Source organism: Taudactylus pleione, unplaced genomic scaffold (assembly GCF_031769625.1).
Source record: "Taudactylus pleione unplaced genomic scaffold, aTauple2 ptg001017l, whole genome shotgun sequence".
Lineage (NCBI taxonomy): Eukaryota > Metazoa > Chordata > Amphibia > Anura > Myobatrachidae > Taudactylus > Taudactylus pleione.
In genome coordinates this window covers 2964122-3071851 of record NW_028285418.1, presented here as the reverse complement: position 1 = coordinate 3071851, position 107730 = coordinate 2964122, and the positions used below count along the sequence as shown (strand labels likewise).

The window sequence follows — 107730 nt, the reverse complement described above, 5'->3', positions numbered from 1 at the left end:
CCTCAGATAATACGTGTTACTTGTATCGCTGTTACTGCACTTATACTAGAAGAGAGACAGTAGATGAGGCCAGAACACCTCAGTTATACGTGTTACTTGTATCGCTGTTACAGCACTTATATAGAGAGAGACAGTAGATGAGGCCAGAACACCTCAGTTATACGTGTTACCTTGTATCGCTGTTACTGCACTTATATAGAGAGAGACAGTAGATGAGGCCAGAACACCTCAGTTATACGTGTTACTTGTATCGCTGTTACTGCACTTATATAGAGAGACAGTAGATGAGGCCAGAACACCTCAGTTATACGTGTTACTTGTATCGCTGTTACAGCACTTATATATAGAGAGACAGTAGATGAGGCCAGAACACCTCAGTTATACGTGTTACTTGTATCGCTGTTACTGCACTTATATAGAGAGAGACAGTAGATGAGGCCAGAACACCTCAGTTATACGTGTTACTTGTATCGCTGTTACTGCACTTATATAGAGAGAGACAGTAGATGAGGCCAGAACACCTCAGTTATACGTGTTACTTGTATCGCTGTTACTGCACTTATATAGAGAGACAGTAGATGAGGCCAGAACACCTCAGTTATACGTGTTACTTGTATCGCTGTTACTGCACTTATATAGAGAGAGACAGTAGATGAGGCCAGAACACCTCAGTTATACGTGTTACTTGTATCGCTGTTACTGCACTTATATAGAGAGAGACAGTAGATGAGGCCAGAACACCTCAGTTATACGTGTTACTTGTATCGCTGTTACTGCACTTATATAGAGAGAGACAGTAGATGAGGCCAGAACACCTCAGTTATACGTGTTACTTGTATCGCTGTTACTGCACTTATATAGAGAGAGACAGTAGATGAGGCCAGAACACCTCAGTTATACGTGTTACTTGTATCGCTGTTACTGCACTTATATAGAGAGAGACAGTAGATGAGGCCAGAACACCTCAGTTATACGTGTTACTTGTATCGCTGTTACTGCACTTATATAGAGAGAGACAGTAGATGAGGCCAGAACACCTCAGTTATACGTGTTACTTGTATCGCTGTTACTGCACTTATATAGAGAGAGACAGTAGATGAGGCCAGAACACCTCAGTTATACGTGTTACTTGTATCGCTGTTACTGCACTTATATAGAGAGAGACAGTAGATGAGGCCAGAACACCTCAGTTATACGTGTTACTTGTATCGCTGTTACTGCACTTATATAGAGAGAGACAGTAGATGAGGCCAGAACACCTCAGTTATACGTGTTACCTTGTATCGCTGTTACTGCACTTATATAGAGAGAGACAGTAGATGAGGCCAGAACACCTCAGTTATACGTGTTACTTGTATCGCTGTTACTGCACTTATATAGAGAGAGACAGTAGATGAGGCCAGAACACCTCAGTTATACGTGTTACTTGTATCGCTGTTACTGCACTTTATATAGAGAGAGACAGTAGATGAGGCCAGAACACCTCAGTTATACGTGTTACTTGTATCGCTGTTACTGCACTTATATAGAGAGAGACAGTAGATGAGGCCAGAACACCTCAGTTATACGTGTTACTTGTATCGCTGTTACTGCACTTATATAGAGAGAGACAGTAGATGAGGCCAGAACACCTCAGTTATACGTGTTACTTGTATCGCTGTTACTGCACTTATATAGAGAGAGACAGTAGATGAGGCCAGAACACCTCAGTTATACGTGTTACTTGTATCGCTGTTACTGCACTTATATAGAGAGAGACAGTAGATGAGGCCAGAACACCTCAGTTATACGTGTTACTTGTATCGCTGTTACTGCACTTATATAGAGAGACAGTAGATGAGGCCAGAACACCTCAGTTATACGTGTTACTTGTATCGCTGTTACTGCACTTATATAGAGAGAGACAGTAGATGAGGCCAGAACACCTCAGTTATACGTGTTACTTGTATCGCTGTTACTGCACTTATATAGAGAGATACAGTAGATGAGGCCAGAACACCTCAGTTATACGTGTTACTTGTATCGCTGTTACTGCACTTATATAGAGAGAGACAGTAGATGAGGCCAGAACACCTCAGTTATACGTGTTACTTGTATCGCTGTTACTGCACTTATATAGAGAGAGACAGTAGATGAGGCCAGAACACCTCAGTTATACGTGTTACTTGTATCGCTGTTACTGCACTTATATAGAGAGACAGTAGATGAGGCCAGAACACCTCAGTTATACGTGTTACTTGTATCGCTGTTACTGCACTTATATAGAGAGAGACAGTAGATGAGGCCAGAACACCTCAGTTATACGTGTTACTTGTATCGCTGTTGCTGCACTTATATAGAGAGAGACAGTAGATGAGGCCAGAACACCTCAGTTATACGTGTTACTTGTATCGCTGTTACTGCACTTATATAGAGAGAGACAGTAGATGAGGCCAGAACACCTCAGTTATACGTGTTACTTGTATCGCTGTTACTGCACTTATATAGAGAGACAGTAGATGAGGCCAGAACACCTCAGTTATACGTGTTACCTGTATCGCTGTTACTGCACTTATATAGAGAGACAGTAGATGAGGCCAGAACACCTCAGTTATACGTGTTACTTGTATCGCTGTTACTGCACTTATATAGAGAGAGACAGTAGATGAGGCCAGAACACCTCAGTTATACGTGTTACTTGTATCGCTGTTACTGCACTTATATAGAGAGAGACAGTAGATGAGGCCAGAACACCTCAGTTATACGTGTTACTTGTATCACTGTTACTGCACTTATATAGAGAGAGACAGTAGATGAGGCCAGAACACCTCAGTTATACGTGTTACTTGTATCGCTGTTACTGCACTTATATAGAGAGAGACAGTAGATGAGGCCAGAACACCTCAGTTATACGTGTTACTTGTATCGCTGTTACTGCACTTATATAGAGAGAGACAGTAGATGAGGCCAGAACACCTCAGTTATACGTGTTACTTGTATCGCTGTTACTGCACTTATATATAGAGAGACAGTAGATGAGGCCAGAACACCTCAGTTATACGTGTTACTTGTATCCCTGTTACTGCACTTATATAGAGAGAGACAGTAGATGAGGCCAGAACACCTCAGTTATACGTGTTACTTGTATCGCTGTTACTGCACTTATATATAGAGAGACAGTAGATGAGGCCAGAACACCTCAGTTATACGTGTTACATGTATCGCTGTTACTGCACTTATATAGAGAGAGACAGTAGATGAGGCCAGAACACCTCAGTTATACGTGTTACTTGTATCCCTGTTACTGCACTTATATAGAGAGAGACAGTAGATGAGGCCAGAACACCTCAGTTATACGTGTTACTTGTATCGCTGTTACTGCACTTATATAGAGAGAGACAGTAGATGAGGCCAGAACACCTCAGTTATACGTGTTACATGTATCGCTGTTACTGCACTTATATAGAGAGAGACAGTAGATGAGGCCAGAACACCTCAGTTATACGTGTTACTTGTATCGCTGTTACTGCACTTATATAGAGAGAGACAGTAGATGAGGCCAGAACACCTCAGTTATACGTGTTACTTGTATCCCTGTTACTGCACTTATATAGAGAGAGACAGTAGATGAGGCCAGAACACCTCAGTTATACGTGTTACTTGTATCGCTGTTACTGCACTTATATAGAGAGAGACAGTAGATGAGGCCAGAACACCTCAGTTATACGTGTTACTTGTATCGCTGTTACTGCACTTATATAGAGAGAGACAGTAGATGAGGCCAGAACACCTCAGTTATACGTGTTACCTGTATCGCTGTTACTGCACTTATATAGAGAGAGACAGTAGATGAGGCCAGAACACCTCAGTTATACGTGTTACTTGTATCCCTGTTACTGCACTTATATAGAGAGAGACAGTAGATGAGGCCAGAACACCTCAGTTATACGTGTTACTTGTATCGCTGTTACTGCACTTATATAGAGAGAGATAGTAGATGAGGCCAGAACACCTCAGTTATACGTGTTACTTGTATCGCTGTTACAGCACTTATATAGAGAGAGACAGTAGATGAGGCCAGAACACCTCAGTTATACGTGTTACATGTATCGCTGTTACAGCACTTATATAGAGAGAGACAGTAGATGAGGCCAGAACACCTCAGTTATACGTGTTACTTGTATCGCTGTTACAGCACTTATATAGAGAGAGACAGTAGATGAGGCCAGAACACCTCAGTTATACGTGTTACTTGTATCGCTGTTACTGCACTTATATAGAGAGAGACAGTAGATGAGGCCAGAACACCTCAGTTATACGTGTTACTTGTATCGCTGTTACTGCACTTATATAGAGAGAGATAGTAGATGAGGCCAGAACACCTCAGTTATACGTGTTACTTGTATCGCTGTTACAGCACTTATATAGAGAGAGACAGTAGATGAGGCCAGAACACCTCAGTTATACGTGTTACTTGTATCGCTGTTACTGCACTTATATAGAGAGAGACAGTAGATGAGGCCAGAACACCTCAGTTATACGTGTTACTTGTATCGCTGTTACTGCACTTATATAGAGAGAGACAGTAGATGAGGCCAGAACACCTCAGTTATACGTGTTACTTGTATCGCTGTTACTGCACTTATATAGAGAGAGACAGTAGATGAGGCCAGAACACCTCAGTTATACGTGTTACTTGTATCGCTGTTACTGCACTTATATAGAGAGAGACAGTAGATGAGGCCAGAACACCTCAGTTATACGTGTTACTTGTATCGCTGTTACTGCACTTATATAGAGAGAGACAGTAGATGAGGCCAGAACACCTCAGTTATACGTGTTACTTGTATCCCTGTTACTACACTTATATAGAGAGAGACAGTAGATGAGGCCAGAACACCTCAGTTATACGTGTTACTTGTATCGCTGTTACTGCACTTATATAGAGAGAGACAGTAGATGAGGCCAGAACACCTCAGTTATACGTGTTACTTGTATCGCTGTTACTGCACTTATATAGAGAGAGACAGTAGATGAGGCCAGAACACCTCAGTTATACGTGTTACTTGTATCGCTGTTACGGCACTTATATAGAGAGACAGTAGATGAGGCCAGAACACCTCAGTTATACGTGTTACTTGTATCCCTGTTACTGCACTTATATAGAGAGACAGTAGATGAGGCCAGAACACCTCAGTTATACGTGTTACTTGTATCGCTGTTACTGCACTTATATAGAGAGAGACAGTAGATGAGGCCAGAACACCTCAGTTATACGTGTTACTTGTATCGCTGTTACTGCACTTATATAGAGAGAGACAGTAGATGAGGCCAGAACACCTCAGTTATACGTGTTACTTGTATCGCTGTTACTGCACTTATATAGAGAGAGACAGTAGATGAGGCCAGAACACCTCAGTTATACGTGTTACTTGTATCGCTGTTACAGCACTTATATAGAGAGACAGTAGATGAGGCCAGAACACCTCAGTTATACGTGTTACTTGTATCGCTGTTACTGCACTTATATATAGAGAGACAGTAGATGAGGCCAGAACACCTCAGTTATACGTGTTACTTGTATCGCTGTTACTGCACTTATATATAGAGAGACAGTAGATGAGGCCAGAACACCTCAGTTATACGTGTTACTTGTATCGCTGTTACTGCACTTATATAGAGAGAGACAGTAGATGAGGCCAGAACACCTCAGTTATACGTGTTACTTGTATCGCTGTTACTGCACTTATATAGAGAGAGACAGTAGATGAGGCCAGAACACCTCAGTTATACGTGTTACATGTATCGCTGTTACTGCACTTATATAGAGAGAGACAGTAGATGAGGCCAGAACACCTCAGTTATACGTGTTACTTGTATCGCTGTTACTGCACTTATATAGAGAGAGACAGTAGATGAGGCCAGAACACCTCAGTTATACGTGTTACTTGTATCGCTGTTACTGCACTTATATAGAGAGAGACAGTAGATGAGGCCAGAACACCTCAGTTATACGTGTTACTTGTATCGCTGTTACTGCACTTATATAGAGAGAGACAGTAGATGAGGCCAGAACACCTCAGTTATACGTGTTACCTGTATCGCTGTTACTGCACTTATATATAGAGACAGTAGATGAGGCCAGAACACCTCAGTTATACGTGTTACTTGTATCGCTGTTACTGCACTTATATAGAGAGATACAGTAGATGAGGCCAGAACACCTCAGTTATACGTGTTACCTGTATCGCTGTTACTGCACTTATATAGAGAGACAGTAGATGAGGCCAGAACACCTCAGTTATACGTGTTACCTGTATCGCTGTTACTGCACTTATATAGTATAGTATAATTTATACAGTAGATGAGGCCAGTGACCCTATGGACTGTGCGATCACCCGAGGTGACGGAATGATTCCTCTCCATGACTCAGACTATCTCACCATCCGCTGGTGCTCTGCCAAGGCTCGCAGAGGTAGTGGCAGCTCATTGTCTGGCTGCCAGGGTCACGGTAACATCTGCTCCCATCCTATTATCAGTGCAGCAGTCAGACATCTATATCAATTAGAAGCAAATGATTAGTAGAGATTGTTACGTTCACAGTGCAGCAAGGAAGCCTTTATATTGTCCTAAGACTCCGCAGTGACTTCTAATATCCTGGGCATTTGCAATAGTGGGTACTGTATGCCTTATATAATTTTTAGAAGGAACAATGGGCCCTTATTCAGTAAGGATCCCTTTTGCGATCGCAGCAGTGATTACGCTCACAGCCTCAGAAAATATGCTAATGATTGCGATCGCTGTGCCGTTGCAGCCTAAGACAAGGACGCCCACTTTACCTTCGTAATACATTGGAAGTCTGCGAAACCATCGGTAACATGGAGTACAATCGCAGCCTCACGCACACTTACACAAGGTCTGACCTCGGCAATCGCTAATCTCATTGAACGTAGTGAAAGCTCACACTGCGTAGGGCATCGCCGTGGCTAATTTATGCATGCCCCTGCAACGGCGTTCAAACGTACTGGCACGCTTACATTTCGACAACCACCCCCCGTCACCACCCCCCAAACGATCGCTTCCTGTCAATCACTCTACAATGGGTCTGCGTAATCACTGCGATCACCGTCCCGATCGATATGTGGAGTCTTCGTACCCTGTGATGCATGCACAGAAGGCAACAATCTGACGATTGCGTGCGTAATCCCAGTTGCGATCGGTAATGAATCCGGCCCATTATCCCTTACCATATACCAGTGCAATAACTAGGGCTGTGCGAGTGGTACTTGTAACTTACAGGGCGCCTGGAACAGCAGCCTGCAGCCAGTAGCACTGCTGCCAGCAGCCCAGAGTGCCAAGGGATGCCCGGGCAGGCACCCTGCAGCCTGTTGAGCTGCCCGCAGCCTCCTTAGGACGCTCAGGGCAGTGATCTACTTACTAGTGCCGGTGGCGAGTTTATGGGCCGGGCTGGCACAGGGTGCACTGCTCTCCAATTACAGCACTGATATATATCACGATCCAATTCCAGGGCTGGGGTGTTTTCAGTATGACCCTTCCCTGAAAATATTGCGCAGGCACGTGCGCAGAAGGGGTCTAGTTACTAAGCAGTGTTAGGAGACAGAGTGAAAAGTGATAAGAAAGTGATAAGGTGCCAGCAAATCGGCTCCCAACTGTCATTTTTCAAACACAGCCTGTGAGATGACAGTTGGGAGCTGATTGGCTGGCACCTTATCACTTTCTTATCACTTTTCACTCTGTCTCCTAACCCTCACGTCCGTAAATCACATTAAACACTTCTCCATCTCACACCTCTATGCATATAATGTTGGGGTATACAATCGGGAAGCCGGCAGCCGGTTTCCCGACTGCTTTATCCCGCCGTGGGATAAATGACCTGCGTCTATATCTAGACGCCTGTCATTTCCCCGACGCCGGGAGCCCGGCATCCCGATCGAAGGGATGCCGAGCGCCTTGAGCAGACAGCTGCAGGGGGGGGAGGGTTAGGTTTATGACACCCGGGGAGGACTTAGGGTTAGGCACCCCCCCCCCCACCCCCCGGGAGGGTTAGGCTAGGGGGAGAGAGGGTCAGGGTTAGGCACCCCCCCGGGGGACTTAGGTTTAGGCAGCGGGGAAGGGGGGGTTGGGGTTAGGCACAGGGGGGGAGGTTAGGGTTAGGCACCCCTAAGGAGGGTTAGGGTTAGGGGGGTTAGTTGGATTAGTTGATGCTTACCTTACCACGATCGGGATTTCCAGCACTGTCGGGCTTCCGCTGTTTTGTCGCGCTGCCGGGATTCGAACTCCCAGCCATGCGGCAGCCGGGATATCATACCGATTCCAATGTTGGGTACGGGGGAGGACCATGTAGCAGTGCGAGTGTTAAGCTCTTCCATGTATACCAGCTGAGGACCGGGCCATCTGCCTGTCCTCCCACAAAATCAGACAGCATGGAAGCGTTTCATAGTCTTGTAATCACCTGTTTGAGCCCCGAGCAGCCTGCTTCTCACACATCTACTGGCAGAACGTGAGACATTAACACCTGCAGGATTAGCCACTTAATGTCATAGCAGCGATAGCGCCAGGGAGAATTATGTTAGTTACTCGCAGATATATGGATTACGCCGACTTGCTATGTGTGCCTCGGTGGCTTCTGTCTGCAGACATCTCTTATAACCATCTCATGTTTTATTATTGTCATTCTTTTATAACAGGTGAGAGCTGCTTCGGCCAATCCTTCCAGGGAGGAGTCGGCAAAAAAGGTAACTTCCCCTGTACATTACTTGTATAATCTCCTCAGTGTGTCTACTCTGCTGGGGAAAACGTTGGTTTCATTCACAGGAGGGACGTTGAGCTAATTCGCTGCTGGGCAGAATTTTGGGGCAGATTACAGAGCCTTTGGGTCTGGTTCTGAGTCGCCCGCAGCAGCTCCTTTTGGCGGTTGCCCGTCTGCAACTTTATGCAGATACCGCTACAAACTCCTTCCCTTGTGTACATCAGTGCGGCCAAATATGCAAGGACTGAGACGCCCAGTTTTAGCATCCGTGCACGCTGTAATACCGGTTTTTATACGCCACCATCGAAACTTTCAGCAGCCCTATGACAAGTGCAGTTTCTCCGTCAGACTGTGGCCTCCTGTACCAGCCCCATGGCAGGTGCAGTTTCTCCGTCAGACCACGGCCTCCTGTACCAGCCCCATGGTAGGTGCAGTTTCTCCGTCAGACCTCGGCCTCCTGTGCCAGCCCTATGACAAGTGCAGTTTCTCCGTCAGACTGTGGCCTCCTGTGCCAGCGCCATGGCAGGTGCAGTTTCTCCGTCAGACCTCGGCCTCCTGTGCCAGCCCCATGGTAGGTGCAGTTTCTCCGTCAGACCTCGGCCTCCTGTGCCAGCCCCATGGCAGGTGCAGTTTCTCCGTCAGGCCTCGGCCTCCTGTGCCAGCCCCATGGTAGGTGCAGTTTCTCCGTCAGACCTCGGCCTCCTGTGCCAGCCCCATGGTAGGTGCAGTTTCTCCGTCAGACCTCGGCCTCCTGTGCCAGCCCTATGACAAGTGCAGTTTCTCCGTCAGACTGTGGCCTCCTGTGCCAGCGCCATGGCAGGTGCAGTTTCTCCGTCAGACCTCGGCCTCCTGTGCCAGCCCCATGGTAGGTGCAGTTTCTCCGTCAGGCCTCGGCCTCCTGTGCCAGCCCCATGGCAGGTGCAGTTTCTCCGTCAGGCCTCGGCCTCCTGTGCCAGCCCCATGGTAGGTGCAGTTTCTCCGTCAGACCTCGGCCTCCTGTGCCAGCCCCATGGCAGGTGCAGTTTCTCCGTCAGACCTCGGCCTCCTGTGCCAGCCCCATGGCAGGTGCAGTTTCTCCGTCAGGCCTCGGCCTCCTGTGCCAGCCCCATGGTAGGTGCAGTTTCTCCGTCAGACCTCGGCCTCCTGTGCCAGCCCCATGGCAGGTGCAGTTTCTCCGTCAGACCGCGGCCTCCTGTGCCAGCCCCATGGTAGGTGCAGTTTCTCCGTCAGACCGCGGCCTCCTGTGCCAGCCCCATGGTAGGTGGTTTCTCCGTCAGACCGCAGCCTCCTGTACCAGCCCCATGGCAGGTGCAGTTTCTCCGTCAGACCTCGGCCTCCTGTGCCAGCCCCATGGCAGGTGCAGTTTCTCCGTCAGACCGCGGTCTCCTGTACCAGCCCCATGGCAAGTGCAGTTTCTCTGTCAGACCGCGGCCTCCTGTGCCTGCGGCTGTGTGTCTGTGTAAGCAAACACTTGAATTGACACGTCCGCTACACACCCACTGAACGGACCATATTTGCGTGCGCTACTAAACACTGCACAGACACGCCCATCACTATTTTACATTTCTGATACCATCTGTCTCGATCACAAGGGTGCCACTCTGTAACGCATACCCTGTGTGAGTTTGTGGCAATTTTTGCGCATACGCAGCTGCAGAATATCGCCAACTATTAAGATGCGCAGCTCTGGATCTGGCACTCGGTGTGGGGGAGAGACATATGGTTCCTGCATACATTATTCTCACGTCGGTAAAAACATCAGTCACCGTCAGCTTTAGTATTTTCACCGATGCAGAAATACAAATCACTTTATCAGCGCCCTTTTCATTTCTAGCACAATACAGCCACCTACATCCACCACCAGACCCCCTACTTCCACCTCCAGCCACCTACATCCACCTCTAGACCCCTATATCCACCTCCAGCCACCCACATCCACATCCAGCCACCTACATCCACCCGCATCCCCCTACAGCCACTTACATCCACCAACATCCCCTTACAGCCACCCACATCCACCTCCAGACCCCTACATCCACCTCCAGCCACCCACATCCACCTCCAGCCACCCACATCCACCTCCAGCCACCCACATCCACCTCCAGCCACCCACATCCACCTCCAGACCCCTACATCCACCTCCAGACCCCTACATCCACCTCCAGACCCCTACATCCACCTCCAGCCACCCACAACCACCTCCAGACCCCTACACCCACATCCAACCACCTACATCCACATCCAGCCCCCTACAGCCACCCACATCCACCTACATCCACCCACATCCACCAACATCCCCTTACAGCCACCCACATCCACCTCCAGCCACCCACATCCACCTCCAGCCACCCACATCCACCTCCAGCCACACACATCCACCTCCATCCACCTCCAGACCCCTACATCCACCTCCAGACCCCTACATCCACCTCCAGCCACCCACATCCACCTCCTGACCCCTACATCCACCTCCAGCCACCCACATCCACCTCCAGCCACCCACATCCACATCCAGCTCCCTACAGCCACCTACATCCCCCTACAGCCACCCACTTCCACCTACATCCACCCACATCCCCCTACAGCCACTTACATCCACCCACATCCACCAAAATCCCCTTACAGCCACCCACATCCACCTCCAGCCACCCACATCCACATCCAGCCACCCACATCCACCTCCAGACCCCTATATCCACCTCCATCCACCCACAGCCACCTACATCCCCCTACAGCCACCCGCATCCCCCTACAGCCACTTACATCCACCCACATCCACCAACATCCCCTTACAGCCACCCACATCCACCTACATCCACCTCCAGCCACCCACATCCACCTACATCCACCTCCAGCCACGTACATCCACCTCCAGACCCTTACATCCACCTCCAGCCACCCACATCCACATACATCCACCTCCAGACCCCTACATCCGCCTCCAGCCACCCACATCCCCCTACATCCACCTCCAGACCCCTACATCCACCTCCAGCCACCCACATCCACCTCCAGCCACCCACATCCACATCCAGCCACCTACATCCACCTCCAGACCCCTACATCCACATCCAGCCACCCACATCCACCTACATCCCCCCGCATACCCCTACTTCCCCCTACAGCCACCTACATCCACCCACATCCACCTACATCCCCCTACAGCCACCCACATCCCCCTACAGCCACCCACATCCCCCTACAGCCACCCACATCACCAACATCCCCCTACAGCTTTCCACATCCACCTCCAGCCTCCTACATCCACCTCCAGCCTCCTACATCCAACCAAATCCACCTCCAGCCCCCCTACATCCACCTCCAGCCACAGTATGAATAAGAATAAAGCTGCACAATTATCGTTTATATTTTGGTAGATATTCTTGTATTGCTCCTTATTTGACAGTTGTTTAATTGCTCTCATCACTTCTTCAGCTATTCAGTGCCCACTGCCTGCCCTTCTTCAGGTGCCCGCTGATACATTGGTTGTTCAGTGCTAATTGCCCTCCACATGGTCTTTAGGCTGCCGGACGGCACTGCTGCACTCCTCTCATGCAGAGAGCACCTCCTCTCCCTCTGATATGCTAGGAAATTACTGTCATTACAGCCCATAACTTTGTGAGGGGAATCCCACCGATATAACCTGCTGAGGATAAAGTACATTTAGTGCACATATATACCAGGGGATGATAATGTAACCTGCTAAGGATAAAGTACATTTAGTGCACATATACCAGGGGATGATAATGTAACCTGCTGAGGATAAAGTACATTTAGTGCACATATATACCAGGGGATGATAATGTAACCTGCTGAGGATAAAGTACATTTAGTGCACATATATACCAGGGGATGATAATGTAACCTGCTGAGGATAAAGTACATTTAGTGCACATATATACCAGGGGATGATAATGTAACCTGCTGAGGATAAAGTACATTTAGTGCACATATACCAGGGGATGATAATGTAACCTGCTGAGGATAAAGTACATTTAGTGCATATATACCAGGGGATGATAATGTAACCTGCTGAGGATAAAGTACATTTAGTGCACATATATACCAGGGGATGATAATGTAACCTGCTGAGGATAAAGTACATTTAGTGCATATATACCAGGGGATGATAATGTAACCTGCTGAGGATAAAGTACATTTAGTGCACATATATACCAGGGGATGATAATGTAACCTGCTGAGGATAAAGTACATTTAGTGCACATATACCAGGGGGTGATAATGTAACCTGCTGAGGATAAAGTACATTTAGTGCACATATATACCAGGGGATGATAATGTAACCTGCTGAGGATAAAGTACATTTAGTGCACATGTACCAGGGGATGATAATGTAACCTGCTGAGGATAAAGTACATTTAGTGCACATATACCAGGGGGTGATAATGTAACCTGCTGAGGATAATGTACATTTAGTGCACATATACCAGGGGATGATAATGTAACCTGCTGAGGATAAAGTACATTTAGTGCACATATATACCAGGGGATGATAATGTAACCTGCTGAGGATAATGTACATTTAGTGCACATATATACCAGGGGATGATAATGTAACCTGCTGAGGATAAAGTACATTTAGTGCACATATATACCAGGGGATGATAATGTAACCTGCTGAGGATAAAGTACATTTAGTGCACATATATACCAGGGGATGATAATGTAACCTGCTGAGGATAAAGTACATTTAGTGCACACATATACCAGGGGATGATAATGTAACCTGCTGAGGATAAAGTACATTTAGTGTACATATATACCAGGGGATGATAATGTAACCTGCTGAGGATAATGTACATTTAGTGCACATATACCAGGGGATGATAATGTAACCTGCTGAGGATAAAGTACATTTAGTGCACATATATGCCAGGGGATGATAATGTAACCTGCTGAGGATAAAGTACATTTAGTGCACATATACCAGGGGATGATAATGTAACCTGCTGAGGATAAAGTACATTTAGTGCACATATATACCAGGGGATGATAATGTAACCTGCTGAGGATAAAGTACATTTAGTGCACACATATACCAGGGGATGATAATGTAACCTGCTGAGGATAATGTACATTTAGTGCACATGTACCAGGGGATGATAATGTAACCTGCTGAGGATAAAGTACATTTAGTGCACATGTACCAGGGGATGATAATGTAACCTGCTGAGGATAATGTACATTTAGTGCATATATACCAGGGGATGATAATGTAACCTGCTGAGGATAAAGTACATTTAGTGCACATATATACCAGGGGATGATAATGTAACCTGCTGAGGATAAAGTACATTTAGTGCACATATATACCAGGGGATGATAATGTAACCTGCTGAGGATAAAGTACATTTAGTGTACATATACCAGGGGATGATAATGTAACCTGCTGAGGATAAAGTACATTTAGTGCACATATATACCAGGGGATGATAATGTAACCTGCTGAGGATAAAGTACATTTAGTGTACATATACCAGGGGATGATAATGTAACCTGCTGAGGATAAAGTACATTTAGTGCACATATATACCAGGGGATGATAATGTAACCTGCTGAGGATAAAGTACATTTAGTGTACATATACCAGGGGATGATAATGTAACCTGCTGAGGATAAAGTACATTTAGTGTACATATATACCAGGGGATGATAATGTAACCTGCTGAGGATAATGTACATTTAGTGCATATATATACCAGGGGATGATAATGTAACCTGCTGAGGATAATGTACATTTAGTGCACATATATACCAGGGGATGATAATGTAACCTGCTGAGGATAAAGTACATTTAGTGCACATATATACCAGGGGATGATAATGTAACCTGCTGAGGATAATGTACATTTAGTGCACATATATACCAGGGGATGATAATGTAACCTGCTGAGGATAAAGTACATTTAGTGTACATATACCAGGGGATGATAATGTAACCTGCTGAGGATAAAGTACATTTAGTGCACATATATACCAGGGGATGATAATGTAACCTGCTGAGGATAAAGTACATTTAGTGCACATATATACCAGGGGGTGATAATGTAACCTGCTGAGGATAATGTACATTTAGTGCATATGTACCAGGGGATGATAATGTAACCTGCTGAGGATAATGTACATTTAGTGCATATATACCAGGGGGTGATAATGTAACCTGCTGAGGATAATGTACATTTAGTGCACATGTACCAGGGGATGATAATGTAACCTGCTGAGGATAAAGTACATTTAGTGTACATATATACCAGGGGATGATAATGTAACCTGCTGAGGATAATGTACATTTAGTGCACATATATACCAGGGGATGATAATGTAACCTGCTGAGGATAAAGTACATTTAGTGCACATATACCAGGGGGTGATAATGTAACCTGCTGAGGATAATGTATATTTAGTGCACATGTACCAGGGGATGATAATGTAACCTGCTGAGGATAAAGTACATTTAGTGTACATATATACCAGGGGATGATAATGTAACCTGCTGAGGATAATGTACATTTAGTGCATATATATACCAGGGGATGATAATGTAACCTGCTGAGGATAATGTACATTTAGTGCACATATATACCAGGGGATGATAATGTAACCTGCTGAGGATAAAGTACATTTAGTGTACATATATACCAGGGGATGATAATGTAACCTGCTGAGGATAAAGTACATTTAGTGCACATATATACCAGGGGATGATAATGTAACCTGCTGAGGATAATGTACATTTAGTGCACATATATACCAGGGGATGATAATGTAACCTGCTGAGGATAAAGTACATTTAGTGCACATATATACCAGGGGATGATAATGTAACCTGCTGAGGATAAAGTACATTTAGTGCACATATACCAGGGGATGATAATGTAACCTGCTGAGGATAAAGTACATTTAGTGCACATATATACCAGGGGATGATAATGTAACCTGCTGAGGATAATGTACATTTAGTGCACATATATACCAGGGGATGATAATGTAACCTGCTGAGGATAAAGTACATTTAGTGCACATGTATACCAGGGGATGATAATGTAACCTGCTGAGGATAAAGTACATTTAGTGCACATGTACCAGGGGATGATAATGTAACCTGCTGAGGATAATGTACATTTAGTGCACATGTACCAGGGGATGATAATGTAACCTGCTGAGGATAATGTACATTTAGTGCACATATATACCAGGGGATGATAATGTAACCTGCTGAGGATCAAGTACATTTAGTGCACATATACCAGGGGATGATAATGTAACCTGCTGAGGATAAAGTACATTTAGTGCACGTGTACCAGGGGATGATAATGTAACCTGCTGAGGATAATGTACATTTAGTGCACATATATACCAGGGGATGATAATGTAACCTGCTGAGGATAAAGTACATTTAGTGCACATGTACCAGGGGATGATAATGTAACCTGCTGAGGATAATGTACATTTAGTGCACATATATACCAGGGGATGATAATGTAACCTGCTGAGGATAATGTACATTTAGTGCACATATACCAGGGGATGATAATGTAACCTGCTGAGGATAAAGTACATTTAGTGCACATATACCAGGGGATGATAATGTAACCTGCTGAGGATAAAGTACATTTAGTGCACATATACCAGGGGATGATAATGTAACCTGCTGAGGATAAAGTACATTTAGTGCACATATACCAGGGGATGATAATGTAACCTGCTGAGGATAATGTACATTTAGTGCACATATATACCAGGGGATGATAATGTAACCTGCTGAGGATAAAGTACATTTAGTGCACACATATACCAGGGGATGATAATGTAACCTGCTAAGGATAAAGTACATTTACTGCACATATATACCAGGGGATGATAATGTAACCTGCTGAGGATAAAGTACATTTAGTGCACACATATATACCAGGGGATGATAATGTAACCTGCTGAGGATAATGTACATTTAGTGCACATATATACCAGGGGATGATAATGTAACCTGCTGAGGATAAAGTACATTTAGTGCACATATATACCAGGGGATGATAATGTAACCTGCTGAGGATAAAGTACATTTAGTGTACATATATACCAGGGGATGATAATGTAACCTGCTGAGGATCAAGTACATTTAGTGCACATATATACCAGGGGATGATAATGTAACCTGCTGAGGATAAAGTACATTTAGTGCACATATACCAGGGGATGATAATGTAACCTGCTGAGGATAAAGTACATTTAGTGCACATATACCAGGGGATGATAATGTAACCTGCTGAGGATAATGTACATTTAGTGCATACATGTACCAGGGGATGATAACGTAACCTGCTGAGGATAAAGTACATTTAGTGCACATATATACCAGGGGATGATAATGTAACCTGCTGAGGATAAAGTACATTTAGTACACATATATACCAGGGGGTGATAATGTAACCTGCTGAGGATAAAGTACATTTAGTGCACATATATACCAGGGGATGATAATGTAACCTGCTGAGGATAATGTACATTTAGTGCACATATATACCAGGGGGTGATAATGTAACCTGCTGAGGATAATGTACATTTAGTGCACATATACCAGGGTGATGATCATGTAACCTGCTGAGGATAATGTACATTTAGTGCACATATACCAGGGTGATGATCATGTTACCTGCTGAGGATAATGTACATTTAGTACACATATACCAGGGTGATGATCATGTAACCTGCTGAGGATAATGTACATTTAGTACACATATATACCAGGGGGTGATAATGTAACCTGCTGAGGATAAAGTACATTTAGTGCACATATACCAGGGTGATGATCATGTAACCTGCTGAGGATAATGTACATTTAGTACACATATATACCAGGGGATGATAATGTAACCTGCTGAGGATAAAGTACATTTAGTGCACATATATACCAGGGGGTGATAATGTAACCTGCTGAGGATAAAGTACATTTAGTGCATATATACCAGGGGGTGATAATGTAACCTGCTGAGGATAAAGTACATTTAGTGCACATATATACCAGGGGATGATAATGTAACCTGCTGAGGATAATGTACATTTAGTGCACATATACCAGGGTGATGATCATGTAACCTGCTGAGGATAAAGTACATTTAGTGCACATATATACCAGGGGATGATAATGTAACCTGCTGAGGATAATGTACATTTAGTGCACATATATACCAGGGGGTGATAATGTAACCTGCTGAGGATAAAGTACATTTAGTGCACATATACCAGGGGATGATAATGTAACCTGCTGAGGATAATGTACATTTAGTGCACATATACCAGGGGATGATAATGTAACCTGCTGAGGATAAAGTACATTTAGTGCACATATATACCAGGGGGTGATAATGTAACCTGCTGAGGATAAAGTACATTTAGTGCATATATACCAGGGGGTGATAATGTAACCTGCTGAGGATAAAGTACATTTAGTGCACATATATACCAGGGGGTGATAATGTAACCTGCTGAGGATAAAGTACATTTAGTGCATATATACCAGGGGATGATAATGTAACCTGCTGAGGATAATGTACATTTAGTGCACATATACCAGGGGATGATAATGTAACCTGCTGAGGATAAAGTACATTTAGTGCACATATATACCAGGGGATGATAATGTAACCTGCTGAGGATAATGTACATTTAGTGCACATATATACCAGGGGATGATAATGTAACCTGCTGAGGATAATGTACATTTAGTGCACATATACCAGGGGATGATAATGTAACCTGCTGAGGATAATGTACATTTAGTGCACATGTACCAGGGGATGATAATGTAACCTGCTGAGGATAAAGTACATTTAGTGTACATATACCAGGGGATGATAATGTAACCTGCTGAGGATAAAGTACATTTAGTGCACATATATACCAGGGGGTGATAATGTAACCTGCTGAGGATAATGTACATTTAGTGCACATATACCAGGGTGATGATCATGTAACCTGCTGAGGATAATGTACATTTAGTGCACATATATACCAGGGGGTGATAATGTAACCTGCTGAGGATAATGTACATTTAGTGCACATATATACCAGGGGGTGATAATGTAACCTGCTGAGGATAATGTACATTTAGTGCACATATATACCAGGGGGTGATAATGTAACCTGCTGAGGATAAAGTACATTTAGTGCACATGTACCAGGGGATGATAATGTAACCTGCTGAGGATAAAGTACATTTAGTGCACATATACCAGGGGATGATAATGTAACCTGCTGAGGATAAAGTACATTTAGTGTACATATATACCAGGGGATGATAATGTAACCTGCTGAGGATAAAGTACATTTAGTGCACATATATACCAGGGGATGATAATGTAACCTGCTGAGGATAAAGTACATTTAGTGCACATATATACCAGGGGATGATAATGTAACCTGCTGAGGATAATGTACATTTAGTGCACATGTACCAGGGGATGATAATGTAACCTGCTGAGGATAAAGTACATTTAGTGCACATATACCAGGGGATGATAATGTAACCTGCTGAGGATAAAGTACATTTAGTGCACATGTACCAGGGGATGATAATGTAACCTGCTGAGGATAAAGTACATTTAGTGCACATATATACCAGGGGATGATAATGTAACCTGCTGAGGATAAAGTACATTTAGTGCACATATATACCAGGGGATGATAATGTAACCTGCTGAGGATAATGTACATTTAGTGCACATATATACCAGGGGATGATAATGTAACCTGCTGAGGATAAAGTACATTTAGTGCACATATATACCAGGGGATGATAATGTAACCTGCTGAGGATAAAGTACATTTAGTGCACATATATACCAGGGGATGATAATGTAACCTGCTGAGGATAAAGTACATTTAGTGCACATATACCAGGGGATGATAATGTAACCTGCTGAGGATAAAGTACATTTAGTGCACATGTACCAGGGGATGATAATGTAACCTGCTGAGGATAATGTACATTTAGTGCACATATATACCAGGGGATGATAATGTAACCTGCTGAGGATAAAGTACATTTAGTGCACATATATACCAGGGGATGATAATGTAACCTGCTGAGGATAAAGTACATTTAGTGCATATATATACCAGGGGATGATAATGTAACCTGCTGAGGATAAAGTACATTTAGTGCACATATACCAGGGGATGATAATGTAACCTGCTGAGGATAATGTACATTTAGTGCACATATATACCAGGGGATGATAATGTAACCTGCTGAGGATAAAGTACATTTAGTGCACATATATACCAGGGGATGATAATGTAACCTGCTGAGGATAATGTACATTTAGTGCACATATATACCAGGGGATGATAATGTAACCTGCTGAGGATAAAGTACATTTAGTGCACATATATACCAGGGGATGATAATGTAACCTGCTGAGGATAAAGTACATTTAGTGCACATATATACCAGGGGATGATAATGTAACCTGCTGAGGATAAAGTACATTTAGTGCACATATATACCAGGGGATGATAATGTAACCTGCTGAGGATAATGTACATTTAGTGCACATATATACCAGGGGATGATAATGTAACCTGCTGAGGATAAAGTACATTTAGTGCACATATATACCAGGGGATGATAATGTAACCTGCTGAGGATAATGTACATTTAGAGCACATATATACCAGGGGATGATAATGTAACCTGCTGAGGATAAAGTACATTTAGTGCACATATATACCAGGGGATGATAATGTAACCTGCTGAGGATAATGTACATTTAGTGCACATGTACCAGGGGATGATAATGTAACCTGCTGAGGATAAAGTACATTTAGTGCACATATATACCAGGGGATGATAATGTAACCTGCTGAGGATAAAGTACATTTAGTGCACATATATACCAGGGGATGATAATGTAACCTGCTGAGGATAAAGTACATTTAGTGCACATATATACCAGGGGATGATAATGTAACCTGCTGAGGATAATGTACATTTAGTGCACATGTACCAGGGGATGATAATGTAACCTGCTGAGGATAAAGTACATTTAGTGCACATATATACCAGGGGGTGATAATGTAACCTGCTGAGGATAAAGTACATTTAGTGCACATGTACCAGGGGATGATAATGTAACCTGCTGAGGATAAAGTACATTTAGTGCACATATATACCAGGGGGTGATAATGTAACCTGCTGAGGATAAAGTACATTTAGTGCACATATATACCAGGGGATGATAATGTAACCTGCTGAGGATAAAGTACATTTAGTGCACATATATACCAGGGGATGATAATGTAACCTGCTGAGGATAATGTACATTTAGTGCACATATATACCAGGGGATGATAATGTAACCTGCTGAGGATAAAGTACATTTAGTGCACATATATACCAGGGGATGATAATGTAACCTGCTGAGGATAAAGTACATTTAGTGCACATATATACCAGGGGATGATAATGTAACCTGCTGAGGATAAAGTACATTTAGTGTACATATATACCAGGGGATGATAATGTAACCTGCTGAGGATAAAGTACATTTAGTGCACATATATACCAGGGGATGATAATGTAACCTGCTGAGGATAAAGTACATTTAGTGCACATGTACCAGGGGATGATAATGTAACCTGCTGATGATAATGTACATTTAGTGCACATATATACCAGGGGATGATAATGTAACCTGCTGAGGATAAAGTACATTTAGTGCACATATATACCAGGGGATGATAATGTAACCTGCTGAGGATAAAGTACATTTAGTGCACATATATACCAGGGGATGATAATGTAACCTGCTGAGGATAAAGTACATTTAGTGCACATATACCAGGGGATGATAATGTAACCTGCTGAGGATAAAGTACATTTAGTGCACATATATACCAGGGGATGATAATGTAACCTGCTGAGGATAATGTACATTTAGTGCACATATATACCAGGGGATGATAATGTAACCTGCTGAGGATAAAGTACATTTAGTGCACATATATACCAGGGGATGATAATGTAACCTGCTGAGGATAAAGTACATTTAGTGCACATATACCAGGGGATGATAATGTAACCTGCTGAGGATAAAGTACATTTAGTGCACATATACCAGGGGATGATAATGTAACCTGCTGAGGATAATGTACATTTAGTGCACATATATACCAGGGGATGATAATGTAACCTGCTGAGGATAAAGTACTTTTAGTGCACATATATACCAGGGGATGATAATGTAACCTGCTGAGGATAAAGTACGTTTAGTGCACATATATACCAGGGGATGATAATGTAACCTGCTGAGGATAAAGTACATTTAGTGCACATATATACCAGGGGATGATAATGTAACCTGCTGAGGATAAAGTACATTTAGTGCACATATATACCAGGGGATGATAATGTAACCTGCTGAGGATAATGTACATTTAGTGCACATATATACCAGGGGATGATAATGTAACCTGCTGAGGATAAAGTACATTTAGTGCACATATATACCAGGGGATGATAATGTAACCTGCTGAGGATAAAGTACATTTAGAGCACATATATACCAGGGGATGATAATGTAACCTGCTGAGGATAAAGTACATTTAGAGCACATGTACCAGGGGATGATAATGTAACCTGCTGAGGATAAAGTACATTTAGTGCACATATATACCAGGGGATGATAATGTAACCTGCTGAGGATAAAGTACATTTAGTGCACATATATACCAGGGGATGATAATGTAACCTGCTGAGGATAAAGTACATTTAGTGCACATGTATACCAGGGGATGATAATGTAACCTGCTGAGGATAAAGTACATTTAGTGCACATATATACCAGGGGATGATAATGTAACCTGCTGAGGATAAAGTACATTTAGTGCACATGTACCAGGGGATGATAATGTAACCTGCTGAGGATAAAGTACATTTAGTGCACATATATACCAGGGGATGATAATGTAACCTGCTGAGGATAAAGTACATTTAGTGCACATATATACCAGGGGGTGATAATGTAACCTGCTGAGGATAAAGTACATTTAGTGCACATATACCAGGGGATGATAATGTAACCTGCTGAGGATAAAGTACATTTAGTGCACATATATACCAGGGGATGATAATGTAACCTGCTGAGGATAAAGTACATTTAGTGCATACATATATACCAGGGGATGATAATGTAACCTGCTGAGGATAAAGTACATTTAGTGCACATATATACCAGGGGATGATAATGTAACCTGCTGAGGATAAAGTACATTTAGTGCACATATATACCAGGGGATGATAATGTAACCTGCTGAGGATAAAGTACATTTAGTGCATATGTACCAGGGGATGATAATGTAACCTGCTGAGGATAATGTACATTTAGTGCACATATATACCAGGGGATGATAATGTAACCTGCTGAGGATAAAGTACATTTAGTGCACATGTACCAGGGGATGATAATGTAACCTGCTGAGGATAAAGTACATTTAGTGCACATATATACCAGGGGATGATAATGTAACCTGCTGAGGATAAAGTACATTTAGTGTACATATACCAGGGGATGATAATGTAACCTGCTGAGGATAAAGTACATTTAGTGCACATATATACCAGGGGATGATAATGTAACCTGCTGAGGATAAAGTACATTTAGTGCACATATATACCAGGGGATGATAATGTAACCTGCTGAGGATAAAGTACATTTAGTGCACATATACCAGGGGATGATAATGTAACCTGCTGAGGATAAAGTACATTTAGTGCACATATATACCAGGGGATGATAATGTAACCTGCTGAGGATAAAGTACATTTAGTGCACATGTACCAGGGGATGATAATGTAACCTGCTGAGGATAAAGTACATTTAGTGCATACATATACCAGGGGATGATAATGTAACCTGCTGAGGATAAAGTACATTTAGTGTACATATACCAGGGGATGATAATGTAACCTGCTGAGGATAAAGTACATTTAGTGCACATGTACCAGGGGATGATAATGTAACCTGCTGAGGATAATGTACATTTAGTGCATACATATACCAGGGGATGATAATGTAACCTGCTGAGGATAAAGTACATTTAGTGCACATATATACCAGGGGATGATAATGTAACCTGCTGAGGATAAAGTACATTTAGTGCACATATATACCAGGGGATGATAATGTAACCTGCTGAGGATAAAGTACATTTAGTGCACATATATACCAGGGGATGATAATGTAACCTGCTGAGGATAAAGTACATTTAGTACACATATACCAGGGGATGATAATGTAACCTGCTGAGGATAATGTACATTTAGTGCACATATACCAGGGGATGATAATGTAACCTGCTGAGGATAAAGTACATTTAGTGGACATGTACCAGCGGATGATAATGTAACCTGCTGAGGATAAAGTACATTTAGTGCACATATATACCAGGGGATGATAATGTAACCTGCTGAGGATAAAGTACATTTAGTGCACATATACCAGGGGATGATAATGTAACCTGCTGAGGATAAAGTACATTTAGTACACATATACCAGGGGATGATAATGTAACCTGCTGAGGATAATGTACATTTAGTGCACATATACCAGGGGATGATAATGTAACCTGCTGAGGATAAAGTACATTTAGTGCACATATATACCAGGGGATGATAATGTAACCTGCTGAGGATAAAGTACATTTAGTGCACATATGTACCAGGGGATGATAATATAACCTGCTGAGGATAAAGTACATTTAGTGCACATGTACCAGGGGATGATAATGTAACCTGCTGAGGATAATGTACATTTAGTGCACATATATACCAGGGGATGATAATGTAACCTGCTGAGGATAAAGTACATTTAGTGCACATATACCAGGGGATGATAATGTAACCTGCTGAGGATAAAGTACATTTAGTGCACATATATACCAGGGGATGATAATGTAACCTGCTGAGGATAAAGTACATTTAGTGCACATATATACCAGGGGATGATAATGTAACCTGCTGAGGATAAAGTACATTTAGTGCATATATACCAGGGGATGATAATGTAACCTGCTGAGGATAAAGTACATTTAGTGCACATATACCAGGGGATGATAATGTAACCTGCTGAGGATAAAGTACATTTAGTGCACATATATACCAGGGGATGATAATGTAACCTGCTGAGGATAAAGTACACTTAGTGCATATATACCAGGGGATGATAATGTAACCTGCTGAGGATAAAGTACACTTAGTGCATATATACCAGGGGATGATAATGTAACCTGCTGAGGATAAAGTACATTTAGTGCACATGTACCAGGGGATGATAATGTAACCTGCTGAGGATAAAGTACATTTAGTGTACATATGTACCAGGGGATGATAATGTAACCTGCTGAGGATAAAGTACATTTAGTGCACATGTACCAGGGGATGACAATGTAACCTGCTGAGGATAAAGTACATTTAGTGCACATATATACCAGGGGATGATAATGTAACCTGCTGAGGATAAAGTACATTTAGTGCACATATATACCAGGGGATGATAATGTAACCTGCTGAGGATAAAGTACATTTAGTGCACATATACCAGGGGATGATAATGTAACCTGCTGAGGATAAAGTACATTTAGTGCATATATACCAGGGGATGATAATGTAACCTGCTGAGGATAATGTACATTTAGTGCACATATATACCAGGGGATGATAATGTAACCTGCTGAGGATAAAGTACATTTAGTGCACATGTACCAGGGGATGATAATGTAACCTGCTGAGGATAAAGTACATTTAGTGTACATATATACCAGGGGATGATAATGTAACCTGCTGAGGATAAAGTACATTTAGTGCACATATATACCAGGGGATGATAATGTAACCTGCTGAGGATAAAGTACATTTAGTGCACATGTACCAGGGGATGATAATGTAACCTGCTGAGGATAAAGTACATTTAGTGCACATATATACCAGGGGATGATAATGTAACCTGCTGAGGATAAAGTACATTTAGTACACATATACCAGGGGATGATAATGTAACCTGCTGAGGATAATGTACATTTAGTGCACATATACCAGGGGATGATAATGTAACCTGCTGAGGATAAAGTACATTTAGTGCACATGTACCAGGGGATGATAATGTAACCTGCTGAGGATAAAGTACATTTAGTGCACATATATACCAGGGGATGATAATGTAACCTGCTGAGGATAAAGTACATTTAGTGCACATATACCAGGGGATGATAATGTAACCTGCTGAGGATAAAGTACATTTAGTACACATATACCAGGGGATGATAATGTAACCTGCTGAGGATAATGTACATTTAGTGCACATATACCAGGGGATGATAATGTAACCTGCTGAGGATAAAGTACATTTAGTGCACATATATACCAGGGGATGATAATGTAACCTGCTGAGGATAAAGTACATTTAGTGCACATATGTACCAGGGGATGATAATGTAACCTGCTGAGGATAAAGTACATTTAGTGCACATGTACCAGGGGATGATAATGTAACCTGCTGAGGATAATGTACATTTAGTGCACATATATACCAGGGGATGATAATGTAACCTGCTGAGGATAAAGTACATTTAGTGCACATATACCAGGGGATGATAATGTAACCTGCTGAGGATAAAGTACATTTAGTGCACATATATACCAGGGGATGATAATGTAACCTGCTGAGGATAAAGTACATTTAGTGCACATATATACCAGGGGATGATAATGTAACCTGCTGAGGATAAAGTACATTTAGTGCATATATACCAGGGGATGATAATGTAACCTGCTGAGGATAAAGTACATTTAGTGCACATATACCAGGGGATGATAATGTAACCTGCTGAGGATAAAGTACATTTAGTGCACATATATACCAGGGGATGATAATGTAACCTGCTGAGGATAAAGTACATTTAGTGCACATGTACCAGGGGATGATAATGTAACCTGCTGAGGATAAAGTACATTTAGTGCACATATACCAGGGGATGATAATGTAACCTGCTGAGGATAAAGTACATTTAGTGCACATATACCAGGGGATGATAATGTAACCGCTGAGGATGGAAAGTACATTTAGTGCATATATATACCAGGGGATGATAATGTAACCTGCTGAGGATAATGTACATTTAGTGCACATATGTACCAGGGGATGATAATGTAACCTGCTGAGGATAAAGTACATTTAGTGCACATATACCAGGGGATGATAATGTAACCTGCTGAGGATAAAGTACATTTAGTGCACATATATACCAGGGGATGATAATGTAACCTGCTGAGGATAAAGTACATTTAGTGCACATATATACCAGGGGATGATAATGTAACCTGCTGAGGATAAAGTACACTTAGTGCATATATACCAGGGGATGATAATGTAACCTGCTGAGGATAAAGTACACTTAGTGCATATATACCAGGGGATGATAATGTAACCTGCTGAGGATAAAGTACATTTAGTGCACATGTACCAGGGGATGATAATGTAACCTGCTGAGGATAAAGTACATTTAGTGTACATATGTACCAGGGGATGATAATGTAACCTGCTGAGGATAAAGTACATTTAGTGCACATGTACCAGGGGATGATAATGTAACCTGCTGAGGATAAAGTACCTTTAGTGCACATATATACCAGGGGATGATAATGTAACCTGCTGAGGATAAAGTACATTTAGTGCACATATATACCAGGGGATGATAATGTAACCTGCTGAGGATAAAGTACATTTAGTGCACATATACCAGGGGATGATAATGTAACCTGCTGAGGATAAAGTACATTTAGTGCATATATACCAGGGGATGATAATGTAACCTGCTGAGGATAATGTACATTTAGTGCACATATATACCAGGGGATGATAATGTAACCTGATGAGGATAAAGTACATTTAGTGCACGTATACCAGGGGATGATAATGTAACCTGCTGAGGATAAAGTACATTTAGTGCACATATATACCAGGGGATGATAATGTAACCTGCTGAGGATAATGTACATTTAGTGCACATATATACCAGGGGATGATAATGTAACCTGCTGAGGATAAAGTACATTTAGTGCACATATATACCAGGGGTGATAATGTAACCTGCTGAGGATAAAGTACATTTAGTGCACATATACCAGGGGATGATAATGTAACCTGCTAAGGATAATGTACATTTAGTGCACATATATACCAGGGGATGATAATGTAACCTGCTGAGGATAATGTACATTTAGTGCACATATATACCAGGGGATGATAATGTAACCTGCTAAGGATAAAGTACATTTAGTGCACATATATACCAGGGGATGATAATGTAACCTTGCTGAGGATAAAGTACATTTAGTGCACATATATACCAGGGGATGATAATGTAACCTGCTGAGGATAATGTACATTTAGTGCACATATATACCAGGGGATGATAATGTAACCTGCTGAGGATAAAGTACATTTAGTGCATATGTACCAGGGGATGATAATGTAACCTGCTGAGGATAAAGTACATTTAGTGCACATATATACCAGGGGATGATAATGTAACCTGCTGTGGATAATGTACATTTAGTGCATATATACCAGGGGATGATAATGTAACCTGCTGAGGATAAAGTACATTTAGTGCACATATACCAGGGGATGATAATGTAACCTGCTGAGGATAATGTACATTTAGTGTACACATATACCAGGGGATGATAATGTAACCTGCTGAGGATAAAGTACATTTAGTGCACATATGTACCAGGGGATGATAATGTAACCTGCTGAGGATAAAGTACATTTAGTGCACATATATACCAGGGGATGATAATGTAACCTGCTGAGGATAAAGTACATTTAGTGCACATATATACCAGGGGATGATAATGTAACCTGCTGAGGATAAAGTACATTTAGTGCACACATATACCAGGGGATGATAATGTAACCTGCTGAGGATAAAGTACATTTAGTGCACATATATACCAGGGGATGATAATGTAACCTGCTGAGGATAAAGTACATTTAGTGCACATATACCAGGGGATGATAATGTAAACTGCTGAGGATAAAGTACATTTAGTGCACATATATACCAGGGGATGATAATGTAACCTGCTGAGGATAAAGTACATTAGTGCACATATATACCAGGGGATGATAATGTAACCTGCTGAGGATAAAGTACATTTAGTGCATACATATATACCAGGGGATGATAATGTAACCTGCTGAGGATAAAGTACATTTAGTGCACATATATACCAGGGGATGATAATGTAACCTGCTGAGGATAAAGTACATTTAGTGCACATATACCAGGGGATGTTAATGTAACCTGCTGAGGATAATGTACATTTAGTGCACATATATACCAGGAGATGATAATGTAACCTGCTGAGGATAAAGTACATTTAGTGCACATATATTCCAGGGGATGATAATGTAACCTGCTGAGGATAAAGTACATTTAGTGCACATATATACCAGGGGATGATAATGTAACCTGCTGAGGATAAAGTACATTTAGTGCACATATACCAGGGGATGATAATGTAACCTGCTGAGGATAAAGTACATTTAGTGCACATATATACCAGGGGATGATAATGTAACCTGCTGAGGATAAAGTACACTTAGTGCACATATATACCAGGGGATGATAATGTAACCTGCTGAGGATAATGTACATTTAGTGCACATATACCAGGTGATGACAATGTAACCTGCTGAGGATAAAGTACATTTAGTGCACATATGTACCAGGGGATGATAATGTAACCTGCTGAGGATAAAGTACATTTAGTGCACATATATACCAGGGGGTGATAATGTAACCTGCTGAGGATAAAGTACATTTAGTGCACATGTACCAGGGGATGATAATGTAACCTGCTGAGGATAATGTACATTTAGTGCACATATATACCAGGGGATGATAATGTAACCTGCTGAGGATAAAGTACATTTAGTGCACATGTACCAGGGGGATGATAATGTAACCTGCTGAGGATAATGTACATTTAGTGCACATATATACCAGGGGATGATAATGTAACCTGCTGAGGATAATGTACATTTAGTGCATACATATACCAGGGGATGATAATGTAACCTGCTGAGGATAAAGTACATTTAGTGTACATATATACCAGGGGATGATAATGTAACCTGCTGAGGATAAAGTACATTTAGTGCACATATATACCAGGGGATGATAATGTAACCTGCTGAGGATAAAGTACATTTAGTGCACATGTACCAGGGGATGATAATGTAACCTGCTGAGGATAATGTACATTTAGTGCACATATATACCAGGGGATGATAATGTAACCTGCTGAGGATAAAGTACATTTAGTGCACATATATACCAGGGGATGATAATGTAACCTGCTGAGGATAAAGTACATTTAGTGCACATATACCAGGGGATGATAATGTAACCTGCTGAGGATAAAGTACATTTAGTGCACATATATACCAGGGGATGATAATGTAACCTGCTGAGGATAAAGTACATTTAGTGCACATATACCAGGGGATGATAATGTAACCTGCTGAGGATAATGTACATTTAGTGCACATATATACCAGGGGGATGATAATTGTAACCTGCTGAGGATAATGTACATTTAGTACACATTACCAGGGGATGATAATGTAACCTGCTGAGGATAAAGTACATTTAGTGCACATATATACCAGGGGATGATAATGTAACCTGCTGAGGATAAAGTACATTTAGTGCACATATATACCAGGGGATGATAATGTAACCTGCTGAGGATAATGTACATTTAGTACACATATACCAGGGGATGATAATGTAACCTGCTGAGGATAAAGTACATTTAGTACACATATATACCAGGGGATGATAATGTAACCTGCTGAGGATAAAGTACATTTAGTGCACATATACCAGGGGATGATAATGTAACCTGCTGAGTATAATGTACATTTAGTGCACATATGTACCAGGGGATGATAATGTAACCTGCTGAGGATAAAGTACATTTAGTGCACATATACCAGGGGATGATAATGTAACCTGCTGAGGATAAAGTACATTTAGTGCATACATATATACCAGGGGATGATAATGTAACCTGCTGAGGATAATGTACATTTAGTGCACATATATACCAGGTGATGACAATGTAACCTGCTGAGGATAAAGTACATTTAGTGCACATATATACCAGGGGATGATAATGTAACCTGCTGAGGATAAAGTACATTTAGTGCACATATACCAGGGGATGATAATGTAACCTGCTGAGTATAATGTACATTTAGTGCACATATGTACCAGGGGATGATAATGTAACCTGCTGAGGATAAAGTACATTTAGTGCACATATACCAGGGGATGATAATGTAACCTGCTGAGGATAAAGTACATTTAGTGCATACATATATACCAGGGGATGATAATGTAACCTGCTGAGGATAATGTACATTTAGTGCACATATATACCAGGTGATGACAATGTAACCTGCTGAGGATAAAGTACATTTAGTGCACATATATACCAGGGGATGATAATGTAACCTGCTGAGGATAAAGTACATTTAGTACACATATACCAGGGGATGATAATGTAACCTGCTGAGGATAATGTACATTTAGTGCACATATACCAGGGGATGATAATGTAACCGGCTGAGGATAAAGTACATTTAGTGCACATATACCAGGGGATGATAATGTAACCGGCTGAGGATAAAGTACATTTAGTGCACATATGTACCAGGGGATGATAATGTAACCTGCTGAGGATAAAGTACATTTAGTGCACATATACCAGGGGATGATAATGTAACCTGCTGAGGATAAAGTACATTTAGTGCACATGTACCAGGGGATGATAATGTAACCTGCTGAGGATAAAGTACATTTAGTACACATATATACCAGGGGATGATAATGTAACCTGCTGAGGATAAAGTACATTTAGTGCACATATATACCAGGGGATGATAATGTAACCTGCTGAGGATAAAGTACATTTAGTGCACATATGTACCAGGGGATGATAATGTAACCTGCTGAGGATAAAGTACATTTAGTGCACATATATACCAGGGGATGATAATGTAACCTGCTGAGGATAAAGTACATTTAGTGCACATATGTACCAGGGGATGATAATGTAACCTGCTGAGGATAAAGTACATTTAGTGCACATATATACCAGGGGATGATAATGTAACCTGCTGAGGATAATGTACATTTAGTGCACATATGTACCAGGGGATGATAATGTAACCTGCTGAGGATAAAGTACATTTAGTGCACATGTACCAGGGGATGATAATGTAACCTGCTGAGGATAAAGTACATTTAGTGCACATATATACCAGGGGATGATAATGTAACCTGCTGAGGATAAAGTACATTTAGTGTACATATATACCAGGGGATGATAATGTAACCTGCTGAGGATAAAGTACATTTAGTGCACATATATACCAGGGGATGATAATGTAACCTGCTGAGGATAAAGTACATTTAGTGCACATGTACCAGGGGATGATAATGTAACCTGCTGAGGATAAAGTACATTTAGTGCACATATATACCAGGGGATGATAATGTAACCTGCTGAGGATAAAGTACATTTAGTACACATATACCAGGGGATGATAATGTAACCTGCTGAGGATAATGTACATTTAGTGCACATATACCAGGGGATGATAATGTAACCTGCTGAGGATAAAGTACATTTAGTGCACATGTACCAGGGGATGATAATGTAACCTGCTGAGGATAAAGTACATTTAGTGCACATATACCAGGGGGTGATAATGTAACCTGCTGAGGATAAAGTACATTTAGTGCACATATACCAGGGGATGATAATGTAACCTGCTGAGGATAAAGTACATTTAGTACACATATACCAGGGGATGATAATGTAACCTGCTGAGGATAATGTACATTTAGTGCACATATACCAGGGGATGATAATGTAACCTGCTGAGGATAAAGTACATTTAGTGCACATATACCAGGGGATGATAATGTAACCTGCTGAGGATAAAGTACATTTAGTGCACATATATACCAGGGGATGATAATGTAACCTGCTGAGGATAAAGTACATTTAGTACACATATATACCAGGGGATGATAATGTAACCTGCTGAGGATAAAGTACATTTAGTGCACATGTACCAGGGGATGATAATGTAACCTGCTGAGGATAAAGTACATTTAGTGTACATATGTACCAGGGGATGATAATGTAACCTGCTGAGGATAAAGTACATTTAGTGCACATGTACCAGGGGATGATAATGTAACCTGCTGAGGATAAAGTACATTTAGTGTACATATATACCAGGGGATGATAATGTAACCTGCTGAGGATAAAGTACATTTAGTGTACATATATACCAGGGGATGATAATGTAACCTGCTGAGGATAAAGTACATTTAGTGCACATATATACCAGGGGATGATAATGTAACCTGCTGAGGATAAAGTACATTTAGTGCACATATATACCAGGGGATGATAATGTAACCTGCTGAGGATAAAGTACATTTAGTGCATATATACCAGGGGATGATAATGTAACCTGCTGAGGATAAAGTACATTTAGTGCACATATACCAGGGGATGATAATGTAACCTGCTGAGGATAAAGTACATTTAGTGCACATATATACCAGGGGATGATAATGTAACCTGCTGAGGATAAAGTACATTTAGTGCACATGTACCAGGGGATGATAATGTAACCTGCTGAGGATAAAGTACATTTAGTGCACATATACCAGGGGATGATAATGTAACCTGCTGAGGATAAAGTACATTTAGTGCACATATACCAGGGGATGATAATGTAACCTGCTGAGGATAAAGTACATTTAGTGTACATATATACCAGGGGATGATAATGTAACCTGCTGAGGATAAAGTACATTTAGTGCACATATATACCAGGGGATGATAATGTAACCTGCTGAGGATAAAGTACATTTAGTGCATATATACCAGGGGATGATAATGTAACCTGCTGAGGATAAAGTACATTTAGTGCACATATACCAGGGGATGATAATGTAACCTGCTGAGGATAAAGTACATTTAGTGCACATATATACCAGGGGATGATAATGTAACCTGCTGAGGATAATGTACATTTAGTGCACATATGTACCAGGGGATGATAATGTAACCTGCTGAGGATAAAGTACATTTAGTGCACATATACCAGGGGATGATAATGTAACCTGCTGAGGATAAAGTACATTTAGTGCACATATACCAGGGGATGATAATGTAACCTGCTGAGGATAAAGTACATTTAGTGTACATATATACCAGGGGATGATAATGTAACCTGCTGAGGATAAAGTACATTTAGTGCACATATATACCAGGGGATGATAATGTAACCTGCTGAGGATAAAGTACATTTAGTGCATATATACCAGGGGATGATAATGTAACCTGCTGAGGATAAAGTACATTTAGTGCACATATACCAGGGGATGATAATGTAACCTGCTGAGGATAAAGTACATTTAGTGCACATATATACCAGGGGATGATAATGTAACCTGCTGAGGATAATGTACATTTAGTGCACATATGTACCAGGGGATGATAATGTAACCTGCTGAGGATAAAGTACATTTAGTGCACATATACCAGGGGATGATAATGTAACCTGCTGAGGATAAAGTACACTTAGTGCATATATACCAGGGGATGATAATGTAACCTGCTGAGGATAAAGTACATTTAGTGCACATGTACCAGGGGATGATAATGTAACCTGCTGAGGATAAAGTACATTTAGTGCACATATGTACCAGGGGATGATAATGTAACCTGCTGAGGATAAAGTACATTTAGTGCACATATATACCAGGGGATGATAATGTAACCTGCTTAGGATAATGTACATTTAGTGCACATATATACCAGGGGATGATAATGTAACCTGCTTAGGATAATGTACATTTAGTGCACATATATACCAGGGGATGATAATGTAACCTGCTGAGGATAAAGTACATTTAGTGCACATATACCAGGGGATGACAATGTAACCTGCTGAGGATAAAGTACATTTAGTGCACATATATACCAGGGGATGATAATGTAACCTGCTGAGGATAATGTACATTTAGTGCACATATATACCAGGGGATGATAATGTAACCTGCTGAGGATAAAGTACATTTAGTGCACATATATACCAGGGGGTGATAATGTAACCTGCTAAGGATAATGTACATTTAGTGCACATATATACCAGGGGATGATAATGTAACCTGCTGAGGATAATGTACATTTAGTGCACATATATACCAGGGGATGATAATGTAACCTGCTAAGGATAAAGTACATTTAGTGCACATATATACCAGGGGATGATAATGTAACCTGCTGAGGATAAAGTACATTTAGTGCACATATATACCAGGGGATGATAATGTAACCTGCTGAGGATAATGTACATTTAGTGCACATATATACCAGGGGATGATAATGTAACCTGCTGAGGATAAAGTACATTTAGTGCATATGTACCAGGGGATGATAATGTAACCTGCTGAGGATAAAGTACATTTAGTGCACATATATACCAGGGGATGATAATGTAACCTGCTGTGGATAATGTACATTTAGTGCATATATACCAGGGGATGATAATGTAACCTGCTGAGGATAAAGTACATTTAGTGCACATATACCAGGGGATGATAATGTAACCTGCTGAGGATAATGTACATTTAGTGTACACATATACCAGGGTATGATAATGTAACCTGCTGAGGATAAAGTACATTTAGTGCACATATGTACCAGGGGATGATAATGTAACCTGCTGAGGATAAAGTACATTTAGTGCACATATATACCAGGGGATGATAATGTAACCTGCTGAGGATAAAGTACATTTAGTGCATATATACCAGGGGATGATAATGTAACCTGCTTAGGATAATGTACATTTAGTGCACATATATACCAGGGGATGATAATGTAACCTGCTTAGGATAATGTACATTTAGTGCACATATATACCAGGGGATGATAATGTAACCTGCTGAGGATAAATTACATTTAGTGCACATATATACCAGGGGATGATAATGTAACCTGCTGAGGATAATGTACATTTAGTGCACATATATACCAGGGGATGATAATGTAACCTGCTGAGGATAAAGTACATTTAGTGCACATATATACCAGGGGGTGATAATGTAACCTGCTGAGGATAAAGTACATTTAGTGCACATATACCAGGGGATGATAATGTAACCTGCTAAGGATAATGTACATTTAGTGCACATATATACCAGGGGATGATAATGTAACCTGCTGAGGATAATGTACATTTAGTACACATATATACCAGGGGATGATAATGTAACCTGCTAAGGATAAAGTACATTTAGTGCACATATATACCAGGGGATGATAATGTAACCTGCTGAGGATAAAGTACATTTAGTGCACATATATACCAGGGGATGATAATGTAACCTGCTGAGGATAATGTACATTTAGTGCACATATATACCAGGGGATGATAATGTAACCTGCTGAGGATAAAGTACATTTAGTGCATATGTACCAGGGGATGATAATGTAACCTGCTGAGGATAAAGTACATTTAGTGCACATATATACCAGGGGATGATAATGTAACCTGCTGTGGATAATGTACATTTAGTGCATATATACCAGGGGATGATAATGTAACCTGCTGAGGATAAAGTACATTTAGTGCACATATACCAGGGGATGATAATGTAACCTGCTGAGGATAATGTACATTTAGTGTACACATATACCAGGGTATGATAATGTAACCTGCTGAGGATAAAGTACATTTAGTGCACATATGTACCAGGGGATGATAATGTAACCTGCTGAGGATAAAGTACATTTAGTGCACATATATACCAGGGGATGATAATGTAACCTGCTGAGGATAAAGTACATTTAGTGCACACATATACCAGGGGATGATAATGTAACCTGCTGAGGATAAAGTACATTTAGTGCACATATATACCAGGGGATGATAATGTAACCTGCTGAGGATAAAGTACATTTAGTGCACATATACCAGGGGATGATAATGTAACCTGCTGAGGATAAAGTACATTTAGTGCACATATATACCAGGGGATGATAATGTAACCTGCTGAGGATAAAGTACATTTAGTGCACATATATACCAGGGGATGATAATGTAACCTGCTGAGGATAAAGTACATTTAGTGCACATATATACCAGGGGATGATAATGTAACCTGCTGAGGATAAAGTACATTTAGTGCATACATATATACCAGGGGATGATAATGTAACCTGCTGAGGATAAAGTACATTTAGTGCACATATATACCAGGGGATGATAATGTAACCTGCTGAGGATAAAGTACATTTAGTGCACATATACCAGGGGATGATAATGTAACCTGCTGAGGATAATGTACATTTAGTGCACATATATACCAGGGGATGATAATGTAACCTGCTGAGGATAAAGTACATTTAGTGCACATATATACCAGGGGATGATAATGTAACCTGCTGAGGATAAAGTACATTTAGTGCACATATATACCAGGGGATGATAATGTAACCTGCTGAGGATAAAGTACATTTAGTGCACATATACCAGGGGATGATAATGTAACCTGCTGAGGATAAAGTACATTTAGTGCACATATATACCAGGGGATGATAATGTAACCTGCTGAGGATAAAGTACACTTAGTGCACATATATACCAGGGGATGATAATGTAACCTGCTGAGGATAATGTACATTTAGTGCACATATACCAGGTGATGACAATGTAACCTGCTGAGGATAAAGTACATTTAGTGCACATATGTACCAGGGGATGATAATGTAACCTGCTGAGGATAAAGTACATTTAGTGCACATATATACCAGGGGGTGATAATGTAACCTGCTGAGGATAAAGTACATTTAGTGCACATGTACCAGGGGATGATAATGTAACCTGCTGAGGATAATGTACATTTAGTGCACATATATACCAGGGGATGATAATGTAACCTGCTGAGGATAAAGTACATTTAGTGCACATGTACCAGGGGATGATAATGTAACCTGCTGAGGATAATGTACATTTAGTGCACATATATACCAGGGGATGATAATGTAACCTGCTGAGGATAAAGTACATTTAGTGCACATATACCAGGGGATGATAATGTAACCTGCTGAGGATAATGTACATTTAGTGCATACATATACCAGGGGATGATAATGTAACCTGCTGAGGATAAAGTACATTTAGTGTACATATATACCAGGGGATGATAATGTAACCTGCTGAGGATAAAGTACATTTAGTGCACATATATACCAGGGGATGATAATGTAACCTGCTGAGGATAAAGTACATTTAGTGCACATATATACCAGGGGATGATAATGTAACCTGCTGAGGATAATGTACATTTAGTGCACATATATACCAGGGGATGATAATGTAACCTGCTGAGGATAAAGTACATTTAGTGCACATATATACCAGGGGATGATAATGTAACCTGCTGTGGATAAAGTACATTTAGTGCACATATATACCAGGGGATGATAATGTAACCTGCTGAGGATAAAGTACATTTAGTGCACATATATACCAGGGGATGATAATGTAACTTGCTGAGGATAAAGTACATTTAGTGCACATATATACCAGGGGATGATAATGTAACCTGCTGAGGATAAAGTACATTTAGTGCACATGTATACCAGGGGATGATAATGTAACCTGCTGAGGATAAAGTACATTTAGTGCACATATACCAGGGGATGATAATGTAACCTGCTGAGGATAAAGTACATTTAGTGCACATATATACCAGGGGATGATAATGTAACCTGCTGAGGATAATGTACATTTAGTGCACATATATACCAGGGGATGATAATGTAACCTGCTGAGGATAAAGTACATTTAGTGCACATATACCAGGGGATGATAATGTAACCTGCTGAGGATAATGTACATTTAGTGCACATATATACCAGGTGATGATAATGTAACCTGCTGAGGATAAAGTACATTTAGTGCACATATACCAGGGGATGATAATGTAACCTGCTGAGGATAAAGTACATTTACTGCACATATATACCAGGGGATGATAATGTAACCTGCTGAGGATAAAGTACATTTAGTGCACATATACCAGGGGATGATAATGTAACCTGCTGAGGATAATGTACATTTAGTGCACATATATACCAGGGGATGATAATGTAACCTGCTGAGGATAATGTACATTTAGTACACATATATACCAGGGGATGATAATGTAACCTGCTGAGGATAAAGTACATTTAGTGCACATATATACCAGGGGATGATAATGTAACCTGCTGAGGATAAAGTACATTTAGTGCACATATATACCAGGGGATGATAATGTAACCTGCTGAGGATAATGTACATTTAGTACACATATACCAGGGGATGATAATGTAACCTGCTGAGGATAAAGTACATTTAGTGCACATATATACCAGGGGATGATAATGTAACCTGCTGAGGATAAAGTACATTTAGTGCACATATACCAGGGGATGATAATGTAACCTGCTGAGGATAAAGTACATTTAGTGCACATATACCAGGGGATGATAATGTAACCTGCTGAGGATAAAGTACATTTAGTGTACATATATACCAGGGGATGATAATGTAACCTGCTGAGGATAAAGTACATTTAGTGCACATATATACCAGGGGATGATAATGTAACCTGCTGAGGATAAAGTACATTTAGTGCACATATATACCAGGGGATGATAATGTAACCTGCTGAGGATAAAGTACATTTAGTGCACATATACCAGGGGATGATAATGTAACCTGCTGAGGATAAAGTACATTTAGTGCACATATATACCAGGGGATGATAATGTAACCTGCTGAGGATAAAGTACACTTAGTGCACATATATACCAGGGGATGATAATGTAACCTGCTGAGGATAATGTACATTTAGTGCACATATACCAGGTGATGACAATGTAACCTGCTGAGGATAAAGTACATTTAGTGCACATATGTACCAGGGGATGATAATGTAACCTGCTGAGGATAAAGTACATTTAGTGCACATATATACCAGGGGGTGATAATGTAACCTGCTGAGGATAAAGTACATTTAGTGCACATGTACCAGGGGATGATAATGTAACCTGCTGAGGATAATGTACATTTAGTGCACATATATACCAGGGGATGATAATGTAACCTGCTGAGGATAAAGTACATTTAGTGCACATGTACCAGGGGATGATAATGTAACCTGCTGAGGATAATGTACATTTAGTGCATACATATACCAGGGGATGATAATGTAACCTGCTGAGGATAAAGTACATTTAGTGTACATATATACCAGGGGATGATAATGTAACCTGCTGAGGATAAAGTACATTTAGTGCACATATATACCAGGGGATGATAATGTAACCTGCTGAGGATAAAGTACATTTAGTGCACATATATACCAGGGGATGATAATGTAACCTGCTGAGGATAATGTACATTTAGTGCACATATATACCAGGGGATGATAATGTAACCTGCTGAGGATAAAGTACATTTAGTGCACATATATACCAGGGGATGATAATGTAACCTGCTGTGGATAAAGTACATTTAGTGCACATATATACCAGGGGATGATAATGTAACCTGCTGAGGATAAAGTACATTTAGTGCACATATATACCAGGGGATGATAATGTAACTTGCTGAGGATAAAGTACATTTAGTGCACATATATACCAGGGGATGATAATGTAACCTGCTGAGGATAAAGTACATTTAGTGCACATGTATACCAGGGGATGATAATGTAACCTGCTGAGGATAAAGTACATTTAGTGCACATATACCAGGGGATGATAATGTAACCTGCTGAGGATAAAGTACATTTAGTGCACATATATACCAGGGGATGATAATGTAACCTGCTGAGGATAATGTACATTTAGTGCACATATATACCAGGGGATGATAATGTAACCTGCTGAGGATAAAGTACATTTAGTGCACATATACCAGGGGATGATAATGTAACCTGCTGAGGATAATGTACATTTAGTGCACATATATACCAGGTGATGATAATGTAACCTGCTGAGGATAAAGTACATTTAGTGCACATATACCAGGGGATGATAATGTAACCTGCTGAGGATAAAGTACATTTACTGCACATATATACCAGGGGATGATAATGTAACCTGCTGAGGATAAAGTACATTTAGTGCACATATACCAGGGGATGATAATGTAACCTGCTGAGGATAATGTACATTTAGTGCACATATATACCAGGGGATGATAATGTAACCTGCTGAGGATAATGTACATTTAGTACACATATATACCAGGGGATGATAATGTAACCTGCTGAGGATAAAGTACATTTAGTGCACATATATACCAGGGGATGATAATGTAACCTGCTGAGGATAAAGTACATTTAGTGCACATATATACCAGGGGATGATAATGTAACCTGCTGAGGATAATGTACATTTAGTACACATATACCAGGGGATGATAATGTAACCTGCTGAGGATAAAGTACATTTAGTGCACATATATACCAGGGGATGATAATGTAACCTGCTGAGGATAAAGTACATTTAGTGCACATATACCAGGGGATGATAATGTAACCTGCTGAGGATAAAGTACATTTAGTGCACATATACCAGGGGATGATAATGTAACCTGCTGAGGATAAAGTACATTTAGTGTACATATATACCAGGGGATGATAATGTAACCTGCTGAGGATAAAGTACATTTAGTGCACATATATACCAGGGGATGATAATGTAACCTGCTGAGGATAAAGTACATTTAGTGCACATATATACCAGGGGATGATAATGTAACCTGCTGAGGATAAAGTACATTTAGTGCACATATACCAGGGGATGATAATGTAACCTGCTGAGGATAAAGTACATTTAGTGCACATATATACCAGGGGATGATAATGTAACCTGCTGAGGATAAAGTACACTTAGTGCACATATATACCAGGGGATGATAATGTAACCTGCTGAGGATAATGTACATTTAGTGCACATATACCAGGTGATGACAATGTAACCTGCTGAGGATAAAGTACATTTAGTGCACATATGTACCAGGGGATGATAATGTAACCTGCTGAGGATAAAGTACATTTAGTGCACATATATACCAGGGGGTGATAATGTAACCTGCTGAGGATAAAGTACATTTAGTGCACATGTACCAGGGGATGATAATGTAACCTGCTGAGGATAATGTACATTTAGTGCACTTATATACCAGGGGATGATAATGTAACCTGCTGAGGATAAAGTACATTTAGTGCACATGTACCAGGGGATGATAATGTAACCTGCTGAGGATAATGTACATTTAGTGCACATATATACCAGGGGATGATAATGTAACCTGCTGAGGATAAAGTACATTTAGTGCACATATACCAGGGGATGATAATGTAACCTGCTGAGGATAATGTACATTTAGTGCATACATATACCAGGGGATGATAATGTAACCTGCTGAGGATAAAGTACATTTAGTGTACATATATACCAGGGGATGATAATGTAACCTGCTGAGGATAAAGTACATTTAGTGCACATATATACCAGGGGATGATAATGTAACCTGCTGAGGATAAAGTACATTTAGTGCACATATATACCAGGGGATGATAATGTAACCTGCTGAGGATTATGTACATTTAGTGCACATATATACCAGGGGATGATAATGTAACCTGCTGAGGATAAAGTACATTTAGTGCACATATATACCAGGGGATGATAATGTAACCTGCTGTGGATAAAGTACATTTAGTGCACATATATACCAGGGGATGATAATGTAACCTGCTGAGGATAAAGTACATTTAGTGCACATATATACCAGGGGATGATAATGTAACTTGCTGAGGATAAAGTACATTTAGTGCACATATATACCAGGGGATGATAATGTAACCTGCTGAGGATAAAGTACATTTAGTGCACATGTATACCAGGGGATGATAATGTAACCTGCTGAGGATAAAGTACATTTAGTGCACATATACCAGGGGATGATAATGTAACATGCTGAGGATAAAGTACATTTAGTGCACATATATACCAGGGGATGATAATGTAACCTGCTGAGGATAATGTACATTTAGTGCACATATATACCAGGGGATGATAATGTAACCTGCTGAGGATAAAGTACATTTAGTGCACATATACCAGGGGATGATAATGTAACCTGCTGAGGATAATGTACATTTAGTGCACATATATACCAGGTGATGATAATGTAACCTGCTGAGGATAAAGTACATTTAGTGCACATATACCAGGGGATGATAATGTAACCTGCTGAGGATAAAGTACATTTACTGCACATATATACCAGGGGATGATAATGTAACCTGCTGAGGATAAAGTACATTTAGTGCACATATACCAGGGGATGATAATGTAACCTGCTGAGGATAATGTACATTTAGTGCACATATATACCAGGGGATGATAATGTAACCTGCTGAGGATAATGTACATTTAGTACACATATATACCAGGGGATGATAATGTAACCTGCTGAGGATAAAGTACATTTAGTGCACATATATACCAGGGGATGATAATGTAACCTGCTGAGGATAAAGTACATTTAGTGCACATATATACCAGGGGATGATAATGTAACCTGCTGAGGATAATGTACATTTAGTACACATATACCAGGGGATGATAATGTAACCTGCTGAGGATAAAGTACATTTAGTGCACATATATACCAGGGGATGATAATGTAACCTGCTGAGGATAAAGTACATTTAGTGCACATATACCAGGGGATGATAATGTAACCTGCTGAGGATAAAGTACATTTAGTGCACATATACCAGGGGATGATAATGTAACCTGCTGAGGATAAAGTACATTTAGTGTACATATATACCAGGGGATGATAATGTAACCTGCTGAGTATAATGTACATTTAGTGCACATATGTACCAGGGGATGATAATGTAACCTGCTGAGGATAAAGTACATTTAGTGCACATATACCAGGGGATGATAATGTAACCTGCTGAGGAGAAAGTACATTTAGTGCACATGTACCAGGGGATGATAATGTAACCTGCTGAGGATAAAGTACATTTAGTGCACATATATACCAGGGGATGATAATGTAACCTGCTGAGGATAAAGTACATTTAGTGCACATATATACCAGGGGATGATAATGTAACCTGCTGAGGATAAAGTACATTTAGTGCACATATATACCAGGGGATGATAATGTAACCTGCTGAGGATAATGTACATTTAGTACACATATACCAGGGGATGATAATGTAACCTGCTGAGGATAATGTACATTTAGTACACATATATACCAGGGGATGATAATGTAACCTGCTGAGGATAAAGTACATTTAGTGCACATATATACCAGGGGATGATAATGTAACCTGCTGAGGATAAAGTACATTTAGTGCACATATATACCAGGGGATGATAATGTAACCTGCTGAGGATAATGTACATTTAGTACACATATACCAGGGGATGATAATGTAACCTGCTGAGGATAAAGTACATTTAGTGCACATATATACCAGGGGATGATAATGTAACCTGCTGAGGATAAAGTACATTTAGTGCACATATACCAGGGGATGATAATGTAACCTGCTGAGGATAAAGTACATTTAGTGCACATATACCAGGGGATGATAATGTAACCTGCTGAGGATAAAGTACATTTAGTACACATATACCAGGGGATGATAATGTAACCTGCTGAGGATAAAGTACATTTAGTGCACATATATACCAGGGGATGATAATGTAACCTGCTGAGGATAAAGTACATTTAGTGCACATATACCAGGGGATGATAATGTAACCTGCTGAGGATAAAGTACATTTAGTGCACATATACCAGGGGATGATAATGTAACCTGCTGAGGATAAAGTACATTTAGTGTACATATATACCAGGGGATGATAATGTAACCTGCTGAGTATAATGTACATTTAGTGCACATATGTACCAGGGGATGATAATGTAACCTGCTGAGGATAAAGTACATTTAGTGCACATATACCAGGGGATGATAATGTAACCTGCTGAGGAGAAAGTACATTTAGTGCACATGTACCAGGGGATGATAATGTAACCTGCTGAGGATAAAGTACATTTAGTGCACATATATACCAGGGGATGATAATGTAACCTGCTGAGGATAAAGTACATTTAGTGCACATATATACCAGGGGATGATAATGTAACCTGCTGAGGATAATGTACATTTAGTGCATATATACCAGGGGATGATAATGTAACCTGCTGAGGATAAAGTACATTTAGTGCACATATGTACCAGGGGATGATAATGTAACCTGCTGAGGATAAAGTACATTTAGTGCACATGTACCAGGGGATGATAATGTAACCTGCTGAGGATAAAGTACATTTAGTGCATACATATGTACCAGGGGATGATAATGTAACCTGCTGAGGATAAAGTACATTTAGTGCACATGTACCAGGGGATGATAATGTAACCTGCTGAGGATAAAGTACATTTAGTGCACATATATACCAGGCAATGATAATGTAACCTGCTGAGGATAAAGTACATTTAGTGCATATATACCAGGGGATGATAATGTAACCTGCTGAGGATAATGTACATTTAGTGCACATATATACCAGGGGATGATAATGTAACCTGCTGAGGATAAAGTACATTTAGTACACATATATACCAGGGGGTGATAATGTAACCTGCTGAGGATAAAGTACATTTAGTGCACATATATACCAGGGGATGATAATGTAACCTGCTGAGGATAAAGTACATTTAGTGCACATATATACCAGGGGATGATAATGTAACCTGCTGAGGATAAAGTACATTTAGTGCACATGTACCAGGGGATGATAATGTAACCTGCTGAGGATAAAGTACATTTAGTGCACATGTACCAGGGGATGATAATGTAACCTGCTGAGGATAAAGTACATTTAGTGCACATATACCAGGGGATGATAATGTAACCTGCTGAGGATAAAGTACATTTAGTGCACATATACCAGGGGATGATAATGTAACCTGCTGAGGATAAAGTACATTTAGTGCACATGTACCAGGGGATGATAATGTAACCTGCTGAGGATAAAGTACATTTAGTGCACATATATACCAGGGGATGATAATGTAACCTGCTGAGGATAAAGTACATTTAGTGCACATATATACCAGGGGATGATAATGTAACCTGCTGAGGATAAAGTACATTTAGTGCACATATATACCAGGGGATGATAATGTAACCTGCTGAGGATAAAGTACATTTAGTGCACATATATACCAGGGGATGATAATGTAACCTGCTGAGGATAAAGTACATTTAGTGCACATGTACCAGGGGATGATAATGTAACCTGCTGAGGATAATGTACATTTAGTACACATATATACCAGGGGATGATAATGTAACCTGCTGAGGATAAAGTACATTTAGTGCACATATATACCAGGGGATGATAATGTAACCTGCTGTGGATAAAGTACATTTAGTGCACATATACCAGGGGATGATAATGTAACCTGCTGAGGATAAAGTACATTTAGTGCACATATACCAGGGGATGATAATGTAACCTGCTGTGGATAAAGTACATTTAGTGCACATATACCAGGGGATGATAATGTAACCTGCTGAGGATAAAGTACATTTAGTGCACATATACCAGGGGATGATAATGTAACCTGCTGAGGATAAAGTACATTTAGTGCACATATACCAGGGGATGATAATGTAACCTGCTGAGGATAAAGTACATTTAGTGCACATATATACCAGGGGATGATAATGTAACCTGCTGAGGATAAAGTACATTTAGTGCACATGTATACCAGGGGATGATAATGTAACCTGCTGAGGATAAAGTACATTTAGTACACATATATACCAGGGGATGATAATGTAACCTGCTGAGGATAAAGTACATTTAGTGCACATATATACCAGGGGATGATAATGTAACCTGCTGAGGATAAAGTACATTTAGTGCACATATATACCAGGGGATGATAATGTAACCTGCTGAGGATAAAGTACATTTAGTGCACATATATACCAGGGGATGATAATGTAACCTGCTGAGGATAAAGTACATTTAGTGCACATATATACCAGGGGATGATAATGTAACCTGCTGAGGATAAAGTACATTTAGTGCACATGTATACCAGGGGATGATAATGTAACCTGCTGTGGATAAAGTACATTTAGTGCACATATACCAGGGGATGATAATGTAACCTGCTGAGGATAAAGTACATTTAGTGCACATATACCAGGGGATGATAATGTAACCTGCTGTGGATAAAGTACATTTAGTGCACATATACCAGGGGATGATAATGTAACCTGCTGAGGATAAAGTACATTTAGTGCACATATACCAGGGGATGATAATGTAACCTGCTGAGGATAAAGTACATTTAGTGCACATATACCAGGGGATGATAATGTAACCTGCTGAGGATAAAGTACATTTAGTGCACATATATACCAGGGGATGATAATGTAACCTGCTGAGGATAAAGTACATTTAGTGCACATGTATACCAGGGGATGATAATGTAACCTGCTGAGGATAAAGTACATTTAGTACACATATATACCAGGGGATGATAATGTAACCTGCTGAGGATAAAGTACATTTAGTACACATATATACCAGGGGATGATAATGTAACCTGCTGAGGATAAAGTACATTTAGTGCACATATATACCAGGGGATGATAATGTAACCTGCTGAGGATAATGTACATTTAGTGCACATATATACCAGGGGATGATAATGTAACCTGCTGAGGATAATGTACATTTAGTGCACATATATACCAGGGGATGATAATGTAACCTGCTGAGGATAAAGTACATTTAGTGCACATATACCAGGGGATGATAATGTAACCTGCTGAGGATAAAGTACATTTAGTGCACATATATACCAGGGGATGATAATGTAACCTGCTGAGGATAAAGTACATTTAGTGCACATATATACCAGGGGATGATAATGTAACCTGCTGAGGATAAAGTACATTTAGTGCATATATACCAGGGGATGATAATGTAACCTGCTGAGGATAAAGTACATTTAGTGCACATGTATACCAGGGGATGATAATGTAACCTGCTGAGGATAAAGTACATTTAGTGCACATATACCAGGGGATGATAATGTAACCTGCTGAGGATAAAGTACATTTAGTGCACATATATACCAGGGGATGATAATGTAACCTGCTGAGGATAAAGTACATTTAGTGCACATATACCAGGGGATGATAATGTAACCTGCTGAGGATAAAGTACATTTAGTGCACATATATACCAGGGGATGATAATGTAACCTGCTGAGGATAAAGTACATTTAGTGCACATATATACCAGGGGATGATAATGTAACCTGCTGAGGATAAAGTACATTTAGTGCACATATACCAGGGGATGATAATGTAACCTGCTGAGGATAAAGTACATTTAGTGTACATATATACCAGGGGATGATAATGTAACCTGCTGAGGATAAAGTACATTTAGTGTACATATATACCAGGGGATGATAATGTAACCTGCTGAGTATAATGTACATTTAGTGCACATATATACCAGGGGATGATAATGTAACCTGCTGAGGATAATGTACATTTAGTGCACATATATACCAGGGGATGATAATGTAACCTGCTGAGGATAAAGTACATTTAGTGCACATATGTACCAGGGGATGATAATGTAACCTGCTGAGGTTAAAGTACATTTAGTGCACATATACCAGGGGATGATAATGTAACCTGCTGAGGATAAAGTACATTTAGTGCACATATACCAGGGGATGATAATGTAACCTGCTGAGGATAAAGTACATTTAGTGCACATATATACCAGGGGATGATAATGTAACCTGCTGAGGATAAAGTACATTTAGTGCACATATACCAGGGGATGATAATGTAACCTGCTGAGGATAATGTACATTTAGTGCACATATATACCAGGGGATGATAATGTAACCTGCTGAGGATAAAGTACATTTAGTGCACATATACCAGGGGATGATAATGTAACCTGCTGAGGATAATGTACATTTAGTGCACATATACCAGGGGATGATAATGTAACCTGCTGAGGATAATGTACATTTAGTGCATATATATACCAGGGGATGATAATGTAACCTGCTGAGGATAAAGTACATTTAGTGCATATATATACCAGGGGATGATAATGTAACCTGCTGAGGATAATGTACATTTAGTGCACATATATACCAGGGGATGATAATGTAACCTGCTGAGGATAAAGTACATTTAGTGCACATATATACCAGGGGATGATAATGTAACCTGCTGAGGATAACGTACATTTAGTGCACATATATACCAGGGGATGATAATGTAACCTGCTGAGGATAAAGTACATTTAGTGCACATATACCAGGGGATGATAATGTAACCTGCTGAGGATAATGTACATTTAGTGCACATATACCAGGGGATGATAATGTAACCTGCTGAGGATAAAGTACATTTAGTGCACATGTACCAGGGGATGATAATGTAACCTGCTGAGGATAAAGTACATTTAGTGCACATGTACCAGGGGATGATAATGTAACCTGCTGAGGATAAAGTACATTTAGTGCACATGTACCAGGGGATGATAATGTAACCTGCTGAGGATAATGTACATTTAGTGCATATATACCAGGGGATGATAATGTAACCTGCTGAGGATAATGTACATTTAGTGCACATGTACCAGGGGATGATAATGTAACCTGCTGAGGATAAAGTACATTTAGTGCACATATACCAGGGGATGATAATGTAACCTGCTGAGGATAAAGTACATTTAGTGCACATATGTACCAGGGGATGACAATGTAACCTGCTGAGGATAAAGTACATTTAGTGCACATATACCAGGGGATGATAATGTAACCTGCTGAGGATAAAGTACATTTAGTGCACATATACCAGGGGATGATAATGTAACCTGCTGAGGATAAAGTACATTTAGTGCACATATACCAGGGGATGATAATGTAACCTGCTGAGGATAAAGTACATTTAGTGCACATATATACCAGGGGATGATAATGTAACCTGCTGAGGATAAAGTACATTTAGTGCACATATACCAGGGGATGATAATGTAACCTGCTGAGGATAATGTACATTTAGTGCACATATATACCAGGGGATGATAATGTAACCTGCTGAGGATAAAGTACATTTAGTGCACATATACCAGGGGATGATAATGTAACCTGCTGAGGATAATGTACATTTAGTGCACATATACCAGGGGATGATAATGTAACCTGCTGAGGATAATGTACATTTAGTGCATATATATACCAGGGGATGATAATGTAACCTGCTGAGGATAAAGTACATTTAGTGCATATATATACCAGGGGATGATAATGTAACCTGCTGAGGATAATGTACATTTAGTGCACATATATACCAGGGGATGATAATGTAACCTGCTGAGGATAAAGTACATTTAGTGCACATATATACCAGGGGATGATAATGTAACCTGCTGAGGATAACGTACATTTAGTGCACATATATACCAGGGGATGATAATGTAACCTGCTGAGGATAAAGTACATTTAGTGCACATATACCAGGGGATGATAATGTAACCTGCTGAGGATAATGTACATTTAGTGCACATATATACCAGGTGATGATAATGTAACCTGCTGAGGATAAAGTACATTTAGTGCACATGTACCAGGGGATGATAATGTAACCTGCTGAGGATAAAGTACATTTAGTGCACATGTACCAGGGGATGATAATGTAACCTGCTGAGGATAAAGTACATTTAGTGCACATGTACCAGGGGATGATAATGTAACCTGCTGAGGATAAAGTACATTTAGTGCACATGTACCAGGGGATGATAATGTAACCTGCTGAGGATAATGTACATTTAGTGCATATATACCAGGGGATGATAATGTAACCTGCTGAGGATAATGTACATTTAGTGCACATGTACCAGGGGATGATAATGTAACCTGCTGAGGATAAAGTACATTTAGTGCACATGTACCAGGGGATGATAATGTAACCTGCTGAGGATAAAGTACATTTAGTGCACATATATACCAGGGGATGATAATGTAACCTGCTGAGGATAAAGTACATTTAGTGCACATATATACCAGGGGATGATAATGTAACCTGCTGAGGATAATGTACATTTACTGCACATATATACCAGGGGATGATAATGTAACCTGCTGAGTATAAAGTACATTTAGTGCACATATATACCAGGGGATGATAATGTAACCTGCTGAGGATAAAGTACATTTAGTGCACATATATACCAGGGGATGATAATGTAACCTGCTGAGGATAATGTACATTTACTGCACATATATACCAGGGGATGATAATGTAACCTGCTGAGGATAAAGTACATTTAGTGCACATATACCAGGGGATGATAATGTAACCTGCTGAGGATAAAGTACATTTAGTGCACATGTACCAGGGGATGATAATGTAACCTGCTGAGGATAAAGTACATTTAGTGCACATGTACCAGGGATGATTCTGAGATGGGAGATTTGTATTTTGGTAACACCATGCTGCACTGCCGGGGGAGCAGATGTAATGTGCAGAGAGTGTGACAGGGTTTACTTACCAAAGTGCAAGTTTTTAGAAGTGGAGATGTTGCCCATAGCAACCAATCAGATTCTAGCAATTATCTGCTAGAGGGTGCTAGATAAATGATAAGTAGAATCAGATTGGTTGCTATGGGCGACATCTCCACTTCTAAAAACCTGCACTTTAGTAAATATACCCCTTACACTTGGGAGGGGCGTGTCCTCGCTCAGATTATTTACAGTGTAAGAATAAAGGTAACCAGCATGTGGGCTACAGGGTCTGGTATGTTAGGTCACCAGTGTCCTTGTAGACATTCCTGGTCCTGGTGGAGACGTCTGAGGAGTGGTGCTCCAGTGAGTATTATTCCCCCTAATCCCTAACTCTTTCCCTAGAGCCTATCTCCCTACCCGCAGCCTAACCGTAAAACCCCACCCCCCATGTAGTATAACTTTCACCGTCCACCAGCGCCTCGTGACATGTTGAACCATGACATTCTAGTGTCGTCATTGTGGTGTCGACATTACGAAAGTCATCTTGGTAACTGCCGACCATATGACCGGATCCCTGCAAAAGCAGCCATTATTTTCTCTGCCTGCAAAATACATGTATTTGCCCCCCTTGCAATGCAGCGTGGTTTGTATGTCCCCGGTGCAAAGTTACTGCTTTTTTGTGATCAGCCCCTACGTCGTTGTTATATTCAGATAAATGGTTCTTCCGAAAGTCATTTTAAGTTTGAATTTTGATGCATTCAGTCATCTTAATGTTCCACCAGCTCAGACACCAATGGCGTAGCCGTGAGACCGCGCTCTAGCCCCTGCACGGTGAGCGATTCCATCTCCGCTCTGCTCTAGGAAAGCGCGCAGCGTCTCACCTGAGACGGGATAATTACAGAACTGCTGAGACGGCCTTTCCTCACCCTGGTTTACGGCTTTGTCTCATCAGCAATTGCCCTCACTGCAGAAACCTTTGAAGGGAAAGTAGAGAGGAATCTGGCAGATGTTCCCGGCCCCAGACTGATACAGATCTCATTTTATATTCATATTCTTAATACAAAATATGCAGGTTATAAATATTTTATTAAAAAGAAAATATTTACCGGGTATATGTGATTGCAAAATGTATCCTGCTTGCAAACATGGACACACACACACACACAAATATACACACGGACACACACACACACACAGATATACACATGGACACACACATACATGGACACACACACAGATATACACACGGACACACACAGAGACACAGATATACACACAAGCACACACAAAGACACATACACACGGACACAAACAAGCACACACATACATGGACACACACATAGACACAGATATACACACGGACACACACAAACACACACATACATGGACAAACACACACGGACACCCACAGTTATACATACACACACAAAGACACACCCACAGGCAGACACACACATACATGGACACACGGACACCAACAGGCACATACACGGACACACACAGAGACAGACACACCCACAGGCACACACAGAGACAGACACAAAGACAGGCACAGGGACACACCCACAGGCACACAGGCACAGGGACACACCCACAGGCACACAGGCACAGGGACACACCCACAGGCATACACACACAGGCACAGGGACACACCCACAGGCACAGGGACACACCCACAGGCATACACACACAGGCACAGGGACACACCCACAGACACACAGGCACAGGCATACACACACAGGCACAGGGACAAACCCACATACACACACACACAAGCACACACATACATGGACACACACACAGACATAGATATACACACGGACACACACAAGCACACACATACATGGACACAAACACACGGACACCCACAGGCACACACACGGACACACACACAGAGATAGACACACCCACATTCACACACAGAGACGGGGACACACCCACAGGCACACACAGAGACAGGCACACAAACCTACACAGGCACACACACATATACAGGGACACAGACATACACTGGGAAACACCCACAGGCACACACACACAGAGACAGACACACAGACAGGCACGGGGATACACCCACAGTCTCACACACAGACACGGGGACACACCCACAGGCACACACAGACACGGGGGGGGGGACCCACACAGAGACAGACACACCCACAGGCACAGGGACACACCCACAGGCACACATACAGGCACGGGGACACACCCACAGGCACACATACAGGCACGGGGACACACCCACAGGCACACACACATACAGACACAAAAACAGACACACACAGACATGGGGACACACATTGCGCAACTGATGAGTAATATTACATGTGGGTGCCTATATGTGTGTTTTTCCTGTGGGTGTATATTGTGTTTTTTTTTTTGTTTTGTTTTTTTTTCATGTGGAGCCCATGGGCCCCATTTCACAATGAGACATAACCCCCTTTAGCACTCGCTAAAGGAGTTATGTCCTCCTTTCAGTATTTAACAAACAGCGCGAAGCTTAGCTTATCGCTGTTTGTCAATGTACCGCTTACGAGCAATACAGTCCCCATTGCACTTACCCCCATTTAGTCCATATTTAATAGGGGCCCCCACAGACCTTAATCCAGCCCTGCATACACATGGGGACCCACATACAGAGACACACCCACACACATGGGGACACAGGCACACACAGACACGGACACACACAGGGACACACACACACAGACAGACATAACGCAGGGCTCTACGTAGAGAGAACAGTTTAATATATTCACAGTCTACGCAAAACTCTATACAAAATATGCAGCGTGGTAGCGCTCATCCATGTAACACGTTTTGTATTTACATCTGTTTCTCTCCCCGGCAGAAGGTTTAAATGTGTTACATACAGAAGGCATCAAAGTAGTTCCACTAATGCCCTAAGGGGCTAATTAAAAGCTGTCATTTTGCAACTAGAGAGAAGTTTTAGACACATCTTTGATATAAAATGATTTATCCGTCTTTGCTGATATTCAATGTATCAACTTATTAACTAAAAGAACTTATTAACTTAAAGAATGAGGGGTACGAGAGTGAGAGCTCCCTCTGATTGCAGTGGGCTTATTATCAGACAGATTATCAGAGGGGCGCTAGATATGGCCGTCAGATGACTGCAATGAGTCGGGCGCAAGTGGAGACGGCGACGCGTCCCGCAGGCTTCATCATACTGCGCAGGCGCCAAAGAAGGAGATCTGCCCCCGAGGTGGTGCTAGACACGCCCCCCGAGGTGGTGCTAGACACTGCCCCCCGAGGTGGTGCTAGACACTGCCCCCCGAGGTGGTGCTAGACACTGCCCCCCGAGGTGGTGCTAGACACAGCCCCCCGAGGTGGTGCTAGACACTGCCCCCCGAGGTGGTGCTAGACACTGCCCCCCGAGGTGGTGCTAGACACTGCCCCCCGAGGTGGTGCTAGACACTGCCCCCCGAGGTGGTGCTAGACACTGCCCCCCGAGGTGGTGCTAGACACTGCCCCCCGAGGTGGTGCTAGACACAGCCCCCCGAGGTGGTGCTAGACACTGCCCCCCGAGGTGGTGCTAGACACTGCCCCCCGAGGTGGTGCTAGACACTGCCCCCCGAGGTGGTGCTAGACACGGCCCCCCGAGGTGGTGCTAGACACGGCCCCCCGAGGTGGTGCTAGACACAGCCCCCCGAGGTGGTGCTAGACACTGCCCCCCGAGGTGGTGCTAGACACTGCCCCCCGAGGTGGTGCTAGACACTGCCCCCCGAGGTGGTGCTAGACACTGCCCCCCGAGGTGGTGCTAGACACTGCCCCCCGAGGTGGTGCTAGAAACATCCTACATGTGTAAAATAACTTTTTAAATAAATGTTCTTGACATAATTAAATAATTAAAAAAAAAAAAAACAATTACCCATTGTAGTAATTTATAGAAAACTGAAGGCACTTAGGTATGGAATTGACTTATCATAACCCAGAATATGAAATGTATCTGGGACTCAAATACCAGAAGCAGAATATAGAATGAAAGGTGATGTAATGCAGACAGCAGCAGGAGGGACAGGGAGATTGGCGTTATTATGTCAGAGGGTGAGGGAGCAGCATGGGAAGAGATACTGGGAACAGTAAAGGGGACCTTACCTGGCCACTAGGAAGACATTACCGAGAGCTCTGACTATCTACAAAAAAAAAGAAGCCGTTAATGAAATATTTAGAGGAAGGCTACTAAGATGGCGCAAAGCTGCATAACAGCAGCGATCAGGAATGGCTTCTTCAGGGGCTGAACACTTACATACAGCTTAGAGGGCAAAGGAAGCTGAGGTGATGGGAAACATACAGTCAGGTGCATGAATATTGGGACATTGACAGAATTTTCATATTTTGGCCTCTATTCACCACCACAATGACTTTGAAATTAAACGAACAAGATGTGCTTTAACTGCAGACTTCCAGATTTAATTTGAGGGTAATTACATCCAAATCAGGTGAACGGTGTAGGAATTACAACGGTTTCTATATGTGCCTCCCACTGGGCGGCCCCGTGGGGGCTTTGCTCTGCCTCCAAGGATGACAAGGGGGACAATTTCTAAGCAACTAGTAAAAAAAAAAAAAAAAGAGAGACCATCACCATCCAAACTATTATGGTGCATACACACGGTCAGATTTTTCTTCAGATCTGTACAATAACTATTTTAAAAATCGTTCAATTGTTGATATCTGAAGGAAAATCTGACATATCTGATATGTTTGTCAGATGAACGATGTGCGTTCCCGCTTCTCAGATAACGATATCTGACATCTGATGTGTTTGCAGTCAGATTTGGACGATTCTATTCATTTGAATGCAGTCAGAAATCGTTCAAATCGTTCATCTGACACATCTGACTGTGTGTATGCTCCATAAGCCACCGACGGAGGAGAAACATCAGATCTGTCATCGATGTTTGCCAAACATCGATGGTCATTGTCCGTCACTAAGCTATGCTGTAACCATCAACGGCAAGCAAAGTGGGGGATATAAAGCGATGATGGAGACAGAAGCGATTTACCGTCCTGGAACAGCACCACGCCGTCATCTCCCCAAATTGAGTCAACCCCCGAAATGTTTGAAAACATCTGACTAGCCAAGTGGGAAAGATTGGCATTATGGCCGGGGTGTGCCATGTGCGGCTCTGTTACTGACAGGAAGGATAATGGGAGTTGTAGCATGCAGGAGGCGGAGTGCAGCCCTGCTCCTCTGGAGCTTCGCACCGTCACTGAGAATTCTGCCGAGTGTCGTCACCGTCGATCACTTCAGCGTTGGCGAATCGAGCCCCCGTTGCAGCTCCGTGTGCCTGGAGAAGTCCGTAGAGCGTAAAAGTGGTCTTGAGAATAAGTGGAAGGGGGGGAGTTGATAAGTTGCCATGACAACAGAGAAAGTGATGTGCGTTACTGGGGAAGAGAAGGGGCTCAGGTTGATGGTGGAAAATAGTTCAGAAGTAATTACACGCTGCATTTTCCCAGTGCTGGGAAGGGGGGCTGGGGGGCACTCCTATTACTATCAGGCGGTGGATAAAAGGAGAAGTCTCAAGCCGGGAAGATTTACTAATGTTGCAATAATATGAATGTACATACACAGCACTTTATCTTGCTTTGACAGCAGTTAACAGGAGCTCAAAATAAAACGATGCTCCCGACTGAAGTGGCCTGGATTTCACACAATTCTCCTACGCACTGCATTGTGGTGGAGTCAGTTTCTTTGTCTATTGAGTGTCCGCTTTCCTTTACAGAACGCCATACTTAGTCTATTGATCGCTCGGAAATCTCTTTTAGCAGGTCATTGGATCCGTGGTGTACAGTAGCTAAAACTAGAGGAGAAGGACTTGGGAATGATTAAATCAGATAATAATAAAGTCAGCAAACAATATAGCCAGGAACGCTAGAACTCTAAGGGCAGAACTGCTGCCAGTAGGATAGATGTCATCAGAGCTGTAGGGGTCTATTTACTAAGCAGTGTTAGGAGACAGAGGGCCTGATTGAGACCCGCTCGCAAGCGGTTCGATGGTGGCCCAGTGCGTATGCGCACGACGGAGCCGGCTCCATCGTGCGCATGTGCGAGACCCGGATAGCGACGGGCAAACCGTCGCTCCGGGTCTCGTACCAAAGGGGGCGTGCTGTCGATGTTGAGTGACAGCACGCCCCCTTTGGTGGGCGTGCTGGGGGCGTGGCTGCCCAGACGGAGGCGTTCCCATGGGAACGCCTACCTTCTCGGGCCGGCCCCACTGACATCACAAGTGATGGCAGTGGGAGTGCTTTCGGCTCTGTTTGAGCCGAAAGCACTCCAGGGCTTGCGGCAACGAGACCCTACCACAAGGGTCTCGTCGCAAGCCCGATGGTCGCGATGGTCTTGACCATCGCGAACATCTTCCTGGCCGCTCGCTATAGCTGTGGGTGGTCATCCACAGCTATACGAGCAGCCAGGAGGCCGCTCTAAAAATCAAGAAGGACGGCCCTGATTCACTGCGAGCGCTCTGCTAGAGCGTCCGGCTCTGAATCAGGGCCTGAGTGAAAACTGATAAGGTACCAGCCAATCAGCTCCCAACTGTCATTTTTCAAACACAGCCTGTGAGATGACAGTTGGGAGCTGATTGGCTGGCACCTTATCACTTTCTTATCACTTTTCACTCTGTCTCCTATCACTTACTGCCCTTAATCAGAATTTGGGGCAGTAAGTGATGATGACCAAGTATAAGGGGAAGGGGGGGGCTGTTATAGGATCCTATTTATCCATTGTCCCCTCAGCTTTCAAAGTGAGTACGGAAGCACCTGCTCAGACAGATCTCCTGTGTACCTTATACAGGTGTTTATCCAAAGCCGTCTGCCATCAAACTAACAGAATACACGCTGGGCCTGATTCAGACGTACGCTAACGCATTCGCAGCTGCAATCCCACGCGCAGCCACCTGCAAATGCACCGAGATGCCCACCGCCGGCTTTACAGCTCAAAGTAAATGTATACAAATGCGCAGTCGCCGGCGAATATCATTCCATAATCAGCCATCTGAATACTCCCGTGGTCACGCAGAATGGCCGCCTGAACTGAGGCATCGGAAACCACTTGATCTGCATACGGGATCGCAGGCGCAGACTACGACGCACCCTGAAAACATCCGGGACACGTCTGCGTTTTTTTTGCCGCCACTCCCCGTTACTCTCCCCCCAAACGCTCCTGTCAATCGATTTGCAAAGTAATACTCGCAAGGAGCAGCATCGCAACGGTACCTTGGCATGTGCGCAGATGGACCACGATACATGGCGCAGTAGACCGATTAATCTCTCAAAGGTGTAAATATCGGAATAGCGCACATCTCTGTATCCGGCCCACTGTACTTGAGCTGATGCAAGGTTCAATGGTGCAGCGGGTGGTGAATCTAAAGTCGCGCAGTGATGGAAATGCACGGTCTCAAGTGGGCGTCTCAGTTGTGTGAAAATTGGCCGCAGCATTAGCATAAGACACAAACGAGACAGCGGCAAAGGCTGTCTCTGACAAGTTTCAGGCCCCCTGGTGTACAGGACCACCTTACCCTGCCCGTATTTCCTGCTGCCTCCTCTGAGCCTGGCTCTTGGTCTTAGGACAGACAATACTTTGCTAAAATGGGAAGAAATGACCAGATAAGACATTTTGTGGTCTATTTACTAAGCAGTGATAGGAGACAGAGTGAAAAGTGATAAAGTGCCAGCCAATCAGCTCCCAACTGTCCTCTCACAGGCTGTGTTTGAAAAATGACAGTTGGGAGCCGATTGGCTGGCACTTTATCACTTTCTTATCACTTTTCACTCTGTCTCCTAACACTGCTTAGTAAATAGACCCCTTTGTTTTCGTTGGCTCTTGATTGTGACTTTAACCCTGGAGTGTAAAATGGCCCTTCTCCTCCCACTGGTTACAGGACGTTCCCAGCTCCCTCGCGTATCGTTCAGACCAGCTGCTGAGGCCGTAAGAACAGGGAATAGCTGTTATAATAACACATGTGGTGGAATGAGGAGACCATTGCAGTGTGTACATGACCAATAGATTTGCACTGTGGCCTTCGCCCCTGACTCACTGTAGTGGGTAAAGGTGGTCTTAGGTGGGCTTCTACCTTCCTAGGGCTTATTTAGCTGAAAAGCGCAGCGTGGGTGAGCATGTACTCGTGTGGCGAAAGGGAGAATCCTTTTTTCTGTCACACAATAGCATTTGCGTTACAGGAGAACAGTCCTTAGGAACGCTGACACATCCCTAGCAATACAGTGCCCCCTTGTCACCGAGGATTCTTACTATATGGATATATTTGAAAGACTTAAGGATTGAGGCCTGTGGTGCAGGTTGGTCATGGTTAGACCTCGCTGACTGCAAACAGAGTGCACCAAGAATAGAGACGTCAAAGAACGTGACGGCACGGCGCCCTCTCCGCTGACCGGTCCCGCCCCACGGAAGCGCTGAATGCGATAATCTTCTGCCTCTCTATTCTTAGTATAATGGCTGCCTCCCAGAAGCGTAATCTAGTCATTTACAGACTTCATGGTGGCCGACAGCTTAACAAGTGAAAAGTTTTTGAGGTAAGTTTTGTGGGCGTTCAGGTTAAATGCTGAGCTGTAGCGCTGGGGCAGGATTCTGGCAGGAGTTTTGAATTTTTGGCTTTGGGAGACAATCCAATAAACAGCGACGCCGTGTCCGCAACGGAACATCGCGTCCAGCAACATCGCTAGGAAGAGGTGCTCAGGAAGTACAGCATATAGCAAATGCTGAAAACATACATCTTGTTCTAGAGCAGTGTGCAAGCCCCATATCTCTGCAGAGCAGTGTGTGCAAGTGAATTGCTTTGGTCTCCCCCTTGTCTGTGCATCGCAGCTGCCTGTGTGCTAATATTCTGCCTTATTTTTCCCTTATTTTTCCAGACAAGCTCGGATTCTGTCCTTGACCCGCACCAGCTGCAGGCCTTCATGGAGCTCTGCCGTCATTACAAAGCAACCTCGCGGGTACAGTAACAGCTCTCTTATCCGTTTACTCCGTTCCAGCTTCTCTGAGCGTACACAAGTGCCATGGAAACTATTCCCCTAACTATATTCTTGTTTTTTCTTTTTTGTTTTTTTATTTTTTATTTTTTTTTTTGCATTTTGTGTAAAAACATTTTTTTCTCCCACTGTGTCATGACTTTTTGTTTCTGTCTTCTCTGTTCAGAATGTTTTCACTTCGCACATTATTTTTTTATAGTTTATTACCAGATGATTTTTGCTAGTTGTTTGTTTTGTATTACTAAAATGATAACTGAGAGAAAAAGAAGCCTTCAGGATTAAATGAGAGTGAGCTTATAAGGTTTTTTATTTATTTTTTCATTATTATTTTTATTTATTGCTGCGTACATGAAAGGGTTACTGCAGCCGCCAGTAAGATTGCGCATATGGCGCCGGTGATATTTTCCCCATGTGTATTTTTCATGGCGAACAATTATAATAACAGTAAAAAAATCATTGGAAAATGCTTCGTTCATAAAACACAGCAATTTTTTTCTATGTTTTTAAAGAAATCATATAAAAAATATATATATATTTAATTTTGGAACGGACAGCCCATATCTGGGTTTTCAGTTGCCAGCAGGCAAACGTATGTGCACGCTGGCAGGGCCTGCTCCAACGAAGCACAAATTGAGCCTTAAGGCTCCAGGCCAGTGTTGTTGGAGCAGCTGATTGCGGCTATAAGAGATCTTTTCATACGTTTCCTACAGAACTAATTTATCTACAGCCAAACAAACTGTTAGAAGTAGCGCACTCTGCGAGAGAATATACTGCAGATGTTATTACACTTCAAAACAAAATAATATTTTAATATTGTCCTAAGCAACTGAAAAACAGATGGTGGGACTGACTGACCTTCATAGTAACCGAGGGCAGACCACATTCTAAGCCTCCAATAAACTGATACATCTGCAGTATAGTGTAAGAGGATAGATGTGTCCTCATAACATTGTTGCGCCAAACAGCCCTTCTCTGTACATCAGGTCATGTGCGACTTGGCTCGTGCTGAGCGTCCTTTTTGCTCCAATATGCGTCTTAGGGACATATTCAGTTTGGAGCGAATAGTCCGTTGCCGGACTTTTCGCCGTCGTCGCAGGTTTCAGGCTCGAAAAGTTTTTGCGCTTGTCGCTGCATATCCGCATATTCAATTCCAAATCGGTGAAAACGGGACCCGACGAAAAGTCCTGTCATATTTGGGGAAATCAGCCTGAAACCCCCCAAAAGATGCTCTGACATGGGGGGTTTCACTATGGGTATCCCCGAATAGCCCTGCTAAAGGTATGTGGGGTCTTTAAACGGTCTCAATAGGTGCTGTCTTGCGCTTTTTTAGAAGGTGGTGAAGAATCGCATTTAGGAGTGGTTTTTTTTGCAAAATAAGTAGTTCCATCAAATTTGGGGTACATGAAAACGGGTGCTAGCATATTTTAAAGTTGCTAATATGAAGTTTTAAAAAAATGTGAAAAGTCCACCTGCCGCAACTACCTGCAATCAAAAAAACACCTGGGGCATACTTGGGGACCCCCCTGAGTCTATATTCGCTAGTTTAAAAGCTTGTCCCCAACTTTGAGGTGTTGTAATGTACTTTTAAAAACATTTTTTGACACAGATTACCTTTGGGGGACTGTCCAAGAGGTGCAGGGAGGTTTTTGGAAGTCTGCACGCCAAAACCCCAATTCTGCACTTTTTCTCGCCACCTATTCGTAGGTGACACTTTTTCGCCAGGTCTGATGCATTGACTTTTCGCTCCGGCAAAAAGCCGGACAAATTGAATACGGGGATAAGTGGAATCGTCGAAAATGACGTTATCTGCAAAAAAGTTTTGCTGAGAACGGCTTTTCGCTCCAAATTGAATACGGCCCTTAGTCGCAGCTCGATGTAACATAACTGTTTCACGAGACTGCACTGATTCATTTCATATGTGACACTTGTACACCTGAGTGCGTCTGAACCTGCATACGAAGTTACAATACAGCGCCCGCAGCTTTCTTTCACGCCAAGTTCCGTTGTACAGATTCAGGATCGGTCGCACACAGATTTATAAGTGTCGCATATCAAATGAATCGGTCTCGTGCGGTGGTTTTGCCACAGAGCATCGCACTAGGATGCACATTCCAGTGAAAAATGACACTACACCCCTTGGCGCAGCCCACTCGCGTATGAGGACAGATCTGTACAAATCCAGGCTTTCAAAAATAATATATTAAAGGTATATACAATCTAATATAATTATTGTGTATAACAAAGTAACTATTACAAACTAGCAATGTGACAAAATATCATATACAGATATACTGTACGTTGCTATTAAGTGTATATAAAAGTTATTTATCGTTCTCCATGTAAAATGTAGGTAAAGCGCCGCACTATTTATTTTAGGACTAGTTATATCCTGGCCATCAGTACTTGGGGACTATTACAAACAATACTCAAGTACTAAACAAAATCATAATATAATACAGACATTTCATAAAGTATAAGATAAAAGTGATAATAGTAGTCGTAATAGTACCAAGGAACTGCGCTAATATGAATAAAAACCAAATTGATATGGCAGATTCTAAAATTAATATCAAGACACATTGGAAACACATCAAATAAAAATAGTATAAATATAATAAATTGAATAATAAACACACACAGTATATCAGTATGACCACAATTATAAAATATAATCTATACATACTGTATATACATGTGTAGCACTTTTATAAAGAAATACAAACGCTGCAGAAATAGAAAATGGTCACTGATCGTGTAACAATGTCCAGTGTTCACAACCAGACATATATAATAAGCGTGATATATAATAAGCTGTGATTCCAGGTGCGCCTCCAGAAATATATAGGTAACTGGAGGTCCCAATGAGAGATGTAGCCAATATAACAGTGTTTAATACATACACAAACATACTGGGTATCTCATTTACCAGACAATCCTCCGGCTGAATACAGGGTCCCAGGTCCTGGCCGTGCGCAGTGGTGGCCATCCGGCGTGGCACTCTCCAATGCCTCTGTATAAACAGCTGCGGTGCCAGTATTAAAAGTAAACCTGTATATAGGTAGGAAGTGGAACCGATAGGTAGGTAGTAGTGAAAGCAATAATAAAAGTTTGCCCAAATGTTTACTGACGCGTTTTGCCTCTAACAAAGACAGAGTACTTGTGATATAGTTCTGTAATAAATCTGTGTATTTTTACTATTATATGAAGAGATTTTCCGTCAGCAGATTATATTGCTGCCGAATCTGGAATAGATAGAATTAGGAGATTCCTTGTTTTTAATTAATTTGCAATTGATATAAAGTATCTGTCATATATGTTATCCATGGTGAATGATAGAAAATGAGCATCCAGTTTGTAGATGTAAGTACTTTATACAGCAGAGCATTAATATATAGTTTATTGCTGATGTGCACAATATGTTCTTATATACAGTGCGTAACTTTATATATCTGCTTTTTTTTATTCTCGTTGTCTTGCAGCTGGCTCTGCTGACGGAGCTTTGCCGCTCCCAGAGCCCAGAGAAACCGTCCGCCTATCACTCTCCGCACGGGGGAGTCTCCTCCAGCAGCGTTTTCCAGAATGAGAACTTCCAGCTGCATCTGGCGCCCCCTCCTGTCATGGATGACTGAGAGACTCAACATTATTATACCCCTGCACTCCAAGGGTTAACGGCCGTCCACATCCCAACAACTGGGCATCGAACTGTTAATTGTCAAAGAGAGACATTCAACGTGCACTTGGAAATTGTTCTGTAGGGAAGCCGTGTGTATGTATATTTATATTGTCAGACTGTACATGTATGTTTCCGACACTAATACACTCTTACTTTTCTCAGACAATGTGTTACCTTTATTATCGGATTGTTATCGTCTTTGTGCTTACACTGTGAAAGACGTTTAGCACAATATGTGTCAAAAAACACAATTTTATGTTTTCAGGTAACACTAAAAATTGGTATAAAATGATGAAACGCCATGAAGCACCACCAGCGTCATACACTATAAAATAGATGTCATTTTTTAAAAACAATCTCTTTATGAAATGAAGCATCGGTTCAAAATGACACAGCCAGCGTGCAAAGAAGGAATACATACATAGATAGAAATATATCAAACATTGTATTTTCTTAGAAGAACGTATGCGGCAAAACTGAACACAAAGTATAATAAAAAAGTTGCCGCAGTGACAGCAGTAACCTCCAATAATTACAGCACTGTACAGAGAAAAATGTGATAACCAAAAATACAGAACATTACATGGACGGAACGGCCTGGAGCCGTAGTAGAGGGGGTTTAGGGCTGTCTACATTTGGTTTGGTCCAGCTCCAGATTGGCTGATTGATAGCTGGATTTATACATTTTTGGCTTTAAAAAATGGCATATAACCTTTATACAAATCTTATTACCTTTAATAAAGTGCGCCGCGGATACATGGTAGCAACCAAGATGGCAACTAAATAAATTAGACTTTCAGCATGGTATTTATATTTTCCAAATAAAATCTGGTTATGCTACTAAAGGAAAGTCCTCATCTATCTGTCCATGTACAGCCATGGCCAAAAGTTCTGAAAATGACATAAGTATTGGTTTTCACGAAGTTTGCTGCTTCAGTGTTTTTAGACCTTTATGTCAGATGTTACTATGGTATACTGAACTAACATTACAAGCATTTCATAAGTGTCAGAGGATTTTATTGACAATTACATTAAGTTTATGCAAAGAGTCAATATTTGCAGTGTTGACCCTTCTTTTTCAAGACCTCTGCAATTCAACCCTGGCATGCTGTCACTCACCTTCTGGGCCACATACTGACTGATGGCCGCCCATTCTTGCCTAAGCAATGCTTGGAGTTGGTCAGAATTTGTGGGTTTTTGTTTGTCCATCCGCCTCTTGAGGATTGACCACAAGTTCTCAATGGGATTAAGGTCTGGGGAGTTTCCGAGCCATGGACCCAAAATTTCGATGTTTTGTTCCCCTGAGCCACTTAGTTATCATTTTTGCCTTATGGCAAGGTGCTCCATCATGCTGGAAAAGGCATTGTTCATCACCAAACTGTTCTTGGATGGTTGGGAGAAGTTGTTCTTGGAGGATGTTTTGGTACCATTCTTTATTCATGGTTGTGTTCTTAGGCAAAATTGTGAGTGATCCCACTCCCTTGGCTGAGAAGGAACCCCACACATGAATGGTCTCAGGATGCTTTACTGTTGGCATGACACAGGACGAAGACTTTTGGAGGATGGCCTGGTGTCAAGAAGGGCAGCAAAGAAGCCACTTCTCTCCAGGAAAAAACCTCAGGGACAGACTGATATTCTGCAAAAGGTACAGGGATTGGACTGCTGAGGACTGGGAGAAAGTTATTTTCTCTGCTGTTCAAGAAAAAGTCTGATTGACCGGGGCTTTACAAGGGTCAGTCATTGGTGGCCCGGCACCCCCCATGAGGAAAATACAGATTGGGCAGTGAGAAAAGGCATGTGTTGGGGGTGACTAATTGTTTTCAGCAAGGATATTCCATGCACGATGTCGATGTTTAGTAAATTTCTGTGTTGCATTGTTACTTTCTATTGAATGTACTTGTGAGTTGGTTTGGCCTATGCCTATGTTGGTGAACAATATTGTGTGAGGTGGTCAAAATTGACTGGAAATAAATGTTATTGAGGTGAATAATACTATAGGGACAAAAAAAGTCCCAAATTATATGATTTTAGCTGTTTTTATCATTTTAAAAAAAAAATAATCCAGATCCAAAACCAAAAAACAAAACACCAAGGAAAAAAAAATCCAAAACCAGATTCAGATCCCAAACCAGGGGAGATCCAGATCCAAAACCAAAACACAGGGGTCAGTGCACATCTCTATCAAGAACAGTTGGGTGATGAACAACGCCTTTTCCAGCATGATAGTTATCACTTTTGCCTTATGGCAAGGTGCTCCATGTGGCGCGGGGAACAAAACATCAACATTTTGAGTCCATGGCCAGGAAACTCCCCAGACCCTAATCCCATTGAGAACTTGTGGTCAATCCCCAAGAGGCGGGTGGACAAACAAAAACCCACAAACTCTGAAAAACTCCAAGCACTGAATAGGTAAGAATGGGCGGCCATCAGTCAGTATGTGGCCCAGAAGGTGAGTGACTGCATGCCAGGGCGGATTGCAGAGGTCTTGAAAAAGAAGGGTCAACACTGCAAATACTGACTCTTTGCATAAACTTAATGTAATTGTCAATAAAAGCCTGTGACACTTATATAATGCTGTAATGTTACTTCAGTATACCATAGTAACATCTGACACTTATGTAATGCTGTAATGTTACCTCAGTATACCATAGTAACATCTGACACTTATGTAATGCTGTAATGTTACCTCAGTATACCATAGTAACATCTGACACTTATGTAATGCTGTAATGTTACCTCAGTATACCATAGTAACATCTGACACTTATGTAATGCTGTAATGTTACCTCAGTATACCATAGTAAGATCTGACACTTATGTAATGCTGTAAAGTTACCTCAGTATACCATAGTAACATCTGACACTTATGTAATGCTGTAATGTTACCTCAGTATACCATAGTAACATCTGACACTTATGTAATGCTGTAATGTTACCTCAGTATACCATAGTAACATCTGACACTTATGTAATGCTGTAATGTTACCTCAGTATACCATAGTAACATCTGACACTTATGTAATGCTGTAAAGTTACCTCAGTATACCATAGTAACATCTGACACTTATGTAATGCTGTAATGTTACCTCAGTATACCATAGTAAGATCTGACACTTAATGCTGTAATGTTACCTCAGTATACCATAGTAACATCTGACACTTATGTAATGCTGTAAAGTTACCTCAGTATACCATAGTAACATCTGACACTTATGTAATGCTGTAATGTTACCTCAGTATACCATAGTAACATCTGACATAAAGGTCTAAAAACACTGAAGCAGCAAACTTTGTGAAAACCAATACTTGTGTCATTCTCAAAACGTTTGCCCATGGCTGTATACACAAGTGCGGATACATATTGCGGATTTAAAACTACCTCTCGAAAATCGGGAAGCATACATTTGTGGGTTTGATGGTTTAACAGAAATTGCGCACAGAAGAGTGAACGCTTCACGTTAAGTTCATCTCCCATCCACTTGAACAAAACTCATTCATTTCAACTTTTTTTGTTTGTTTGGTTTCTTATTTTCTTTTTTTTTTTTTTTTTATGTTTTTGTAAACTGCTCACTTTTCCCTCATTTTAATCTTAAATTCTTCCTGAGTGCGAGGAGACGTCAGGCGCTGTCTTTATTACGTGTCACTTTTGTGTGTGCTAATGTTTTCATCGCATTAGTCTAAATGCACCTAAAACAGTGGCCCTGATTCAGAGCCGGACGCTCTGACAGAGCGCTCGCTCTGAATCAGGGCCGTCCCTCTGAATTTAAGAGTGACCTCCTGGCCGCTCGCATAGCTGTGGGTGACCACCCACAGCTATAGCGAGCAGCCAAAAAGATGGTCTCGATGGTCAAGACCATCGCGACCATCGGGCTTGCGACGAGACCCTTGCGGTAGGGTCTCTATCAGAGCCAAAAGCACTCCCACTGACATCACTAGTGATGTCAGTGGGGCCGGCCCCAGACAATAGGCGTTCCCATGGGAACGCCTCCGTCTGGGCAGCCATGCCCCCGGCACACCCACCAAAGGGGGTCACTCACCATTGACAGCACGCCCCCTTTGGTGCGAGACCCATAGCGACGGCTTGCCCGTCGCTATACGGGTCTCGCACATGCACATGACGGAGCCGGCTCCCTAATGCGCAATGGGCCAACATCGACCCGCTTGCGAGCGCTCAGCGCTCGCGAGTGAGTCTGAATCAGGCCCAGTGTTTCCTAACCTCAGTCCTCAAGGCAAACTTACAGCCCAGGTTTTAAGGCTATCCATGCTTGAGCACAGATGGTTAAGGCAAAATAACTGCGGTACTAGTTAAGTCACCTGTGCTTAAGTATGGCTATCCTTAAAACCTGGACTGTTACTGTGCCTTGTGGACCGAGTTTGGGAAACCATGACGTAGAAAGACGCTATCTCATGAACGGAAAGGTGAAAAGTGTGTCCCGCTAAAGTAAATAAAAGTAGGGATATGACATCACAACAGCATTAGTACGGGGCTTTTGCACTTCCTTACATGACCATTACAGGTTTTTTTCTAGCGGTATTGGGTTGAACCAGGTGTGCCCTCAGCAAATGCTAATGAAATACATTTGAAATAATTTTATTTTATAAATACACAAAGAAAATAGCACTTACAGCCTATTACATGCTGGAAAATAAATGAACATTTGATACAGCTTTTATCTTTACTAATATAATATAATAACGTTGTGACTGTTTGTTCCAAGTTGGTGTTTATCATTAAAAATGGCATCATTGTGTAGCAAAATAAAACCCTATACGGTGCCTTGCAAAAGTATTCACACCCGTTTAATTTTTCATGTTTTGTTGCCTTGCAACGTGGAATTAAAATAGATTGTTTGAAGGTGTGCATCATTTCATTCACAGAACATGCCTACAACTGTGACGTTGTGGGTTTGTTATATTGTGAATCAAACAACATTTAGGGCAACATAACAGAAAACCTGCTGGAAGGTGAACCTCCGGCCCAGTCTCAAATCACAGGCAGACTGAAACAGGTTTGGCTCAAGAATATCCCTTTATTTAGCACCATCCATCTTTCTCTCGACTCGAATCAGTTTCCCAGTCCCGGTTGCTGAAAAACATCCCCACAGCATGATGCTGCCACCACCATGTTTCACTGTGGGGATGGTGGTGTTGGGGTGATGGGATGTGTTGGGTTTGCGCCAGACATAGCGTTTTCCTTGGTGGCCAAAAAGTTAAATTTTAATCTCATCTGACCAGGGTACCTTCCTCCATACTTTTGGGGAGTCGCCCACATGCCTTTTGTCAAACTCAAATCGTGTCTTCTTATTTTTATCACTAAGTAATGGCTTTTTTTCTGGCCACTCTTCCATAAAGACCAGCTCTATGGAGTGTACGGCAGCAGTCTGTGCACAGGGCACACAGTGACATTGGTGTGATAGGTACGGCACCATGCGCGCGGCCGGTAAGGGGGTGGGGGGAGAGTTGCTTTGGGTCCGTGGTCACTAGAATAGAATAGGCTACATAGCAGTCTGTGCACAGGGCACACAGTGACATTGGTGAGATAGGTGTGGCACCATGCCCGTGGCCAGTAAATGTTGGGGGGAGAGGTGCTTTGGGCCCGCGATCACTTGAATAGGATACAATTAACCGATCGGCATATTTTTGGATTGTGGGAGGAACCCAGAGTGCCTAGAGGAAACCACTCAAACACAAGGAGAACATTCAAATTCCACACTGATAAGGCCCTGGTTAGGAGTTTCTTTCATGACCCCAGTGGTGTGAGACATCAATGATAACCACGGTCTCACTGGGCTGTTTTCGGTGTAAGCTTCTATCAGCGACTGGTGCCCCATGTGCTGTTCTGTCAAGGTAAAAGCAGGAACAGGTTGGCCAGCTGGCACTTCTGGCAAATGCTAGCAGGCCTGGCCAAAAAGCTCCCCCTCCCTGCGCTCTGCTCAGACGGTAGTGCCGCGAGGCCACGCCCATTTTCCCCATGCGCTCTACAAATGCCGACCCTGATTCTTGCCCTCAGAGACCATCTGTAGTCTATACGCAGTGATATTATGTACAGGCTGAACCAATCATCATGTGCATGCTACCGATGTATGAAACGATTGGCTGAGTTCTCATGAATAGGGGTCCGGCCCACGTACCTGTCTGATGTCACTGCTGGGAACAGGTGATGGGGGCAGCTTAGAATACGTCAGAAGAATCGGACACTTTGTAGTGAATTGATAATAAGATATAAAAATGTTTACTCTGAATTACCAGACACAATCTGAATACAACATACTGTATCTCAGACTCGGGAATACCTTTGTTTTACTGTGATTATTGCCTCACAGCACTGAGGTCATGGGTTCGATTCCCACTACGGCTCTAACTGTGCAGAGTTTGTATATTCTCCCTGTGCTTGCGTGAGTTTCCTCTGGGTACTCCGGTTTCCTCCCACACTCCAAAAATATACTGGTAGGTTAATTGGCTCCCAACAAAAATTAACCCTAGTGTGTGCATGTGATAGGGAACATAGGGGGTTATTCAGACCCACTCGCGAGCGGCAGTACGCTCGCAAGTGGGTCGATGTTCCCCACTGCACATGCGCACGACGGAGGGAGCTCCGTCGTGCGCATGTGCGAGACCCGGCGAGCGAAGGACTTTCCTTCGCTCGGAGTGTCTCATCAAAGGGGGCGTGCTGTCGACGGTGACTGACAGCACGCCCCCTTTGGTGGGCGTGCCTGCCAGACGGAGGCGTTCCCAAGGGAACGCCTACCGTCTGAAGCCGGCCCCACTGACATCACTAGTGATGTCAGTGGGAGTGATTTTGGCTCTGATAGAGCCAAAATCACTCCTGGCCTTGCGGTTGGGAAACCCAACCGCAGGCTTTCACTCGCAGTTCCGATGGTCAAGACCATCGCGGCCATCTTTTTGCACGCTCGTATATGCTGTGGGTGGTGACCCACAGCTATACGAGCGTTAAGGAGGACGCTCCATTTTAATGGAGGTGGGCCCTGATTCAGAGCGAGCGCTCTGGTCAGAGCGTCTGGCTCTGAATCAGGGCCATAGATTGTAAGCTCCACTGGGGCAGGGACTGATGTGAATGGCCAAATATTCTCTGTAAAGCGCTGCGGAATATGTGTGCGCTATATAAATAACTGGTAATAAATACATTTATAAAAATCTATGTCATACTATTTCGCTAACAAGCCATTTTCCAGCGTAATGTCACTTTATCCGACTAATTTATTGGCACCTTCCACGCACGAGGGCTGATGGCAATGGAGGACACAGCTGCTCGTCATTAGGGTGACAGCACTTAAGTTGCTGTAAACAACATAATGATAATACTTCTGCATCCTTCTAAAAAGCCGACTTGATTAGCGGATTCTCATTACCCACCTCTCCGGCTGAGTGACAAACAATGTTCTTCTGTACAGACCTTTGACACTAAAGCATAACGGGAGCCTTTAATGATAGAAAAACACCATAGAAATACATATAATACGCCAGGATATAATATTATCTTTTGTTTATACGGCGCCACTAACTGTCCGCAGCGCCGTACGTAGGGGGGGGTGACCGTACACATGTACAAAATGAAAAAAATACAATGACGCAGAATTGCAAGAAGGATAATAAGGTGCATTAATGTCATTCATTTAAATATCAGCCGCAGGACTGCCATTTTGAATGGTTGCGCTACCACTATTATTTGGCGACATACAGGAAACGCCATAAAACAAGATCCAAATCATTGTATAATTTACAGTGTATATCTATATATATTCTAAATATATCTAATGTCCCTTCTGGTGGTCACATAGGGCTGGCTCTAGGTGGAGCAGCGTCCTGTGCGACCAGTTTTTGGTGCCCAATCCTCTAAAAAGGGAACGTGACCTAATTTCCATAGACCACATCCCCTGCATGATGCCATTTCTAGGGCCGAATAACGGGACTGTCCCGCTGACATTGGGACGGTTGGGAAGAGTGCGCCCTTTATGGGGTGGCGCCCCTGTTCGACTGCACTGGTCGATCACCCCTAGAGCCAGCCCTGTGGGCACATTGGGCCTGATTCAGACCCGCTCGCGAGCGCTGAGCACTAGCAAGCAGGTCGATGGTGGCCCAGTGCGCATGACGGAGCCGGCTCTGTCGTGCGCATGTGCGAGACCGGGATAGCGACGGGCAGACCGTCGCTCCGGGTCTCGTACCAAAGGGGGCGTTCTGTCGGTGTTGAGTGAAAGCACGTCCCCTTTGGTGGGCGTGCCGGGGACGTGGCTGCCCAGACAGAGGCGTTCCCATGGGAACGCCTGCCGTCCGGGGCCGGCCCCACTGACATCACAAGTGATGTCAGTGGGAGTGCTTTCGGCTCTGGTAGAGCCGAAAGCACTCCAGGGCTTGCGGCAATGAGACCCTACCACAAGGGTCTCGTCGCAAGCCCGATGGTCTTGACCATCGCGACCATCTTCCTGGCCGCTCGCTATAGCTGTGAGTGGTCACCCACAGCTATACGAGCAGCCAGGAGGCCGCTCTAATAATCAAGAAGGACGGCCCTGATTCAGAGCGAGCGCTCTGTCAGAGCGTCCGGCTCTGAATCAGGACCATAGTGTACAGTAGGGTCTGCACAGAGGCTCGGTGACATCGCCATCACAGAATGTATTCCTAGTGAATAGTAAATGATGTGCTGTAGTGTTCTTTGATCATTTAATTGATAGCATCTTACCTGTACGACCATAAGACATCGCCTGCTTACAGATTACTCTGCCCAGCTTAAATAAATAACTTTTGCTCCTCGCGGTTCTCACACGAGCATCTCTGTGTTTCCTTAGCGTCAGTCAAGGCTAAACAGATACTGCTGATGTCCCCATATGTCCTCAGGCCTGGGCAAAGGACGCCCACAGCACATCATGTCATCTTGAAGGGCAGATTAATAATAAATGTGGTTTGAGAGCACAAGACAGACAATCTCTCAGCGCACGACATTGTCACATCTGTCAGCCTGACAGCTTATGCAGAAGAACGTATAAAAAGGTGATCGCTATAAAACATCGATTAACACAAATTAATAGCTGTCATCATACATAACATTAACTACTGTGCATACTATACATGCATTCATTGGCATTAATATTATTTTGTTCTGTATAACCCCTGCCTTTCCCTTCATTTAGTTAGATCCATGACTGTACATGCTATAGTTTTAGACAGGGAACCATGCGCCTGATTCAGACCCACTCGCGAGCGGCTGTCCGCTCGCAAGTGGGTCGATGGTGTGCACTGAGCATGCGCACGACGGAGGGAGCTCCGTCGTGCGCATGCGCCAGACGCGACGAGCGAAGGACTTTCCTTCGCTCGTTGTGTCTGATCAAAGGGGGCGTGCTGTCGATGTTGATTGACAGCACGCCCCCTTTGGTGGGCGTGCCGGTGGCGTGCCTCCCAGACGGGGGCGTTCCCAAGGGAACGCCTACCGTCAGAAGCCGGCCCACTGACATCACTAGTGATGTCAGTGGGAGTGATTTTGGCTCTGATAGAGCCAAAATCACCCCGGGCCTTGCGGTTGAGAAACTCAACCGCAGGCTCCGGCTCGCAGTGGCGATGGTCAAGACCATTGCGGCCATCAACCTGCACGTTCGTATAGGCTGTGGGTGGTGACCCACAGCTATACGAGCGTCCAGGAGGACGCTCCATTTTTATGGAGGACGGCCCTCATTCAGAGCGTGCGCTCTGCTCAGAGCGTCCGGCTCTGAATGAGGGCCCATGTGTCTGAAATGAGATGTAGTCACAATGTTCAAATTAAGCATGGACTGGCAGTGGAGGGTTAGTGTTAGGCACTAGGGGGAGGGGAGGTTAGTGTTAGGCACTAGGGGGAGGGGAGATTAGTGTTAGGCACTAGGGGGAGGGGAGGTTAGTGTTAGGCACTAGGGGGAGGGGAGTTTAGTGCTAGGCACTTGGGGGAGGGGAGGTTAGTGTTAGGCTCTTGGGGGAGGGTTAGCCTCCCGGAGGGGAGGTTAGTATTAGTTAGGCACTAGGGGGAGGGTTAGGCTATAGGAGAGGAGGTTAGTGTTAGGCACTAGGGGGAGGGTTAGCCTACAGGAAGGGAGGTTATGGTTAGGCACTAGGGAAAGGGTTAGCCTACTGGAGGGGAGGTTAGGGTTAGGCACTAGGGGGAGGATTAGGCTACGGGAGGGGAGGTTAGGGTTAGGCACTAGGGGGAGGATTAGGCACTTGGAGGAGGGTAATGTATAAGGGGGAGGGTTAGGCTACCAGAAGGGGAGGTTATAGTTAGGCACTAGAGGGAGGGTTAGGGTTAGTCATACTTACTGCCAGAAGCCATACATGATGAGTTGGAAATGCTTATTAGCTGATCGCTGGAGTCACCAGACCTGCCGTGCCAGGTAAGTCACCACTAGACCACCAAACATTTTATTAGTATTGACATTGCCAAACATGTTGACATTATGATCATGACAACAAAATATACTATAATCGCCTGAAACTCCCGGTGATAACTGGATTCTGTGCAATCAATAAGTTGGATACTGACGCAGAGTCTAGCGCACCGTCTGATATGTAAGTCGCAGCCCCCGGCATTGGTTCTCAAACTGATAGACTGGTAGCTGGGGGGAGAGAGTAGCCAGACTAGCCCAGGGCTGGTGCAGAAATGACTGGACTTAAAGAGAAAAAGGGTAGTCAAGGCCGATGAGACACAGACGGTGATACAGAGTCAGTAAATGAAAGGATAGTCTGAATAGCTGGGTCACTAATACACTGGGGATCAGCTCTCAGAGTGCTGGTGACTACAATAAAAGGGTAATACTCTGGCATAGGGTTGGCCATCAACCTGATTGCACTCTCCCCCTCTGACCTCCCACTTACTCTCACACCCATAAACCCTTGTGCTTATGTCCCTCATTTTAGACTGTAAAGCTCTTACGGGCAGAGCTTGCTTCCCCTGTTCTCTGAGTAATATCCCTGTCATCAATGTGGCTTCTGTTCCCATCTCTCATCCCCCACCAACATCTCTGTACCTGTATATCTGCCCACTTGCTGGGCACAGGATCATTGAATGGTGATTAACCTCATACTCCTCCCCAGTTATTTTCATAATTTAGCTTTTCACTAGTCATAATGAGTCGCACTACCCTACCCCCACTTACCCCAGTGACTCCAATCTCATTACCCTCTCTCTACTTACCCCAGTGACTCCAATCTCATTACCCTCTCTCTACTTACCCCAGTGACTCCAATCTCATTACCCTCTCCCCACTTACCCCAGTGACTCCAATCTCAGTACCCTCCCCCCACTTACCCCAGTGACTCTAATCTCAGTACCCTCCCCTCACCCCAGTGACTCCAATCTCAGTACGCTCTCCCCACTTACCCCAGTGACTCCAATCTCAGTACCCTCTCCCCACTTACCCCAGTGACTCCAATCTCAGTACCCTCTCTCTACTTACCCCAGTGACTCCAATCTCAGTACCCTCTCTCTACTTACCCCAGTGACTCCAATCTCAGTACCTTCTCCCCACTTACCCCAGTGACTCCAATCTCAGTACCCTCTCTCTACTTACCCCAGTGACTCCAATCTCAGTACCCTCTCCCACTTACCCCAGTGACTCCAATCTCAGTACCCTCTCCCCACTTACCCCAGTGACTCTAATCTCAGTACCCTCCCCTCACCCCAGTGACTCCAATCTCAGTACCCTTTCCCCACTTACCCCAGTGACTCCAATCTCAGTACCCTCTCTCCACTTACCCCAGTGACTCCAATCTCAGTACCCTCTCCCCACTTACCCCAGTGACTCCAATCTCAGTACCCTCTCCCACTTACCCCAGTGACTCCAATCTCAGTACCCTCTCCCCACTTACCCCAATGACTCTAATCTCAGTACCCTCCCCTCACCCCAGTGACTCCAATCTCATTACCCTCTCTCTACTTACCCCAGTGACTCCAATCTCATTACCCTCTCTCTACTTACCCCAGTGACTCCAATCTCATTACCCTCTCCCCACTTACCCCAGTGACTCCAATCTCAGTACCCTCCCCACACTTACCCCAGTGACTCTAATCTCAGTACCCTCCCCTCACCCCAGTGACTCCAATCTCAGTACGCTCTCCCCACTTACCCCAGTGACTCCAATCTCAGTACCCTCTCTCCACTTACCCCAGTGACTCTAATCTCAGTACCCTCCCCTCACCCCAGTGACTCCAGTCTCAGTACCCTCTACCCACATAGCCCAATGACTTCAATCTCAGTACCCTCTCCCACTTACCCCAGTGACTCCAATCTCAGTACCCTCTCCCCACTTACCCCAGTGACTCTAATCTCAGTACCCTCCCCTCACCCCAGTGACTCCAATCTCAGTACCCTTTCCCCACTTACCCCAGTGACTCCAATCTCAGTACCCTCTCTCCACTTACCCCAGTGACTCCAATCTCAGTACCCTCTCCCCACTTACCCCAGTGACTCCAATCTCAGTACCCTCTCCCACTTACCCCAGTGACTCCAATCTCAGTACCCTCTCCCCACTTACCCCAATGACTCTAATCTCAGTACCCTCCCCTCACCCCAGTGACTCCAATCTCATTACCCTCTCTCTACTTACCCCAGTGACTCCAATCTCATTACCCTCTCTCTACTTACCCCAGTGACTCCAATCTCATTACCCTCTCCCCACTTACCCCAGTGACTCCAATCTCAGTACCCTCCCCCCACTTACCCCAGTGACTCTAATCTCAGTACCCTCCCCTCACCCCAGTGACTCCAATCTCAGTACGCTCTCCCCACTTACCCCAGTGACTCCAATCTCAGTACCCTCTCTCCACTTACCCCAGTGACTCTAATCTCAGTACCCTCCCCTCACCCCAGTGACTCCAGTCTCAGTACCCTCTACCCACATAGCCCAATGACTTCAATCTCAGTACCCTCTCTCCACTCACCCCAGTGACTCCAATCTCAGTACCCTCTCCCCACTTACCCCAGTGACTCTAATCTCTGTACCCTCCCCTCACCCCAGTGACTCCAATCTCAGTACCCTCTCCCCACTTACCACAGTTACTCTAATCTCGGTACCCTCCCCTCACCCGAGTGACTCCAATCTCAGTACCCTCTTCCCACTTACCCCAGTGACTCCAATCTCAGTACCTTCTCCCCACATACCCCATTGACTCCAATCTCAGTACCCTCTCTCTACTTACCCCAGTGACTCCAATCTCAGTACCCTCTCCCCACTTACCCCAGTGACTCTAATCACGGTACCCTCTCCTCACCCGAGTGACTCCAATCTCAGTACCCTCTCCCACTTTCCCCAGTGACTCCAATCTCAGTACCCTCTCCCCACTTACCCCAGTTACTCTAATCTCGGTACCCTCCCCTCACCCGAGTGACTCCAATCTCAGTACCCTCTCCCCACTTACCCCAGTGACTCCAATCTCAGTACCCTCTCCCCACTTACCCCAGTGACTCCAATCTCAGTACCCTCTCCCCACTTACCCCAGTGACTCTAATCTCGGTACCCTCCCCTCACCCCAGTGACTCCAATCTCAGTACCTTCTCCCCACTTACCCGTGACTCCAATCTCAGTACCCTCTCCCCACTTACCCCAGTGACTCTAATCTCAGTACCCTCCCCTCACCCCAGTGACTCCAATCTCAGTACGCTCTCCCCACTTACCCCAGTGACTCCAATCTCAGTACCCTCTCCCCACTTACCCCAGTGACTCCAATCTCAGTACCCTCTCTCTACTTACCCCAGTGACTCCAATCTCAGTACCCTCTCCCCACTTACCCCAGTTACTCTAATCTCGGTACCCTCTCCTCACCCGAGTGACTCCAATCTCAGTACCCTCCCCTCACCCCAGTGACTCCAATCTCAGTACCCTCTCCCCACTTACCCCAGTGACTCCAATCTCAGTACCCTCTCCCACTTACCCCAGTGACTCAAGTCTGTTTTTGGCTGTATCGGTTTGTTATACAGATGTGTCCACGTACACCTATCGTCAAATTGCACCAAATAGCCCCATTTGGTATGCCACAAACAGTGTGGCTTAATCGCACAATGTGTTCTGCTACACAGTTTTGTCTTATTCACATCACCAATGTGACAATAGTACAATACACAAATACACTGGAGACCGGTGCTGGCATTGCCTGCAGTTGCTGTGTGCGCAGACGCTAGTCTGGATAAATAGGAGGACCGATTTGAATGAGCCACGTCATGCATCACACCACGCATTACTTTGCATAATCTCTGACTATAAACCAATTTCCACAAAAATACTAATCCTAAGTGCCCAGGACACTATAAGCCTTCTTAGGCTTAGGCGGCGCATGCACAGTGGGGGAAAATCGACCCGCTTACGAGCGCAGTGCACTCGCGAGTGGGTCTGTGCAGTCTCTGCTTAGCAGTAAAGGGTAATATCTGGATCCATATTAGATGCACAGACAAGGCTGGATCCATAGGGGCTGGTTCTGGGTTTAGAGCAGGTCAGAGGAGGCGAATGGCTTTGTATCTGGACTAAGCTGTATTGTATAGCAGGGGGTGCAAATACATTATTTTGACTAGATATGACTTTGGTTGGGTCTTGGAATGCAGTATCCTGGCTCAGTCTGTCCCCTCCGGAGTTTGGTACCCATTCATGGCTATGTCGGATGTGGGTCTGTCCATTACTGCTTACAAGCACTCAGACATTGGAAATCTAATGCTTATAATAAGCATTACATTAGATTGTGCTACTTTAATTTGTGTCCTAGCTTGAGAATTAATGAATTGACACTTTTTTTCGATGAGGAGTTTTGTATTCTTGATAAAAATATCATGCAAATTTTTACCCATAAAAAAATAATTATAATAATATATATATATTTTTTTGTACTTCACCTCAAGTCACGTTAGCACACTTGCTGTAGGTGCTCTACCCACTAATATACAGGCTTAGGGCCTGATTCAGACCCGTTCGCTATCTGCGTACGCTCACTAGATGCTTATGCAAATTTGTCAAAGTGACGCCACAGGAAGTGATCGCTCGCCAAGGCATAAGCACGCCCACCATGTCTTAGCGAGCGGCCACTTTGTGTATGCATACGCCCAATCGCACAGGCAGAGCCGCCCACCAGCAACACATCATCTCCAGGAAGTGTATTAAAAAACATTGGTACATCGAGCACCATCGGATGCGAATGCAGTGCTTGCGGTTGCTTTACCCTACCGCAAGCATTGCAAGGAAATCAGTCTAGAAAAAAAGGCAAGTGACATGTACTATGACGCTGCCTGTTAATTATGCACGCCTCTAAAACAGCGTTGAAACACTCAGGCACGCCTGCGTTCGCATCTCCAACCCCCCGTTATTAATGTCCTGCCCCTGTTACCACCCACAAAAGGCCTCTCCTGTCACTCATTACCCTGGGCTGCCTTTGCTGGGCGAGCGAGAGGGTTGCGATCGCAGTGTGTAGTTCGCACACGCAGAACGAAGCGTGTGCATGCGCACACACAGAACATCGGGCCGCTTGCGAACGCACAGTGTGAGCGAGCGGGTCTGAATCAGGCCCTTAGTCTGATGCTACCCTACTGGGGTCAGCAACATCACTGGCCTTTTTTGTGTGTCATTGGGAGGGAAGTTTGGATACCTTGAACTGTTGGTGATGGGCTGGCAGTTGGCTCTTATCCAATGCTGGCCGTACATGGGACGATTGATAACACGATTTGAGCAGTTTCTACAGGTTGGAAATAGTTGTATTTTGAGTCTTCTGCGACCCCGATGCGCGTCCCCGCCGTCGTCTAGTTGGATCGCAGATCAGATGGTTTTGCAGAGAAATCTCAACTGATCGTGTAGAAATTGACACACATTATGTGATGTGATTGATCAAATCGTATGGTCTTATGTGAAATAGTTGCAGTTTAAATACAAATCGTCCTGTATCTGAAGGGAAGAATTTTCAAGGAAAATCATACAACTGATCTGACCAACTTTTGAATCTCACCGTGTATGGCCACCACACGCCTTGAGTTGTTGGTGATGGGCTGGCAGTTGTCCCGCATCTAGGCCTTACGTTGTTGGTGATTGACTGTCAGTTAGCCCCCATATAAGCCATTAGTTGTTGGTGATGGGCTGGCAGTTAGCTCTTATCTAAGCCTTCAGTTGTTGGTGATGGGCTGGCAGTTGTCCCTCATCTAGACCTTGCGTTGTCAGTTAGCCCCCATATAAGCCTTTAGTTGTTGGCAATGGGCTGGCAGTTGGTACTCATCTAGTCCTTAAGTTGCTGTCGATGGGCTGAAAGTTGTCCCCCGTCTAGGCATTGAGTTGTTGGCGATGGGCTGACAGCGGCCCCTGTCTAAGCCTTGATTTGTTGGCGATGGCCTAGCAGTTGGCGCCATCTTGGTCTTGAGTTGTTGGCAGTTGGCCCACATCTAAGGCTTGAGTTGTTGGTGATAGGCTGGTAGTTGGCCCCATCTACACCTTTTATTGGATTATGTGGGCTAGATGGTGATACTGTGTGTAGGGCCGTTCTTTATTCGTCACCCTACCTTTTCCCTGCTTTCAATTAATAATGAAATAAAGCTGACGATTTTCCCCAGTAATATGTCTCTGTGTCTTTATTGTACATATGTTATTTTCCTCTATGTACCTGGTGTTGAAATATAGGCTGGCATTAGCGCTGTGTAATATAATATAATATGTGTTCTATATAATAACTGGTAATAAATGATAAATAAAATAATACACCTTGGAATGAAGGCTTGGGGAGACTCACATGCTGTAAGGTGTCTGGTCTAAGGGTATCACCGGTTAGGTGTCAGAAAGGACATGATAATATGGGGGAGATGTATCAAACCTTCTAAAGAGACCAAGTGGAGGCGTTGACCATAGCAACCAATCGGATTCTAGCTAGCATTTTATAGAACATACCAGATACATAATAGCTAGAATCTGATTGGATGCTATGTGCATTGTCTCCTCCACTAGTTCCCTTTAGAAGATTTGATAAACCTGCCCACAAATCACACATCCAGGCAAGCAGGGGTTAAATGATCACAGGAAACATACAAAACAATAGGGTGTCCTATTGATGGCTTCATATGCCTCTCAAGTTACACGCATCACTCCTTTAACTCTTCGGCTTCTCTTCCTGTCTGACTATCTGTAGTCTTCAGGCCTAATTCCGTGTTTATATTTAGTTACTTTTATTTATTTTTTTTTCATTTACTTATTTTTCAACTTTCATTTATTTTCAGAAATTGATGAATTTCTGCCCTGAAAATTCTTTTGGTTGCTCATATAATTGAATTTATATGTGAACACAATGATCTGAATACTAATAATGAACCCAGCGTTTGCAATACTTGCAGTAACCCTGACTTTGTCAGTGGGGGGACGGGGAATGGGACCCTGGGGTTCTGTTTTCTCCTGAGTGCTGAAAGTAGGTTAATCCAGCATTACATCTGTACAGGTCGTTTATGTTTTTAATAACCGGGAATCCTGCCACTCTGCGAATCGCCTCCGTGCTTAACATTCAGCTAATCCCGGTGTAAGAGCTTTCATTACTGCTTATAATTCATTCTGAGTTTTATCCAATCCCAATTGGTACTGGGACCTTTTATGGGACTCTGTATATTTTATGAGCTTGCAGGGCAAATCAATATAGTATAGACATGACGCTTGCTACTTTAGTGTTATTTTAATCCCTACTTATATCTAATAGAAAGCTTAAGTAGCTGCTCCCCCCTCAAAAAATAATAAAATATTAGAGAGAAAACACTGATTACAGTTTGGAAAAGGTTCCTTAGTTCTGAATAGTTTCCTAAAACCATCCAATGATATCTGAGCCTAACAGAATCCCAGCTTTACTCATGGAACCACTCTGAATTAGTGAAGGGATCTTGTATGTTACTATTGAAGCACCGCTGGCGTCAGACTGCAGCAGCATATTGATTCCTGGGCGCACATATCCGGCCGGGAAGTAGCATGTGGCGACTGTGTAGCATTTAGAATCAGCCCCATGATGTGCTGCAAGTGTACTACAGGTATTTCTTACCTCCATGTGGTCGACTTGTCACTCGAGGGCCTTTCCTTATATTTACTGGTTGGTTAGTAATTACTGTGCAATAGGCAAATGTAGGGGGGGGGGGGGGTTCCGGTTGCCTGGACACCCCCATCCCTAGCCCACACCATGATGACTACTATAGAAATAGCATATAATACTAAAGCTGCATGGTTTTTAAGCTCCCCTCAGTGTCACAAATTAAATCATTAGCACCACCTGTTGATCTTTTAAAATGTGTGCGACCGTAATAAATATACTTATGCACCAACTAGGAGATCTGGAAAACATGCACTGTTAGGGGTGCACTGATATAGACCATCTATTGGGTCAATTATTAATACTGTATAATAATACACTATCCGGTATATAAGGAGACCGATATGTACATATCTATGTCCAGGGCAGTACAAGATTCTTCTGCTGCTCCCTCAGACTCCCGAAGTTGCTCCCATACTCTGGAATGGGCATAGAAACATTCAGCTCTGGCAGGATGACCCTAGTGCCGCCTATAATGGGTTACTGTGATTGCTGGTCCTGTATATGCTGGAATTATTATAGACACTATACTTCGTATGATGTAAATTATAGCTTGTTAAGCAGGGATGTTTCAAGAGAGGAGGGGGCCCTTATGCAGTCTCCGTCACGGGCCCCCTCCTCTCAGTCCGGCTGCTGGCAGCACGGCACTGATAGACTCTGTGTACTAGAGTGTGCCCAGAGTCTATAGCACATGCTCAGGTCACCGGGAAAATGGCGGTGGCGGACATTTTGACTGAACTGCACCTGCGCAAAACAACGTGAAAATGGCCGCGGTGGCCATTTTTCAGGCGTTTTTACAGCTCTGACACTGCCGCCGACGTGGGACTCCGGAGAGGTAAGTATAATATGGGTGCAAGGTGTGCGGTGCGGGCCCCCCCTGGACCCTTGGGCCCGTGTGCACTGCACACCCTGCACCCATTATAAATAAGCCCCTGTGGTTAAGTGCTAATCATGCCCTCTTCATGGACTGGCCACATTTGCTTTAAAACCAAGCATTTGGAAACCCCCCCTCTAGGAATCCTGCATTTGCCACTGCGGTGCACTTACCGTGGCCCATATTTGGGCATTCCCGGCCTGGCACAAAAAAAGACAGTACTCATCTTCTATCTTCATCTTCCCGATTACTCTAGTGTTAGATGATCCACCTTTTAAGGAATTTATTTCTAATTAGAACATAAAAACTAACAACATGTCCTCTGAGTGATTCTTCTTTACCGTAAATTGCCATCTGCCTTAGCGCCAACTAACGGTGCAGTGTGAACAATGAACAACGCTCAGTTGGAAACAATTACACAATTAATTTTTTTGCTCCTGGAACTACTCAGAAAATGAAAAACTAAGAAGTTTCCCGGCATCCGGCTAGAGCAGAGACACAAAGAAATGTGATCCTGCCAGGTACCGGCTTTCATTCCCGCAGATCTCTATTAGCAGGATGGGCCGTGAGCTCCCAAGAGGCCCATCCAGTCTCCCCGTCCCCCTCCCCCCCAGCTGTGCAGACATCCGGCCTGTAAGGAAGTAGCATATAGGATTCTTTTCTGCTAAACCTTTATATGGTTATAGCCGGAGTAGTGAAAATGTATTGCAGAGCGAGGAGCCCCCCTGGTAAACACTAATGGTAATATAAGAGCCTGTGATGTTGTGACCTGTATAACATGACATAACTGAATATAAAGGGTTATATTCATCCTTCAGCAGTCAGCCTTGAAAGGAAGGGGCGTAGGAGTCGGACATCTTGCACGGAAGTGGCCCGTGGCTAGATAGTTCTGGCAAACGCCTAATCCAGTGCTATTGAAACATTAAAGGGTCTAGGTAATAAGCTGTGTTAGGAGACAGAGGGCCTGATTCAGACCCACTCGCAAGCGCATTGCACTTGCAAGCGGGTCGATGGTGGCCCAGTGCGCAAGCGCGAGCCCTGGAGCGAGCGCAAAAAGCGCTCGCTCCGGGACTCACTACAAAAGGGGCGGCTGTCGATGTTGATAGACAGCTCGCCCCATTTTGTAGGCGTGGCGGGGGGATGGCTTCACAAACGGAGGCGTTCCCAAGGGAACGCCTGCCGTTTGTGGGTGGCCCCACTGACATCACCAGTGATGTCGGTGAGAGAGCTTCCAGCTCTATTTTAGCCAGAAGCTCTCTGGGGCTTGCGGCCACGAGACCCCACCACAAGGGTCTCGTCGCAAGCCCGATGGTCGCGATGGTCTTGACTATCGCGACCATCATGGCCGCTCGCAATAGCTGTGGGTGGTACCCCACAGCTATGCGAGCGGACAAGAGGCAGCAACTAAAAAAACCTGCGCCCGCCCTGATTTCAGAGTGAGCACTCGCTTTTTGCGAGCGCCTCTGAATCAGGCCCAGAGTGAAAAGTGATAAGAAAGTGATAAGGTGCCAGCCAATCAGCTCCCAACTGCCATCTCACAGGTTGTGTTTGAAAAATGACAGTTGGGAGCTGATTGGCTGCCACCTTATCACTTTCTTATCACTTTTCACTCTGTCTCCTAACACTGCTTAGTAACTAGACCCCTAATTGCCCTAGCAAAGTTCAATCATATAATCAGCCATTGGCCACTTTTTGATCACAAAGACATTCTCCAACTTTTTGAAAGCTGATGCATTGTGCTCTGAGACGAGAAATATCAATGGCCACGTAGTATTGAATATGCCGGTTTCTACGTCAGCGATGACAGCCGGAGACGACGACTGTTTTTGCGCTGCTGAACTTTAGGTTGCTTGGTCATTCCGGTACTTCGGCCGTACTTTCTTCCAGCTCCTGGTTTACAATGAAATCATAAATGTACTTTATTTTAAACTTGATGGGCCTGGTTCTGAGCTGCCCATAAGTTCCAGTGCACTGCTGCACACCTAGGCAGTTTCTTTCTGTCCGTTAAATGAGGGTGTACACACAGAGGTGAGCCTTCACACGGAGTTGCGTTGGGCGTGTAGCCAGAGGTTGCGTGCTATTTACTTGCACCTTGTTTAGGGGTAGGTGGAAGTGTTCATACTAGTGATTACGGCTGTGGGCGGAGCAGTCGCAGAGAACTGCGCACTGCACTTCCGATCGTGGTTGGTGTCCGGAATTACGTCAAGAGTTGCGTTCACTTCAGGATTACTCCACCCCCTCCCCACCCCCCCCTGTATGTGGTCACCTGATCGTCAAGGAAACGCCGCTGTAGCCATACAGATGCTGACCGTTTTTCAAACCTGAAATGAGGATACATTTAAAAGACAATTTGTCACTAGATGGCGGATTGATGCTTATGTACTATGCAGTGCTCTGTGCACCATGGATTTATGTGTGGCATAGAAGAGCTGGTGTTGCTTGGGGCCATCAGTGAGCTGGTCTGGGCTCACGCCCTTGGGTAAAGTGGACAACCACATAATGCACCAAAAAAATGGTCATGGCTTCATGGGGAAGGGCCAGGGAAGAGATAGGGGAGGCCAGATGCTGGGGCTAAATAGGGACATAATATAGTGCACCTGAGAGAGGACCATGGCCTCATGGGGAAGGGCCAGGGAAGAGATAGGGGAGGCCAGGAGATGCTGGGGATGAAATAAGAGGAAGCTACAAGTGAGAATGATAATAAACAGAAATTTGATAGGTCCAAACAGCGCCCACTGCCCTGTGGTGCCCTGTGCGATGGCACCGCCGCACTACCCTAGCTACGGCCCTAGTGTCAGGCTTCTCTCAGCAGTGTATCTGTCCTCAGGCAGGGATTTATTAGTTTCCTTCCTCAATCTCATCCATAGTCATGCAGAGCTATAGCAGCAAGATCTTCCTCAGGCTGCAGGAAGCCTCCGACCCAGTATCATTACAAAGAGATGTCATTGTGTCTGACCTTTACAATGTAAGCGCCTATCGGGAATCTTAGGGCCGCTGCACAGATCAGGAGTATTGCAGCCAACTATGTAACAAGTGTATGAGCAAGGCTGGTTACAGCTCAGCTATAATGTTGTTTGGCTAATTAACAAATGGATAAACTCCTTTATATATGTATAAACTCCTGTATAATATATGTACGTGGGGAAGTAGTCAGCTTCCCTGCAGACGGGGTGCTGGATGTTGAAATCCCGGTGTCGGAATCCCGACCTGGGACTAAACATAGGCGTTTACATCCCGACGCCAGTTTAGATACCGACGCCGGAATCCTGATCGTAAATCTAGCGGGGCGCCTTAGCTTTTAGCCATGCGGGGGGGGATTAGGTTTAGGCACCAAGGGGGGAGGGTTAGGTTTAGGCACCACTGGGAGGGAGGAGGGTTAGGTTTAGGCACCAAGGGGGGAGGGTTAGGTTTAGGCACCACTGGGGGGGGCGGAGGGTTAGGTTTAGGCACCACTGGGGGGGGAGGGTTAGGTTTAGGCATCACTGTGAGGGGGGTTAGGTTTAGGCACTAAGGAGGGAGGGTTAGGTTTAGGCACCACTGGGAGGGAGGAGGGTTAGGTTTAGGCACCACTGGGGGGGGAGGGTTAGGTTTAGGCATCACTGTGAGGGGGGTTAGGTTTAGGCACTAAGGAGGGAGGGTTAGGTTTAGGCACCACTGGGAGGGAGGAGGGTTAGGTTTAGGCACCAAGGGGGGAGGGTTAGGTTTAGGCACCACTGGGGGGGGCGGAGGGTTAGGTTTAGGCACCACTGGGGGGGGTTAGGTTTAGGCACCACTGGTGGGGGAGGGTTAGGTTTAGGCACCACTGGGAGGGAGGAGGGTTAGGTTTAGGCACCACTGGTAGGGAAGGGTTAGGTTTAGGCACCACTGGGAGTGAGGAGGGTTAGGTTTAGGCACCACTGGGGGGGAGGGTTAGGTTTAGGCACCACCTTTTAGGTTTAGGCACCACTGGGGGGGTTAGGTTTAGGCACTAAGGAGGGAGGGTTAGGTTTAGGCACCACTGGGGGGGGTAGGTTTAGGCACCACTGGGGGGGAGGGTTAGGTTTAGGCACCACTGGGGGGGGGGTTAGGTTTAGGCACTAAGGACGGAGGGTTAGGTTTAGGCACCACTGGGGGGGAGGGTTAGGTTTAGGCATCACTGGGAGAGGGGTTAGGTTTAGGCACCACTGGGAGGGAGGAGGGTTAGGTTTAGGCACCAAGGGGGGAGGGTTAGGTTTAGGCACCACTGGGGGGGGCGGAGGGTTAGGTTTAGGCACCACTGGGGGGGGTTAGGTTTAGGCACTAAGGAGGGAGGGTTAGGTTTAGGCACCACTGGGGGGGCGGAGGGTTAGGTTTAGGCACCACTGGGCGGGGAGGGTTAGGTTTAGGCATCACTGGGAGGGGGGTTAGGTTTAGGCACTAGGGAGGGAGGGTTAGGTTTAGGCATCACTGGGGGGGTTAGGTTTAGGCACCACTGGGGGGGGGTTAGGTTTAGGCACCACTGGGGGGCTAGGTGTAGGCACTAAGGGGGAGGGTTAGGTTTAGGCACCACAGGGGGGGGAGGGTCAGGTTTAGGCACCACTGGGGGGGGGGAGGGTTAGGTTTAGGCACCACTGGGGGGGGGTTAGGTTTAGGCACTAAGGGGGAGGGTTAGGTTTAGGCACTAAGGGGGGAGGGTTAGGTTTAGGCACTAACGTGGAGGATTAGGGTGCAGTGTGGAGAGGGTTGGGGTGCAAGAAGGAAGGGTTAGAGTTAGGAGGAGAAGGGGGGGGGGTTATTATACCTACCTGACCCCTGTTAGGTTACCGAGCATCGCCATTTTGACAGCAGACATCCCCGACTGCCGGTATTTCATACCCAACCCATATATATATTAATTGTCAGCAGGAACCTCTCATTAACAATGATGTAATGCCCTCGGCAAAAATTTATTTTCCATAAGATAAGTTAATTTTTTAAAGTACCTTTTGAGTGTCTTCATTTCTAAATGCTATATATATATATATATATATATATATATATGTAGCATCCTATAAATACAATATCATAAAGATGCTCATAGTTTTATGAAAAAGCTAATAGTATTTTAATAACATGTCTTTTCATAGTTTCATAAAACTATGCGCAGGGGCGTTTTAAGAGAGGAGGGGGCCCGTGTGCCACCTCCGTTTGGGCCCCCTCCTCTCTGACGGGAGATCAGCGGCACTGAGCGCTGTAGATTCTGGCTTCATGCCAGAATCTACAGCGCATGCGCGGGTCACTGGGAAAATGGCGCCCGCGCCTTCTTTCCCAGGGACATCATCTCTGCGCATGTGCAGATCACTGGGAAAATGGCCACCGCCATTTTCCCAGTGAGTGTTTGCTGCTCCACAGCGACAATACGGCGCTGCGGAGCAGCACTTCGGGAATTGGCGGAGAGGTAAGTATAATTACCTATGGGTGCAGGGTGTGTGGTGTGGGCCCCCCGCACACCCTGCACCCATTATAGATACGCCCCTGACTATAAGCATCTTTATGATATTGTATTTATAGGATGCTACATTTACGATGTGTGTGGCTGATATTGCTACATTAATGTACATGTATCGGAATCATTGCGTGTTTAACTGTTGCTATTTGCTATGTCTGTGTTATTCTATGGTGATGGCAGCCTCTTGAGTGCGTCACTAGGTGGCGCAACTTTTGCCTTCTAGTTTTTGATGCTGGTTGCACGTGGGTGGGGGTATTTAAGGTGAGCGATTTTATGTATGTTTTGTACCCTGATGACAATAGATTAAACTATCGAAACGTTGGAATTTCCTGCTTCGTGCTGACTATTTATTACCTGAGTGCCGCCGTTATTGCAGTGTATATGATTGAGCCGGTGATCCATGTTCTCAAACACGGAAGGCACCGGGGACATTTTGTGAACATACTACATGAGTGCCGCCCTCTTGGACATGAGATATATATATATATATCTGCACTGTTACAGTTAATGCGATTTGTGAGATGTACTATTGCTCCACTGCATAATATCCGATTATATAGCGCTGCTTCCAGCCTGCGCTGGATGTGTGTGGATAATGTCTCCATTATATGAATACATGTAATATCAGGTATTGTGGCTCTGCGTGAACCCTTTATGAATTATTAAATGGGAGATTTGACTTGGCATTATCTCCCCGAGAGGTGGATTAGAGCTCAATGATATGTTATTACTGTAATGTACTTTATAAAATGGGGGAACAGTACGGGAAAATTAATCTCTCAGATCAACAAGGTCACTGGAAGGAACGGAAACCGGTATCATTACTTTTCTGGTAGAAATCCTACTGTAAACTGGGATAAATCTGCAATGTATAAATGGCATGACAGGGGAGGGTACAGTATCTACCACTCCCACATAAACCGCTCTGGTATCCAGCTTTACGCGTAGGAGAGGAGCTTTGCCTAAATAACTCATCACTTGAAAACAGAAAAAATAATAATAATTGTTTAATACCAGTTTACTTCCAGTAACATCTTTGGGGGTCATTCAGACCCACTCGCGAGCGGCAGTACGCTTGCAAGTTGGTCGATGTTCCCCACTGTGCATGCGCACGACGGAGGGATATGAGTAAGGGGAAGTGGGCGTCCTTATGTTGTGCTGCGACGGCATTGTGATTGCAAACATTAACACATTGTCGCAGTGGGTGTGCGTGCGTAATCTCAGCGGCGATCACAATAGTGATCCGTAATGAATAACGCCCATAATCCACACTAGTATGAGTGTCAGCTCAAGGATGTAGAAGTTGTCCCTCTAGGGCAAAGCAGCCGAGCACCATTATAGGCTAGGGCAAAGCAGCCAAGCACCATTATAGGCTAGGGCAAAGCAGCCGAGCACCATTATAGGCTAGGGCAAAGCAGCCGAGCACCATTATAGGCTAGGGCAAAGCAGCCGAGCACCATTATAGGCTAGGGCAAAGCAGCCGAGCACCATTATAGGCTAGGGCAAAGCAGCCGAGCACCATTATAGGCTAGGGCAAAGCAGCCGAGCACCATTATAGGCTAGGGCAAAGCAGCCGAGCACCATTATAGACTCCCCACTGAGCCGCCATGCTACTAATGATGACATAATATTTATGTTATCCAACCCACTTTGCTTACTCTATCAGCCGACCATTGTTCCAATAGACTTCATAGTCTCTCAAGTGTCTTTAGTAAAGTGAGGCCCTACATCAATGTTCTTTTTAGAGACCAGTATTTTCCTGTCCGTCGTGTTCAGTGCATGTCACTATTCAGCGTTCTCCTTATATTTTACTGGTTTTCTTGGTAGACCCTGCTGACCAAGCATGAGCAGGGCCGGATTAAGGTTTGTGACAACTAAGTTGTGGGGGCCTCTCCAATAAATTGGCCCCTGAGCTTGTTCCCCTCCAATATGGCCACAGTGCCCCCACCCTGGTGGCCCCCTCACAGACCGCTTCTGTCTCTCCAGACCAGTGCTTCTCCCACCCCAGAGTCGCCCCTGCGCCCACCCCTCACACTTACCTTATGTATTTCCGGCTACCTGTTCTCTTTCAACGGGTGCAGCGCTACGTGACATCATGACCTAACGCATGCTGCACTGATTGAACAAAAGAAACCGCCGGCTCAATAATGTTACTGAGCTGTTCCCCAGACTATCCCCATACAAGTATCCACCTGTGCCCCTAGTACACCCGTCGCTGGGCATGTGTGTGGGGGCCCAGGGTGACCACCCCTGGCACCCTCCCCTTAATCCGGCCCTGAGCATGAGAGACACTCGGTGTCAAGAGAGCCCCTTCCCTGCATTCAAGAGTGATGCAACAGCACAGCCCAGCCTAGAGACCTCGTTGTTTATTTAACTGGTGGCAAAACTCTAACAGTTCTGCTCTCCAAAGTACGACAATCAGTAGATGGGGATCTGCAGGGTAATTCCAGCTCAGCCTGTGCTTCCCATTGGTTTGCATCCAAGGTATTTCTCTTTAAAAGGATGTCCATCAATTATGAACCCCTCATCCTCCATCATTAACTTTCCATCGCTCATCATGAATCCTTTGTTTGACCTCTCATTAACCCCTCATCTGCACCACTGACCCCCTTACAACGACGTCCTAATTTTTTCATTAAGCCTAATTATCATCATCATCATTCTCCTTCAATAACCACCTCTCACAATCGTACAGTACATTAGCCCTCTCGTTGTGATCCACAAGGCGACCCTGCCCCTCAATCACACCGAGCAGTGAGCCAATCCAGACGGGAACTGATCTTTCATCAAATCCCCCCTTGTGCTTCAGTGCTGAGTCCAACTCAATGAGAAAGGAACACACCAGTTTCACTTTGACCAAGTTTAAATTTGGCACATGGGAATGCCTGGCCATGAGCACAGCATTGTGGGCCGTCAGTAGGATGCTGGTGTTGGTGGTCAGGGCAGGGGGATTAGTACAGATCTTCTGCTTGCTCCACCCCACTTTTTTTTGGTACGGAAAAGGTCAGTAGAAGGACAGGAGGCCAAACATTGGACTGTGACCATGTGGAACGCAAACTGTGGTTCTTCAGTTGAGCACGAATGTCCTAGAGATTCAGATACTTTTTGCAAAACATATATGAGGGGCATTTATACATGTAGAAACATAGGGATGAATGGTGTAAAAATGGTTTCATCTGTTTCTGACATTTAGTCATATCATTGTGTCTGGTTTTTCAAATATGGATTTGTGCAAGTAACTGGGAGAGGAGCAAATGGTACTTTCTTTGGACAGACTCAGTTGGCTAGTCACAGGCAGATTAGGAAGGTCTAAGCCCAAAACGGGTCAAAGTGATAGGTCTTATTTTGATGTCCTAGATGTAATTGAGATGGATTCGCGAAGACTTCCTTTTCCAATTTGCCCTACATGCCGAGTGGTACATGTACTGTAACAGCCTTGTCGTCAAGGATATTCAGACAGAAGACTCTAGAGACAGTCCATATCCCACCTAGTATATACCTAAGATAAAAGTGGACAACAATCAAAACCGATATAAAGAGAAAAGTATAAAAGGGCAGATAAACGGGATGCAGTCAGGAAGCCGACGGTCGAAATGCCGACCGCTGGCTTTCCGACTGTCTATCCCCGCCTGTCATTTTACCCAGGTTGGGAGCCCGACGCCCGGCATACCGATCGAAGGTAAGCCGGGCAGCGGGCACGGACAGCCGTGGGGGGGAGGGTTAGGTTAGGGGCTCCCAGGGGGTACTTAGGATTAGGCACCCCCCCCCCCCCGGGAGGGTTAGGCTAGGGGAGAAGGGGGGGGTTAGGCACTCCCTCCCCCCCGGAAAACTTAGGTTTAGGCTACGGGGAAGGGTGGGTTAGGGTTAGGGACTTGGGGGGAGGGTTAGGCAACCCTAAGGGAGGGTTAGGGTTGGGGAGGGGGCGTTAGGTTAGTAAATAGAAAAAATACTTACCTGCCGGGATCTTTGCTGCCGGTGTTCCAGCGTCGGGATTTGAACATGCGTCTGGCGGTATTTCACACCGATCCCAGATAAACAGGCGCAAGAAAAGAAAGAAGAAAAAGTTGGCAAAAATATTAATGGTGGGTACACACTACACGATATGCTCCCTGAGCGATATCGTGTAGTGTTGTCCCCGGCAGGCTGTGCTCAATGTCAATCATGACATTGAGCACAGCCGCTGAACGATATCATTAACGATATCGTTCAGCGCCGGGCTCTCTCCCCCATTCCCTGACATGCAGCAACCTGACGAGATCGTCAGGTTGGCCTGCATGTCAGCCCGATGAACGATGATGACGAACGACCCGCGGGAACGCGCGTCGTCGTCATCGTTCATCTTTTTGGGGTTAAAAATGGACGATAAAGTGGACGACTGAACGATAACGATATCGTTATCGTTCAGTCGTCCACTTTATCGCCCAGTGTGTACGCACCATAAGGCATAAATGGCAGAAAAATATATATGAGTGTTCAGCTAAGGACACTGCGCGTTAATAGTCTTCTGGACCATAGGAGCCATCTCTGTGGGTGCTGCCGAATATTTGTGCTGCCCAGAGTCATGATTTTTGGAGCCATATGATGGCTCCCTCAATAATTTTAAAAAGTTGTCTCCCATGATCTGGGCAATGATTTAGCTGGTATATGTAATAGATACACCTCTCCTGCGTCGTGACGCACAAGGCCATAGGCCGAGTACATTCAACCAGCCAAGGCGTGCATATATCCGAGTGCGTCGCACACCCAAGAGTGGTAGATCTATCTTATAAAATTCAGAATAGCCTGTTTAATATGAATTATTATTAACTGGATGGTAAGTGAATAAAACAGTTGAACATTCAGAACAGGCTGCTTAAACAGCAGAACATTAATGACTACAGTCACTGAAAGAGTGGATTTATTTTGGGAAGAAAATGTGTTGAACGGTGAGTTGTACTGGCAGGAAATTGCTTAATGCTTCCTCAGGGCTAAGGCTGGCATGTCTGCTCACTGCTTGCTGTGATGGATTCTGAAGTGGCTGCTCTGGTAAGTCCTGCTCAAGTTCTTTGGTGAGGACTGATGTCAGGTCCCTTGAGTTAGGTGGTAATTTTGAAATTTCTTGACATTTTTCTGTCAGAAATGTGTATGTCTGTCAGTGAGACAGTGATGTGCTGCTTTTCTGTAAGCAGTGTCTCTGTGAGAGATGTCATTATTTACACTTGTGGAGTGATACAGCTGTGGCTTTGTGATGAGGTTCAGATAACCGTAGGACGTAGATCAAGTGTGAGGTCACTGGGAAATAATGCACAGTCATGTGATCTAGTGTGTCCAAACATGTTGGTGGTATCTGCCTCAATATACCACACCATATTATATAATTATATGAACATTCCCGGTTACTATATGACCATAGGCCACTAATGTTTCTCATATAGTCATTTGGTAACTTTTATCTGGTGTTTAATTGTAACCTTATTTGGCCTTTATAGCATCATGTGGTCAACTCATTATGTAAACACTGGGCCTGATACAGGAAGGATCGCTGATGCGATCGCGCACGCAGTTCTGCTGCGAAAGTATGCTAATAATTGAAAAAGCAAAGTACTCGCACGGACAACATGCAGGCGCCCACTTCCCCTCTCGTACATCCGTAATACCTTGCAATCCAGCCAAAACATCGGCAACATCAAAGTACATCGGAGCCACTCGCAGATTTAAGGCAGGTCAGACCCTACCACTAAGCTGGTAACTTCCCGCCATGCGGTGAGAGCTCAGGCTGCGTATCGCATCGCAGTGGGTAATTTATGCACGCCAATGCAATGACATTCAAACGCAAAGGCACGCCTGGGTTTCTCCGACCCCCCCCCCCCCCCAAATTTTACTTCTTGTCAATCACTTTGCGATGGGTCTTTGTACTCGGGGCCTGATTCAGACCCGCTCGCTAGACGACTTCGCACGTAGCCGTCAGCTGCCAAAGTATGCAAATCCCGCGATTGCACGGCAAGACATTAGCACACCCACTGCAGTGTGTAAATCAGCCATGTAACGTGTATGCTGACGATGCGGCTTAATTATGCACGCCTTTGAAACTGCGTAGACACGCCTGCGTTCGCTCCACCACCCCCCCGTTTCCATCGACCACCCCGTCACTACCCACAAACTGCTCGTCCTGTCACTCATTCTAGCATGGCGTCTATGTACAAGAGGCGCTCGCATGGTCTGGTTCGCACAAGTGCACTGCGTCTTATACGCATGCGCAGATTGCAAATATCGGCAGGCTACGTGTGTACGCAGCCTAGCGAGCGGGTCTGATTTGGGCCCTCGCTGCGATCGCAGTCCCAAACGCAGTGAGGCATTCACGCATGCGGACTTCGATGCATACGTATGCGCAGTACGCAAAAATCGACCGTCTGCGTACGCTTTAGCAGTTGCGAATCTTGCTGAATCAGGCCCACTATACGTGGGTACCGGGCCATGATAGGGCTTGATTATTATCTTCTATCTGATATCGGACTATGCAGGCGTCTTTGTCCAGCACCCCTTGCTATGTAATATATGTAAACCTTTGGCCGGTATGTCATAACTAGGTCACCCTTTCATGGTATCTAATGATATGGGCATTTCTGCTTATATTATGAGCACACTGCAGACTGGGAACCCCATCGCTGCTACTGCGCACCGGACCGCACCACATCCATTAGCGTAACGCAGTGCCATTTCCATAAAGCTGAGTATTTTCCTGTTTATGAATATGGTAACCGCACAGTACTACTTCTGTTGCAATGTATGGTGACATCAATTCAGAATATTTTTATGTATCCGCAGAGGCAGAGCCATAACTAGACTTTTTGGTGCCCTGTGCCAGAAAGAGCATTGGCGCCCCCTCATTTTTCAAAGGGACATAGGGCCTCATTCAGAGGCGGTCGGAGGATGCAAGCGGTCGCTCAGAAACTGGGTGGCCACTTGCATCCTGACCGCCCGCCTCTGTTGCGGTCGTTAGGCTGTGGGTAAACACCCACAGCTCTAACGACCGCTCCGGTGATGGTCGCGATGGCCAGAGACTTACGACGAGACCCTAGGGTAGGGTCTCCCTTGTCGTAAGCCCCGGAGAGCTTCTGACTCTGTCTGAGCCGGAAGCTCTCCACTGACATCACTAGTGATGTCAGTGGGGTCTCCCCCAAACGGTAGGCGTTCCCATGGGAACGCCTCCGTTTGGGCTGCCACCCCCCTGGCCCGCCTTCCAAACGGGGCGAGCTGTCAATCAACATCGACAGCTCGCCCCCTTTGGATCGAGACCCGCTACGACCGGCGCTGTCGGTCGTAGCGGGTCTCACGCATGCGCACGACGGCACTGGCGCCGTCGTGCGCATGCTCTGTGGGGGGCCATCGACCCGGTCCGAGCGCATCGGCGCTAACGACTGGGTCTGAATGACCCCCATAATGCACCCAAAAAAGGCCATGGCTTCATGGGGAAGGGCCAGGGAAGAGATAGGAGAGGCCAGGAGATGCTGGGGATGAAAAGAGAGAAAGCTACAAGCAAGAATAATAATAAACAGAAATTTGACAGGCCCAAACAGCGCCCCCTGACCCGTGGTGCCCTGTGCGATGGCACCGGCCGCACTACCCTAGCTACGGCCCTGCGCAGAGGATTCGCACTGTCCGCTGTTCTGTATCTAAGATGCGTATCATTGCTTGTAAGGCTGCGCTATGCAATATTCCACCTTATTCTATTAATAGTTGACGGAACAGTACACCGATGTATGGAATTCTTTTTATGGCTGAGCAGATTATGCAAAGTCCGAGAAATATCCTTTGTAAATTGCAGACGTGTTTTCATGTACAATGGGTATAAAGTGTAAATAACCCCTCAGCGTAGCGGAACAGGAGAGATAAAACCATGAGTGGAGTGGGTTTGATCACACATAAAACCTGGGAGAATGACATTAATGTGCTCCCCTGAGATTGGTGAGAGCTGCAGTATAATAAGGGGAGAGAGACTAAGTGACTGGTCTGCGAATGAACTGAGCAGCGTCTCTCCTAATGCATCAGAAGTTGGTTTTTAAGAGAACAATCGGAGAGCATCAGGAACAGGTTCCTATACTATTACTGATTTATCATTCTGAGCACGTTACTGAGTGTCTCTCTACCCTTTATCATTGCATAGAAAGGGGACAGTTACACTATTATAGCACTTCTTTGTACATGAAATAATATTTGCTTCTTGACTGAAGACTAAAGGGAAAAAAAAAATCACTGCTCGTTCGCAACAAGGGGAAAATGACGGTCCTGAATCCGAGGCGGACGAATACGAGGCTGTATCTATTGGCGGTCGCCCGCCTGTGACTTTATGCGAATGCCGCTACAAAGTCCTACCCCAGTGATTGTGAAAGTGCAAGGACTGAGGCGCCCTCTGTAGACGCTGTAATACCGCCTGGCGCGTGGGGCGCATCACGGACGTTTGCACAATTCCTAATGGCAGGTGCAGACTGCCCGTCACAGTACGGCCTCCTATGTGAGAGTGATTGAGCGTCTGTGTACGCAAACACCTCAGCGACCCACCCGTGACACTCCCATAGCGGTCCCGTATAATTGACAGTTGTCCTGAGTCGGTTTCGCCACCTCCCGGGTCTTTTCTATGACATTTCTAATACAGCGCCTCTGTGCACACGATCTGTGTGACGCATGCACTGTAGGAGTCTTTAGGGATTTTCCGCACGCTCGCTGTTGCAGAGAATCGCTCAACTACTCGATATCAGCAAAGCGGGGGAGTCACAGTTAGGCCCTGAGGCTCTTTCTTGGGTTGGTCACGGATCTCTATGTTATAAAGGGGATTATCCACAAAGATGGAGGACTGTATATACCAATCTGCAGTGAGCACATTTATTTATTACCAGTTATTTATATAGCGCACACATATTCCACAGCGCTTTACAGAGAATATTTGGGCATTCACTTCAGTCCCTGCCCCAGTGGAGCTTACAATCTATGGGGTCTAGTTACTAAGCAGTGTTAGGAGACAGAGTGAAAAGTGATAAGGTGCCAGCCAATCAGCTACTGTCATTTCTCAAACATGGCCTGTGAGATGACAGTTAGGAGCTGATTGGCTGGCACCTTATCACTTTTCACTCTGTCTCCTAACGCTGCTTAGTAACTAGACCCCTATGTTCCCTATCACATATACACATACATACACATGCGTGCGAGATTAATTCATTTTTAAAGTTCATATTCAAAATATATAAAATATATCATGCTCCCTTCAATGAGGGGTAGGGGTAATTTGTGTTGGGAGCCAATTAACCTACCAGTATATTTTTGGAGTTTGGGAGGAAACCAGAGTACCCGGAGGAAACCCACGCAAGCACAGGGAGACTATACAAACTCCACACAGGTAGGGCTGTGGTGGCACTGAGGCAGTAATGCTAACCATTACACGGTCTGTGCTGCCCTAGCACATATATGTAATTCCCCAGGTTTTATGGCAAGTTAGCGGTTTTCTCTTATTTCCCTGTTCACTGCGCTGAGGCAACATCTGTAGCTTATACTGTCTGCTAGAATGAACCTGGCACATTCCAGGTTCTCTCTTGGCTGCAAACAGGACAGGAGAATAAAAGTAATATTACCAGCACTAACTGGGACAGGCATCAGTATTACCAAATTCATTTTCTAGTTGTTATCTATAATGGGAATTGTGCTGGCACTGATATTTGTATGTATGTGAACAGGACTTGTTTGTGATGCTGTATACAGATGCGGCCTTATACATCTAGCCTCAATACGCCACGCAGCGCGACTTGCTGGCATGAGCGAGCCGTCAGGTCCCGTGTTACTCTGCTGACGCCAGGCGTTTGTTGTCGAAAATGCATTTAAGTCACAATGCGACTTAAGTTAATTAAGTTACAACCGCCTAAGGTGATGGTCGCGATGGTCAAGACCATCGCGACCATCGGGGCTTACGACGAGACCCTAGGGTAGGGTCTCCCTTGTCGTAAGCCCCGGAGAGCTTTCGGCTCTGTCTGAGCCGGAAGCTCTCCACTGACATCACTAGTGACATCACAGTGGGGCCGCCCCCAAACGGTAGGCGTTCCCATGGGGACGCCCCCGTTTGGGCTGCCACCCCCCCGGTCCGACTTCCAAACGGGGCGAGCTGTCAGTCAACATCGACAGCTCGCCCCCTTTGGATCGAGACCTGCTACGACCGGCGCTGTCGGTCGTAGCGGGTTTCACGCAAGCGCACAACGGCGCCAGCGCTGTCGTGCGCATGCTCTGTGGGGGGCCATCGACCCGGTCCGAGCGCATCGGTGCTAACGACCGGGTCTGTATATCTGTGTGCTCTTGAGTCTGTATATGGGAGACAGCGCTGAGTAATGTGATATGTGACACCTGTATATCTGTGTGCTCCTGAGTCTGTATATGGGAGACTGCGCTGAGTAATGTGATATGTGACACCTGTATATCTGTGTGCTCCTGAGTCTGTATATGGGAGACTGCGCTGAGTAATGTGATATGTGACACCTGTATATCTGTGTGCACCTGAGTCTGTATATGGGAGACTGCGCTGAGTAATGTGATATGTGACACCTGTATATCTGTGCTCCTGAGTCTGTATATGGGAGACTGTGCTGAGTAATGTGATATGTGACACCTGTATATCTGTGTGCTCCTGAGTCTGTATATGGGAGACTGCGCTGAGTAATGTGATATGTGACACCTGTATATCTGTGTGCTCCTGAGTCTGTATATGGGAGACTGCGCTGAGTAATGTGATATGTGACACCTGTATATCTGTGTGCTCCTAAGTCTGTATATGGGAGACTGTGCTGAGTAATGTGATGTGTGACACCTGTATATCTGTGTGCTCCTGAGTCTGTATATGGGAGACTGCGCTGAGTAATGTGATGTGTGACACCTGTATATCTGTGTGCTCCTGAGTCTGTATATGGGAGACTGTGCTGAGTAATGTGATATGTGATACCTGTATATCTGTGTGCTCCTGAGTCTGTATATGGGAGACTGTGCTGAGTAATGTGATGTGTGACACCTGTATATCTGTGTGCTCCTGAGTCTGTATATGGGAGACTGTGCTGAGTAATGTGATGTGTGACACCTGTATATCTGTGTGCTCCTGAGTCTGTATATGGGAGACTGTGCTGAGTAATGTGATATGTGATACCTGTATATCTGTGTGCTCCTGAGTCTGTATATAGGAGACTGCGCTGAGTAATGTGATATGTGACACCTGTATATCTGTGTGCTCCTGAGTCTGTATATGGGAGACTGCGCTGAGTAATGTGATATGTCACACTTGTATATTTGCGTGCTCCTGAGTCTGTATATGGGAGACTGTGCTGAGTAATGTGACTGCGCTGAGTAATGTGATATGTGACACCTGAGTAATGTGATATGTGACACCTGTATATCTGTGTGCTCCTGAGTCTGTATATAGGAGACTGCGCTGTGTAATGTGATATGTGACACATGTATATCTGTGTGCTCCTGAGTCTGTATATAGGAGACTGTGCTGTGTAATGTGATGTGTGACACCTGTATATCTGTGTGCTCCTGAGTCTGTATATAGGAGACTGCGCTGAGTAATGTGATGTGTGACCCCTGTATATCTGTGTGCTCCTGAGTCTGTATATAGGAGACTGCGCTGAGTAATGTGATATGTGACACCTGTATATCTGTGTGCTCCTGAGTCTGTATATAGGAGACTGCGCTGAGTAATGTGATATGTGACACCTGTATGTCTGTGTGCTCCTGAGTCTGTATATAGGAGACTGTGCTGTGTAATGTGATGTGTGACACCTGTATATCTGTGTGCTCCTGAGTCTGTATATGGGAGACTGTGCTGAGTAATGTGATGTGTGACACCTGTATATCTGTGTGCTCCTGAGTCTGTATATAGGAGACTGTGCTGTGTAATGTGATGTGTGACACCTGTATATCTGTGTGCTCCTGAGTCTGTATATAGGAGACTGCGCTGAGTAATGTGATGTGTGACACCTGTATATCTGTGTGCTCCTGAGTCTGAATATGGGAGACTGTGCTGAGTAATGTGACTGCGCTGTGTAATGTGATATGTGACCCCTGTATATCTGTGTGCTCCTGAGTCTGTATATGGGAGACTGCGCTGAGTAATGTGATATGTGACACTTGTATATCTGTGTGCTCCTGAGTCTGTATATGGGAGACTGCGCTGAGTAATGTGATGTGTGACACCTGTATATCTGTGTGCTCCTGAGTCTGAATATGGGAGACTGTGCTGAGTAATGTGACTGCGCTGTGTAATGTGATATGTGACCCCTGTATATCTGTGTGCTCCTGAGTCTGTATATGGGAGACTGCGCTGAGTAATGTGATATGTGACACTTGTATATCTGTGTGCTCCTGAGTCTGTATATGGGAGACTGCGCTGAGTAATGTGATATGTGACACATGTATATCTGTGTGCTCCTGAGTCTGTATATGGGAGACTGCGCTGAGTAATGTGATATGTGACACCTGTATATCTGTGTGCTCCTGAGTCTGTATATGGGATACTGTGCTGAGTAATGTGATATGTGACACCTGTATATCTGTGAGCTCCTGAGTCTTTATATGGGAGACTGCGCTGAGTAATGTGATATGTGACACCTGTATATCTGTGTGCTCCTGAGTCTGTATATGGAGACTGCGCTGAGTAATGTGATATGTGACACCTGTATATCTGTGTGCTCCTGAGTCTTTATATGGAGACTGCGCTGAGTAATGTGATATGAGACACCTGTATATCTGTTTGCTCCTGAGTCTGTATATGGGAGACTGTGCTGATTATTGTGATATGTGACATATGTATATCTGTGTGCTCCTGAGTCTGTATATGGAGACTGCGCCGAGTAATGTGATATGTGACACCTGTATATCTGTGTGCTCCTGAGTCTGAATATGGGAGACTGTGCTGAGTAATGTGACTGCGCTGTGTAATGTGATATGTGACCCCTGTATATCTGTGTGCTCCTGAGTCTGTATATGGGAGACTGCGCTGAGTAATGTGATATGTGACACTTGTATATCTGTGTGCTCCTGAGTCTGTATATGGGAGACTGCGCTGAGTAATGTGATGTGTGACACCTGTATATCTGTGTGCTCCTTAGTATGTATATGGAGACTGCGCTGAGTAATGTGATATGCGACACCTGTTTATCTGTGTGCTCCTGAGTCTGTATATGGGAGACTGCGCTGAGTAATGTGATATGTGACACCTGAGTAATGTGATATGTGACACCTGTATATCTGTGACTGCGCTGAGTAATGTGATATGTGACACCTGTATATCTGTGCTCCTGAGTCTGTATATAGGAGACTGCGCTGAGTAATGTGATATGTGACACCTGTATATCTGTGTGCTCCTGAGTCTGTATATGGGAGACTGCGCTGAGTAATGTGATGTGTGACACCTGTATATCTGTGTGCTCCTTAGTATGTATATGGAGACTGCGCTGAGTAATGTGATATGTGACACCTGTTTATCTGTGTGCTCCTGAGTCTGTATATGGGAGACTGCGCTGAGTAATGTGATATGTGACACCTGTATATCTGTGTGCTCCTGAGTCTGTATATAGGAGACTGCGCTGAGTAATGTGATATGTGACACCTGTATATCTGTGTGCTCCTGAGTCTGTATATGGGAGACTGCGCTGAGTAATGTGATATGTCACACTTGTATATTTGCGTGCTCCTGAGTCTGTATATGGGAGACTGTGCTGAGTAATGTGACTGCGCTGAGTAATGTGATATGTGACACCTGAGTAATGTGATATGTGACACCTGTATATCTGTGTGCTCCTGAGTCTGTATATAGGAGACTGCGCTGTGTAATGTGATATGTGACACATGTATATCTGTGTGCTCCTGAGTCTGTATATAGGAGACTGTGCTGTGTAATGTGATGTGTGACACCTGTATGTCTGTGTGCTCCTGAGTCTGTATATAGGAGACTGCGCTGAGTAATGTGATGTGTGACCCCTGTATATCTGTGTGCTCCTGAGTCTGTATATAGGAGACTGCGCTGAGTAATGTGATATGTGACACCTGTATATCTCTGTGCTCCTGAGTCTGTATATAGGAGACTGCGCTGAGTAATGTGATATGTGACACCTGTATGTCTGTGTGCTCCTGAGTCTGTATATAGGAGACTGTGCTGTGTAATGTGATGTGTGACACCTGTATATCTGTGTGCTCCTGAGTCTGTATATGGGAGACTGTGCTGAGTAATGTGATGTGTGACACCTGTATATCTGTGTGCTCCTGAGTCTGTATATAGGAGACTGTGCTGTGTAATGTGATGTGTGACACCTGTATATCTGTGTGCTCCTGAGTCTGTATATAGGAGACTGCGCTGAGTAATGTGATGTGTGACACCTGTATATCTGTGTGCTCCTGAGTCTGAATATGGGAGACTGTGCTGAGTAATGTGACTGCGCTGTGTAATGTGATATGTGACCCCTGTATATCTGTGTGCTCCTGAGTCTGTATATGGGAGACTGCGCTGAGTAATGTGATATGTGACACTTGTATATCTGTGTGCTCCTGAGTCTGTATATGGGAGACTGCGCTGAGTAATGTGATGTGTGACACCTGTATATCTGTGTGCTCCTTAGTATGTATATGGAGACTGCGCTGAGTAATGTGATATGTGACACCTGTTTATCTGTGTGCTCCTGAGTCTGTATATGGGAGACTGCGCTGAGTAATGTGATATGTGACACCTGAGTAATGTGATATGTGACACCTGTATATCTGTGCTCCTGAGTCTGTATATAGGAGACTGCGCTGAGTAATGTGATATGTGACACCTGTATATCTGTGTGCTCCTGAGTCTGTATATGGGAGACTGCGCTGAGTAATGTGATGTGTGACACCTGTATATCTGTGTGCTCCTTAGTATGTATATGGAGACTGCGCTGAGTAATGTGATATGTGACACCTGTTGATCTGTGTGCTCCTGAGTCTGTATATGGGAGACTGCGCTGAGTAATGTGATATGTGACACCTGAGTAATGTGATATGTGACACCTGTATATCTGTGACTGCGCTGAGTAATGTGATATGTGACACCTGTATATCTGTGTGCTCCTGAGTCTGTATATGGGAGACTGCGCTGAGTAATGTGATATGTGACACCTGTATATCTGTGTGCTCCTGAGTCTGTATATGGGAGACTGCGCTGAGTAATGTGATATGTGACACCTGTATATCTGTGTGCTCCTGAGTCTGTATATGGGAGACTGTGCTGAGTAATGTGATATGTGACACCTGTATATCTGTGTGCTCCTGAGTCTGTATATGGGAGACTGCGCTGAGTAATGTGATATGTGACACCTGTATATCTGTGTGCACCTGAGTCTGTATATGGGAGACTGCGCTGAGTAAAGTGATATGTGACACCTGTATATCTGTGTGCTCCTGTGTCTGTATATGGGAGACTGCGCTGAGTAATGTGATATGTGACACCTGTATATCTGTGTGCTCCTGAGTCTGTATATGGGAGACTGCGCTGATTAATGTGATATGTGACACCTGTATATCTGTGTGCTCCTGAGTCTGTATATGGGAGACTGCACTGAGTAATGTGATATGTGACATCTGTATATCTGTGTGCATCTGAGTCTGTATATGGGAGACTGTGCTGAGTAATGTGATACCTGTATATCTGTGTGCACCTGAGTCTGTATATGGGAGACTGCGCTGAGTAATGTGATATGTGACACCTGTATATCTGTGTGTTCCTGAGTCTGTATATGGCAGACTGTGCCCTGTATATCTGTGTGCTCCTGAGTCTGTATATGGGAGACTGCGCTGAGTAATGTGATATGTGACACCTGTATATCTGTGTGCTCCTGAGTCTGTATATGGGAGACGGCGCTGACTAAAGTGATATGTGACACCTGTATATCTGTGTGCTCCTGAGTCTGTATATGAGAGACTGCGCTGACTAATGTGATATGTGGCACCTGTATATCTGTGTGCTCCTGAGTCTGTATTTGGGAGACTGCGCTGAGTAATGTGATATGTGACACATGTATATCTGTGTGCTCCTGAGTCTGTATTTGGGAGACTGCGCTGAGTAATGTGATTTGTGACACATGTATATCTGTGTGCTCCTGAGTCTGTATATGGGAGACTGCGCTGAGTAATGTGATATGTGACACCTGTATATCTGTGTGTTCCTGAGTCTGTATATGGGATACTGTGCTGAGTAATGTGATACCTGTATATCTGTGTGCACCTGAGTCTGTATATGGGAGATTGCACTGAGTAATGTGATATGTGACACCTGTATATCTGTGTGTTCCTGAGTCTGTATATGGGATACTGTGCTGAGTAATGTGATACCTGTATATCTGTGTGCACCTGAGTCTGTATATGGGAGACTGCGCTGAGTAAAGTGATATGTGACACCTGTATATCTGTGTGCTCCTGTGTCTGTATATGGGAGACTGCGCTGAGTAATGTGATATGTGACACCTGTATATCTGTGTGCTCCTGAGTCTGTATATGGGAGACTGCGCTGATTAATGTGATATGTGACACCTGTATATCTGTGTGCTCCTGAGTCTGTATATGGGAGACTGCACTGAGTAATGTGATATGTGACATCTGTATATCTGTGTGCATCTGAGTCTGTATATGGGAGACTGTGCTGAGTAATGTGATATGTGACACCTGTATATCTGTGTGTTCCTGAGTCTGTATATGGCAGACTGTGCCCTGTATATCTGTGTGCTCCTGAGTCTGTATATGGGAGACTGCGCTGAGTAATGTGATATGTGACACCTGTATATCTGTGTGCTCCTGAGTCTGTATATGGGAGACGGCGCTGACTAAAGTGATATGTGACAACTGTATATCTGTGTGCTCCTGAGTCTGTATATGAGAGACTGCGCTGACTAATGTGATATGTGACACCTATATATCTGTGTGCTCCTGAGTCTGTATTTGGGAGACTGCGCTGAGTAATGTGATATGTGACACATGTATATCTGTGTGCTCCTGAGTCTGTATTTGGGAGACTGCGCTGAGTAATGTGATATGTGATACATGTATATCTGTGTGCTCCTGAGTCTGTATATGGGAGACTGCGCTGAGTAATGTGATATGTGACACCTGTATATCTGTGTGTTCCTGAGTCTGTATATGGGATACTGTGCTGAGTAATGTGATACCTGTATATCTGTGTGCACCTGAGTCTGTATATGGGAGACTGCGCTGAGTAATGTGATATGTGACACCTGTATATCTGTGTGTTCCTGAGTCTGTATATGGCAGACTGTGCCCTGTATATCTGTGTGCTCCTGAGTCTGTATATGGGAGACTGCGCTGAGTAATGTGATATGTGACACCTGTATATCTGTGTGCTCCTGAGTCTGTATATGGGAGACGGCGCTGACTAAAGTGATATGTGACACATGTATATCTGTGTGCTCCTGAGTCTGTATTTGGGAGACTGCGCTGAGTAATGTGATATGTGACACATGTATATCTGTGTGCTCCTGAGTCTGTATATGGGAGACTGCGCTGAGGAATGTGATATGTGACACCTGTATATCTGTGTGCTCCTGAGTCTGTATTTGGGAGACTGCGCTGAGTAATGTGATATGTGACACATGTATATCTGTGTGCTCCTGAGTCTGTATTTGGGAGACTGCGCTGAGTAATGTGATATGTGACACATGTATATCTGTGTGCTCCTGAGTCTGTATATGGGAGACTGCGCTGAGTAATGTGATATGTGACACCTGTATATCTGTGTGCTCCTGAGTCTGTATATGGGATACTGTGCTGAGTAATGTGATATGTGACACCTGTATATCTGTGAGCTCCTGAGTCTTTATATGGGAGACTGCGCTGAGTAATGTGATATGTGACACCTGTATATCTGTGTGCTCCTGAGTCTGTATATGGAGACTGCGCTGAGTAATGTGATATGTGACACCTGTATATCTGTGTGCTCCTGAGTCTTTCTATGGAGACTGCGCTGAGTAATGTGATATGAGACACCTGTATATCTGTTTGCTCCTGAGTCTGTATATGGGAGACTGTGCTGATTATTGTGATATGTGACATATGTATATCTTTGTGCTCCTGAGTCTGTATATGGGAGACTGCGCTGAGTAATGTGATGTGTGACACCTGTATATCTGTGTGCTCCTGTGTCTGTATATGGGAGACTGCGCTGAGTAATGCGATGTGTGACACCTGTATATCTGTGTGCTCCTGAGTCTGTCTATGGGAGACTGCGCTGAGTAATGTGATGTGTGACACCTGTATATCTGTGTGCTCCTGAGTCTGTCTATGGGAGACTGCGCTGAGTAATGTGATGTGTGACACCTGTATATCTGTGTGCTCCTGAGTCTGTCTATGGGAGACTGCGCTGAGTTATGTGATGTGTGACACCTCTATATCTGTGTGCTCCTGAGTCTGTCTATGGGAGACTGCGCTGAGTAATGTGATGTGTGACACCTGTATATCTGTGTGCTCCCGAGTCTGTCTATGGGAGACTGCGCTGAGTAATGTGATGTGTGACACCTGTATATCTGTGTGCTCCTGAGTCTGTCTATGGGAGACTGCGCTGAGTAATGTGATGTGTGACGCCTGTATATCTGTGTGCTCCTGAGTCTGTCTATGGGAGACTGCGCTGAGTAATGTGATGTGTGACACCTGTATATCTGTGTGCTCCTGAGTCTGTCTATGGGAGACTGCGCTGAGTAATGTGATGTGTGACACCTGTATATCTGTGTGCTCCTGAGTCTGTCTATGGGAGACTGCGCTGAGTAATGTGATGTGTGACACCTGTATATCTGTGTGCTCCTGAGTCTGTCTATGGGAGACTGCGCTGAGTAATGTGATGTGTGACACCTGTATATCTGTGTGCTCCTGAGTCTGTATATGGGAGACTGTGCTGAGTAATGTGATATGTGACACCTGTATATCTGTGTGCTCCTGAGTCTGTATATAGGAGACTGCGCTGAGTAATGTGATATGTGACACCTGTATATCTGTGTGCTCCTGAGTCTGTATATGGGAGACTGCGCTGAGTAATGTGATATGTCAC

General features: G+C 44.0%; 1 long non-coding RNA gene across 1 annotated transcript; it reads left to right on the top strand.

Annotated features, from left to right (window-relative positions):
- Window positions 1–8684: 8684 nt before the first annotated feature.
- LOC148454284 (uncharacterized) lies at window positions 8685–64482 on the top strand. The gene is made up of 3 exons (XR_015874819.1): window positions 8685–8735; window positions 60497–60577; window positions 64093–64482. It is a non-coding gene; the product is annotated as an uncharacterized LOC148454284 (long non-coding RNA).
- Window positions 64483–107730: the final 43248 nt, after the last annotated feature.